The sequence below is a fragment of the Amblyomma americanum genome, chromosome 3 (assembly GCF_052857255.1).
Source record: "Amblyomma americanum isolate KBUSLIRL-KWMA chromosome 3, ASM5285725v1, whole genome shotgun sequence".
Classification (NCBI taxonomy): Eukaryota; Metazoa; Arthropoda; class Arachnida; order Ixodida; family Ixodidae; genus Amblyomma; species Amblyomma americanum.
In genome coordinates this window covers 69716499-69860677 of record NC_135499.1, presented here as the reverse complement: position 1 = coordinate 69860677, position 144179 = coordinate 69716499, and the positions used below count along the sequence as shown (strand labels likewise).

General features: G+C 45.5%; 1 protein-coding gene and 1 long non-coding RNA gene across 2 annotated transcripts; one reads left to right on the top strand and one right to left on the bottom strand.

Annotated features, from left to right (window-relative positions):
* Window positions 1-38828: 38828 nt before the first annotated feature.
* On the bottom strand, window positions 38829-139935 carry LOC144123043 (ABC transporter G family member 20-like). The gene is made up of 5 exons (XM_077655960.1): window positions 139870-139935; window positions 132452-132540; window positions 115472-115648; window positions 66449-66535; window positions 38829-39059 (listed from the first exon to the last, which is right to left on the bottom strand). The coding sequence occupies exons 1-5, from the start codon at window positions 139890-139892 to the stop codon at window positions 38845-38847; spliced, it is 591 nt and encodes a 196-aa protein (XP_077512086.1). The 5' UTR covers window positions 139893-139935; the 3' UTR covers window positions 38829-38844.
* LOC144123042 (uncharacterized) lies at window positions 97915-104161 on the top strand. Its single transcript, XR_013312977.1, has 4 exons — window positions 97915-98174; window positions 98416-98571; window positions 102296-102403; window positions 104083-104161. It is a non-coding gene; the product is annotated as an uncharacterized LOC144123042 (long non-coding RNA).
* Window positions 139936-144179: the final 4244 nt, after the last annotated feature.

The window sequence follows — 144179 nt, the reverse complement described above, 5'->3', positions numbered from 1 at the left end:
ATTACAGTAGTGAGTTGTTTTGCATATGTATAGGACATGTCTTCAGTAATATGACAGACACGGAAATAAAATAACAGTACGAGACAAATGTGCATTGTTGTTTCAACTTTTTTTATGCAGTGTCCACGATTATAAATTGCTCAAGACAAGCAGTGTTGATGTTATTTGGAAGTGGTTTACACAAGGACGCATTTTTATTCAGCTGCTCAACGCTATTTACTTCTATATTCCAGAATAACATTCTGGCCGCAGTACAGGTCAAGTCGATCTTACTCGTGGTAATTTATTTTGCAGGCAATCACAGATCCCAATCTTCAGTTTCAAGGACTCGTTGCCAGCTGGCCCGGTTCGGCTCATGCCAGCCGCATTTTTGATAACAGCCGGGCCAGGGTGCGGTACGAACAGGGGGACATTACTGGCATCCTGCTTGGTGACATGCGCTATGCATGCAGACCGTACCTGATGACTCCTTTGAGGGATGATATTCCACCAGGGTGCTCACAGTACAAGTAAGTTCAAGCTGTAGTTTTCACAAAGTTAAAGGCAGCTCTCAGCAAAGAAAACTTTTATTTTCTACATGTACAACAAGTCACAAACAATAGCACGATGCACCATCGAGCGAACCTTCGGGGTTTGGAAGAGAAGGTTTCCATGCCTCGACATGACACTAAAAATCAAGATGCCCACGGTGCCTGTCGTGATTACGGCATGTGCGGCGCTGCACAACTTGGGCCGGCTGCTCAAGGAACCCGTCCCGCCCGCTGTACTGTACGATGCCACTCGTGACTGTACTGCGCCTGTTCCTGTCTCTGGAGCAGCCCAGCCACCAGCCGCAGTGCCACTAGTGGATTCGGCAAGTAGTTTGGAACCAGAGACAGGATCATTGCTCAGTACTTTCACTGAGGGGCATCATCATTCTAGGCATACAGCTTGTAGAAGTGATGTGTGAAGGACAACTATCTTTTTCCTTGCCTTGTTTCTACATAAAAATCTACACCTTAGCCTTCCCTTCAAGAGTTCCCCATTACCCATAGAAGATTGCTTCTTGTTGCATTGCGCATGATGTTTCAAATATTTTTTTTAAAGTGGTAGAAAAATTTTCAATTGCGGCGTTCAATGCCCTGAAATGACATGAGTTATAAAAGAGGCTGCATTAGAAGGCTTGGGAATAATTTAGACCAACTGGAGTTGTTTACCATGCGGCGACATGAATAGTACGCCATACGCATTGTACACCTCTCCGGTTCTTGAATTTTTGCCCTTATTAATTGCTAAAAAACTGTTTCTCGTGCACCTGTGAATTTTTGCTTTCATAATATTAGTAGTGTTGTGCTGAAACTGTACTGTATCATTTTCTGTACCATATATCTGTATCATAATGTATGATATTGTTCTGTATCATATTTCACGGATTTTTCCATGCACTGTTACACTACAACAGTTTTTGTTTATTTATATGTTGTTGTGTCGGCCAGGTACTTACGCGCAGTGACCGAATGCTCAGTGAGTGCTACCTTGGACGACCAACAGCTGGGCGCCCCACTCCAGCTGTAGTGAACATTGTGCTGTGCGCGTTTTTATTGCTTCACAATGAACTAATCACGCGCGCAACCTGTACATATTTATTATTGTGTAAATAGTTTTTGTGTACATTACCTCTCCCCCTATCCTCTCTTCCTGCATTACACCTCTTTCATTTCATTTCTCCATTCGGCCTGCTATCCTTTATTTCAGCTGGCCCAACTCAGGTGCTTCAGGATCGATGGTAGGCTAGCAAAAATCTTTTTCTTTCTTTTTATTATTTATAATATTTTAATAAACCACCTAATTACTTACTTGCTTGTGGCTGTACATTTGTAAATGATCCACTGAGAGTCCGGTTAAAGGCTTCAGACTTTTACAGCCTCGGCGGCATATTACTACGTATGTACCATAATTCTTTCTGCTTCTAATAAATGAAAATTTCATTCAAATTGCTCAGCAAAACCCTCTATGAACATATATATGGATTTCAAGTAAGGAAGAAATAGCTGATTAGCATGCGCCTACACACAGCCACACAGCTACAAAAAATTCTGGTCAGTGACTGCATTCCTTCACTTCTACTGCAATAGCTGATCACAGAAAGTTTTGTCGTGCTCTTGAGTATGTAAATTGTTGGACAAAGCACGGATAAGTTATGACGAAGATATGGCGAATCATGTCACTCACTGTGCACACAGCTGCCTTCAAGATTCCTTCAAGTTTCAATGTCATCTGGAAGAACGCAGATTTGGAGCCAAGATGTTGATGTTTAAAAACACCTGTGCCAGCAACATGAGATCACCAGATTGTCAGGCAAGCTTAGAAAAACCTACTCACTGTTCACATTCATGAGTGGTGCCGGAAAATTAGAAGGTTAGACACAGAAGCGGTTTTTGCAAGCCACTAGCTCAAGCCCCTAATTTCAAGTGACCTTCCGGACGTACAGCTTCTATGTAACGGATATGAGAAAATGCCAGTCCAAAGCTTTGTATCACACAAAATTGCATACGTTGTGGCCAAAGGTACCGAAGTGTGAAAAGGACATTGTTCTGTCTTTCTAACGGCCAACCGAAGCATAAATTCATCCCGGTACAAGAACCAAACCTATGACTGTGGCCCGTTAGGGCCGTTGCTCTACAAACCAAGCTCATAAGGATAACTAACAGATGCCAGTGCAAGACTGAACTGGTCAACATAGAAATAAGAATGGGGAAATGACGCGGTTGTCCTCGGTGAAGGCTGGCAATATGGGGCCAGTAATGTTGGCAATGGTAATCAATGAACCTCTCAAGTGGCATATCAGTGAAAAAACACCCCAGCAATGGTCTGTTTTTACTGATTCCAAGGCAGCCCTCCAAGCGTTACAATCTGCTCTTCGTCATGGATCCCATAAAAAACTTGTCGCCGAAATACGAGAGCTCCACCACACAGCCATCAACAAAGGGCACGATATTGTTTACCAATGGCTGCCATGACACAGCGGCATCGCAGGCAACCAGCGCGCGGACGAGGCCGCGTGAACTGCTTACCATGAGGGTGATTGTGTGTCCATCCCCCTCTCGAGAGCCGAAGCAGCGTGTAGGCTTAGACCACTATCGCGGGACATCACGCTTGCCGCGTGGAATTCAGGCCAATTCTCGCATTCGCGTTTAAAAACCTTACACCCAGATCTGAAGCTTCGGCTTCCATACGGCCTACCACGACGTGAAGCAACTTTGTTGTGCCACCTGTGGCTTGTTGCAGCTTTCACCAAGCACTACTCCTTCTTAATAGATATGGCTGACAGCCTTGCATGTGCCATCTAATGGTGTGATGAGACTATTGCCCACATTCTTTGTAAATGCCCGGCCTACAGCGCCGAAAGACAGTCTCTCTGCCGTGCACTGGAGCATCTAGACCTGCGCCCACTGACGGAAACGAAGATTCTCGGCCGCTAGCCGCGGCGGTCGTCAGCGGTGAAGGCCTCCAAGGCACTGCTCCGCTTTTTGAAGTCTTATAGCCTGCACGATACGCTGACTTTACTGAACGCTGTGACTCTTCACAGTGAATTTAATTTCCTGCAACTGTCTTTTCTCCTTCACCTTTTTCTCCCCTCACTCCTTTCCCCCGTGAGGGGTAGCAAACCGGCTATTCGTCTGGTTAACCTCCCTGCCTTTTCTCATCCTCCTCCTTGGAAAACCATCCCACTCATTTCTCTTTGGAGCAGTTTGAGAGTTTATAGGTTCTCTTAAAATTTGTTCAGCTTATGTCATAGTTTGATGAACACTGTTTCCACAATTGAAGGAAGTTTTGTAAATTGCACTGTTACAAAATGATGAAAAAACCCCGTCTGCACTTGCTGCTGCATTTTATTTGCTTATTTATGCAATACCCACAGCGGCCAACACTAGGGCCGCTGTGGGTATGAATCGTGAAGAAAAAGAAGCAAATATTCTTTTAAAAAAGCTTTAACGCTGCAGCCTGCTATAGTGGCAGGTGGAAATTGGGAAACACGGGAGCGTTACTGTAATCGCCAGGAGCTTTAAAACTCTCAATATCAAAATACAAGGGGTAGAACATCTGGTAGAGGCACTTAGGATTTGGTTGTCATCGCTGTCTATAATAACAAGACAAAAATACATATGTCCCAATAGGCTATATGTATTTTCATCCTGCCCATTGTCTGGACATAGGCATTGCATTTGAATGACGAATAATTACAATCGAAAAGTTTGGTACCAGAAAAACTTCCCCTTTAAATAGGGATCATATTAGCATGGTATGACTTTACATTAGATTCAGCAGATTATCATACATGGTGCAAATCTCTAAAGAAACCTATGAGATATGCAAAAAATAATGAAAAAAAAAACATTGCTGGAAAATGACGGTAGCAAACACAGGAAGAAAAGTAGATTTAAAAACACAGCATTCATTTACACATGCAGGAAATCTGGGAATTAGAAAAAATAGCACTAAGTACACTTCAAAACATCAAACAGGAAATGCAGCAGAGGCGCTTTTTCAACCAGCTTTTAGTCCAGTGCCGTGGTTCCGGGAAAGAAGTGGCTAGACCACAGGACGGTTCAAAAAATGCAGTTAACCCCGTAGAAAGTGCCAAGTCGGCCTCAAAGTGGCAGTTATGTCCTCACAAAATAACTCATGGCAGGAGTGCCGCGCTCTTCTTCTCTACTGAATAAAAAGAGCGACGAAACATTTGGTTCAAATAGAACCCATTACTAAAACAATACTGCACAACCATGTGGCAGGTAAAACAGAATCTGCACGTTTTTACCCTGCATAAAACCATACTACAAAGTGCATAAAACTACCGGCTATCTTTAAGGGGGTTTAATGTCTCAAACTCATTCGGGTTGTGAGTTACGCAGTAGTGAACGGTTCCGTAAATATCAACCCCTTAGGGTTCTTTAACGTGCTCTGACATCACACGGTACACAAACCTCTAGAATTTCGCTTCCACCAAAACTCAACCGCAACGGCTGGGATCGAACCTACGGCTTCCGCGTCAGCAGCCGAGCGCCATAACTACTGACGCAACGCGGCAGCTTGACTATCCTAAACACCAGAAACATTCTGTAGTAATAAGCAACTAAGGGAATCTGGATGAGGTTGGAATTCAAGCAAGACTTAAAGGCGCTGTGAAACGCCTTCCGAGGAGAGCACATCAACTCTTTCAATCACTGCATTGGGTTGTCATGAACACCCGATCCAAGTAATACACCTCTACACGGTGAAGAGAACCGACAATCACGCGCCAAAGTTCGCGAGCCGTTCCCGGCGACTTTTTCATGCTCGCACCCTTCTCCGTAGCTCAGACGTGCATATACAAGTTGAGAGCTGGCTACTGGTTACATTGTTTCAAACGTCCGGCAGCTACTATGGCCGCGGCCAGTAAGCCGCGTAGCTCTGGTGGGTCAATAAGCTTCGCACCCTGGAGATGTGGCCGGTGGAGGAGCGCCGACCTTCCAGCGTGCAAAGTGTGATGAGAGGAGAGAATTCAAATTTCGGCTGCAGAGAGCTCAGCTGCTACAAAGCGCATTAAAAAAATTCTTGCTACACAATATTCGTGAATTGCCATGCTCTAACGTCCCAGGCATATCGCAACTTTAATAGAGCCCCTTTCAGAGCTTCTATAAAAGGTTACAAATTTTTCACCTGCTGCGATGGCTCAGGGGCTATGGTACTAGCCTCTTGGCTGTGGCAGCTGCATTCGTAAAGGGGCAAAGCACAGACTCCTGTGTTCCATGCGATGTCTGTGCACTTTAAAGAACACCGCAGAGTCTGGCATTATATTGACTTCATCTGGCTGCTTATTTGTACACCCTTTCCCCCCCCCCCCTTCGTCCCTTCCCTCAGGCGGCCTGGCCACAGTTGCTGTGCCTTCATTCTCCAGATTACGTCCCCCTGCCCCACCTCCAACATCACCCCTAACACACCTTCCTCAAAGTTGCCCCTTAACTGCATTTATTTGCAGCTCCAAGAGTATCTTTTTGGACCGCTTCACATCATTCTTAAGTTTAAGATTTTCCATCTCAAGCTTATGGATTGCCGCTCGCTTTGCAAGGTTGTCGCGATGGTTTTCTCGTAAAAGTCGCATCCGCAGCCGGTGCTCTTTACACTTCTCTGCCCTCTCAGAAGAAATATCATTTAGGCGAGCTGCTAGCTCCCGTTCGGCCAGCGACTGCCTATGCGTGCCGCAGTAAACTGCCTTTTTTCGCAGGCCTGGATACTTGCTTCAACGTACATAACGATGGAGCCATGCGGCAGATTGGCGTCTTGCTCTGTAATTCGGTCGCGAAACGACGACGCCGCGCGGGTAGATGATGGCCTACGTATATCAGTTGGTTTGTTGTCGCTTAGCTGCACAAAACCCCAGGGAGTAAGAACTGGCGGGGGCGGCTCTAGAATGGAGTGCGATGAAGCATATGCCCTGGGTACACACGTTGTGTTTGTAAGGTTTGACCTTAGGCGGCGAGCATCGCGTTGTTGCTGCATCAGCTCATCTAGTGTATTCAGCTGCACATGTCCTTGGAGCGCCACGCTCAGAGTAATGCGAGGAAGGCAAGTAATTACCATCATTGCCTCTCAATTAACAGCTTCTAGACGATCCCATTGAGCCCACGTCAAATAATTGAATTGGGCTTGGTAAACGAGCCGCGGTTGCACAACCGCCCGCACCAACTGTCATGCAACATGAGAGCGGGCTCCGCCTGTTTTAGGAGCAATGCGTCTAATCAGACCCAACGCCTGAATTGCTTGCTTTTTAGCCCGAGAAAGCCAAGAAGTACCTGTTCCTGACTCGTGCATTGCCAAGCCCAAGATTTTTACGGTAGAACTTTCTTGAATAGGAGTTCCGGATAGATGGAGATGAATTGGTGTTGTAGCAAGTTTACGGCGCCCCCAGCGGTTGGCGACTGACACGAACGGTGTTTTGCTCACTGAAAGCTGCAGACAAATTGAAGAAGTAAAAGTCCACGTAATATCTATGGCTGATTGTAGGCCTGCTGCTCGAGCCATCAGGTCGTTGTGAGTGCTCTACACCGTTATGTCATTAGCATACAATAAGAACTTAATCTCAGAGACATCATGTAAGCGTCAAGCAAGGGGGATAAAAGCAATATTAAATAACGTTGGCGATAACACCGATTCCTAGGGAACGCCGCGAAGAGGCACAAATGATGCGACGGCCTCACCACTGAGGCGTATGGCGAAGTGTCGGCCTTCAAGGAAGGATTTAACAAAATTGCGCACTGTAACGAGAAACTGCAGCATGTCAAGTGATTCCAGGATGGCAGCTTGAGTGATATTATCGTACGCCTTCTCAATGCCCATGGTCAGTACAGTAAGTACATTGTGGCTGCGAGTTGAGGCCAGAACTGCTGACGCCAACACAGCCAGTCCGTCTTCTGTACCAATGGACGTACGAAAGCCAATTAGGGCGGGATGGTAGAAACCGTGGTGCTCAAGCCACCACGACAGTCGTGTGGCAAGCATTTTTTCGGTAAGCTTGCATAATGTTGGCGTAAGCGATATAGGCCGGAAATTTCCGACGTCTCTCGACGGCTTCCCCGGCTTTGGTATGGGGATAACAAAAGCCGATTTCCAGGTTTCTGGTACGACGCCTTCTATCCATACCATGTTTATGGTGGCGAGGAGTTGAGGCAGTACATCGGAACTTAAGTTCTTGTAAACCTCGTTCGGAATGGAGTACGGACCAGGCGCAGGCTTCTGACGGGCCGCGTCTATTGCTGCAAGCAACTAGGGCATTGAAAATGGGCTTACAAATCCCTCGGCATCGTCTGTAGATGGGGGCTTATCGATATATGCTGGAATGGCAGCCAAGGGGGCTCCTATGACCCTTGGAGGCAACACATCACACTTGGGGAAAACTTCCACGCTGCCTCTCTGGCGAAATCATGCGGAGTTAAGATAGCTGCGAAGCATGCTGTGGCCGCTTCGTCAGTACGACGGGAATCATGTTCCATTGCACGAAACGTTCGCCAGAGAGCAGCATTCGATGACTTTGTCGAGAACTGCTCACACCACGCACGCCTCTGCCGTCGCGAGAGGTCGCGTTCATATCTGCGAGCCTTGGCAGTAAGTAATTCAGCCTTCTCCGTGCTTGCGCGGAAGTCGAGTCTCGGGAAGCTGCCATCTGCGCTTGTCGGCGAGCAGCCCACAGGTTAAGCAGACCCACATGCGGCGCCGGGCGATTCACGTCCGTCCAGGTGACAGCAGTAGCCTTATTCAGCGCAGTTTGTATGCAGTCCCCAAGTAATGAAGATGATTGCAGAGAGATCTTCGACGGTGGTGCGAAACGTGTCCCAATCGACCACAGAACACCTACGGCGTAATCGGCGGGCCCATGATGGATGGAGACCGATGAGGATAAGATTGTGGTCACTACCCCAGCAGTCTGGCTCCAGCTGCCACGAGGGAGTCTCAGGTCCTGACCACCACGTATGTTCCGGAGCATATGTTTGACTGCGAGCATGGCGCAGTCCGCAATGCTGAATCTGGATGGTTGAGTAAACCAAACAGCGCATCCGCGAATGCGTCCCGCACACGCCTACTATTGGGGCTTGAAGTGTGGTACCCCCAGTCCGGATGAGGGGCTTTAAAGTCACCACCGACTAAAATTGGCCTCCCTGGGTGCTGTCGTCGTAGAGTTAATAACCACCCCAGAATAATGCGGGAGGGAGCTCCACCGGCGGATCTTACATAGTATGACACGACCACAACAGTTGCCTTGGGAAGCTTCACTGCAACTGCGACTATCTCTCCATATGAGGTGCACCAGTTTTCTAGAGAAGGGCGAACTTGAGGAAAACGCGCGTCAACGTACACCTCCGCCTTTCCCGGAGGAGCAGCAGTGTTCACACGACGGCCGTCCATTGAAGGAGACATGTACCCATTAAAGCCCGGAATGGATGGCAAGGCATTGGTCTCCTGCAGTAGCAGGGCCCACACCTGGAGCTTGTTCATGCGAAGTCGAGATTTGAGCTCTCCCAGCTTTGTGGAGATGCCTCTGCAGTTCCTCTGGAGCACACCACAACAACGTGCACTCGCCATTTTCGATTAGGCTTGAAAGCGTTGTAGTAGAACCGGTGTCAGGTTAGATAACTGGTTTACCATAAATAGGACAAGCGATGTTGTTGATTTATCCTGCAGTGCTCCATAATGCCTGGTAGAATCTGCGAAAAACGCATGAGGGCTGGACGTAGTCGAAGGCACTGCAGCATTTATTGACGTGGAATGGGATTCCACTGGTTGTCTACGGAGAGCAAGCAGTTCACGGCGTTGCCGTAGCTTAGAGACCTCGGCTAAAAGGCGTGCAATTTGGTCGTCAACTGCTGCCATGTCCTCACGCCGAGGTTCCAGTATGCTGTGTTTTTGCGTAGCTTGAAGGCGACGTCGATCCTTGCGCACTTTATCACTGTACTACTGTTGGGCAGGGGCTTCAGGTGGATTGGGTTCAGAAAACTCCGGCCAGTCGTCTTCATCCCACTGAAGAGCCGCAAACCTGTTGGATGTCTCTATCGGGGCTCTGTTTTCATTCGTAGAAACTAGCTTACGGATCCCACGCTAAACCTTCTCAGTTGGTTTGTGTTTTGCTGGGCAAGTTGGAGAGGTGATCTAGTGGTCGTGATTTTTGCAAAGTGCGCACCTGTAAGACCGTGTGCCTTGTGGCCGAGCCTCATCTTGCGTTGCAAAAGGGCATGACCGGTGCATGTGGCCAGGTCTAAAAGAGCTGTAGCAATAGACAGCACTCGGTTTGTAAGGGCGAGGCCGCAGAATACAGCCATAGTAGTAAAGTCGTTCTGGGAGAGTTGGTAAGCCCTGTTGTGTGACGATGCACGAACGCCAATTTCCAATATACCGCGCTTGGATGACACGGTGGGTTGGACAGTACAACTCACCCTGGAGAGTCATCTGGGCTTCGGCAACGTCGAAGTTGTAAACAACACAACGTTGTTGGTCCGGACATTCTACTAGGTACACCTGGACCGGCACCGAGATCTCGCTTGTCTTCGATGTGCACTTGAGCATTTGCAGACGCTCGACAGCAGCCAAAGTCAGGTGCCACACAGCGATGGCACTAGATTTCGTTCTAGACGTGACGCCAAGAAAACCTTTCGTAACAAGACCTTCGTCCAGGTTCGTCTGAAGAATCCTTTTCGGAATGTATGTCAAGCTTTTGGCTACCAGAGCTTTAATGGCCACTTTATACGATACTGATCCTGTTCCAGGCAGTACCTGTTCATGCACCTCACAGTTCACATTTGGTAGCTAGGTGCTGGAAGTGGCAAAGGAATAGGTTCACTTAGAGCAGCTAGTGACAGCTGATTCGAATCATGAGACGGGAATAATAGAAGGATAAGAATGGGATGGAGTGCATATGGCAGGTTTTCTCAGATCATGAATAGAAGTGTACCACTGTCTCTGAAGAGAAAAGAGGAGGCTAACGAAAAGGGTTCAGCTTAAGTTAAGGACAACACAGCGAGCGACGGAAAGCAAAATGGTAGGTGCAATGTCAGGAGACCAGAAGCGGGCAGAGTGGGCGAGGGAACAAACGCAGTTTAATGACATCCCAGCCGAAATCATGAGGAAGAAACGGGCTTGGGCAGGGCATGTAGTGCGAAGGCAAGATACCGCTGGTCCTTAAGAGTAATGGAGTGGACTCCAAGAGAAGGCAAGTGTAGCAGTGTTCGGCAGAAACTTGGGTGGGCAGATGAGGTTATGAAGTTTGCAGGCATCGGGTGGGTGCAGCTGTCAAAAGACTGGGTCAATTGGAGAGACATGGGAGAGGCCTTTGCCCTGCAGTTGGGATAGTCAGGTTCATGATGGTGATGATGAAACTGAATGGGAAGAGGAAATTCGTTAATGGACCTGTTTAGATTTTTATGCTATCGTGCTGACCACTGTAAAGCATTACGTAGACGCGAAACAGCTCGTCACATAGGTTGTAAGCTTCCATGCCGTCGCACAGCGTTATTAATAGACGACTTTAGCCTTCATGGTAACTCTGGAAATGCATAGGTGGACTGAAAACTGATTTTGAGGAAAGAAAAGGACGCAGTAACTGTCTCACATATCTCCATGGATATTCTAACTGTGCCTAAGGGAAGGGATAAAGGAGGGATTGAAAAAAGGAAGAGGTGCTGTAGTGCAGGACTGCAGGTCTGACGAATAATTTTCCACCACCTGGGGATCTTCAACGTGCACTGGCATCTCACAACAGCACAGGGGCGCCTTTTGCGTTTCGCCATCAGACTGCATTTCACTTTTGAAGCGAAAGTTTCTCTACCTCCTGCTTTGATTGCCGTGTGCCTAGTTTTCACCTTCAGCCAGGGACTGCAGAACAGGCGGGGCAACGAGCGGCGGTCCCCCCCCCCCCCCCCCCAACCTTTATCCAGAGAGGGCAGACCCCCCCCTCCCATGTTAACTTCTTTTCAATTTTAGGGCGTTAATAATGTAAACCAAAGTGGAGCTCAGCTCACTGGCTCCATAGCCAGCCTTAAAATGCTTAATTTCAGTAAACTAAACCAATCATGTCCCAACAGAAACTGTTAATTGACTGAGCTTTGGTCATGGCCATGATTACCAGCATTGAAATAGTATTGACAAACTTTATATATATATATATATATATATATATATAATACCCACGAGAGCAGCAGAATGGACAGCCGTCGCCATAGCTCCGTTGGTGAGAGCACCGGACGCGATATTCGGAGGTCGTGGGTTCGGATCCCACCGGCGGCATGGTTGTTTTTTCTGCTGCTTTGTAAGAAATTTTCTTTAAGCGATTTATTAATCTAAGTAATATTATCCCACTGATAAGCACAACACATAAAAAATAATTAAAAAATAACGTTCCCCTGTGCACCTCGGTTTCGGTGACTGTCGGCTCCCTTCATAAGTTTGTCAAACGGGCCCCTCATTTACTTTACCTTGTCTGCTAATAGCTTAACAAGGGTCTCGGTTCCGGCAGTCTTGATGCCACAGGTTGCTTAAGAGGGCTCTCGCACAGTTTCCGCCCTCACCGTTAGATGATGTTCCACGTCACGCTCGCGGTATTACAGGACGTGCTACGTCCGCCGCTATGGTCGAGGGTGGCGCTGGTGAACACTCTCAAGGTTCGCGTACACCAAATAAACATAAATACCCACGAGAGCAGCAGATTGGGCAGCCGTCGCCGTAGCTCAGTTGGTAAGAGCACCGGACGCGATATTCGGAGGTCGTGGGTTCGGATCCCACCGGCGGCATGGTTGTTTTTTCTGCTGCTTTGTAAGTAATTTTCTTTAAGCGATTTATTAATCGAAGTAATATTATCGCACTGATAAGCACAACACATAAAAATTAAAAAAATAACGTTCCCCTATGCACCTTCGTTTCGGTGATTGTCGGCTCCCTTCATAAGTTTGTCAAACGGGCTCCTCATTTACTTTACCTTGTCTGCTAATAGCTTAACAAGGGTCTCGGTTCTGGCAGTCTTGATGCCACAGGTTGCTTAAGAGGGCTCTCGCACAGTTTCCGCCCTCGCCGTTAGATGACGTTCCACGTCACGCTCGCGGTATTACAGGACGTGCTACGTCCGCTGCTATGGTCGAGGGTGGCGCTGGTGAACACTCTCAAGGTTCACGTACACCAAATAAACATAAATACCCACGAGAGCAGCAGATTGGGCAGCCGTCGCCGTAGCTCAGTTGGTAAGAGCACCGGACGCGATATTCGGAGGTCGTGGGTTCGGATCCCACCGGCGGCATGGTTGTTTTTTCTGCTGCTTTGTAAGTAATTTTCTTTAAGCGATTTATTAATCGAAGTAATATTATCGCACTGATAAGCACAACACATAAAAAAATTAAAAAAATAACGTTCCCCTATGCACCTTCGTTTCGGTGATTGTCGGCTCCCTTCATAAGTTTGTCAAACGGGCTCCTCATTTACTTTACCTTGTCTGCTAATAGCTTAACAAGGGTCTCGGTTCTGGCAGTCTTGATGCCACAGGTTGCTTAAGAGGGCTCTCGCACAGTTTCCGCCCTCGCCGTTAGATGACGTTCCACGTCACGCTCGCGGTATTACAGGACGTGCTACGTCCGCCGCTATGGTCGAGGGTGGCGCTGGTGAACACTCTCAAGGTTCACGTACACCAAATAAACATAAATACCCACGAGAGCAGCAGATTGGGCAGCCGTCGCCGTAGCTCAGTTGGCAAGAGCACCGGACGCGATATTCGGAGGTCGTGGGTTCGGATCCCACCGGCGGCATGGTTGTTTTTTCTGCTGCTTTATAAGTAATTTTCTTTAAGCGATTTATTAATCGAAGTAATATTATCGCACTGATAAGCACAACACATAAAAAAATTAAAAAATAACGTTCCCCTATGCACCTTCGTTTCGGTGATTGTCGGCTCCCTTCATAAGTTTGTCGAACGGGCTCCTCATTTATACCCCTGCCACACGGCAAATTTAATGTCATTTCCATCGAGTGACATTCGTTCAAAACGACATTAGTTTGCTGCCACACGAGAAAATATATTGACATTCGATGAAAACGACATTAGGTATCGAATGAGTTTGGGGAACTCATTCGCCAGCAAACTCCGAGCTAATGTGTTCCCTCGACACCAGAGACTTGGTGAGAATATGCACCGAACATAAATTTCAAACGCGACACAACCATTATAATATTTCAACGCCCGTATAATTCTGTGGTCGTTCATTTATTTATATAATAATGCCGAATAGAACCAGAAAAATAAAACTGTCACTCTCGCTACCAGCCAACCGGACTGGACGAGCAGGCATGTTTTTTGGCTTTTTTGTGTAGCGTGGCCCAAAGCCAGCCGTAGCCAGCCCATGAGCCAGCGGCAGGCGCGTGCGTTGTGTTGCCGGAGTCCGGAGTGCTGGCAGTGTCAATTGCTGCGGTAGTTGTGCGCTCGGAGTTGTTTGTTATTTATTCTTGCTGGATCCGCTAATCTGCCTTTGAACAGGGCCAGCCTGCTGTGTCTTTGTGCTCGCAAGCATAGACTCGCAGCGATCGCATTCCGCTGCCGCGAATCCATTGCACAAAGCGACGTAGTGACGTCCGCCATTTGTCTGCCGCCGCTGGCTGAACTTTGGCTCGGCTTGGACTCCTGGTGGATAGCAGTGATCAACGCGTTACTGAAACGAGGATTAAAATTTTGAAATCGGTTTCCATTCGCAAAACAATACTTTTCGACACATATTGAAGCATAGATCGAAATGTTTTTATGCTGCACTTTTTCTCCATCGCAATCGCCATCATTTGCAAATGGCATTACTTTTGGTCGTGTAGCAGCACTCAGAATAAATGACATTAAGTCGAACAAATGTCATTCGATGGGAATGACATTATTTTTGCCGTGTGGCAGGGGTATTACTTTACCTTGTCTGCTAATAGCTTAACGAGGGTCTCGGTTCTGGCAGTCTTGATGTCACAGGTTGCTTAAGAGGGCTCTCGCCCAGTTTCCGCCCTCGCCATTAGATGACGTTCCACGTCACGCTCGCGGTATTACAGGACCTGCTACGTCCGCCGCAATGGTCGAGGGTGGCGCTGGTGAACACTCTCAAGGTTCGCGTACACAAATAAACATAAATACTCACGAGAGCAGCAGGCGTAACAGCCGTCGCCGTAGCTCAGTTGGCAAGAGCACCGGACGCGATATTCGGAGGTCGTTGGTTCGGATCCTACCGGCGGCATGGTTGTTTTTTCTGCTGCTTTATAAGTAATTTTCTTTAAGCGGTTTATTAATCTAAGTAATATTATCCCACTGATAAGTACAACACATAAAAAAATAAAAATAAAATAACGTTCCCCTATGTACCTTGGTTTCGGTGACTGCCGGCTCCCTTCATAAGTTTGTCGAACGGGCCCCTCATAATTACTTTACCTTGTCTGCTAATATAAACAAAAAATAATGAAAATTGAAAAAATTCAATGAAAGCGTAGAATAAACTGAAAACTCGACAACCTGGACCCCCCCACTCGAAAAAAAGTTCCGGAGTCTCTGCCTAGAGCAGAGTTTCAGGTCAAACCATGAAAAAGAAAATTCAATCAATATCAACGAAAGGGAGTCGAACCGTCGGCTGCGCGAACAGATCTTTTACGCCCGCTGAGAGAGACCACTACGCCACCGTCGGCGTGAACACACCTCGCGTTAAATTGCACCACATTTTCGCGCCGTGCATTAGAGAGCGTCGGGTCTTCATCGACTTTTATCTGCTCCGTCCCGCGGCACTGCCTGCTTACCGTCGTCTTCTACGTAGCACAAATTCGTGCTTTCGCTCCGATTCGAATGTCGTAAACATTCTTTGTACTTTTTTTTCGGAGGGGGGGAGGGGGAGTGGGAAGCTAGTCAGAAAATGCACGCAGCAACCAATCGGAACAGTTCTGTAATCTGAGAAAGAACCTCTGAATTCGTCAGCAAAAAAAAAAAATCAAGGATGAAAGAAAAAAGCACTTCCCGTCTTAAACATGTCCCGGGTGTCGCCCGTTTTCCCCTTTCGCCACTTACTTCTTAGGTTCTCCCAGCATTTCTTCAGCTTTCTTCTTTTTCTGCGCGCGAGCGAGAAGACTACGACGTCAACAGAAGCAGTACTACGCGCGCTACTATAGTGACGTCTTTCTTTGTGGCCAGACAAATAATAATAGTTCTCCAATGCTAGCCAAAAAACTTTTTGCTGTTAAAACCTTACTTGAGACCTGTACTATGTATTAGAAGTGGTGTTTTAGCGCTTCTGTTTTTTATTTGTTCATGAATTTATTAGATATACAGAAATCTTTCCTTAGACTCGTTCCCATGGTGTCAACTTACATCTAAAAGCGCTACTTTCACAAGTTTTGCTAAAGTTCCGTTTTTTGAAACTTTCTTCGCCACTTATTCTCTAGTCAGAACTTAATTAAGAAACTTAGGTTAGAACTTAAGTTTCATTCTTGAATACGGCGGTCTCGCCCGGCGAGACTCGCAAGGAGGGCATCCTGGGCGGAGTGGTGACGGCGACCGGAATGCGTGATGTGGAACTGGCACCTGAGATGATGAACGTCGAAGATAGTCCTAGATATTTCCGGGCTCTGCAACGGGGGCACGGATATAAGCTCGGTTGAAACCTCTAAGTCCTAGTACTCGCTACGGACAGCTGTGGTACATGCGGATAAGCTCACTGCAGTGGAAACACAACGGCCTCCGGTCTTAAGTACTTCAGAATTCCCTGTTACTGCGTAACAGCAGCTGCGAGCGTGCATCACACTGCGGCAGAAACTCAAAGCGTCGAGGGCCGGAATCGGCAGCGCGCTGATGCTGGCGATAGACAGGAGGCAGATGACGGACGGCGGCGGCATCGCTAACAGATGGTTGTTCGGCTGTAGACACAATTGAGATGACTTCTCGTGCAAGCGCGTGTCGCAGTTCTTCCTGAACAGCCGTCGCGATGGAGACAGATGGAGGCTACTCAGATGCTCAGAAGAACCTTTGCAGCTCCTAGCGAAATATTTCGCGGATTATTTCACGAATATGGCCAATGCGCGCTCGATGTTAGTCGCTTCGGCGGCGAATCCGGCTGCTCTAGTCGTCGGGGGGTTGAGTATGAAGGCGCCAAAGACGTCATTCCGTGCGCCCGACATCATAGCCCGCACCTTCTTCTCTTCAGTAGCCCGAGGATCAGCGCGAGAACTCAGACGCAGCACGCCCTCGACAAAGCTTCTGACGCCCCTGGCAGGGCCCTGGATACGGGCCTGGAGCAGATCTTCAGCATGGTGTCGCCGGTGCTGGTTCGCGTACGTGCGTACCAGTTCACTCTTGCACGTCTTCTATGACGTCAGCGAAAACTCATGATTCTTGAACTAGTATATTGATGTTGCATCCAAAGAGAAGTAAACATTCTACAGGCATTGGTCGGGTGTTCACCGGTAATGTCGAGCTACCCATCCATTGGGTTGGACCCAGACTTCAACATTGTCAAGGCCATCGCCATGGAATGGGGCGACAGTTCTTTGGGTGACAGGCACGCAGACGATCCTAGGCGCAATCGCGGGGTGGGTTTGTTGCCACTGGGAAGATATAGTTACGTTTGCCCTAGACGTTCTTGATCCTTCGGCTAAGAGTGCGAATGATTCAGTGGTTCAGTCGATTGTCTGCGCAAGTCAGCCCAAATAAAGAATTTTGTTTATAAAATTTTTTCGCTAATTACTCTTTTCTTTTGCTATCATCTTTCCCATTATATCAAAACTCCTTTACTAATATAGAGCAAATTTGGTGTGGAGTATCATGGGTGACTCTCATTCCAAGAGTGGCGGGTGAGGTTCACTCGCACTCATGATGCCCACACAGCTCTTCACATATACTTAGCTAACTTTTCATTTTCAACCACAAAATATTTTATTAGCTTACACAATCTTATTGATAGTATTTAAGTAATAAAAGATAATATTATTATAGCTAAATGCTGCAATAATCCAAATTAGCAACGCCTTTATCCCCCATAAATCTCTACATTAATAGAATCAAAACAAACTTTGAACTGTATAATTCATTTGGCACTTTACACTTTCATCTTTTATATACAAATAAAAAAAGAGGAATTTATTTTGTGGCTATTGACAGAGGGTGATCTAGGCGGGACCACCACCGTCTTCGGCCGTTCCGATGTGTCGCGATTCTGCATCGCAGGCATTTAGACGAGCCTTGGCTTCGCGCCCGTCGGAAACCTGTATAAATGGCAACGTGGACCTCCCAGAAAGAAAATGGAGTCTCACTCAGTTGCTCCCAATGGAGGCGAGTGAGTGTATATCTCACTTGGCACGGCTGGCAGCCACCTCACAACTGGTGGCTCTTGCGAACATCTATGACCCACTTGCCACGGCTGACAGCCACCTTGGGCGTCAGTGGCTGGAGTCAGGCCCTCTGGACACTATCAGGAATCGTTCACATAATCTGAGACTCCAACTTTGCCCTATGGCCTTGCCAGCCAGGGCTCTTGCCCGGACACAGCCTATGGGCCCAAATAGTCAACTGAAAGCTGCATAGAAGAATAAGAACAGCCGAATTTTCACTCATGTCTTCAGCCACACTGCGGATTGCGACTTATTCGGGGCATAAGTCGCGTTGGTGGTGGTCGGACTGGGGTCACCCTCCTCAAGCCCTTTTTTTGTCCTCTAAAAGTAGACAAATCATTAAGTAACAATTTTAAATTTCGTCCAAATACTTAGAAACAACCTTTGCATAACTAACCTATTTGCAGTATATATTCATCTTCTATAATGCTTCTTTTTAGTTATATTTTCAGCAACCCAACCAGGAAAAACAAAGAAATAAAATTATCTGAAGACTATCAGAATGCAAGTACAGCAAGGACTCGACGATCACTTTTGGCCGAGTGGATGAACATCACACTGAGCCAGGATCTTCTGAAGACCGAAAAATGAAGATACAGAAACAAGAAAAACAACTGAAATAAAATAAATGCCGCTGGTTGTGCCGGGCTCCCCCTTTGGCTGTGGAGACGCTGGATGGTGGTCAACCCTCTCTCACCCCTTCCCTCCCCTCTTTTTCTTTTTACATTATATTCCTCTTTACACATCCTATCACCACTTTATTTTGGAACTATTCCGATATATTTTATTTTACTTTCCTTTTCCTTTCTCTCTACCCGTGGTACAGCAGTGGAACGGAGAGTCCACCTCTTTGGACTCATCTACTATCTGTCTTCCTGCGTGGAGGGGCCCGAGGTAGCTGACCCCGGGTTTGGTTCTCCTGTCTCCGGTGGTCGAAGCCCGTTGCGTTTGGTGGGTGGTCGGGCATCCCGAGAAAGGAGCCGCACCATTGGGCAATCATGACGCCCTCCTAGTCCTGGCCAGGCAGGCCAGCAATGGAGTCAAGACATTCGAAGGAACAGAGCAAGAGACTCGCTGGCCCCATTCACATCCCCATACCCATATTCCGACAACCATACAACCTATCCATTTTATCCATCCTCTCCGCTACGTCCCAGGAGAGATCAGGGGAGTCTCCCCGGGCCGGCTCTCCCGGCTATGGGTCGCTATGCAGCGTTTTTACCCCCCCTCTTATTTTTTTCCATTTTCCTCACCTACGAGTCGTAAAATTATACTATTGCCCACTGGCTTTTTCATTTATCTTAAAAGTGGATCAAGCCTGCTTTACGTTAGTGGTGCAGGCAAGGGCTCATTATTTTTAACCTAATATATGTCTTCCTGCTCTCCGGACTGCAGTGACCACTGCATGACAATATCCCGTTCAGGCGCCAATTCTTCTGAAAGGAAAAATCTTTTTTTTTTGCATAAACGACGCTCAGTAGATTAAGCAGAAATGATGTGCAAAAAATTATATAAAATTATTCATGTTTAAGCATTCGCGTCCACATTTGTGGAAATAGTGCCTTAAACCTGATGAATGAACTTAAACACTGCTACATTTGCTTGTCTTTTCTAACTGATCGTTAGACATGAATAAATGTTGAGCTCTGAGAATGTACGCTTCAGAAAATTATTCTGTAGTTCATGAATTATAAAACACATAAAAGCAGTCATTTTGTGACAACAGGAAGAGGAAAATTCGGCAATTTGAGCACCGAACGTGGCTTTTAGAAGTGGCGCCTTCACGTCGGTACCGTTGTGTAATTAACGGAATTAGAAGTTGGGGCCAATGGATGCGTCCAATATAAGTAATGCTTCAAGTCCGGCTGCATCCAAGGGATCTCGAATCATCTGAGCACAGGTGGAAAGAGAGAGACAGCGAGCATCTTGCGGCCTGTTTTACGCATGGTTTTTGCAAAAATGAGAAAGCATTTTTCAAGGCCGTTGTCTGCTCAATTTATGTCATATACCTGAAACAAACTGTCCCCTCCCTCTACCAATGTGCTGATTATTGTTTTGAAGCCTTGGAGCTGAGCGGCCAACTCTGAACTCACCTTTGTGTGAGGGCACGGGTTCCTCATTTTAACGCGATAGCGTTAAGGAGCTAATAACAATAATAATTGGTTTTTGGGGAAAGGAAATGGCGCAGTATCTGTCTCATTTATCGTTGGACACCCGAACCGCGCCGTAAAGTAAGGGATAAAGGAGGGAGTGAAAGAAGAGAGAGAAATGTGCCGTAGTGGAGGGCTCTGGAATAGTTTCGACCACCTGGGGATCTTTAACGTGCACTGACATCGCACAGCACACGGGCGCCTTAGCTTTTTGCCTCCACAAAAACTCAGCCGCCGCGGTCGAGTTCGAACCCGGGAACTCCGGATCCGCTGCCGAGCGCCCTAACCACTGAGCCACCGCGGCTCGTGTCGCCGAAAAGCCCGTGTCGTGGGCGTCGGCCGTGAGCGAAAAATCCCTCTTCCTTCTCCTCGCAATGTATTTTCCTTCCCTTACGGCGCGGTCCGGGTGTCCAGTGAGAAACGTGACACAGGCGTCATTTCCTTTCCATAAAAGCAATTTTCATTTCATTTTCCCCTTACGGCTCGGCTCGGGTGTCCACCCAGATATGTGAGGACAGGCGTCCTTTCCTTACATTATCCAACGGACCACGCGTCGCGACGAATGGGCGATGGCGTTCCGTGGACCACCTGGCAGTGCTGCAACACGCTGTCGCGTTCCACTCTTAAAGGCGAAGCTTAAGCGTCCTCGAAATTTTTCATGCCCCCTTGTGTAGTGCTGCCAATTTGAATTTTTGCTCCTTCTCGGGTTTCCTAAAAAATATGATTCTTGCTAAACATCGCAGGGAAATTTTCAAAACTATAGGGAAAAAATGATCAGACCGCCACTGAAATTGGTTGATTGTTTCGTATTCATGCGTTCTACAGTCTAGTCTGCTCTGATCTCTTTTTTAATATTGGTAGTAGCCCTAAGACCCTCCTAGACCTCCCTGACTTTAAGCACTGGCCATAGGACGCTGTGTTTGTCGGTAGCGGCTCAGATAAATGGCGATTCTTTGCGACCATCTGCGGGTCTTCATTGCTCTGTCGGCCGCACTTCTTCGGAGTGCTCCTCCATCGTCTATTATCATGCATAACGCTTCCACGCTGAAGTTGTCAACGTTCTCTTTGTACAAGCATAGTTTTCAACGCCAGTAAGCACTAAGCCCATTTCGTAGCAAACGTCCACAGAAAAACGGCGAGTTGTGGGGAGAAAACGCCATTTTGATATTTTCGTCATTAAGGCGCCATGTCCACATTCGTGGACGCGCCACTCTGAACGTACACCGCAGCTGTTTTTCTTCGTATATGATGATGAAAAGTGGTGTGCCGTTTCTACATTACACTAGCAACATATCCCGTGCCTTAAATTGTATAATTCACAATCATTTGTGAAGATATTATGCAAAAAGAAGATACTCGTCCCGCCAAAAAACAACGTGATGCATAAATCTTTTTTTTTTTACAAACACATTTCTCTGTAGCTACAAGAGATGGCGCCTCAAACTTGACAGGAAGGGTCAAAATGGTAAGAGCGCGGTATTCAAAGGCGGAAATTCGCCTTGCGTGCGAAAATATTAGGAGGTTTTGGTCGCGTCTTCATATGTGGCCTCAGCGCCTGAAGGGGATATTACACATGCACGGAGAGCTGACCTTCCCCGTAAATCAGCGACTTCGTTAAAATAGAAACTCCAATGACCAGGTACCCAGATAAGACGAACTTCTCTCGCATGGCGTGGAACAAAAAAAAACCTAAGGGAATGATTCGAAGGACCTTTCCTGAAGTTTCGAGACAGGCTAAAACCGAGAGGTAGTCTGAAAGGATTAGAACCTTTAATATATACCTTGGAATTTTGTGAAGAGACAAAGCAATTGCCAAAACTCTGCAAAGAACACAGGAATGAAATCAGTGATACGGACGGAATAACTCCTAGCCAGATCCTGCGACTATATCCCAATCGCCGCCTGACTTAAGAGAACATTATGGTGGGGATTGTTCCCTGGGTGATTAGAGAGAAGACTGTTTAGGATATTAGCGGGCATATGTTTCGCATTGTAAAGAAGAATATGCTCATAATAGAAGCCAGGGTCAGCGTGCCTGTCACCAAAATATTGCAAAGAGCTCAGGTCGAGTAATACCTGTTGCGGGTTAGTTGGTCCATGTTTCCAGAAAAGGATTCTAGCGCCGAAAATGACAACACATAGCAAGCGAGTCGGTACAGGCGCAACTTCCAACTGTTTATTTACCGCGAATGCGAATCAATATAAGGACAACAATCAAGAGAAGTAGCAAGAACCACACATGCGCGCGAGGGTTGTACAAAAAATAGAAAAAAAGATAACAGCCACACAGGTCTCTCGCGCCTGTGTATCTAAAATAGCAGTTTTATTCTTATAAATAGTAATAAATGGGGCACTAACACAATCACTACAGTTGCTCTTGATATAAAAAGCCTCCAACAGTTCACGGGCTGTCTGGTCCTTACTTCTGTTTAAAACCTTCGTTTGTTTAAGCCTTGCTGCACACTTAATCTTTCTTTCTTCTCCTCAGGCTTTACAAAGATGCGGAAAATGTGATCCAGTACCATTTTGTAAATCCCAATCTTGTTCTGCTATTCGGTCGTTAATCCAGCGGCTGGTTTGGCCGATGTACTTCTTTCCACAAGTGAGAGGAATCTGATAGCCTACTCCCACGACACATTTAACGGAGCTGCTGGTCTGTTTTTACATCGAGTATTTTTTTTGCCTTGTTGGGAGTATATTTAACGCACAAGGCAGCCAGTTCTTGTTTGGGGGGGGGGGGGGGGAGAAACCACAGGAACCTTATATTTTGCTGCCACATGCTTCAAATTGTGCTGCAGAGGATGATAACCGGTGTGCTTTTGCGTTTGGTGACCTCATCTTGATTGCCTTTTTTACTGCATTCTTTCTGCAATTTTCTCAGCAAATCTTCTGCTACTCCGCTTAAGATCAACTTTGGAAAGCCTACTTGTTCCAACTTCGAAACCTGGCTTTAAAAGCTTTAAAACCAAGTTGTCATGTTGCCATAAAGCGGACAAAAGCTTTCAAACCCAGGTTCGGAAGTTGGAACAAACAGGCTTTCCAAAGTCGATCTTAAGCAGAGTAGCAGAAGATTTGCTGAGAAAATTGCAGAAAGAATGCAGTAAAAAAGGCAATCAAGATGAGGTCACCAAACGCAAAAGCACACCGGTTATCATCCTCTGCAGCACAATTTGAAGCATGTGGCAGCAAAATATAAGGTTCCTGTGGACCCCCTCCCCCCCCCCCCCCCCCCCCCCAACAAGAACTGGCTGCCTTGTCAGTTAAAACTACTCCCAACAAGGCAAAAAAAAAAAAATACTCGATGTAAAAACAGACCAGCAGCTCCGTTAAATGTGTCGTGGGAGTAGGCCAGCAGATTCCTCTCACTTGTGGAAAGAAGTACATCGGCCAAACCAGCCACTGGATTAACGACCGATTAGCAGAACAAGATTGGGATTTACAAAATGGTACTGGATAACATTTTCCGCATCTTTGTAAAGCCTGAGGAGAAGAAAGAAAGATTAAGTGTGCAGTAAGGCTGAAACAAACGAAGGTTTTAAACAGAAGTAAGGACCAGACAGCCCGTGAACTGTTGGAGGCTTTTTATATCAAGAGCAACTGTAGTGATTGTGTTAGTACCCCATCTATTACCATTTATAAGAATGAAACTGCTTTTCTAGATACACTGGGGTGAGAAACCTGTGTGGCTCACGTATCATTTTTTCTATTTTTTTTGTACAACCGACGCGGGCATGTGTGGTTCTTGCTACCCCTCTTGATTGTTGTCCTTATATTCATTCGCATTCGCAGTGAATAAGGAGTTGAAAGTTGCGCTTGTCCCGTCGCGCTTGCTATGTGATGTCATTTTTGGTGCTACAACTCTTTTCTGGAAACATGCACCAACTAGCCCCCAAACATGTATTACTAAGTTACCTTTCTTCTACAGCAGGCCCCTTTCTTTCTGTTCCTTCTGCAAGACCACCGCTTCCTTCAGTGTTAGTCAGGCATATCGCCCTCATCGCATGCTGCGCTAGGAAGATGGGATTATGTATTTGGAAAGGCCTAGTCCCATACACACTAAACACGAATGACACGAGATGGGAGGTTTATCCGTGTACGTCCGCTTTAAAACACCGCATCGCCAGACGAGAACACCGGTCAAACGGTGCACATGATATCATAAACACCGAAGCAACACCAGCTAGAACTGACGGTGTGCTAACGACGTCCGCAATCGTTCATCAGCCGTCTCTAACAGAGTTGTTGTCGCCATTCGGAACCTTCCGAACGGTGTAGAAAAACACACCGTACGGCAACTGAGACGGAGCGAGGTCTAATTCCTGCTGCTGCTCAAAAGAACGTGCCAGTTGAACTGTGTACTTTTATCTGTTTCGCTTAGTCCCGGAACGAAGCAGCAAGTTTTGGTTTCGGTCGAGATGCAATCGAAAGCAGGCGGCGCTAAGGATCAGAAGACGGCGAGAGAGTCGTGACTCGTGAGTGCGGACGCTGTGACCGAAGCGGCGTAGGCGCTAGGCCTAGCAGCGCCAGCGGGGCTGTCTCGGACTTCGTCGCAGAAGTGAGCGCGGCGGGTTGTCTGGAGCCTCTCATGGAATGGATATCGTGAGCGGCGACTGTGCGTTTGCCGCTGCTGCTTTTATATGCGCGACGGAGAAAGGGAAGATGGATGCTTAACCGAGTTCACCGAAGTGGATATCGTAAACGACGGCTGAGCTTGCCCCTCGCTCTGGTTTGCGAATAGCGGTATGACAGCAGGCGGCGCTAAGGATCAGAAGACGGCGAGAGAGTCGTGACTCGTGAGTGCGAACGTTGTGACCGAAGTGGCGTAGGCGCTAGGCCTAGCAGCGCCAGCGGGGCCGTCTCGGATTGCGTCGCTGAATTGAGCGCGGCGGGTTGTCTGGAGCCTCTCTTGGAACGGATATCGTGAGCGGCGACTGCGCGTTTGCCGCTGCTGCTTTTCGATGCGCGACGGAGAAAGGAAAGATGGAGGCTTAACCGAGTTCGCCGAAGTGGATATCGTAAACGACGGCTGAGCTTGCCCCTCGCTCTGGTTTGCGAATGGCGGTATGGCGCCGTTGTGAGCGAATTGAGACAAGCGCTGGCTTTTCCGCGCCCTTGGCCAGCGGGAGAGAAATTTGTACCTGGACACTGCTGCCCGGAAGGATATTTTTGAATCCCTGCCGTCTCACATCCATCTCGCCGTCATGGTAAGAGATTTTGCGTCTTAAATATCGTTGTACGATAAAGACGTGAGGAGGCTTGTGTGGAGCGCTGAAGCACTGTGCTGCGGAATGGAGCAAAGCATTAGCGCAGTTTTCTTAACGACGCGCTGCCAGTGTATGGGTTGTTTTATATGACTATGCGCCAGCACTTGAGCACCTGCATTGTCTGTCAATCCCACTGCCTGCGTTATAAGTTCGCCTTCATTCCGCAAAGCACCGCACGAGCGCTCTGTAGTACAAGTCTGCTTGCGTCTGCACTGAAGTACACCTTGCAAGCGGCTGTATGTTTTCGGCATTGTTATTTTAGTGCCCTCCGAAGCATTTGTGTCATTTTAGTTTGGATAAGTGCAGCATTTTTGGCCACTCTAAATTTCATGCATGTTCGCAGAACGAAGTTTGCGGCATCGCTATTAACAAAAAAAATCAGGTCGCTTTTTCTAAAATTCCATGGTTCTCCACAAAAAAACACAATTTTGCTTATCGTGCGCTTCGCAGCAAATTTATGAATGTGCTCAAAGCATCTGAAGTGCACACTTGTATTCTGCCGTCATAGATTTGGCCGCCACATTTAGAATTCCAATCTGTTGCTTTCAGTCAATGGCGCAATCTCTTTGTCACTGGAACACGAGTGAAAGCGAGAAAGCAACGGCTGTCAGTTCTTGCCTTATGTTCTGCGGTTCGTTGCGGCATAACTTCGATGAGTGCAGTATAAACGTGCTGTCACTGTGAAAATATAACAGCTGCTTTAATTTCAAAGCATCACATACTTCATTGCCTTGCTCACCTATCATTATTGGAGTCAGTAATTCGAACGACATACATTTTATTCGTAATGATTTGTTTGGTATCACACCTGACTGGACATTGTTCTATACAGGTTCTAATCTATGAAGAGCTCCAAGGTTGCATCAGTTTAATCTACAAGCAGTACCAAACAGTTCAGAGTTAAGTCGCAAAGAAAGATGCCCCCTGCAGCACTTGTAGGTATTTTTGTCCAAATTATTGGTGGACATAGGCCGGAAGTGAAATTTTTGTACAAAAATAGCAGCTCACTATTTATCTCACCATCTGACTACCTTTTAGGCACAGAATTTACTCAAATTTAGTCATTGATGTCAAGAGCCTTAGCAAAGCTTGGGTTTGGTGATTATTTATTTTAGAATGGGACTGGCACAAAGCCCTGGTGTTTCGTTATCTTGCAAAGAGGCGGGATGCAAACAGTGACAGTAAGGAGCTGCTGACCCCCAAGGGATTTTCGTTAAAATTCAGGCATAGTTACTTGTGCAATTAAAAAAAAGACAATAGTAGGAATAAGGAGCCAGTGTAACTGCTGCAACTATGCTCAGTTTTGAAAATAGAGTAATTTCATGACTAAACCAGATACAGCGTACTGACACGCTGCTATTTTGGGATTTGCATTGCTACTGTCTCATTTTCACGCGTGTTTACTACCACTCTTTTCAACTAACCAATAATCCAATGTTGAGACGGTTGTGGTTTCTTTAGACTTGCACGAAATTATGGAGAGGCGATCACCATTATTTGCTTTTGGGACTGTGGTTTTTTTTTCATTTTATTGACAAATGGTAATGAGGTCTGGATATGGTGCAGCTATTTTTTATTTTCAGTTGGAAAAGAGTGTTTTGTGTTGTAGTCTTCGATGGCATCCAATCATTGTGGAGTGCTACTTCACAAGCTGTGTACAATGACGAGATACACTCTGAACAACACCATACCAGTTTTGTATTTTTAGGTCTTCATTACACACACGCAAATATGATTGTTGCATCCCGGGCTGTTATAGGTGCTCAAAATGTGATTCCCTAGAGAACATTTGCTTCTTCGATGCTCAGCAAAAATTCCTGTAGTCACCATATGTATCAAATGCCACGGATAAAGCAAGAGTGGTAGATTTCGTGTGCAGCTGTACCTTTTGAATACGCACTTTGTATCATGCTCCCTTATGAGCAGTGGCTCACCATTGTTTCTTAAGCCTCTAGTCCGATTACAGTTAGGCTGTTGCTGCAATGGTTGCAATTAAATGAGATTGAGCAGCTCAGTTGTCTTATAGCTAGAATATGGTTTTCAAATCTTTGGCAGGGAGGCCATTGCAGCATTTTGTTTAACGTTTGCATAGTTGTGGTGGCCCACTAAATGTGATCATGGCTCTAATGGACAAATCATATGTACAGTTGCACCTCTGTAATATGGACACTTTGGTTTCCGAGCAAAATTCGCAAAGTGATACATCCATACTAGCGAATCATGAATGAAAAAGTTTTGATACAAAACATGTCACCAAGGTCTCCTGCACATAGTGGTGGGCAATGAAGTTGAAGCTAGACAGTGTTGATAGCTCCAAGTACATTAGCCTGGTTACCATTATCTTTAAAAATCGGTCAGTGACATGTTTAAACCTCGCATTTCTTTGACTTTATTCTTGAAAAAATTAAGTTGAGCATGGTATTTCTATGTAAAATTTCTCACTTTGAGGAGGGGAGACCAGCCCCTCATGAATTCATCCCTAGGATAGTGTAGTCATAATGTGCATTATACTGAAATGCGACAGTATTATTTTGCACTTCTACAAGTGTTGGAAATGTCAGTGATATTTCGTTTTTAATTTTGCAGGACCAAGCACTCACAGCATGCCTCCTCACCTATCAAGGCGCAGTTTTCCTGTTCATTGGCCATCACCCTGTAGTGAAAACGTCATCGCTTGTGTGGGGATTCTGCTGTTTGCAGCCTTCTGGGTGTTCCGTTTGGAAAATCTAAAGAAGGCACTCTGTCTGCTGACTTTTCTTGAGAGTGCTTTTAGATATTTGGCTTAGAATACACCACGCTTCAATGGTTTTGAGCTCATCAGTTTTTAAAAACCACTTCATCTTTCCTTCACACCGGCCTCTTCTATCTGCCTGTACATGCTTTACATGTCTAGTTTTTTAGTACTGTTTGGAATACTGGTAGTGGCACACAAACTGTGCTGCTATAACGTATCAATGTTAACATGATACGGTTGGCCAGAGCGAAGAAAATGGAAAACAATATTAGCATGAATCTGTGAGAAAACTGATGTATAGCCTTTGTCAAAAAGTACAGATCCAAAGGGTTTGGCTTCTAAGCCGTGTAATAAGGCCTCTGAGCATCCATGGATGTCCAACATTCACGGTGGTCAGGGCAACATTTTCTGTACCTTCAAGAGATCTGGAATGCTAGCGATGCACAACAAGGCTCAGAAGCGAATTCCTTGGGCTCTAAACTCGTGCGAGCGTACCGCTTCCCCTTCATAGTCATCTGTGAATCACGCGTCGAGGAAACTTTCCGACTCAGTGGATACTATTTCCATCATTCACAACGGCCACATAACGTCAGCAGATTGCTGATAGGCTTTCGCAAGGATATCCCGGCCTCACCGGTTGATGTCCCGCCTCACAGCGACACTGAATACGTATGCGCTGTCACAGTTATTGCCGGACAACAGTACACTCTGATTGGAGTATATCTTGAGCCAGGCACGCCATTTGATGCTTTGAGACTTGAAGACTTGATAGCAAGGACGCCCTCTCCACATATTATTTGCGGAGACTTCAATGCTCATAATGAAATTTGGGGCAGCTCACATACATGTGCCCGAGGTGCCAAGCTTGCAAAACTTCTCTCCAAGCATTCAGTTCAGACATTAAATGACGGCAGCATCACCTACCTCCGAGGCCCGACGACTACCAGCAGCATCGACGTGACATTTGTCACAAGTTCATTCGCCCACAACTTTGGCTGGTGCACTGATTTGGAGACACGTGGAAGCGACCATTACCCAATCCTCATATCGGCTTTCCATGCGCAGAGGAACCCAAAGAAATTCCTTATAAAATCTACAGACTGGGACGCATTCAAGGACGCTGTAAGCAGAGCAGTTACTGCGGCAACTCGCAACGAGGAATTAGCATCGACAATTGCGTATTGCCTGAGGGTGAGTACACAACTTACAGCTAAAAATGATAACCTACCTTCAAATGATGACACATTCCAAAGGCTTTGTGCTATACGCAGGCGAGCTGAAAGGAAAGCTCTGCGCACAAAAAGCCTCGATTACCTACGCGCATGCCGACGGGCACAACGTCACATTCGACGCTACATGGATAAACTCAGTCGGCAAAAGTGGCGTGACTTTTGTTCTACGCTGGATGTGCGCAAACCAGTAACCAATATTTGGCGGATAGTTAGAGGTATGCGCACGCCACTTCAACAACTCCACCCCTTCGCTGCACTCTCCCTTCACGAACAAAAATCTATAAAAGAAGTCTCAGAAGAATACTGCAAGCTGCTGTCGGCAGGGTCAGGGCATTCGACACTCTCCGCAGATGGCCAAACAGGCATCCCAAAGGCGGCAGTGCCAGCGTTAGACCTGCCTTTCACAATGGAAGAACTATCCACAGCTATCGCGGAGACAAACAGGCACACGTCTCCGGGTCATGATGAGGTGACCTATGACGCCATTGCAAAGCTACCCCACACCTCCCGTCTTCGACTCCTGGAGTATTACAATTCTTCCTGGATGGCTGGTGAGGTCCCCACGGAATGGAAGCTGGCGAAAATCATGCCAGTTTTGAAACCCTGTAAGCAGCCAACAAGCTACGCATCATTCCGGCCCATTGCCCTACTGAGCTGCGTAGGTAAGCTCATGGAGCGCATGATCTGCAAGCGCATAACTTGGTTCCTAGAAAGCCGAAATGAGTTCCCCCAAGAAATGAACGGGTTCCGTCAAAACAGGTCTGCGACTGACAATATCATCGCCCTCGTCTCATCAATTGAGGAGTACCTTCATGCTGGGTACATCCCAACAGCCGTTTTCCTAGACATCAAGGCCGCTTTTGACTCCGTCTTTCACCATGCAATTCTCGCAGCCTTTGGCATTCTTGGCCTTGGAGGAAGGCTATACAAGTGGATTGGGCATTAATTAAAAGAACGACAAATTTTTATTACCACTCCAAACGGTCCAATACGCTTTCACGCAGTGGAGAGGGGCGTACCACAGGGAGCGGTGCTCAGCCCTCTCCTGTTCAATGTTGTCATTATTCACATAAGAAGACACGTTTCGCGAGGGGTCCGCATAACAATTTATGCTGATGATATCTGCATCTGGACCGCGTCACGTTCGCGCTATATTACCTAGCAACGTCTTCAGAGAGCACTATTGCACATTTCGATGTACCTGGCTTCCAGAGGTCTTCGTCTCTCGCTAGAAAAGAGTGTTGCAATGGCGTTTACAAGAAAAACGATGACCCGATATCCGCTGCTCCTAGGCGGACGATCGCTGCCATATGTACGATCTCAGCGATTCCTGGGTGTTGCAATCGACTATAATCTGTCATGGTCACCTCAGATAAAAAAACTCCGTGCGTGGATTACTGCAGCATCGCAAGTGTTCAGGTTCATGGCGGGAACAAGGTGGGGTAGCAACTGCCGATCAATGCTTCTGCTTGAAAAAGCCTACGTTGAAGGAACCTTGCGCTACTGTCTACCAGTGCTTCAAAGATTATCTACATCAAGCAATAAGACTCTCAATGCCGCACGGAACAACTGCCTGCGAATATGTCTTGGCCTCCCAAAGGGTTCCTCTGCATCAGGAACAGTAGCGGAGGCAGGATGTCTCCCACTAGAGGTAATTGCCGCCCAGGAAACTATGCTTACCCATCTCCGTCATGTCCTGCAAGGGAAGAAGCACTTCCTACACCGTGTCCACCTAACTCATAGCAACTCTAGCTTTGGCCAGGCAGTGCAGCTCCTGCCCCTTCCTACTATTAATCAGCCTCAGAAACTACTACTTCTGGCCTTTCCTCCATGGACACTCTCTCCTCTAAAGGTGAAGAAGTCTGTTCCAGGTGTGAATAGAAAAAGCCGCATGCCACAGGCAGCACTTCTGCAAGCTACTCTCGCCTACTTAATAGAAGAATATACGCAGCACACCCATATCTTCACCGATGGTTCAACTACTAAAGAAACTTCTTCTTGTGGCCTTTATGTGCCCTCAACAGGCCATGCCCTTTCTTACCGGCTGCAGCGGAGGACCTCCTCTACAACAGCTGAGCTTCACGGCATTAAGGAAGCTGTTTCTTACATCCTGCGCCGAACCGCCGGCCGTTGGGTTATCTTCACCGATTCAAAAGCATCTCTGCAGATCCTGGCCAACCTGCTGAAGAAAACGAATCACCAGCCAGTTTCCCTGGACATTGGGTATATCCATCATTTAGCTATTGCCGCAGGCCACTGCATAACATTTCAGTGGGCTCACTGTGGCATTATGGCTAATGAAAAAGCAGATGAAGCGGCCCGTAAGGGCCATCAACATCAGAGATACATTCGAAGTTTTCTCACAAAATCTGATGCGTCCCAAATGGCTAAAAGTTTTGCGTACGAAGAAACGTATCGGCTTTGGAGTTTGCCGACACATCAGTACCAATTTCTTCACTCAATCGACCCGCATCTTACATCAAGACTCTCACCCAGAATTCCTCGACAACTCGAAACACTTTATCACCGACTTCGTCTGAATGGTGCATATACAAATGGCCTGCGATACCGTTTTGGACAAATGAACAGTCCGCATTGTGACAACTGTGCTTCGATAGAAACTGTGGAACATATCCTGCTTGAGTGCCCTGCGTATGCTAACGAGCGTGCGTACTGTGAACATTGCATGCAGAAGCTCTGCCTAGTGCCCCTAACAATGGACAAAGTTTTAGGCCCCTTAGCCTGCTTCAGGCAACAGAGACTTGCAATGAACTTTCTTTTTACATATTTAAAAGACATTGGACATCTCGATAAGCTCTAAATTCACTTGCAGGTTACCTTCATGCATTCTTGCAGTGAACTTCGTCAGCCCATTCGTCGGACTATGCACTGCATCATTCCATAGGTTACATCAATACTCGCCACTGCATCCTTAGTACCCATTTCATGGCTGCATTTTATCTTCGTTTTTTTTCCACCTCTTCCACGCTGCTCTCCTTCAGTATTTATCTTCCAAATTCCCCTCCCTACGCAGAGTAGCATGCCAGCGATATTGAAACGCCGGCTAAATTCTCTGTTTCTTCATTAAAGAGTCTCTCTCTCTTTTAAACTTCGACAAATGCTGTACTCGCATTATGTGACAGCATGAAAAGACATGACAAACAGGAATAGCAACATTTCGTTGACCCTAAGATTCATCAGACCACTGGTTTCTAGTCCCTGCATGGGCTAGTCATGGTTTTTATCTTTTTTGTATCTAGCTCGGACAGCTTCCTGGGAGCACAGTCAGCATTTTGTAATTTTCTTGTTTTTTAATGGACTTCCCGTTCTGCCACATGACACATTTGCTAGTGTTTATACATATCCTTTAATTAGAAAAAATAATGGTGATAATGGATTTGGTGAAAAATTAAGTTTTGAAACAAATATGTGCTTAGACACAGGTATTCAGAAATTCAATTACTTATTTTATCACAAAGTTACTAGTCCTTAGTCTGATCAGTTGCCATGGGAACTTTTCTGAATTTTTCTTCACTTCGTTCAAAGTGAAGGTGATGAATACCTTTCTCGCGATCAAAGAGAATGCCCATGTCCTGAGCGCTTCGACCTTAGCCCATGTGTTTTTGCTTTGCTTGTAGTGCGCACACTCATGTAATACCAGGTTGTCTAATTCCTTGTGTTTCATCATTAGTCATTACTTGTTAGCTAGATTGAAAAGCATGTGTGCATGTGTTTCTGTATTCTATTTTTTTCCATATAAGTTATGAGTGCTGCATTTTATTTCCGACAGGCTCCTTCAAATGGGTGGCTAACATATCTTTCGGGGCACAAACTTTCTCTAGAGCATAGGCCTCCATATATTGAGTGTAAAGTTTTGTTTTGTGTTCTTTTTATGTGATTGTGCTAAATTGAATGTATTGTATACGTTTTCTAAGGTTATGTTCATCCTATGTGTTTCTCAAGAACAAACACAAACATTAGAGGTTGGATACTTGTGATATTTTACTGTAGATTTAGTGGGCTGCTTTAGGATGTCTGTTTAGTATTTCTTTTACTGTAGTTTGTAATCTGCATCTTGAAGTTAGCCACTTGGAATTAGCCACTGGGAATTGTCTGGTGCATAACATTTTTATAGCTAATCTTATCTGACAGCACCAGTTAGCCTGAAGTGTAGCGAAGTTTTCAAGTCAACTCTGCATTGTTTTTCAAGATTTGCTATTGTATCGTTTTGATTACTTTTAGGTGCTGATTTTAAGCTAGTTCTTATCTCTAATACCTGTCCAAGAATTGTGGTTTAAAATGTTGTTTATTGTCCTCTATTTAAAAAAATAAAATTGTAATATATAGGTCTTTCTGACCTTTTCTTTACTTGACACAGGCTCTTCAATTTCTTTTCAAGTGAATAAGCTTGACATGTTAAGCAGCCTTTTAATGCTGCTGGTGCTAATATTTCAGATATATGTGTAGGTTAGTAACTGACAATAGTGATAATCCAGTGCTATTTGTAGCGGTGGTCTGCGTAATTCAGTATTTTCGAACATCCAATGGAATGAATGTAAGTCGCATGCGCAAGTTAAATTACGAACAGTGTTTTGAGGACGTCCTAGTAACAATGTTCTGTAAAGTGCTTAAAACTGCAGTCTCGAAAAAAAAAGTTGTTAAACTTACACACCTACCTTGCACTATGAAGGTAAAATCCAAGAACTATATTTTTGTTCGAAAATAAAACCACGGAGCACAAGCTATATACAATGCTTTTGTGTAATCCTTACTGCGAATCCTGCTTTTTTCGACTTTTACAGAGGATTTATAGACTGGATGAAAATAGTGCTCGAAAAATATTTTCAATGCGCGAGTAGAGCACGGAATTCAAAATTCTCTTTAAAAAGTTCCATTATGGGCTGCAAAAATAAGTAACAGTAATGAACGGATTTTAAGGATACAATATACAAATGCATTCTTTTTAAAAACTTCTAAAGGCAAAGAGATGGCAAACATTATTTGTCCAATGTGGTGCTGCCCGCAAGTGGCTTGTGCACCATTCAGGTTCTTTAACTTCAGGGATTCGGTTTTTATACCACAGTGAAGAGATGGTATACTCTTACGAGAAGAAAATGTGTTGCAGGAATTTGAAACGTAGATCCGTTACCACGGTCTTGTTTTCAGTTTCATTGCCTGTCGTCTCCCCAACTCTGCTTTTCTTGCCCATTGCGAACCACCCCGTCAAGATACTTTCGGCTAGCGCCGGAGATATGGTTTGTGTATTTTTTACAGAAGTGCCGTATACTCAGTGGAGTCAGATTAAAGACGTTTCTTTGCCGCCACTGCTGGTCTCGTTTTGTTTCCGCGATGTACGGCAGTACGCTGTGACGTGACTGGGACGTCGTGTGTATGCATGGCGCCACGATCGTGCAACGCAGGCATCCAGGAGAAGGTGAAGACAGCGGTCCGATGCACTTTGTATCCAGCGTTCTTGCCCTGTTCCTTACAGTACTACTTCGTAAGGGCATGGACGAAACGGGGCTCGTTATATCTCAAAATTGAAGTTATATTGGGCTTTGATCATGATTACAAAGCGCATTCGAACCTGATTATTGTGATTAACTAACTAGCACCGTTCCGCCTATATAGTTAGCAGTTCTAGTAGCCCTGTAAGAGCAAAAATGCAATATCGGAAAACGGACTGCTGTCATCACCTCCTCCTAGATGCCGGCGTTGCAAAATCGGCGCCTGCATAAACACGACACCGCATGGAGGAAAAACGCTAAGGCGCCCGTGTGCTGTGCGATGTCAGTGCACGTTAAAGATCCCCAGGTGGTCGAAATTATTCCGGAGCCCTCCACTACGGCATCTCATTCTTCCTTTCTTCTTTCACTCCCTTCCTAATCCCTTCCCTTACGGCGCGGTTCAGGTGTCCAACGATATATGAGACAGATACTGCGCCATTTCCTTTCCCCAAAAACCAATTATTATTATTATTATTATTCATTGCTCAGCGTATCGCCGCGGGTGAAACCTCCCATTGCAAACCGGAAGTGCATCGTATTTTTTGGTGTAAAAATCTACACCCAATATACTCCCATTGTCAACCGCAAGTGCTTCGTATTTTTTGGTGTAAAAATTACACCCATGCTGCTCCCTTCGCCAACCGTAAGTCCTCCGTATTTTTTGGTGCTGAAATCTACCCCAAGTCTAACGGTGTATATCGAACCTCGATTTGGGAGGATGCTAGAGGACAAGCCAAAAACACCCATCTGGGTTGATTTGTGTTTAGTGTGTACGAGATCTCCTGTCTGTTTGATTCTACCAGTCGTTCACTTGGACACGTCAAGAAGATGTGCAGGATATTACGCGTTTAGCTGTGGCGACAAAAACGTCTGCTGTACGACTGGCTGCAATTGATACGTTTTTCCCAGAACTCTGCGAACATTGCAGGCATGAAACTTCAGTCCTTCAGGCGGCTCGCCGCCCAAAGCAGTGAATTTCTGTGGCAAAGGACGTTGCCAGTGTTATCAAAAAGTGTTGAAAGAAGAAACCAAGACAGCAGCATGGCGCTGAAGGTTTTGGGGGCACTAGTGTCCCGGATGATGTAGTCGCTATTCTTAGGAAAGGCCCGAAGTTCATGATCGAGCCACGGATTCCGGGTCATGAGCAACTTTCCTTGAATCTAAGGATTAACAGTAAAGCTGACGCGGAGGACCAGGAAAGGTGCTTGCTAGACGGCGTGGACAGCCTCAACAGCACCGCACCCGTCAACAAAACTAGACATGAGTCGACCACCAAAAGAGTCGCCAAGTTGTTCGCCGACCAGAAGCTTCGACTCACACAAGCAGACAAGCAATGCGGAGTCGTCATTATACCGTCTGGAATATTTAACGAGAAGGCTCATGAGGCTGTGCACAGGAATTTCCGCAAGACCGTTGTTAATCTGGGCAAGCTGAAATCTTATGCGATTTCTCATTGTGAAAGTAATGGCTTGGACAGAATCGCTAAAAGTATTCGGCTTTGCAAAGGAAATACCTTAAATGTGTTTTTTACCGCCGAAACACATAAGGAAGATATACCGTTCAGATGTATCGTTAGGATGCTTCCTACGCCACACAGCCTACCAAGCTCTGGCTCTTGATATCATTAGTCTCGTATCATTTGCTCAGGGAAACGGCCACCGTATAGTGTTTCAGTGGATCCCCGGACACTGCGGACTCGATGGAAATGAGACCGCCGACGCTGAAGCAAGGATCGCCTTCAGCAGTGGCCTGCGTACAGCTGTACCGTTCTCTATAGTGGACACAACTTGTCTCGTTTCGGAATTGATGAGGAGGGCGACGGCTAGGTACTGGGCCCTGCCAGACACCCGCCACATCCGCCTTAAACGGCTAGATCCGACGATGACCTTTTCAGTTCCTCGCGGAATACCTCGCCCTATTGCGTGCGTTATCCGTAGACTACGTTTAAACGTGGCATTCACGCGCAAATACTTGCACTTAATAGGACAAGCGGACTCCCCGGAATGTACCACATGTGGCGTGCTAGAGACTATAGAACATGTTTTAGTGGCGTGCCCAGCGTATGCACGTGAAAGACTCGTACTCGCATCTGCTCTGAAGCCTATGGACACATCGCTCCTCTCTGAGGATTTGATCCTCGGCGCTTGGCCAGATAGTTTTAGAACTGTAAAGGCAACGCGAGCGCTCTCGCGCTTTTTGAGCGACACGGACCATGTCTCACGTTTGTGATGTCAAAAAGTGTGCCATTTTTTAAAGTAGTTTTTCATCTTCCTCCTCCCATCATCATCGTCCCCCATTGTGACCTTCTTTTATCTCCTCTTCCCGTCCCCCAGAGCAGAGTAGGAGGCCAGATATTTATTTTTCAGGCCAACCTCTCTGCCTTTCTTATCAATAAACCCTCTCTCTCCCTCAGATGTATTGTAAGTGAAAGAGGGGCTTAGCAGAGACATGTCAGTCGTTCCCTGTTAAGACATCTTAATAGTTTAAAAGTCCGAGACCATTTTGCTTGCAGTTTATTGCCTCAGGGCATAAAGGGCATCTCTCATTTCATAACCATTATGCCCTGAGGCAATAAACGTCGCTTGAAAAAAAGATTCTCGGTGTCGTGAAATTTTTGCATGGCAAGACTTAAGGCTATATGTTTTCTATTGACGTTGTCGATCCGTTGTATTCTCTCCCACAGACTGAGTTGTTAGCCGCTGTACGGTGGTGTATTGAAAAGATTGGGGTGGTTTCCTTCCAGAACGCTGCAGGTGTTTGTTTCGAATTTGTTAGCGATGTTAGAGTATTACTTGTCTTGCACTGTGGTATCATTTGAAGACCAGCTGTTTGTTCAAAAAATGGGAATGTGCATTGGTTCTTGCGTGACTCTCGTGCTATGCAACGCCTTGCTTGAGCAGCTGGACAGGTAGGTCATTGGCAGATACTTTTGGCGAAGCGAAAGTGGTGAAAACTTTAGGTATGGTGTCGACTTTTTATTTATTTTAAAGAAACAAATTTCCTTATCTTACCCAAAAACAGCGTAAGAAGATTTATCTGATTTTAAGCTACTTGGAAAAGGACCATGCTGGGTGCGCCTACAAAGAGGCAGTAAAAAGGCTTGACGAGGCCGAGACGCAGCCCACAGAGGCATTGCAGTGGTACACAAAATGATTACACGTTCAGAGAAAAACAGCAATGTAAGCACGTTGGAAAAAATCTCCGTGCGATTAATTAACATTTGAAAGCCACGCCGCAGGAGGCCGGGTAGAGCAATGCTCGAGTGCACCTCGCCGAATGCAATCGGCTACGGCGCTCCATTACCTCCCTGATGTTGAACACTCCCCCAAGTAGAATTCTGCAACCATCTACGCTTAGTTAACAGAGCAGTCTTCAAACCGACTACGCTGTGGCGGTGTTGCGGAGCGTTTGTTTAGCGCCGTTTGTGCTTCCAAAAACGTTCCTAATCGCTGTCAGGATCATCAGGGACAAAGTAACAGCTGCTCACAGTGAACTTCCTGTTCTTCATTAGATGCACTTGCGCGTTCAATGCAGCACTGCCCTCGTCGTTTATTTTCCGCTTTGAAAAAAAGACCTGGGATAAGATTCGTCATTTATGTAATTCCAGAACGAAGCAGGCAGATGATCGGGCTAACTGTGTCGGTTAACGTTCTTACCAACATCGCTTTGGTGGAACTGTTGTAGTCTTGAGTCGGCCGCTATTTTCCCGTCACGTCGGCCCTATAGTGACAGGTTCCATATGACGATGACCGTAATACTGTACGTTTTGCGTATACGGCCCACATGGACAAGATATGAGCCGTACGGAGGCTGTACGAAAGACGCGTTAGAAAAAGTTGAAATTCATAAGGAGTCTGTGTGTCGTCGTGCACATGATACGGAAATCGTGTTGGAACTATACCGGAAGGGCGTAGAAAGTTAATGGATTTCCAAGTATTCTAACATATCTTATGGACCCCGTGTTCCCAGCTCCATATGCGCCGCTTATACGAAAGGTTTCAGTGTGTGTGTAGGGGTGCTCCGCGCGGCAGTGACAGCGCCCGCGAGGAAGCAGGCAGAGTGCGGAAGATTCGGGGTTCATTGTGCCGAGAAGGAAAAGGTGACGATGGCGAGGGCCAGCAGGGCCAGCGTCCAGGCGACGTTGGCTCCGATGGCGTACTGCACCTGGCGGTTGGAGAAGGTGTAGTTTCGCAGCATGGCCCCGCGCAGTCCGTGCACCGGCAGCGCCTGCGGCACCGCGTAGCTCACCGGCCGCAGCACGGTGGGCGTGCCTTCCACAGGCCACAACACGCCTGCAACACAGGGGGCGCCACAGGCTGTTTCTCCTCCGCGACAAGTCCGCTGTTAAAGCTTTCCTTGTCACGTAATGGAAACTTCGTCACAAGTGAAAAATTATAAAAGGAGTTTTTCGCTATCTCCTGTTTAATAAAGGAACACAATAATATGATGATTTTGAGCATTGCTGAGGCTGCTGAGGGTATAAATAAGACACCTTGAGGACCACGGGCTCGTGTTGCTAATGTTTTGAGGTTTCATCAAAATATATTCAAATCATTCTGCGGTAGTGAAAGAAAATTTCGCCTTTCATTCGACTGAATAGTTCCTTTTTGAAATGGTTTATATACAGTGCATAATGGACTCCATTGCCTTCCTGTACATAATTCTTTTTTGTCTATTCAGCCTACAGAAAGTTTATAGAACAAACTCGTTTAAAAGGTATTAGACTTTCGTCTGTTAAGAGTCTATACAATGTCGATGGAGAAACCTTTAGACATTTTTTATTTTATTTATTTTTTATTTAATCATACTGTAAGCCTAGTTAGGCTCTTACAGGAGTGGGCAAAATAATGGGACAATTATACAAACAATAGCATATCGAGTATAACATACACGAGATACAAAACATGCGCCTGCAGTAGAAAAGACCATATCAAGTAGGCTGAGACCATCAGCGGTCAAAGGACATGCGCATTGCTATACACATTCATTTTGATGCATTTAAAACACTGGAAAGGAGAACGACGAAACCACGATGTGATACAATCAGGTCAACACGATGCTCTTTTGCTCTTTTTATTGTAAATTCTTTTTTTCAAAAAACGACTCTACGTTTTTCAAAAAGATATCAAGAGAGACGTCGTCCATGAATTCTTGAGGCAGATTATTCCATTATTCAATAGCTAACGGAAAAAACTGAGAATTTATGTGTTACATCGCGTTGGGATGGGTCTGATGCACCTTTCATGGTTTAATCGCTTCGAACGATGATAAGGTGCCTTAATGTACTGATTTTTATCAAGTCTTATCGATCATTGTAAAGAATAAAAACAAACTTCATCGAAGCAACGTGTCGCCGACAAGCAAGGGTAGGGATACGCGCCTTAGCTCGCAGAGAAGATACGCTGTCATGACGTGAGTAGCAAGAATAAATAAACCGGAGGGCCTTATTTTGAATTTTTTCGAGTTGATCGCTGAGGTAAGACTGATGGGGGCTCCAAATGATGGTGCCGTATTCAAGGATAGGCCTTATGAGGGTATTATAGGCTGTTAGCTTTACATGAGGAGGAGCTGCTGAAAATTTTCTACGGAGGAACCCCAGCTGTTTGAATGCTTTTGCACACGTGTTGGATATATGCATGTTCCAGCTTAGCTTATGGGTAAATGTAACGCCTAAATATTTCACCGTATCCACCCTCATAATGTTAGATCCTGATAAATTGTACGAATATACAAGAGGCACTTTTTTACGGGTAAATGAGATGCAAGACGTTTTGTTGATATTAATTTCCATTCCCCATGTTTCGCACCACCTGGCAATGTTATTTACAGAAGAATTTAATTTTAACTGGTCGTCCGGTCTACGTACTGTAGTGTACAGAACGCAGTCGTCAGCGAAAAGCCTTACTGTTATCCAGGTTCAGCGCAGGCATGGATATCGTTGATATATATTAGGAAAAGGATCGGTCCCAAGACGGATCCCTTTGGGACCCCGGAGAAAACGTTCAGTCGTTCGGATTGTGCATTATTCATTTCAACATATTGCGTGCGACCTGTGAGGTAAGATTTTATCCAGGGTATTACTTTTGAGTTAATGCCAATAGTACGGAGCTTGTCGATTAATTTAGAATGTAGAACACGATCAAATGCGTTCCTAAAGTCGATCAGAATGGCATCTGCTTGAAGCTGGGAATCGATCACTTGTGCAAAATCATTTGTTATTTCTAATAGCTGAGTGATTGTTGACAGTCCTTTTCTGAAGCCGTGTTGTCTGCTGTAAATTAAGTTATTTTCTTCCAAAAACATTGTTATGGATTTGTTGATTATATGCTCTAATAGCTTGCAGCTGCAGCTAGTTAATGAAATTGGTCTATACACATCTACAGATAGCCTACTGCCGCTTTTGTGAATTGGAATAACCTTTGCACATAGTCAGTCGGACGGAATGGCGCCCGTTTCTAGGGAAAGTGTGAAAATTTTTGTGCAAAAACGGGGCCAGTTGTTCTGCGTATCGCTTCAGAAATGTATTTGATATGTTGTCTGGACCAGGACACTTTTGACATCAATATGCAAAAGCAAGTTCACTATAACTGTCTCGGTAATCACGATATCCGGCATCAGTGATTGTGACACACTATGATAGCGCTTGTAGCAAACTCACGAATAAATACAGACTGGAAATGTTGATTGAAAGAAGTTGCGATAATATGGGGGTCTGTAACCACTCTACCGTCTATTTCCATTTGTGATGCACGGGGCTCAGGGCTCGATAAATACCGCCAGAACTTTCCTGGATCTCGAGTAATAAAATTAGGTAAAGTTGTTCAGAAGAACATCTCCCACTCGTTCTTAATTTCCAGTCTTAGTTTGCTCGCAAGTTCAGTTATCTGAAAACTATTTCCTTTTCTTCTGCGCATACGCTGTAGTCTTCGTTTCAGATGAATGATGTTACGCGTAATCCACGGGGTTTTCCTTTTTGTTCGTTTTATCCTTGTAGGTACAAATTTTGCCTCACACTGTGTTATCGCTGCTTTTACTTGTAGACATAGGTTATTTACACAGCGGGAATCTGCACAAGAAAACTGTCGAGGATTGATTCTAGATGATCTATGATGCATATATCATCTGCCCTGCAGTAGTCTTTAATAGTGACGAAAGAGTTACTGTGATTACGATCAGCGTGGTGGCGCAGGTGAGGAAAAATGAGAAAGAGCAATTTATGGTCCGAAATCCCGTTTTCCACACTAATTTCAGGACAGAGAAAACTAGACACAAAGGCTAGATCTAGTACGGAAATTGCGGTTCCTTGGACACGCGTTGGCTCATTTACCACTTGAGATAGCGAAAAACTAAACATTATATCCAAAAGTTTTTCGCAGTTATTTAATTCGTTTTTTCTGATTGCTAAGTTCGTCCAGTCGATACCTGGCAAATTGAAATCGCATGTGACGATGAATTTTGCGCGAGCGTTGAATTTGCTATGAAGGAAGTCGTGCATTTGAAGAAGGTAATCAATTGGTGCATTCGGTCGTCTGTGTATACCGCCCACTAGTACCAAGCTGCCCTTAATGTTGACAGTGCACCAGACACTTTCATGGTTTGGTATGCCACATTCTTTCTGGAAAACGAGGTTCTCTTTTATTGCAATGGCTATGCCGCCTCCTCGCCCATAGCGGTCTAAGCGGATCAAGGCGTAGGAGCTGGGAACTATTTCTGAGTCGTGCATATCAGAATGTAGCCATGTTTCTGTTATTACAACTACATCCGGCGAGTACAGCAACAACAGTTCTTCAAATTTATCGGTTTTGTTAACGATACTTCTGGCGTTGAAGCATAGTAGTGTAAATGGTGCTGAAGCCTGTGGTCAGTCGCTGCTACCTGCGGCACTTTTGGCTGGTGCACGCTCGGCATGCTTTAGCGGCACTCGCTTGTTTTCGCTTTTGTCCCACATGTACAGGTCGTCGTTTATGTTTAGTGTATTAAATATCAGAGCCACCTTATCACCCTTGTCTCGATTTGTCTTGGATGATTGCCACAGCCTCTTGCGTACTTCACGAACTGGTACGGAATAGCCCTCGGTGATTGACCAGTCGTTACCTTTCAGTTTGAAGCAGTTTTGAAGGATTTTTAGCTTTTCGGAGAAGCCGTATAATCTGAGTACGACAGGCCGTGCCCGATGTGCGTTACTTTTTCCTAGCCGGTGGATTCGCTCGATAGATCTAACATCAATGCCCAGAGTGCCTTTGAATATGTCATTCTTGACCCGTTTTCCAAGTTCCTCAGTATTTTAGCCTTCGTGTTCTTCTATGCCAAAAATGATTATATTGTTCCTGCGACTTCTGTTTTCAAAATCATCAAGTTTGCTCTTCATTTCTTCTAACTGTTTGCCCATTGCACTCAAGGCTTCCTCGAATTTTTGTACCTTGTCTTTAGATAGTCCATAGCTTATCTACAGACAAAAGTTAATTGGCCGTCTTTAAGATATTTGTCTTTAAACAGTCTATAGACGAACTCGGTTGCAAGCTTTTAGAATTTTGTCTAGTGATAGTCTATAGACTTTCTATGAATCCAGCTCGAGTGTTTTTAGACTTTTGTCTATTGATAGTCTATAGACTTTCTATGGATCCAGCTTGAGTGTTTTGAGACTTTTGTCTATTCGTAGTCTGTCTATAAACGCTAGTTAACCGGAAGTACGACTACTCTTGGATTATAGCATCTAGATGCAAGTCAGTGGGAAGTCTGTTGGCCTTTTGCATTTATAGTTTAACGCAAGTTGATAGGAGGTGTTCATTTCCGCCTGTTAGAGGTCTACAGATTAGACTGTCACTAAGATACAAGTCTATTTCGCCTGTAGGTTGTCTGCAATGTAAGCAGGAAAACATTTGCTTTATCGCTTTACATTTTATAAGCCATTTGTGGTAGCTAGTAGTCCGAAAAGCTTATTTTCCTAGTCCATTCGTATTCCGTGTCAGTCTGTTCAGATGTATATCTGCCTTTTCAGCGCATATAATATGTAGACGCCAATAGAAAAGTCATCGCTGTCTTGCCAACGTAATCATTGTTTTTGCAAACATAATTATACACACAGATAACGTTTTGTTCCTTGCCGTTATGGTTTTCAATACCCGGTCGAACATCTATGGATATCCCTAGAAAAATCTGAGCATGTGCACAACCAATGGTCGTAGGCATTGAAAAAAAATAATTTATAATCGCAGGTAGTAAAACAGCGCTATCATGTTAGCCAACGTGTTTAACTTAGTCGTTTAGCTGGATGACGCATGCTCCCAAAAGTCGACACAACTTTATATAGGAAGGAAAACGAGAGTAGCAGCTTTTATAAAAGGCTGCGTCTAAGCGGAAACGGTCGAGCGCGACGCTGCCTCCCTCCTGTGAACTGTGTCCTTTCGCAAGGATTCATACGTTGAATAAAGTGCACGTTACAGAATCTCAGGTGGTCAAAATTTCCGGAGCCCTTCACTACGGCGTCTCTCATAGCTTTAGTCCTTTTCGGATGTTAAACACCCATAAGCCAAACCAAACCATACGTTGAGTAAGCTGAGCATTCAGCACTGCGTGCAGTGAGCAGAACTACAGCAGGTGACCGCAAATTTTGCTAGAGCCCTTCACCTCCTTCGCAATTTCGTGAATTACAAGAATATTTTTTGTTCGGAGAGGTTAACGCAACGCACTACAGTGTATTGTTTTTAAGAAAGGACTCCTTTCGCTACTGCACGATGTATGCTGACGCACAAATAAAGAAATATTTATTGCTCACAATTAAAGCGATGAAACTTCTAATTTCGTGCACTCAAGGGGTTCGTAAGCTGTACTGCATGAAATAAAAACACTTTTTCATAAGGGGGCGCGACGTTGAAATGCAAAACATGGCCGAAAAATTGTTTTTCGTCAGCTGTATCCGCTTGTATGTTTCGTTTTTTATGCTCTCCGAAAGTTTCATTGCTGAAATTTACCTGGAAGTATGCTCTTAAGAAAGTATGTTTATAAATGAATTGTATGAATTTTTGTAAAAACTTCTTTCTTACTCTAGGTATGTCAAACAGACACTGCATAGACAAAGTTCATAACCAAAATTTGTTCTTTTGCGAAACAACATTCTATGAATATCCTCACTTGTAGTACGGAAGTAGAAATCAAATGAATGTTGAACCCGCTTTTTGCCACGCAAGATTCAGAGAAAAAAATATATACTTGAAAACAATTCGCTGCAGGTACTACAGTGAAACTTTGTTAGAGGTCAAAAAATTATTTCTAATATGCTCAGAAAGTTTCATATAAATAGATCTAGAAAAAAAAATTGCTGAAAGCTGCAACCTTCCTTAAAGGGGTAGAGACACCGCATATTTATGTTTCACCTCTCGGTTATAAATAATGCGTAGCGATTCTGTGAGCATGGTACAGGATGTTAGAAGCACGAACTCATATTATAAAATTAATAATTGTACTATATGTACCCACCAATTTCGGTTTCGGTGCGTAGTTGCCAGGTTTCTACACGACGTCAAAAACCAGACAATGCGCTGTCACGTGGGCCTGGAAAACCGTGACGTCGAGTTGGCACGTCGTGTGCTTGACACGCACGTGCGTACACACGGAGGCGGCGGAGAGACGGGAGCAGGGCAAGTCGCAAAATAATGCGAATAGCTCCGAATCAGAAGGCGAAGAATTTTATTTTGGCGAGGACACAGATTATGAGGCATCGGAGGACGACACAGACGAAGAAGACGCCGCGTTTACGATCCACGACAACCACTTTATTTTTACATGCACCGTTTGAGATAAACCTCGATGAGTTTTTTTTTCCTGTTTGGATCTTCACCAAACCATGGCCAATCCCCCACCGTGGGTATGTGCCATCGTATTTGAGGCAACAACACCTTTATTTTTGACCCGCTGGCCAGCGATTCCGAAGAGGAGGCAGGCGTCATGCCCGACGCAGTTCAGGTTGTGCCAGCGGACGCCGAGCGTGTTGGCAACGTCAACTGGTAAGCAGTGTTGTTTTGTTAGTTTGCTGCTCGTCTAAGGGTATTTTGTTTGTTTTCGTCCCAACTGCAGCGCCCGATCTCTTTGCCATTATGTCAGTCACTACCAGTCAAACATATCGGGGACAAAATTTAAACGAGGCCACTAAGACGTGCAACCCCGCATCTTGTAGCTCGGTCTTTGCTGTTTGCGTAAATAATGCGTATATATTTTGTCGCGAGGACCCATTACGCCGTTTGGATGCCATTTCTCCCTTAACTGTTTGCATGTGTTCCCACACGTACATGTTTAGCGCCGTAGACATTGCGTGATTGAGGGGCATAATTCTGCCCCTGCAGTAAGCCATTCGCACACCTCTATTCTTTTATTTTATTTTTTTGTTCGTGCTCCGTGAAACACACGATCTTGCGATTGTCGGTGCATGCTTCGTACCGAGCGTGCGGTAATTCGAGAACTCGCAAGAACGCGCCCGATGCATGCACAAAGCGGTCTTTCCAAAATTGCCTTCGGCTGTGGGCGCGACGGCTTGCAAGTGCAGTTTTGTGTGCTGCAATAGTAGTCGCAGTAATAATAATAATAATAATAACCACAGATCCACAGGTAACTGGATGTTGCATGTTCGATAATATATGAGAGGCACTTGCGATATTGTCATGCTCCACTCATGTATCAGTTTGAATGATGACATTTCTGTTTCTTGCATTAAACTCCACATCTGTCTTCATCCTCAAACCTAGCATCGCCACCATTTCGCTTGCAGCTATACAGTTTGAATGCAGCCACCTTCGTATGAACGAAGTTATAAAGTTTCAAGACAGTGATTGAAATTTTGGCAATCCTTAGAGCAAGGCTGAAAGCAGTGAAAATATAGCTTCCTATATAATATCCCAACATACTCTCTTATTCTGTCTATACACCTAGCCGGGCACCTCTGTTGCTGGCACATGCCACTGATATTGAACACCTAATGGAAAACAGATTCAGGGTTCTGTAACTAATAGGTTTTTGTGTTTTGCACATCACCATCATAAAGCAGCGACTATTCTTTGCAGTCGTTACAGGTACACGGCGCACCGACAGTTTGTGCGCTGGATTTGGCGTCGCCTTGGGAGGAGAAATCGTAGAGTTCTGCCAAGCTGTGTCGTGGGAGAAATGAGAGATGCTTTCCTCGCACAGCGATACTGTGTATTTCGCTACCTGGAATAATTCAGTGTCATAAATGAACTGTGCCCACTGAAGGTAACAAGGTATAACGTCATTTATTTCACATCAAAATGAAAAGGAGATCAATGAACTCCAGGTAAAAAGTAAATAAAATGTACATTAGTCTGAATTATTAGAAGTGATGTTTCGGACAAATGTGTACTTTGTATAGATATACATATACATACTTTGGGCTGGCCAAGCTACACATACAACATATGCATGAAACGCTGCCTTCAACAATACAACTGCCGAAATTCACACCACATACCAGGGTTTATACCTGCGATAAAATATCACATTGCTCTGTAATAACTATGAATGAACATACATTTTCATACGCAGCAGTAAAATGGCAGAAGAGCTATACCTGCATTAGCTCCCATGCATAAAGAGTGAGCCCAGTCGAGCCAGTTTGTGCCAAGCATATGCAGGTACAATGACAGACATCGCTATACAATGGACTTCCTCAGTTGTACGCACTTTTTGCAAATTCCTGAAAAGTGCATAAAGCCCACACACTGCGTCAGGCTGCATGCCTTGCCTTCTGCGAAGCACTGATTATCATGTCAGCATTTCCTTAATATCTGTGTTATCCAGACGAACCAGTTTGATAGAATCAAACCCTCTCCCATTATCTTTTTTTTCTCCCATTTGCTCACCTCTGTTTGAAAGGAAAAGCAAACAAATGTTACCCTGATCAGCAGTACACTAATGAAGTTTGCACAAGCAATACAGCACAACAAGCTGAGTCCAATTCACACAATGCAAATACGTGCCAATAATGACAATATGGGAGTTGGACAAGTTGCGTGGGCTCATTTTTGAAGGACAAGCACAGCAGAAAGGTGACACTTGTGCTAATTGAATGAAGGTAAATTGGAAGGAGCAAGAAATTACAGCTAAATTAAATTATTCAGACGGAGGAACAAAATGACAAGGGACTGATAATAGTTGGCAGCAATTATGAACGATTAGGCAGGAATTGTTTGTGTGTATTCAGAAGCTTTCACTGTGAAAGGAACTTACAAACTCGAGAAAGCCAGGGTGTAGTATCACTAGGAGCCCCAGCTTCTCGCAGTTCCGTGAAAGATTTCAAATTTCAGCTTTATATGGGGAATTCTGAGCAGGCAGCTACATTTCCTTTATGCAGGTGTTGCGTACATCAGTGAGCACAGCACATCAATATTAATGCTGTCAATTTAATCTGAACTCTCGCGAAAACTATACCCTGGTAAATAAGAACCTGCACATGGCCAGATATCTGCTCAAACAAGCTAGCACATTAAGCATGGTAGGTGTGGTGGCAACCCATTCATAGTGTTCTATAGTAAGAGGCGAGTTACAAAAACAATACTGAGTAACAAAAAGTATTACTACTTTCAAATAACGCTAAGCATTCATTCTGGGCCTTCCTCTTGCGGTAGTATCAGGCCTTTTATCAATAAAAGTGAGCAGCAAGTAAGTGTTAAACTTTTGCAGGGCTGTATCCCACTGCAGGCTCGCTACAACAGGTGCAAGATAATGCACTGAAGCATCATCAGAGATATTCAACCACTAGCCCGCACTGTATGAGAAAAAAAAAGCCAACCTTCAAGCTACTAGAAAACCAAGCACTGCGCTGTCTATACGTGTTTAAGATCGAACAGCATAAATCGTCTAGCTTAGATAAAACAAAAATCTGCTGCGAGCAGTTGGGGCCATTACGACAATGTGACAGGTCAAATAGATAGTCCATTTTACTCAGTGCTGCATGGGTGTTGTTTGCAGGGTTCCTGCCACCTGCGCAAAAATATATAACTGCCAGATATGGAGGGCACTGTGTGATATTAACGAAGAACGTTTCAATTTTTTAAAGGTGTGCCAAACTCTCATTATTTCTCCATCGTTGCTCATGTGGCGCTATCAATTTGACTTTCATAATGCAAACTGATCATCACACTTGCAGAGCAGAAGGAGCCTTTCAGAAGGAAAACAATATTTTGTTGCTGTTCTTGATCCTTTAGGCCCTGTGCACTAACTCCCCACGTGATACCCTCGATAGAGAGCCTTTAGGGGCAAGCTGACCTAATAAATAAAAAGTAAGATATAAGTGCACGCCGACCATGCATGAAGAGATGAAACAAGATAGGCATCCCTAACCATTTGCAAACACTGCAGCCTAGAGTTCCGCACCTGGTTTTAGTTGTCAATTTTTATCTCATTTTATTTTTATTTTGACCGTTTACTTCATTTAATATTTTTCCACGATTTACTGCTTTTTCCAAAACATCTCCACCTCAAATTACTTGTGTTACCTCTGTTTTGTCTTTTGTCATCAACTTTCTGCACTGCACACATATAAACAGCTTTCAAACAAACACACGTGCTCCATAGCACCAGTCACCTGCGAGTCTAAAAAATGCCTTGGCCATCACATGCGTAACACTTATTCAACGTGACACAATATAAAAAACGTAATACAGGAAGCAGGCCCGTACTTGGAGGGCTGAGCTGCATTACAAATGGTTAAAAAACATACTTTTTACCCAACACCCTAAGATCTAAAAGAACCTGTTGATGCAGTAGTACAATGAGCACATATGCAGGACATATTACTTCGGAAAGCATACACCTGTGGGAATTTCAGAGGCTATACTAAGCAAGGACATCAACACACACCAAAATAATGACAGACTTCGGGAATTTTTATTGGACATAACGATTTACACAAAGAAAACAGGGCAAAATGTCACTAAGCCTGCGACTGTGGAATCAACTTTACAACGAGAAAGAAAGCAAAGGACAGCTTTTATGTAGAGGGAAGCTATTATGCAGCTTAGACAAATTACGGTTTATAAATGCTACTTCATCCTGACAGCAACACGTCCGGTCTTCTGTCGGTACTACTCGGACCTACTTTATGATGAGTGCAAGCTATTTGCTGTGGTCCTCCTACTATTTACTGCTACGATTTTTCTTGTTTCTTAGGTCTGCTACAGCTGTTTGATTTTTAGAAAATGTTTCTGAAGCGTCAACTGCAGAAAGTGTTTGTTCTGTACTTGTACTTGCGTGTACTTGAGCCACGCATCCACCATCCTGTGCTAATATTCACACCTCATCCTTCGAGTGCTAAGGCTGAGCAGCTAAAGGATCAAGTTACATGCCTCACTGAGCAGTTGTACTGCCTCAATAGAGTACACAGAAGCATAGCACAACATTCTGCTGTCTTACACTCAATGAGTATAAGAGGGAGTTCTGGCCAAGTTCAAACTACATAGTCAGCAACGTCCAACAACAGTTCAAGCCAAATGTTAGGTCTGCAAGCGTCCCTTGCACTTCTTGACAGCACTGATCCAGCGTGGCTGGCTGCTATGCTACACTAAAAGATATTGCTTCCACAACAGCTGCAGCCAAACTGGTTTATTCCAGCCGCTGCGCGTCTCTTCTTTTAGTTCTTCACCTCACAGCGCACGGCACAAACATGCCACCACACGGCCTCCCCCCAGGAGACAGAGTCGTCCCAGCAAAGTCTTCCGGCTAGGTGAAAGAGGGCAGCGAGATGTCTTGTTGAGAAAGAGTGGGAATAGAAGTGAGAGGGCAGCTGATGAAGGAAGCACGGTGTTGTCGACGTGGGCAAGCTTTATGTGGTTGAGGGAGATCACTGTGTCATAACTGATGGCACACGGCGTTTTGACGCCCCGCGCGACGACGAGATGGGTCCAGCATAGGGTGCCTGAAGCAGACGGCAAGTACAAGCCACGAATAACAAAACATAGGCGCTGTCTCTCAAATCACGCTGGACAAAGGTTAGCTTGCACTGGTTAGGACGTGCCGGACGGGCGGTGAGACGGGCAGGAGAGTGGTTAGACGTTCAATATAAAGTATGCCAGGACAGGACAGACAACGCTTTGGGCAGGCGGGCACGCGAAATCGGCTTGTAGACGCAACGATGCGCCATAGACGAGATGAGAATGGGCACATCCGAGATCTCCCTTGATGGCCGTACTAAGATCTAAAAGGCGAGGAAGTGGCGATGCCTTCAGCTGCATGTAACCTCTTGACCGAATTTTTGGCTTGCGGACGGTAAGCTGTAGTTTTGAGGAGGGTGATGCCGAGAAGCTGGGTCACACTGGCGATAAGTGCGGACTCGAAATGGCGGCCTCGGTCGGCGGTGATCTCCGATGGCATGCCGAAACGGGCAATCCACTTGGAAATGAGCGCAGAGGAAACTGTTTCCACAGTGATGTCCGGTATAAAACTCTTTCCCAGCCAGCGCGTAAAACAGTGAATTATGGTGAATATATAACGGTAGCCGTGCGATGCTGGTACTGGTCCGACTAGATCGATGTGACCAACTGCAAAATGGGATTCCGGAGGCTGCAAACTTCCTAGAGGGGTCATAGTGTGACGATAAATTTTGCGCTACTGGCGGGCAACAAGGCACGCCACAGCCCAGATGCGAACGTCGGCATTGAGGCCATGCGAGACGAAATGCTCCGCAACAAGACGCTGAGACGCACGGATACGGAGATGAGAAAGGCGGTGAACATCGCTGAAAAGGTGTGGCGTAGAGGCACAAGTATCTATATAAGGGCATGTGTGTCCAGTGACAGGGTTCACGCCTAATATAATGTCGACTCCAGGATCAGTACAATGTACAGGTGCCATACAATTCTTGCGTAGTAAAAGGAGTTAGATCATCAAAGCGTGCTGTGGTCATGACTGCGCACATAACACAAATTAAGCTAAAACACTAACTCCAGAACAAAAGGAATGGTACAGCGGTGTGAATAATACATTCATGGCAGCAAGAAATTTAGGAGATTCTAAAAGATGTCACACAGACAATTTAAATTTACAGCACACAGTGCTTGAAAACATATTTAAAGAAAAAGTACATAATGTCCACATTTACAATAGCAGAAATCGAGGCACTTATAAATTAAGCATGCAAACCTTATACACACACCTGGGAACAAGACGTCCTTTTAGATTCTGTCGTATGTGCGCTTTGAAAAGGAGCAGATGCCGGCATTCTCCACAAGTCGCAGGGACTGCGTTGGGCTGCATCTTGTGAACATAATGGCAGCGGCCAGAAGCACGTTGCCAAGTCCAATCCGCCTCTTTGTTTGCTGGCTATACCACTTTGTGCTGTGCATATTTGGTCATGTTGTTGTCACCACAACAAGAGAGCCGATGACCTGGAAAAACACGCAGGGCAAGATTAAACAATGATGGCAGGAAGATATAGAACAGTATAAGATAACTGCAACAGCTCCAATGGATAAGTGAGACTCAGTTACAAACCTTCAGTGAAGACTGTGCTGGGGGATGGCACTCCCCGCAGAGATTGGTGAGTTGCAGTCAGCAGTCCTAATAAACAATGAACCTCCGTGGTAGTGATGGTTCAAAAGAACACCTGCTGGCAGTTTATTATTGCCATGTAAATAACGTAATAATGAACAATATTCTCAAAGTAGAACTACCATAACCCCAAAAGAATGCCCACCATCACGTGCTACTACAAAAATATTTGCATGTTGATGTTACTCACAGGTTCTAGAGAAGCAAATTTCGCCATTAATGGAGATACCTACATGGTGCTGAGTTTTTATACGTGTGCCTAGGCCTTGCTTATTAATACACTTACACTGCTGAGGTGTCCCAAATTGGTTGGTAAGTGCTGTCTTGAGGATTCTCTTCGAATGTTGCAGACAAACCATCCCAGTTTGGCGACGAACACCTCGGAGCTGTGTCCTCTTGCAGCATAATATCGGCAACTGTGAAGTCTCTCTGAGATTCTGCAATTGGGAGGAGAATTAAGAGCAATGTGCAGTTGCAAACATTGTGAAAGAGATCAGCCAGAAAGGCAGAGTTGTACCACTGACGAGCAGTGCGTGTGTCTAGTATCAGAAATGCATTACATTGGTGTACAGGCGCGGCCAGAATAATACGGAGCACAGGAACGGTCGCAGATTTGCGGAGAACTGCTTATGCGCGCTACGTCCAGAACTATGTGTGCCGGCACGCGCAGAGAGGCGCCGGGGCACGGATCCACTTTTTTGCCGCAGGCCTATCGGCATCACTGTTTAACGTGTAATCTGCATGCCTGCTGCAAAGGAAAGGTTGCGCGCTTCGGTGCGCCACGCAGCTTAGCGCTCCGAGCGCGACATCAACGATAAACTCAGCCCGCTTGGAGGAAGGCATGACCTGGCGGAATTGCTCGGAACAGCTCAGCATCTTTCGAGCGAAGATAACGCCAGGGTTGAAGAAAAGAGTGGGGCTCTTTGGCGGGCACTCTCGCTGCGCGCGGATGGCCAGGTGTTTCTTTCTGTCGTTGATAGGTGGCGCTTAGATGCAGTTTCTCCTTGACGAGTCGCCTGTCGCGTGCTCCGTATTATTCTGGCCGCACCTGTACCTCGACTGTTCAGTGCAAAGACACCAGCCTATTGTGTGCATACTTGTAGATTTACATCACAGAAGCATATGATCTGTCTTTTATGAGGAATAGAACAATGGCTTCCAACTACTGGGCAAAACACTGAACTTTTATTGCTGAGGCTGCTCCCTGGTAATGTTCAACTGAATAACTAGCTCGCTTACAGCTACTTTAAAAGAATTTTTTGCCTGGCTTGCCAACAGTAAACCACCTTGACGCATCTCTCAGAGAAGAGTGCTCTCAACAAACAATTCACATAATTTTTAAAGGATTGCAAAGACCTCACACTAGTATGCTTGCTTGTTTGGTTTGTAGAGTTTAACGTCCCAAAACAATTCAAGCTATAAGGAACGCCATAGTGGAGGACTGCAGAAAATTTCGACCATCTGGGGTTGTTTAACATGCACCCACATCGCACAGTACATGGGCCTCTAGCATTTCGCCTACATTGAAATGCGACCGGTGAGGCCCGGATCGAACCTGTGTATTTCGGGTCAGCAGCCGGCCTAATGACTATATATCATTAGTACACTTTCCAAGAACACAAAGAATGTTACGTTAGAAAATCACATGTAATGACACAATAATGTATAATTAGTGCTACTGTTACAGACATTAACAGCACAAACTACTCTCAAAATAGCAATGCATGCATGACAATATGTTTCTTTCTTATTTTTGAAAAGGAGACAAGTACTCCTTTGCACACATGCCAGCTTCTTGTGTTGCATGGCCTGTTTGCAAACCAACATTTTTCGTTTCATGCATGAATGCCGCCTGCGTTGATTTCCATGCCACTAGGCATGTGCCTGAACCTGTGCATCAGACTTGGTAGGTGCAGGTTTTTCTGGCACTGTGAGAAAATGTGATGCTTGGCCATGGGTAAGTGCTAAAATCAAAATAAAATGAACAAAATTGTGCATGGGAACTAATGGCAAGGCTTCAGAGTATACAAACAGGCATTTATAGAGACAGACCATGGCAAATTTATGCTAGATAGTCATACAGGCTTTTAGTCAAGTGCTTGTCCGAAAACCCATGTATCACAAGATTTGATATGTACAAGGAAACAGTGGATGAATCAATGGTTTCCGAGGGCCTTCACTGAAACAGGTGGGTAGTTAATGCCACTATACATTGTATTTTTTTTATTCTAAGCCAATCAATCTGTAGAACTTTTATTTCAAATAGAAATCTCGCTATTGTTTAGGCTATCCCAAATCTGAATCCTGATCTTGTATCACTAGGTGATTGTACTGCTTTTAAGCCGGCAATCTTGCAACTTTCTCTAGATAATGTCAATGATGGGCGTTTCACAATGCTTTCATTACTTCTGAAGCCTGTACATATATCAATTCTGGATGACTACTGCCACATCCTAGGAAGATAGGCCATTTGCTTTCTTAAATTACCCTCAATTTCCTTAATTAGTTATCTTTCTGTAGCCGCGATTGCCGTTTGAAACAGTAGGGCTCAGCATCCTGAATTATCATGGAATGATTCTTTCCCAATTTTCCTTTTCTATTTCCTACGCAAGCCCACAGCTCTCCTTTCTTCCTCTGTTTAAAGTTTTCACTTCTGTTTCAGTTGACCACAAACTTGTTTTGTATTCGTTTCCTTCCATTTTGAGTCAAGGTTGTTTTTAATGATACCTGAACGCCTTAAGTGACATAATGTTTTCACCTGATTTCTAACGCCATTCCTCACAAACAAATTTTAATCTGCATTTCTCGTCTTGTACAGCATAATTTTAAGTTTTACAATGATCACCTCATGCTGGTATTCCAACAACACTGCGGTTCATTTCTGGAAATTTATGCAAATCTGCTTTAATTCCTGTCTTGCTAAGTTCGATGTCAACAAGGAAGGAAGCTGCAGGCACGGCAACCGGTGTGCTTCAAATACAATGAGCACAAACCTCCTAGCTCTATACTGGAGTGCATCGCACAGACATAATGTCCAACTCTGCACTTTGGTAGCGAAAAATTAGTCTATGAAGTGCACAAAATAAAAGTAGCGCTACACGACTAACAGGCTTCCTAGTACGCCAACCCACTCCCAGTATTGCTCCAAGGCGTCCCTGTGTTGTGCTGTACGAGACTGAGAAGGCAGAGGCTAACCGGGTTTCTGGCTCATTTATTTTGCCCTTAGGCACCGCACTTTCAAAACCAAGCTCTGGCACCACTCTTTCTATCGAAATTCCTCTCAATCGTTCATACCTATTGCACCCACCTAGAAGTGCTGGAGACTAACAATACAGTACCTCAGTAACAAAGGTAGCAACGTCAGGAGCAATTTCTGCTGCATGAATGCATTGCAGTAATAAGCTCCTTATTATCACCAGCTACCTGTAATACCAAAATACGCTTGGGAGAGACTGAGAGAGAGGAAACATTTTGATTTTTGGGCTCGAGGGCGGTCAATTTTATTTAACCGTAGCGCGTGCGGTGGCATTCCGGGCACAGCACAATAGCGGAAGCCCGTGGTTGTGCAGAGTTATAAATAGCGAGGCTATCTTCATACGAAGATCTAGCAAAGTCGCGGCGTTCACACTAGGTTTCAGTACCATTTATTTGGCGTCTTTTTTGCGCGTTTTCGGGGCTACTGTGATCTTTAGATAAGCAGCCAACCAAAACATCAATCTCCGGCACCATGAGAAAACCCAAGTAAACCAGATCATCGAAAAATACCAACCTGTGCTCGAAGACGAGAATTCTACCGTCTCGTCTATGCCCGCGTACTCACAGGAGTCAGGAAGCCCGCTGACACCATCGACGACGCGCTGCGCAAAAAGTTTACACAAGCTGACGCGGCAGCACCAACATGCACGCTAGCAGACATCATTTAGAAAGCATGCGATACACACCTGACGCTTTGGCACTGTTGGTCCGCTCTGTCAGCTCTACGCAGCGAGAAGACGCTGCGTTGCTGCGAGGTAGTACAACGTTGGCATGGCGCCAGGGCGCAGTAAACGTTTTGCTCGAACGCCGAAGCCAGCGAGGTATGCCGGGTTTCACTCGTAGCTGCTGTTGTCAAGGTGTAGCGAGCATATAACACTTGCTCGGAGTCCAATAGTAGCGCCCAGCTGCACGCACAAAATCTATCCAGGCTTGTTTCTGCGCGGTATCCCAAGGAAATTTATGCAACCCCGCTTCGGTGCCGGACTTGCTGAGGCAGAAGCCAACAACGCACGAAGCAGGAGGCATGGCGATTGGGGTGCCTAGAAGCTCACTGTGCGCGTAAACTAAAACGGAAGCAGGACTGCGTGACTGGCGGGCTCACTACAACAGCATGCGTTGACTAGTTGGTCGTGAGCCGCAGTCGTGAGTGTTTATGAAAAGCAAGGTTCGCAAGCAAGGTTTCTAGGCCACAAAACCGAAAAATTTTGCCCCTACGTCAGAAAACTGTGCAATGACGTAACAAATACCTGATATGTTTTCTGCTCCGTCCCTATGTCACGTTGATGCACTAGCGATGGGTCGGACTTCCAAGAGCGAGTATTTTCACAAGCTTTAAAATGAGATTAAATTATATTCTAGACCTCCATTGAGTTTAATACTTGGCTCCAACGGTGCTCACATACTAAGAAAACTTATGACAGCCTTTGTACAACCTTGGAATTTGGTGTCTCTACCCCTTTAAAAGAAATCGCTCGAGACAATCCCATTCCAACTTTCGATCGGTGTAGTTGGTGATCCAACATCTCTTCAGAAAATCCGGCAAAAAAGGGTGGGGGAAAGGGGAGACGGGTGTGGGATTTAAGGGGCGTCCCGATCTCTTTCAAACCCCTTCAGAAAAAGATAATTACGGACGGTACTAAGACTGCTTGCATGCTTTGAATGCGAAAACATTGCCTCATCATGACCTCTGTTGAGAGGTTAAAGACTCCTTCTTTTCTATTTACACACCAACCCATTATCAAACAGTCTTCAGGAAGTGCACACACTAGGTTCACCTTTATTCCCCGAGAAGGAACGCGGTTTTGTCGTCTGTGGGTAGCGTGCTCACCTCGCCATCTGAACGTTCTTGTTTCAAATGCCAGCGTCTTTGGAAGAAGTTTTATTTCTTCTCCTTTTCTGTAGACGTCACTGCCTTATGGTATACTGCTGACGTCATGCGAGAGCATGGTGACGTTACTGAGAAATATCTTGCCATGGACGCGACAAACGGAGGCTTTTGGGCTAATGGGACATATAATCCCTTGGCATTGATAAGTCACAAAGAGCACTCTTTTGTACGTGATTAACATCTATTTTTAAACCTTTCCCGTCTGCATTCACTCGTAAAAGTGCTGCGGTGTATCCATCACATAACCAGAATTTTTCGTTTCTCCCCACATACTTGCGGCTTCGGAGCCGAGATCCACTGATGCCACCATTGGCAGTTTTCTAAACGCAAACACGGGAAAACAAGTTTATGCTAAGCCATACTCGTGAATGGGGGATACGCAGCGCCAATGGAAAAAGCAGTGAAGTTTCGGTTTTGTCTTTCCGAGAAATAAATCGCTTTTTAAAGCATTAGTGGCCAGTTTATACTTATAAACAGATTGCGCACGGTGCTTTTGAATACCAACAAATGCTGCAGATGGAAAGTACGCGAATAGTAAAGATACACCTATCAAATGAGTGTTTGTTTTACGGCGAGACGACAGAAAATCACTAGTCCAGCTGCCAACTGTGTGCGATCGGTGCGAAGGGCGCAAGTATGCTGGGCGAATGTCTCGGTGTTTTCGTCACACTTAGGCTTCCAACAGAATCCAACTTAATCAACCATTCATGATAAGCCTTGTGCTGCTGTGTTGCTCTTAAAGGGAATCTTAAATGCTTTTCTGAGGATCCGAGGTTATTCAAGAAGTCGAATATACGCAGCTTCTAGATAAAGCATCTAGAGTATTTTTGCACTAGCTTTTAAATTGGTGACGTAATCGTCGATTAAAACCGCCTTGATGTTCAGGCTTCTCCTCATAGAAGTGCCAGGAAACGCCATTCTGACGTTATTACTGCCGAAACTTCAGATGTCCGCTGCCTTCGTCTGCATGCTCCTGTGCGTCGTCCGATAGCGGGAAACAATGCTTTGTGAGATTCACCTCAAATAGCGTCGGTTTTCTTCCATGAAACAACGGTTTATTCGCTGGAAACGTAGTGCTGTCGTATGTGACGTCATTAATGGGGCCTCTGCTCGTCGCTGTGCACTGCATAGAAGCCTCAACGCCAACGCCGCTTTATTCGGCGATTTCATCGCCATTTCAAATGCTAGGGCAAAATGATTTCGCAAGCTTCAACTGCATGCCTCACACATTCAGCCCTTTTAAACTCGTTGAATTCTAAAACGTCTTCATTTGCCCTTTAACGTGCGGAAAAGCTAATCGGCGAGGAGATCGCGTTAGCAAAGGCGCCCCTCACGAGCCGTGTGATGGCTTCGTGCTGCGTAGAGGGGCAGGCAGAAAAATCGACGAGCCCGAGAACGACGACCGAGAAGGAACTGTGCGCGCCAATTAGCGCCGGGTCATCTCAGTTTACCTGGCGCCTCTGAAAATGCAATGAGGTACATTGCGCATATCGTCTGCCCGAATCATGAAGCGCTGTTTTCAGGAATTTTGTGAGGTGACAAATCCGACGTTTGACCACGTAGAATGGAGCATGGGCCCTTTGGCGAAATTGCACTCATGCTGATGGAAAGTCAATAGTGCGGTGGCTGAATAGAAACCGATGCCAGCATGTACTTTGTAAACACCGTGAAGAACCTACGAGCTGCTACTTGTCTCCTATTTCATTGCACGCCTCTTCATCCTGTGAACTCGCCGATACCTGTTGTGCGAGCCGTTGTCCACAGCCGCTGGTCTGCATGATCTTCGCTTTGAAACTTTTAAGAAAAGTTTGTTTATATATCATTTCGCGATGCTTCTTCCGGGCCGCGCTCACGCGTGCTGGAACTTTTTCCAACAGCATTTCAACCAGAGACGGGGTATTCGTTTCTGATCTCGTAGTGGCATGTATTACGGATACGCCAAATGGTTCGGCTTGGTACTGACTGGCGCAATCGATTGCACTTAAGCTTTCACTGTGTTATGGCTGCGCCTATGGCTGCAAGCGCTCACAGCTTCATTGGTATAGTACTCATTCTGAACTGCTTCGCTGCTTTCTTTGACTTTTCTACCACCCCTATGTAAGGTTCGGTGCATGCAAGTAGCATCTCTTTGCCTGCACTGCTCGGGCTACTCTTGAAGGAAAAGTTTACTGAATTTTAGCCGAACGTATTCCATCATGAGGGTAATGAGCACGTTGACTCAGGCTTACATCTGCCTTTGAAAAGACCCACCTCCAGCCCCAATTTCCTAGGCTGCAACCATGATTGTATCTGAAGAACGCTGTTATGTATGGCAATGCTGCGCCTTCTTTGCGCTTCAAGATAAGGGCGCACAACTGCGGTGTAGTGGTTTGAGGTCTGCCGGATAGGTTTTGCCAGCTTTATGGCTGTTTGGCTGTCGGTGTAGCAGGTTTCATGCAGCGTATTCTTGAAGCGCTTGTTTTATGGCGTGTATTCAAAATAAATATCACAATAGTCTCCTGTAGGGACCCCTGTGTTAGGAGCTTTGAGTGTGCATTTCATGGGAGTGCCATTCTCAACAGCCCGCAGGGGATCGATACTGACATGTGACACGATTTTTCAGTCTTCTGTATGAGTACCTTACAGATGTTGGCAGTAGACATTAAATGCAGAGAGAGTGCTCCAGAGATAATAGATCTTTTACACACTTTCTTGAAGCCCAATAAAACAACAAATTAAGCTAACCGTTTTATGTTTTTTGCACTGTGCGCTTTATTCAGAAATGAAGACGCGAAAAAAAACAATACTTTTTCTTCCGTACTTTATTAAATTACAATGGTTACTTTTCTACAATACAGCACCCAACAGAGTAGAATGGAGTAGCCTTGCGTTAAAGCCCACGCGTAGAGCACCTAAGGAGAATTTACTAGTTACCTTTGTAGTATTTTTTCGTAGCGCTTTACTGATCATCAGCATGCCTTGATGATGAACAGCAGACGACAGGCCACAAGAATGATTTTTTGGAAACAAGCCGGACCGTTAGTTTTCATTTTTGATTGTATAATGTGGTGCATTTCGTACCGTGCACGTAGTCCATATGCCCAGCGTAGGTAGCTTTGAAATGAACTACATTTGTAAATATATTAACCGGCACGTCCTTTCTGACAGATTTGTGGTGACATTTTTCAACGCTAAAAGACGGCGCCAATAGACAGTCTATAGACCATGGAGGTTTTGTAGACAGAAGGCTAGAGACAAAATCTAGTGAAAGTGCAAGGTCGTATATCTCTGTCTATAGACAGTCTATAGACCTGCAGACTTCAGTCTATAGACTGTCTATAAAATGTGTACAGGAAGACACAGGTCTTAAGCCATTTTATAGAATCATGGGCGTAGACTTTTTGTACACTTCTGTCTTTATACAGTCCATAGACCTGCAGACATCAATCTAAAAGTGTACGGCTATTATTCTAGAGACTGCTATAGAACTGTGTCTATTACGCTTTTAGTAGACGTTTGACTGTGTACTATGGACAAACGTGTACTAAAAGTGAATGGCCACAAATCTACAGATTGTAAACAGTCTAGTCTTCAGGATTTGTCTGTGGAAAGTCTATAGATTGACAGAAGTCTATGGACAGTGTATAAGGGTTCTATCGCGATGAGAGACAACAGCAAGCGCTCTTCGCGTTCATAAAACGCTATCTGTGCCGGAAGAGCGGTGACTTAGTCACTCTGCGAAGGGAGGTGGTGACATGGACGTTGAGCACCTGGAGGTTCCAGCTTCAAACGGTGCGATTTCTCGGTTTGTTCAACCCAGCTGTGCCACCTGTTCTCGTAGCGGTTCGCTCAAAACGTGCAGCGGCTGATGAGTTTGGTGTTCCGGTCAGTTTTCTTTAACGACCAGACTTTCCTCAAGTAACTAAGCTTGCCTCCTTTTTTGGCTACATGGAAGCTGTTTACGTGGAAGCCACTTTTTATGAGAGTGAGTTTACCGCAGCGATTTCGCTCAGTTCATTGCGGCCCCCGATTGTGGTTGTGGCTGCCTCGTGACTGCGTGTAAACCCGCCATCGTCGACTGTGCGCACTCGATTCTATGCATTACTGACTGCCGCGCCACCCTAGCCGCCAATTCTTTAAAAGGACCCACTGCAGACACAGCCGGCTTCTTGGCAGTAGTGACGGCATTGTGAATTTGAAGCTTACATCGTACCTTCGTATCTTCCAGGTTTGTTTCTTGTTTCTTTATGAAGGCTTTCGCTGTTTTCCAATTTTTTCCCCTTTTGTCGTCACTGCAGCCGCAAGAGTGTTCCTTCATTGCTTTTTTCCATGTGATTTACCATGACTCTCAAAGCGAACAAACAACATGCTGATCTGAAAGAAGAGCTACGCTTTGAAATGAAGAATACACGAGAAGCTGTCGAGCGGGATTTACGTGCCGAGATACGGTCGCTGAGAACAGATGTTACCGAGGCGAATCGAAGTATGGAGCACATGAATTCAGTTTTGGAAGAAATGAAACAAAACTACCACGCTGTGAGTGGTGAGAATGCTGCTTTGAAAGAAGAAAACTGTGTTCTTCGAGCAGAGCTTGACAAGATCCGCAAGCGCCTTGCTGACGCCGAGTCTCGTTTGCACAGCTCTGAGCAATATTCTCGAAATGGGAACATCGAAATTAAAGGACTCGATGAGGTACCTAATGAAAATGTAGTAGAAATAGTGTGCAAACTTGGCACTCTTGCTGGCGTGGATGTTACTCCTCGGCACATAGAAGCTTGCCATCGAGCGCCATGTAAGAGCAAGCCTAGCAACATTGTTGTACAGTTTGACAGGCGCCAGAAGAGGGATGCACTACTTGAAAAGGTGAAAAAGCTGCGACTCGATAACACTGACTTTGACCGAACCTCGAGCACCCCAGTGTTTGTGAATGAACACCTATGCCTCTTTCTTAAGCAACTTCTTGGAATGGCTGTTGCGAGCAAGAAAGCCAGTGGGTGGAAGTACGTCTGGATCCGGAATGACAGGATATGTGCAGAGCAATCCGATAATGAAGAAGTTATTGTCATCAAGCAAGAACGAGACATTGAACGAATTCAAAGGACAGCTGGCTAAACTCCCTTTAAGAGCGTCTGTGGTGTCTGGGCACCTTCAAAATCTTCAAGCCTACGCAGGAAACAAAGGAGCACGCAATGCAGTTCCGCGACATCAATACTGTGCACTTGCAGCTAGGAGAGAAATTGTTTCCTAAACGCATGCTGGTGCCACGATTTTTCCATTCCCACGGAGCAACTTACCTGAAATTCTCCAAAACATCGCTAAGCTAGTAAAGGTAGCAGAAGCACAAGAATTGTTTTTCGTGCTTGAAACCCATAAGATAGCATGGGCAGTTTCGCCATGCGCTTCAGCAGTGGATAACGCGAGCACAGAAACAGCGCTTGATCTAAAACGCAAGCTGATATTTAGATGCTCACATGAAATGCTGAATAGCCAAGTACTTTTGCTTTTTATCATTGCAGGCGTGACAATGGTGAAGTGCTATTTTTTGGTGTTGCGCACGGAGTGTCTTCCTGTATTGCCACTGTGTTCTTTTACGGGCACTTTTTCATCGCTTTTATCGCTTCTCTAATGGCTTGTTTGTCTCATGAAATGGTTGACCTCCCAGACCTTGGCAGTTACATTTCCTGTGACAATGGGAAGCGCTGCAATTTTGTGCACTTCAATCTAAGATCTGGTCGAAATAAGTATGACGAGCTCGAATGCTTCTTCAGTGCATCGAATACTCATTTTGAGGTCATCATTTTTCCGAAACCTGGTTTGTTACTGCGGCAGATGTATTTACACTGCCAGGGTACAAGTCGTACTATTTAAATCGGGAAACAAAGCGAAGTGAGGTAGGGGGGGGGGGGTGTATCTTGGAATGCGAATTACTCACTGAATTTTCTTCTCTTACGCCGCATTACGAAATACGCTTCGCACAGAATTCCATGTGTTCAGTGTTTGCTACCGCCCCCCGTGTGGTGATGTTGCCCAGAAGTTTCCTTTTTTAGATGTGTTCTTAGAATTCGTCAATGAACATAGATATGAAGTAATCATTGGAGGTGATTTTAATATTGATATGCTTGCTACACCGCCCACGAAAACAGAATTTGAAAACCTCCTCAATATACATTTGTGTAATAATCTCATCGAATCGCCAACAAGACATTCAGTATGTTCCAAGACACTTCTGGATCTTTTCATCTCAAATGTCGAAAGGAGCCGCCTGTGATCGAGTGTAATTAACTCGCCGCTTAGTTACCACCTGCCCATCTTCATATCCGTTGCTCTCACAATCACGAGCAAGAAACGTCTGCAACAACACTCGTATCGGAATGTGAATTCGCACACGCTATCGGTATTTCGTGAGCGCATAACTGATGCTAACTGCAATGATGTGTTATGTGCGTCTGACCCCAATACTGCATATGACTTGTTTCTTGCTAAGTTCATCAATATATATATTTCTTGCTTCCCAGAAAGAGACTTTGCTTCCCCGCGTAAAGCGCGGAAACCGTGGGTAGGCCGTGAACTCTTAAAGCTCATACAAAATCGAGATACACTGTTCAAGCGCTTTCTACAAACCAGAAGTCCAGACGCACTGAGCGCATTCAAGAGCTACAGAAACTACGTCAGCAAAGAACTCAAAGTGACTAAAAACAAGTACTATGTCAATCTATTCAGCTCAACTGAAGGGCGGTCGGAGTCTGTCTGGAAAAAATTGAAATTTGTGTTTGACAGCGCCCCTCAACCAGTTACAAGCCTCTTAAGAAATGGCATTGAACTAAAAAGAAAAGATTTAGCTAACACCTTTAATAATTACTTTCTCACTATCACCTCCACACCGACTATCATCAATGGTCTACGCTGTGATATGGACGCCGTAAATCACACTGTTTTCTTGAATCCAATCTCCCATAATGAAGTAATAGCTGCATTTATGTCCTTAAAAAAATAGCAAATCTTCCGATGCATCTGGAATTCAGATCAAGCCCGTTAAATATGTTCTAGACGCAATCGCCGCTTGCTTGGCTTACGTTTTTAACATCTGTATCTCTGTGGTAACTTTTCCTCGAAGCATGAAATCCGCCAAAGTCACAGCAGTACATAAGAAAGGTGACCGAAACGACTTATCAAATGATCGTCCCATTTCAATTTTGCCAATCTTTTCAAAGGGTTTTGAGAAACTGATTCCTGAGCGACTCACATCCTTCACCGACCGTTAGAGTATCATATGCTCGTCGCAATACGTTTTCGAAAAAACAGATCAACAGAATTGGCCCTTCTTTCTCAAAAAGAATTTATATTGGATAAGTTTGAAAACAGACGTATAGTACTAGGTATTTTTCTCGACTTCAGCAAAGCTTTTGATCTCGTTAATCATCAAATACTGCTCCCGAAACTTAACTCCTACAGGATACGTGGTAAGGCTTTGTCATTATTAGCATCGTATCTACAGCACCGCACACAATTTGTTGATATAAATGGACACTTCTCACATGTTGAAACGGTGACTACAGGCGTTCCTCAAGGTAGCATTCTTGGTCCGTTTCTTTTTATGTTATATATTAACGACATTGTGCGCATAGGTGAACCTGACAAATACATATTATATGCAGACGATATAGCAATGTTCTTTTCGGGAAGCAAAGGCTCAGGCTTAAGTGCTCGTGCGAATGGCACCCTTTCGCAAATAAACAACTGGGCATGTAACAACTATTTAAAGTTAAACACCAATAAGTCAAAAGCAGTTATATTTCACACACGAAACACGAATATTGAACTGCCTCTCCTCCTGCTCAAAGAAAATGTACTGGAAGTTCAACCCTTTTATAAAACTTTAGGAGTTTACTTCAGTGAAAATATGTCATAGGATAGACACATTGAACATTTGTCCGGAAAATAATTTAGCACCATCGGCTCTATACGTCGCTACTGCCCGACTTTCCCCACATCCGTTAAGACCCTCCTTTTTAAATCACTCTTCCTATCTTTGATGAACTATGGCATCCTAGTGTGGACCACTACAACTGCAGAAAACATGCACAAGTTGGTAGTGTTGCAAAAACATGCCATTAGAATTATATATAGTGCCATACCATTATCCTACAGCTGACTTATTCAAAAAAATAAACGTTACTCGTGTGGACTCCATGTATGGCTATAGGTTATGCAAATATTACAGGTCAAATGTCATAAACAATATCGGAAACCTGGCTGATTTAGCCGAATTAAATAGAAACATAGCTTCATACCTAACACGTAATCCTGAATTCTGGAAAGTCGCCAAATGCCGTACCAATTATAGGAAACAGATGCTACAGTTCACCTTGCCAACTAGCATAAATCAACTACTACAAAATGACATAGATGTTAGAAATTGTCCATGAAAAGGTTGCGCGATATATTTATTTAGATAACGTATGTGTTTTCCACTTGTACTTATTTTATTAGCTCAAGCTTGTTCTATATCTTCTTTTTTTTTGCTAGGACGACAGTAACCATTTCATGTTTTGTTTTTGTTTTTCTTATAATGCATACATGGTGTCTACAAGTGGCTTATATATGCTGTGTAATCTTCCATTGCGTTCTCTCTGTATTTTTATCGATGTATGTATTCATGTTGCGTAACATAATATTTTCCACCCCTGCTGCAAAAGAATGGGTTCACTGGCCTAGTCAAGACTTTCTGGCTTTTTGCCTGTGCACCCAACATCACCTGATGCTGTATAAAGGTCAAAGGTCAAATTCGGTATAAGCACTACTTGCAAGTCTGCATCTGATAGTCAGATATGTGCCATGTAGCGGTGGTGTATGCGCGTTGAGATGTTTTTTTGGTGGGGTCCGGAAGCATCGTCAATCGTACACAGGCACGACACGAGGCACACAGCACAGCGAGGAACCCCTCTGTGCATTGTCTTCACAGCGAGTCTTAGGCTGTGCGCTTCCTCAGATTATGAAAGGTACACGCACCTCCCATGAGCAGCGCCGGGTAGAGGGCAGCCATGGACAACAGCAACGCCGTCGCCTCGTCTTTGGACACGGAGGACGTGAAGAAGCCTGCACCATAAGGAACAAACCTGTCGCTGGTTCGTGGTTCTTTGCAATTGTTCGTACTCGTCTGTCATTTGCCTTTTAGAAAAAAAGAACAGAATTTTTTACCTCTAGGCACGTCTGTTATTTTTTATTCCTTTTGTACGTCTTATTCAGGTCATTTTTTTCACTGTTGGCCCTTAAAACCTCCAAACTTCTACCTTTCAGCAGTGTTGTTTGTTGGACCCGCTTTTATCATAACACCTCCTTAGCGTCACATTCTTCCAAGTTACTTGCTTTCAAAACCCTTTTGCGGAATCAGCTTGTGTATTCTAATGCCATATGGCACAAATCTAACTTTACTAAAACCGTTGGATGAGTACAGTTGTTTTATTCTCTAAGACAATAGCTGAAGCTCCCATGCCACAGCACTAAAGGTCAATCTTCAGATTTCTTCATCTCGTGAAGAAACTGCAGGTTTTTTTTACTCTTTACCGTCACATACCCATCAGATCTGTCTAGAGTCATGGTCCATTCTGCACTAACCGAGTTAGCACTTTTGCGCCTCAGTTCGCTTATGCCACTATATTGCAAGAATCATTCCTGTTTTTGCCACGACAGACTGGAATAGTCTTCAACCTCCCAAGGCTGTGCTTACTGACGTCTCTTCCTTTGAAGGGGTCACAGCAGAAATCTACGGTGTAAACGACGACATTCGTCCAGTGTTTTAGCGGAATACCCCAAGGCAGAGAAGTTTTATGATAAGGGAGCAAATACTCATTAGCATCAACCCAAACGCAGCCATAAGGCTGGAAATGAAAGCTACAACGCTTTCCTTTGCAGCTGTATCGCTACGCTTGAATGCCAATGAATAATTACTCCCTTATTAGTAAATTACGAAAAGCCAAGCTTCTAACTGGCACTCCATGTCAAAGCTTGTCGCTCAAGTGTAGTCTCTTTAGGACTGCTGAGGTTTCATCATCATCAGCCTCACTACGCCAGCTGCAGGACAAATGTCTTTCCCATGTATATTTCCAATTAACCCTGCCCTTTGCCAGCTGCGGCCACCGTATCACCGAAAACCTTCTTAACTTCACCCTCCCACCTAAATTTCTGCCGGCCCCTGCTCCGCTTGCCTTCTCTTCGAATCCACTGCGTTACCCTTAAGGACCACCAGTTATCTTGCCTTCGCCTTACATGCCCTGCCCAAGCCCATTTCTTCCTCTTAATTGTGGCTAGGATGTCACTAACCCGCGTTTGTTCTCTGATCCACTCTGCCCGCTTCCGATCTCTTAGCGTTACACCTATTATTTTTCTTTCGATAGCACGCTGCCTTGTATACTTAAGATCAACGCTTTTTGTTAGCCTTCACGTTTGTGCCCCGTAGGTGAGTACCGCTAATCTACAGATGTTGTGTACTATTCTCCTGGGGGATATTGGTAAACTACCGTTCATTATCAGAGAGAACCTGCCATATGCGCTCCACCCCACTCTTATTCTTCTAGTTATTTCCTTCTCATGATCCAGATCAGGGACCACTACGGGCACAAAGTATTCCTTTACCATTTCCTGCACCTCTTTGTCAATTGTGAACTGCTGTTCCCTTGAGAGACTGTTGAACATTACTTTGGTTTTCTGTGTGTTAATTCTTAGACCTACCGTTCTGCTGTGCCTGTCTGACTCATTTAAAAGCTTTGCAGTTCATCTTCTCCATGGTTGACTGAGAAAGGCAATGTCTTCAGCCAATCGCAGATTACTTAGGTATTCTCCATCATCTCTCATACCCAACTGTTCCCAATGCAGGTCTTGGAACACCTTAATCAGACGGTGAATAGCGTCTACGAGGCCGTGTTTCCCAGCCTCACACGCTTCCTTAATGGAATTTTTTTCCTGGCTTTATGGAGGATATGCTAGGTGTGCAGTAGTTATAGACATCTTCCAGTACTTTTGCATAAGGCTCTTTTGCACCTTGATTCATTCCTTAATGCCAGCGTGACTGCTGGGGTTTCCAGTGAATCAAATTCTTTCTCATAATCAATGAATGATATATTGGGGCCACTCTTATTCCTGGGGCCACTCTTATTCCTGATCTATATAAATGACATCATAGATGGCATACAGTCCCCCATAAAACTATTTCCGGATGACTGCGTTGTTTACAAAAATATAAATTCACCATCAGATGTATCTATCCTGCAGAGAGACCTTGATAAAATAGTAAATTGATGTGAGCGCTGGCAGATGAATATGAATATTATTAAATGTAAGCACGTCCATTTTCCAGATAAAAAAAAATCGAACTTCGTACAGAATACATTGTTGAAAACATAGTCATAAAAAGCATCTCAGAGTGCATGTAAATCGGTGTTTTTTTCAAGCAGACTCTTAAATGGAACACACGCATGCAGCAGTCAATATCTAATGCAAGTAAAATGTTGTTCTTTATTTGTAGATATTTCAAATCAGCATTAAAAGATGTTAAAGAAACACTTTAATTCTTGCACGTTAGATCCATCTTCGATTCGCCTCCATTATTTGGGACCCATATCAGGCATATTTTATTGAAGGAGTAGAAAAACTTCAATATCAGGCTGCACGCTTCGTATCCAATAATTTAAACCCTTTCGAAAGTATCACTGAGATAAAATCATTGCTGGGCTGCGAACATCAAAAGAAATTTGAGACAAATTCTTCCACCTCATCTTCTATAATCAAACAGGAATTGATAGCCTTAACTACCTTTTGGAGCCAACTTACGTCTCGACTCGGCACGACCACTCCAAGATGGTGCGCGAATACAATTGTAATACAAACAGTTTTTTCTAAATCATTCTTTCCACAAACTGTGAAGGACTGGAACTTGTTGCCAGAAAAGTATGTTTCAGTGTTTGATAATCGCGATTTTTGTTGTCGACTGTATTCCTGAGAATCTACTCCTGTCTTACTTTTGTTCAAGCTTTCTGTTACCTTTAATAATGTTCACTTATTGCTTTGTTTTGTTTTTATATTATCTTCGTTTATCGTTCTTGTTGCTTTTTCTGTGAAAATAAACACGTTGTTTTCAGACGGTCTCTCCTGCGATAATGCCTTCTAGGCGACGCAAGTATTCTGTAAATAAATATATAGGGGCTAGTCATAATCTGGGCATTTCTCTAACATCTGACTGTTAGTGTGATTATGGTTTATTGTAGAGTGCTTCACGGAACTCTGCCTAACCTCTTGGTTTGGTTGGCTGGTTGGACCGAGAAAGTGAACGAGATCGAGAAGTGACGCGTTTTTCGGTCTCTTGGGTAGAAATGGTTCAAATACGTATCCTTTCCCACGACATCGCTTCAGGGGATAAGGCTCACCTGTGATGTCGCAAAGTTTTGTCCAAAGTTTTGTCGCGAATTGTTTCGCCGCTGTCATGGTCGGCCGCAACGAGATCCATGCCATCACAACCGTCCACGATTTGGCCTTTGAACGACGAAAAATCCCTCAGCAAAAAAATTTGCCGTAACGGATATGCTGAGTACGCCGCATTTAATACTGGCAATTTTTACCGCAAGATACCTGCGTGTTTGTACCGATGCACGTGATTCGAAGAGAGGCACTGCCGGGCGCGCCATTCGGAACGCTGGAACCGTCCGGCTCATCCCCCCCCCCCCCCCCCCGCGAAATGATCGTACACCTTTCCGCCCCGTCCCCATACGCAGGCTGAAAACGTGCGTCTCGCATGCTTGCCGATCCATACAAATAACGATCATAAGACGGCCTTTAAGCGGCCGGCCGCAGCTGTGTTTCGCTGAGCAGGAGCAGTGTGCATGCAGCCGCGCTATGTAATCGCTTTTCTTCCGAGTTTTTTTTTTTTCCTGGGTGGTGGCTTTTCTAAGAAGATCTGATCAGACTCTTACAGCTGCGCTTATCTTTATATGTTGCACTCTCGTCGGCACGGTGTGAAAACGTGCGCATCGGACAAGCAACATGTTCTAAGTGTAAATAAAGGCTGAGCTGCATGTACGCGAAAACTCGCGCTTACGCTACGGCGGCAAGCGACGAGCGGCGTCGTCGTGCGAAGCAAAATGCCTGTGTCGCTCGGATCTGCACTCAGAAAATTTCGCTCATGGCCCGGAAGTTGCTTACGCGATTAGGCAGTAGCAGCAATCCGGCAGCATACGTAACTGCCGGTAATCTCGCGCGCTTTCTCGAAAGTGCCGCATTTTGCGTTGGCAAGAGTTTTCGAGTGCCCGTACGTACTACATTTGTACTGCCATGGCGTACGCATAAGCCCCAGGCTTCAATGAGAAGCTCATCGACGCCGTGGAGTGCGAGCGGTTTCTCTGGGATCTGCAGCAAAAAGAAAAAAAACTACAAGGCATGCAACGTTTCGGAAGCGGCGTGGCGCCGAGTAGTCGCTGCCGACGGTGCAACAGATGAGTGGTTATGTAAACAAAGTACTCAGTTGGTGCCATTGGCTACACGAAATGCTGACCGTATGCCGAGTGCGGTGTGTCGCAAGTGCTGTGTTTTAGGAACTGGCAAGCTGTGTAACGTCGAGTGATGGCTATCGTTCGCTAGAAAATGCGCGCCGCCACGCAGCAGATTTGCATACCGAATGCATGACTAATTTCGATACAGGCTTTCGCCTGATAGCGGATTTACTGCGCTTTTTATGCCTATCAGTTCCCGATTTGAAGAATCGCTGGAAAAATCTACGCGACACCTTCAGCACGGTGTTGAAACCGCAACCTGGCCTTTCTTCGCAAGGCTGCTCTTCCTGCGGGACACAATGCGCAGTAGACCGTAAGTTGATTTGTAGGTTATTATTACATTTCACTAAAGGTACGCTGTCATGTGCAGTTTGGCGCCACCGCTGTATGGCGCTTGGCTGATGACCCGAAAGAGACGCAGGTTCGATCCCGGCCGCGGGGGTCGCATTTCGATGGAGGCGAAATACTAAAGGCCCGTGTGCTGTGCGATGTCAGTAAAAGTGCATTAAAGAACCCAAGGTGGTCGAAATTTCGAGAGCCCTTCACTACGGCGTCCTTCATAACAGCTGAGTAGCATTGGGACGGTAAACCCTTCTAATGCAAACCATGTGCGGTTTCGGCAGTCCTCCATGATTTACAGAATTTTTTCACAGAGGAAGAAAGCCAAGGCCTAATGTTATTTACTGTCTGCCATGTTGAATATTATTGCGGCAAATTATTTGTATTTCCTGCGTTTTAATTAAATTGAGAAGACCATTGTCTTTAAGTGCATTTAAACTTTCAAGGGCCTCATTCACCTGCTTGAAACTGGAGGCACTAACTCATCTTTTACCTTACTGTAGGACCTCGGGCAAAGTAGAAGCACTGTCGTACAACCATGCGGAACCCGTGTACATTGTGCCCGAATATAACGGCGACGACATGCTACAAGGAAGTCCGGAGCAGATTTTCGTAAAATTGTACGCTAACGAGTGTGCCTCGTTGCCGTCTAGTCCTAGGCCAAGCTCAGCTCTAGCCCCAAATGCAAGAGTTGAGCTTCTGCCTGAAACGCCCTGCACAGGTCCAAGTAAAAAAAAAAGTAAAATAGATAAGTACGGCAACCAAGTTTATATGCTTGGAGAAATCCTCTAGAAAAAAACAGATGGTCTTTACCGTTTTGGGGCGTACCAGGGTCCAGAATAAGATCCAAATGATAGTGTTGCAGACTGTCGTAGAGTTTATACCGGAGAAATGATTTAGCTGGCACATCCTGTTAACTGCTAGAAGCAATATGAAAGGGAGCACAAGAGCATGAGGCCTCCGTGCTTCGCAAAGTGCAGCCACCAATAGAAGAGAACAGGTGGCATCAACGTCATGCTCGGGAAGAGTAATCGGCCATGCTTACTTTGCATGCGCCTTACACTGACGATTCTCGTCTTCTGTCTGTGGCAACGCCTTGCGAAGCGATCAGGCAACATGCTCTCACGTTTCCTCTCATATTGCTTCTAGCTGTACATCATGCATGGAAGAGCATATGAAGGAAGCCAAAAGTCACCGAAAGCAAGGAAAGCATAGGGAACTTGGCACATATATATTTCTTCATTTCATCATATTGTGGTATATCTCATTGGGAAAATATGCATATCTTTAATATTGTTATGCCTGAAAAATAACCCATTACAAATTCGACCGGAAACAAGCGATTGGCGCCAGTGCGATCCGAACCCACGACCTCCACGTCGTGTACGGTAGCGAGATTGGTTCCCATTGGCGGCATATGCATGTTTTTCTTCAGATTTGTAATCATATACCTTAAAGGAATAACAAGTTTACAGTATTAATTTCCAAAGTAGCAATGCCACATTATAAAGAAATGAAGAAATATATATGTATACAAACTCTCCATGCTTTCCTCGCTTTCAGTGACTGTTGGTGTCGCTCGTTGTTAAGTGCCTAGTATGCCCTGTACTATCACACACAATTTTGTGCAATAATCAAGGCGTCACCTTTGTGTATTTTCACAAGGCATTATAGTCAACCATATTATTATACAATAAGCCAGTAGTGCTTTGTGCATCAGTTGTGATAACTCTGCAAAAAAAGCCGTATTTTTGAGCAATACTGAGTGTTTCATGTTTTCCAATTTCTGATCTTTGATATTATGGTCAGATACAACTCAAAAACTAAGCGGCAGGTGCCGCTGTAAGGGGGCCCCACAGCCAATGTATCATTAGCCATTGACGCCAAAAGGCATTGGCCGCTTTATTCTTCAGTTGTATTCAACTATATTGATGCTTTGATAATGATCAAGCCTGCAGTATGTACATTTTTATGCAATAATCAAGATTACGTTCCTCTATGCATTTATTTATTGTACAGTACACTTTGACATTGCAGTTGAAGGGATTGTTTTGAATACTCAGGAGTCTGCATTTTTGTGAAATAAGGGGTGTCAACGTTTTCTAGTTTTAGTGTGTGAATAATGATATCAGACTACAGTGACGCTGTGGTAACTCTTAATGCTGCAGCGTTTACACTTTTGTGCAATAATTAAGTTTACATTCTTTTATGCATTCTTGATTTACAGTCAGCTTTGTCACTGTTGACATTGCAGTTGCAGTGGTCATTTTGAATGCCGACCTGCCTGTACCGCTGCGGTGGCCGAGTGGTTGAGCATCCACCTCGCATACGGGAGGTGCGGGGTTCGATCCCCAGTGCCGCCGGGTACCCACCGGTGATACAATGGGTACAAGCTTTGCTCTGGTCTGGTGCTTGGCATATTTATGGTGAAATGCTTGGGAAATGGGTCTTTGACCCCCACCTTAAGAAATTGAAAATATCTTGTGCCATAAAAATTCATCACAGTCGGGATTGCAACTGCCAAACCATCCACCGCGCACAATAAGGCTGCGTGCGCGAATTTGTGAAATATAAAAGGCATCTTTAAAGTTTTCTCATTTCAGAGTGTGATTAGTCACATCCAACTATAGTGACGCTGTGCAACTTTAAATGATGCAGCTTTTAAACTTTTGTGCAACAACCAAGGTTACGTTCCTGCATGTATACTTTTATTTTACAGCCAACTTTGACATTGCAGTTGCAGTGATTTGTTTGAACACTCCGTATTCTGCATTTTTGTGAAATAAGAGTTGTCTAAGTTTTCTCCTTTTAGTGTGTGATTAATTATATGAGACTACATTGATGCTGTGGTAACTCTTAATGCTGCAGCGTTTACACTTTTGTGCAATAATGGAGGTTACGTTGTTTTATGCAATTTTTATTTACAGTCAGCTTTGCTACTGTAGACATTGCTGTTGCAGTGGTCATTTTGAATGCTCACGTCTCCGCATTTCTGTACAGATCTCTATGAAATAAGAGGAGTCTAAGCTTCTCATTTTAGCGTGTGAATAGTGACTTCTGCCACAATCACAGAGAACAGTCTGCTTACAAATTCCTTTATTTTCATCAGAATTACAGGGCGATGCAAAAAGCTGCAGCAGCTTGTCAGAGTGTCTAGCAAGTTACTGCCTTCAAATTATCTGACCACTGAAAAGGGTAGATAACAGAATGGCTTATGATAATTAGCAGAATTGGCTGAAAATTGAAGGAAGAATCCAACACACACTACATGGCAATGCAAAGAATCAAAAGTGCGAAGCTTTTGCGGTTTAAAAATTAAATACACAAGGACATATTCATAATAAGTAAATGTACATAAACTGAACACAGAGGCTTACATGCAAAATAAAAGAAAGTCTTCCAAGGCAACAAAATAAATTTGCGGCATTTACACAAACAGGCGCTTAAGGATGTAAATTACTCATATTCAGCTAGTTCGGTAGGGAAAAAAGAAATACAAATGCAATACAGAGAATGGAGGTGCATTGATGCATGGTACTGGCACCCATCTCCTTCTGTGACTTCAGTTACCCTAATACCTTCTCCCTTTTGTGTGTCTAGTACATGAGCACAATTGAGGAAATTTCTGAGCCTAGTACAGGAACACTACCTCAAGAATCGTTATTATGGCACTCCTGTTGACATCAACCGCTGATAATGCAAGAAGTATAAATCTGATACCTGGCATCAGTGATCACAACGTCCTCCACATCAACATTTCGTTATCAATGAAAAGCAGACAACCATCAGGAAAAATAATTGCAGATTATGACAGATCAAATGCTGAAAGCATTAATGGTACCCTTCGCTGTGGCTCAGTGGTTAAGGCGCTCGTCTACTGAGCCGGAGTACCCGGTTTTGAACGCGACCGCAGCGGTCGCGTTTCCATGGAGGCGAAATGCAAAAGGCGCCCGTGTGTCGTGCATTGCCTGAGCACAGTAAAGATCCCCACGTGGTCGTAATTCTTCTGGAGACCTCCACTACGGCACCTCTTTCTTCCTTTCTTCTTCCACTCCCTCCTTTATCCCATTCCTTACGCCGTGGTTCGAGTGTCCACCGAGATATGTGAGATAGTACTGCATCATTTCCTTTTCTCAAAACCGCTTTTCAAATTTTCAAGCAATAATGACAAACTTGCATAATTTTTCGCAAGTGTACGTGGTTGATATTTAATTCGCATGGTTAATGCCAACCGGGATTTGTTTACAAACACATTACTGAACCGAAAAAACTAATACATTCCTACAATTACTGTAAAATTTGAGGGATTCCGCTAGGTGGCGCCGCCCTGTTTAGCTAGCTGCCTATCGTGCTCCGCTTTCACCTGCCCCTGGCCTAGTCCAGGGCTTCGCCCGCCCCTGGATTTCCTCTCCATCGTTTCCGGAAGGCTTCCGAAACACGTGGATACCATCGGCATCACGGCCCGCTGCCGGGCTGACCCTCCAAGCGCCTCCAAATGTCTGAAGCGGCGCGGCGCCTCACTAACCCTAACGCGCCGCGCCTGCACCTCTGCAATGCAGCGTCTAACGAAGCCCCTGCAGCCCAGACCCACTGATGCCGCCACCGCGGCGCCTACTCCAACCGCCCACGCCACCGCGCAAAATCCTGTCGCAACCAACACTGTGAGCGACGCTGGGAGCTCCGGATCGACGGCCGCGGCGCAGCCGGCAGCGTTCGTCGTCACCGCAGCGTCCACTGCTAGCCAACTCCACGCTCTAAGGGACGCCAACACTTTTGGGCCCATAGACGCGTCGCAGCCGCCTGCGTTTGTCGACGCCGCCGGTGCCGCCGCGCCTACACCAGCCACATTACCCGCTGACACCAACACCTGCAGCCCGGCACCAGCGTCGCAGATTGCGCCTCAGGCTGACGATTCGTCGGCAGACATGGACTTCATGGCGTCCCCGGTAGACGACACTCCATCCCCGGAAATCGGCTGGAGCACCATTGGTGCCAGCCGTAAGCCTGCTTCCGCCACCCGACCCCGCTCCGAGCTCATCACTGTTGGCATACAACTCCCTCCTGGTACCCTCAATCCCAAGCTGCCTCTCTACGACGTGCTCGCCGCAGTCACCTCCGCTGCACAACTTTCCTCCAAGACCAGTGCAGGCATCACCCTTCAGGCCAAGCCAGCCCAAAGCCTTGTGTTTTTAAAAACTCATTCTCCTCTCACCGCCCACCTCCTACTTTCTATCACGCACCTTCACCTTCACGGTAAGCCTGTCAGCATCAAAACTTATTCCCCCATCCTCCCATCTCATGCCTCGGCGTCATCCATAACGCCGGTGGCCACTTCACTCCTGATGAGCTCATGCATGATCTAGAATCTTTCAAAACAGATATTCTCGCTGCTCGCATGATGGGATACACTCAATCAGTGCTCATAACGTTCGCTGGTACCGTCATCCCCCACTTTGTATATTTCAAACGCGTTGCCTTCCGGTGCCGTCCTCATAAACCTAAGCCTCCCACCTGCACCCGTTGTCTCACTCTAGGCCACCGCGCCCACCAATGCCCCCAGCACAGCGTTCCGGAAAAGTGCCGTCGCTGTGCTGCTCCTCTACCCGCTGACCCTTCCGCTCATGTGTGTGCCCAGCCCTGGTGCGTTCATTGCCAGGTGAACACCCACCCCTCCCTCGACCCCACTTGCCCCTTCCTCCTTGCTAAACAACGCGAGTGTGCTAAAGCTGCATACCTCCGACGCCTAGCTTTGCGCCGGGCCACTCAACCCACCACCCCCTCCTCCTCCTCCTCTAATCATGAATATCCATCAGTTCCGATCAAGTCACCACGAGGCTCCTTCGCCGCCATAGTTAAAGGATCCTCGGTGCCAGCGTCCCTCTCTTCCACTACACCACCCTCTCCATCCTTGACTGACTCGAGCCGCTCCTTCGACCTCCGGCTCGCAATGCTGGAACGCCAGCAGCGAGAGCAGCAGCGCATTTCCCACGATCTACAACAGCAGATACATGCCTTGACTCAAACCCTCCAGAAAACCACCTCCTCTCTTACCTTCCAGCTTAGCAAGCTAAATGATCACCTTGCCACGTTCCCCACTCCCTCCTCCAGCGCCCAGGTCGCCCCTTTGGCTGACCTTGTCGAAACCACCACACAGGCACATCACACTCGCTTGGTTCAGCTGGAAACTTCGGTTCTCCAGATTCTTACCACCCTCCAAGCACAATCAAAGCAATTGGAATCTTTCACATCTATGCTCCAATCCGTCCATGAGTCACTGCCCCATCCGCGTACCATCGCGTTCCTCTCCACTCTCATAATGGCGTTTGGCGAGGACCTCGAAATTGTGCAGTGGAACTGCCGAAATCTTTGCCACAATAAGACCCCCTCCACCAGTATCTACTCACCCGCCCCTCTCTGCCTCATTTTCTCCTTCTCCAGGAGACCCGGACGGCCCGCAATGTCCCAGGCTACCGCGCCTACCATGCCACTACGGCCACACCACATGCGTCTATGTACGCAGTGACGTGCTCGTAGACCAAATTGACATCCCCTCCACCCTCCTTAAATATTTAGTTTGTGTGGTTTATTACCACCCTTCTTCCCGCATCTCACTCGTCCTTTTGTCTTTTTACAACCCCCTGTCACTTCCTCTTTATTCTCTGCTCTGGGCAAATTCCTTCACTCTCTTCCTTCTACCTCCCACCTCCTCTTTGGTGGTGACTTTAATGCCCCTCACACACTCTGGGGCTACGCACAAACCCTCAAACCCGGCCGCCTCCTGCATTGTCTGGCCCAGGAACGCCACCTCACCCTTCTTAATACTCCTGGCTCTCCTACTCGAGGTTCACTTTCCTTTCACTGGCAGATGACAGCCGAAACTCTTCTAAGTGACCACTTTCTCATTCATATCACCACCTCTCTTTCCCACATCCCTCGCTGTCATCCGGTTATTCACACTGACTGGCATGCTTTTCGCACTAATCTCGCCTCCGACTCCTTTCAATCCTACGACGACTGGACGTCGCACATCTCTGCTGCGCTCACGTCCAGTAGCCGTCGCGTTCGCTCTCGTTACCCAATCCAAGACCCAGATCCTCACCTTATCCGTTTATGGCGTCGCCGTAAACGTCTTCAACGCTCCTTTCGCTCCCAATTACACAATGCCCAACTTTCCTCCCGGATCACTGCTCTGCGGGCTGAGATCGTCGCCCACTGCACCTCCCTCGAGCACTCTCGTTGGAGTGCTCTTTGTGATGGCCTTGATTCTGCATTGCACTCGCGATCCGCATTGTCTCTCTTTAAATCCCTCCTTGGCACTAAGCCTGCCCTTGCTCCCACTCTAGCTAAAGCCCTCACTCAAGGGACTCCCTCCGAAGTTTTTGATCAACTCGCCTCTCTCTACCTCCCGCCTCCTCTGGCACCCTCCTACCCGGTGTACTCAGGTGGACCTAACCCCGATCTGGACCAATGCTTCACTCTCCGGGAGCTCGAATCTGCTCTGGCTGCTAAAGCTACACGCTCGGCTCCCGGTGAGGATGCCATTACATACACCACACTTCGTAACCTTCCTGACTGCGCCAAAGAATTCCTCCTTCAAACCTACAATGAGGCCTGGGAGAGCGGCTGCTTGCCGAGGTCCTGGACATTCTTCCTTATTTCTATGATTCCAAAGCCGGGCAAACCTCCCTCTCTCTCTAACCTCCGCCCAATCTCCCTGACGTCGTGCGTTGGTAAGACCCTTGAGCGAATGGCTCTGACTCGCCTCTCTGATTTTTTTGAGGCACGGGAGTTCTTCCCCCATTCTCTCATTGACTTCCGACACCAGCGGGCCGTATCTACACCCTCCAGAAGCATTGTCCCTCGAGGTCCTCGCCATTGCGCATGCCCTCCAGTCATTTGCCCTCCTTCCCTCTCTCCAAGAGTACACAGTCTATTCAGACTCACAAGCCGCTATACACCACATACAGAAACGCATCCTGACCCCTTCTCTCCAACAGGAGGTCGAACGAGCGGTCTCCGCACTGCAGCCTTCCATCGTTTTCCTCCGCTGGGTCCCTGGGCATTCAGGGATTGACGGCAATGAGCTGGCCCATCAGCTCGCCCGCGACACACTTTTCCGGGCACCGTTGATCCCCTGGACCAAGCCCTCGGAGGATGGTGGGAGACTCGCCCTTCGCCGCACCATAAAAGAGGTCTACCTTGAGCTCCGCCTCGACAAACGCCTTTATCCTCCCCCTCATCCATCACTCACGGTGCCGGAGTCTCGCCTTCTTCGGCACATTCAGATGAATGCAGTTATCACCCCGTCCCGCCTCTTCCTCTACCGCTATCGATCGGAGCCTTCCTGTCCCAACTGCCCCTGTATCTATGCGGACCTGGCCCATTGCCTCTTCTATTGCCCGGCTGCTCAGCAGTCGGGTTCCTTCCCCCACCCTTTCTATCCATCACCACCTGGCTCGACTGGCTTGGCGCTGAAGGGGAAGAAGAACAGCGGCTTCTGGTCGCCCAGGCGGTCGACATGCTCGGCCTATAAATTATGGTCGAATAAAAGTCTTTTACTACTACTACTAAAATTTTATAACCTAAGATTAGCAATTTCGTCATCACCTAATGCAAGAAAGGCAGCCGCGATGGCTCAATGCTTATGGCATTCGGCTGTTGACTCGAAATACGCGGGTTTGATGCCGGCCGCGGTGGTCGAATTTCGATGGAGGCAAGATTATAGAGGCCCGTGTACTGTGCGATATCAGTGCGCGTTAAAGAACCCGAAGTCATCAAAATTTCCAGTCCTTCACTACGCGCCCCCATTGCCTGAGTCGCTTTGGAGCGTTAAACCCTCATAAAACCATAAAACCTAATGGAAGGTGATGACTGTCATCTAAAATAATGCATGAGAAGGAAACGTGCAACTACAATTGGTGGTCTTTACTCGCCGCACACATGGTTGAGCCACTGCCCAAAACATATGCTCCGCACAACAGAAGCACCCTGTGCACAGTTGCGTGCTTTCGTCCTCTGCAGCTGAAACGTTGCAGAGCTAGACGCTGCCTCTCGCCAGAAGCCCTCGCTAACATTTCCGAATGTAGCGGTGCAGTCAACGTAGCCAGGAGGGCAGTTGTGGTTAGCTGAACTGCTCTCCATACAAAGGAAATTATGCAGCACGCATGCTAACCTTCCTTACGTTGTCAACATTTTTTGGCTAAAGGTAAATTCATCTCTCTCAGATGCGCCAGCAGCATGCCAAGATGCCGAAAGCAATTTAGACGCATCTTCTGTAAGAGAAACAATCACAATTTTGCTTGCGAAACTGACATGTCTCTCACTTTTTTCACTCCAAGCAAAGCCCTTTTGTGATTCAATACGCTGGTTCTAGCACTTATAAAATACCGCAAGCCTGCATGTCTATAATGCCAACTGCCAAATGAGAGAGGCCCGAAACCGAGTTAAATTTACTATTAGGTTCTCACTTGAGTGATACATAAATTGCACGGCTAAGGCGGTAGTTGAACACCACCTCTTTGGCATCTGTGCCCTTGCCAGTGGCTGCATGAAATCTCGGCGCAACTGGAAGGCCTCACCGCCAATGAAAACATTACGACGCACCTTCTCTGACTTCGGCAGCCCAGCTGCACGAGGTAGGTTGAGCTTGCCGAATGTAAGGTGCCCCATCACTGAGTCTCAGGGGTGCACCCATGTCTATCAGCCGAAAAAAGTACCTGCTCTCCACTACGGCCAGCAGAACGATGAATTGGGTACCTTGAAAACAAGTGCGAATGCAAACACTGAAGGCTGAGGTCCACAGGTGTCACTAGAGTGCGGTGACCTGGCGGTTCATTCCACCCTCTACCACGTCCTGACGCTCGCTCTGCACCGACAGCAGTTGACACCCCCCGTAGAGAGTTTACTGCCTGAGTATCATGAACTTTCTTTCTTGAAGTGCCTTACAATTATTGCAACCTAGCGGTTTTTGCAAAAGGAACGACTTTACCTCCTCAGAATACACACTTGCAACTATTCCACATAAAGCAACAGTTCAGACCCCTCACATATTCATGACGTTGTAGTGTTCAGTGTGATATTCGGCGTTTCACACTACTGCACAAAATTAATTTTTCTTTTTTTCACAGAAAAAGAAGAAAGCACAACTGTTTTCCCTCCTGCAGATAAGTCATCATTTGCAACCACTTCAAAAACAATTATCTTTTTGCCATAACATGAATACACTGCTAATTTCCCACTTATCCAGGTCACACATTAAAACTATTGTGATGCCCATGAAGAGGCGATGCCTATTCTATTTGGTCGACATCGCTCCCTACACAGAAAATGAGGAGAACGAGGTGGATGCGTCTCGTGCTCGACAATCGAACCCAGCTGGTTTCGCTCGCCCGTCGTGGCCTGAATTGGACTGAATAAACTCTTGGTCGTAACAATATATATTTAAGACAGGACAGCAGTTGTCCTGTGACGACCTTTCTTTCTGCCTGCAGATTTCTTTTTTTTTCCATCTTCAATCAGTATGAACGTTTACCAGCTCCCCCAACTCAACATTCTGCTGTTCGCCTATAATATCCGTGGTTTCAGCTATTGTAGGCTTCCTTAATATGCATGTCATAGCAAGCCCCTCAGTTCCCTACCCAAGTACATTCATGTTACATTTCCATAACTGATGTTTTCATTGCTGTTAAGGTCCTCCTGCTTTTTCTTGCACTACCTCAGTGTGACTGTGTTTCAGTCATACGTGACCCTTTCCACAATGCTCATTGGGCCTTCACAGCAGTGCATCAAATGGATAATTCCCTTTTGTTACATCAGAACATACAAATACTTTCGTTTGATACCTTATAGTTGAAATAAAGGGTTCCAGCATTCTTCGGGCATTTAATTTCAATGTGTTTCCCATCCACTGCTCTCAGGCAGTTTGTGAATTGCCACAGACTCCAGAAATCTGCAGAAATTCTTTGTTCATTCATTCTCTGTTGGAGTCTGCTATGCGGGGACCAGTGCTTAATGAAAACTGAAATGCCTATATCGTAGCTGTACTGTACAAGAGGGTAGAGTTGACGCACCTTCATGTAAATTGGAGCGAGCACCTCCCAGAGCACCTTGCATGTAATATGGATTGCCCATCTGGCAGTCTCAATCCCTACCCTGAACGACAATGCGGCATCTTTGATCAGCATTTCTCATGACAGGTACTTCAATAATGAACAAAAACAAGAATTTCATCAAGTTCCAAAGCGCGCACCGTGCTACTCTGTGGATCATTATAGCCAAGCAATCTCGTGTACAATGTTTCCAAACAAACGCCGCCTGCTCAGAGCCGCTCGTCGGCCACATAATTCTTACACACCGCAGCACCCACATAGCGTCCCTTCAGAAACATTATGTTCTTACAGAAGCGTCAGAGCGAGGCGCTGGCCAGACGATATGGGCTCTCTGCTCAGCCACGCTTTTGTAAGGCGACTTTTCACCATTGAGTGCAGGAAGTGAAATGTCTTGAAGAATGCATTGAAGCATATGCAGTTGCGCTGTTTTCGTTTCTTCTCCAGGAACAACTTACCGTTGTGAAGAATTCGCTTTCCTCAGCGCGCCGCTCCCAGACTGGTCTCACCCCCCCCCCCCCCCCCCCCCCCCTTGCGGGCAAGAGCTGTCTTTCTTTTTTGAATCAAACGCAACCGCCGAGCTGCGACTTTCTGATGCCAGTCCATTTCGCGCGGGGAAAAGCGAGAGAAAAGCGCGCGCGGACAACAGCCAAAACAAAAACTCCCCAATCAAGTACCAAAAGGTTACGTGAGCATTTAATTGCATTCAATTAAACAATCTGTACTCAATGCATAACGTTGTAAACACATTTTATTTTGCATCTTTGTGCACAAAATTTTAATCCTTGCAAATAATGTGACCCTTGTTACAGGCGCAAACAGCTTTGCGGTGTATTGTGCCAGCAATGCTGATCGTCGTCTCCATTTCGCGTTGTTTCAAGGCATGGAGCTTGGCCGGTGGGCGATGGAGCGAACGGCAGCCGTCGCCGCGTCGCCTCGTCGCTTACATTTTCGCCTACATGGAGCTCACTCTTAAACGACGCGGCTGGAAAGCAGGATATGTTGCTTGGGGTGCCGGGAGAGCACGAACTGTCGTGCTATATGTCGACATGGTCGTATTTTGACAGCCTTGAATCCGGTGTGCACTGACTATAAAATCGTCAGTACGGAATATATGAAAAAAATTGGAGAGGACACTTAATTATGCTCCTCCTTAAGGGTATGACGCGATAGCGTAGAGCGTTAGGCTTTCCATTCTGAGCAGTTTGACACCTTTTAACGCATTTTTCTTCTTTTTCAATTGTTACAATTGATAAATTACAGGCTATAAACTTTTTAATTAGGAACATCAAGCATTGGATTTTCATTCTGAGCACTCTGACGCCTTTGAACCACCCTTTGTCTAATATTCTCATTTTTCATTTTTAATTAGTCAGTTATTTATAATTATTTCATTAACTCGTCATCGCCTATCATGCATTAATCAATCATAAATCAATAGAACAAATAATTACCATGATACGATTTTTTACGCAGTTCCCGATTTATATCGCTGGTCGAATCCTAGCCGCGATCTACGCTCAAACTTAGCTCGTAAGTTTACGTTGCACAATACGCTAAATCGTATGACACCATCCGGAACATTGTGGGGCAGACGGTTGCCATGATACAATTTTTTTTACGTAGCCTCCGATTATTTCCGACACGCGGTGCCGACTACGCCGACGGCTATTCGACCGAACAAGCTGTATAGTCTATCGCGTAAAGAAGCTATCTGTAGATTTAAAACGATTCTGCATGATTTTTCATTGCAGCGCCTTATCCGCACTCAGCTAGTTTTTAAGATATGTTCCTTGCTTTATAATGCTTCTTCCGCTGGTGCACATGGAAAAGCGACGTAGAAATCACCTGCCGGCGAATACCGCCCTTCAGCACGATTCAAATGTGAACAAAACTTTCCTGAATTGCCCAGCTAAGGACACATATAGGTGCGCCCTAATATTCGAAGCAGGCTTCACGTTTGAATTTTTTTTCGTGTTCTATATAGAAAATTTAAAGGCTTCTAGGCATTGTGTCTGAGCGCACGAGCGGAATTTCCTAGCATAGGTATTAAAGAGACACTGAGGAGAAAATGAACTTCCTTGTGTCAATAGAATACAATTTCCTACACACAAAACACCACTCTTTCTGAAACAAATCTCTTGTGAGGCAGTAAAGAGCAAGAACCAAAATACAGGTATTGCCGCCAAAGGCCAATCTCGCAAGTACAGGCACGGTGAGGAAACAGGAGAAAGGAAACCACAGATCTCTGAGGCTGACAAAGGTGCATGAACGTTACATATCTCATCGATATTGAAGTATATAACTTTTGTTTTCAAATCGCAAGTGCACTTTTATTGCACGAGGAAAACGGAAAAAGGGCAACGTGAATGATGTAAGCCAAAGAAAACCTGCAGCTGGCGGCGCAACAGGCGGCCAGCTGAGTTTTGATATGTGGTAAGGTGATTCGCGGCTATGCGTTCTGCGTGCCCATGTGGTTTCATTATTCCCGTCGATTTTCAAGGGCGGGGCAGCAGAGGACCTTCAAGTGCCCCTCTAAGTGCTCCTCAGACGCAACTGCGACAAGGAAAAAGACCTGTTTTTAGCTAATGTTGAACGCGTCTCCACATTAGCAAACGCACCGCTCGGCGTGTTCGCACCTGCAACCTACCATGACGCTGGACTGCATAAAGAGCCCTACGAGGGTTATCATTACAGAATATAAATGTGCCCGCACGTATTGGACACTATACGAAAGACATGACGGTCGCTCGGCGGTGACAGCGACGTTGGCGACTCCTCGGCGCCAGGATTTTCTTGGTAGACCCGTCGCATCAGCCCTCAAAAGCACTGCACGCTGTGTGGGATTGGGGTCACTGAATGCAGGCCGCAGATCCTTAGGAGAACTTCGTTTTCGGAATCGGGACCGGGATCCATCGCAACGTTGGTGTAAACGTAAACGAAGCGACGACGGCTGGTAGAGGTCTCCAACGACCAGCTGGCAGAAGTTTTCATTTCGGCTGCTGATTGGCGGGAGCGCAGCGCTCGGGCAGCAATCACGGAGTCATCGCTTCACTTTCCGCCGCCTTACGTCACTGTTCTCCTATTTCGTCGTCAGAGTCTCGAGCTTAAACCGTAGCGGCGGGAAAGTTTTAAACCGCAAGCTTTACTACTCCAGCCAGCGAGTCATTGCGGCTCATCGCGCACTTCAGCTGTATGCGCGTGGCCTGAATTTGAGCCGCCGTTGCCTAGCAACGCCGAAGCCGCGCTCCAACAGATGGCGCCGCCGTCGACGCCGCTGCCGTCGCCACTCGCTCCACCAGATGTGCTCCGCTGGGGTAAATAGAAAGGGGTCGCCTCGCGAGGTGTATATATATATATATATATATATATATATATATATATATATATATATATATATATATATATATATATATATATATATATATATATATATATATATATATATATATATGCCCTTCACCTTAATGTATTGTAGTCGTTAGAGAGAGCGCGAAAAAGACGCAACAACGACAGAACGAAGCGAGGAAGAGACAACGCGCTCAAGACACGCCACAAGAACGCGCCGCAAGACTCGAGAAGCGTCGTATCGAAGATGCGGCTAAAAGAAGTCGTGCCACGTCCCGGAGTGACTCTTCAACTGCGGCAGAGACCGGTTTGAGTTCTCGAGAGTGTCGGAATGAGACGCTGCGTAGACGACGTGTCGAGGAAACAAAGTTTTCGCAAACCACAGTCAATTTTTTCAACTTCGAATCCAAATCTCTTATCAATAAGTGCACCTTTCGCTGCCGCACAAGCGGCAGCAAAGCAGCAGAATGCCCAACTATCACTTTTTACTGATAAAACATCTGATAGTGTTTTCCTCAGCGTCCCTTTAAGCAACATCTCATTTCCGCTATATAGGTTAGGCATCAGATGAGTTTTATCGCCGAAGCGTGCTTCGCATTATTATGGCAGCGACTGTGTGCAGCTCTCATTCGGTGCACCCTCAGGAAGAGTCATTTTGTGCTTCATCTGAAATCACAGTTGCGTACAGAATGTACAATGTGGGGTTCGACATTCCGAACCGCAATATGTGCTATGAGAGACGCCGTAGTGAAGGGCAACGGATTATTTTACAGCACCCGGGCATCATTAACCTGCGCAGACGTCGCACAGCCTACTGGCGCCTTTTGCATTTCGCCCACTTAAAAACCTCGCCGCTGCTCCAGGAATTGAACCCAGGTCCTCCAGCTCAGTAGTCGAACCCCAACAGTCCGGCGCCCCCGCTGCGGGTGTGAAAAGGACATTTGCTGTACAAAGGTGGCGTACAATTTCCTGGTGTATTTGCAATTAGGTTTAGGTATGGGCGTTTAACGTCCCAAAGCGACTCGGGCTATAAGGTACGCCGTAGTGAAGGGATCCGGAAATTTCGACCACCTGGGGTTCTTTTACGTGCACTGACATCGCACAGTACACGATCCTCTAGAATTTCGCCTCCATTGAAATTCGACCGCCGCGGCCAGGATTGAACCCACGTCTTCATTTGCAATTAAAGCGAGCAGCATACTACTACTTGCGATAGGAAACATTCAGAAGAAACTTGATGTGTTTTTTTTAATGTGTGGTTATGCGGCGCAACCTGAACAAAGCTATCACATCTGCGAAGCAGTATAAGCAGCGACAGTTATAGCGTATAGAACACGTTTCGTTTTTTCCTCTTCTAAAAAATCCGATTACGGGGACCACATTCTTGCCGAAGACTGATTTGAAGCCAAAGTACACTATCCGGAAGTTGCGCTTTAAGGTGCGCTGGAAGTGCAAGAAAACTCATTTCCTTCCGAACCCAGCGTAGCATGCACCGCTCGTCCGAAGCACGTGCCAGCGAGGAGGAGGGAAGGTCCCCTCACCTGAGCCGCAGTCGCTTTCGCCCTCGTCCGTGGAAATGGTCCATGCACACTCAGGCCGCCATGAAACCCCAACACACATATGCCGTACTTTTCTGCTTCGCAGCGAGATATTTCTATGCAGCCGGTTTGTGAATATTTACTTCAATACATGCCTCATCCTGGAACATAAAGCAGGCTAGCTCAACATAGTATCTCAGAAGACATAGGTAACAATAATTCTCTAAAAATGGAATTGGAAGTTTAGCGTAGCGGGTGTCGGCTAGTCTTCTTGTCCTTGGCGACGCCCGGTAAATAATTTTGATTGAATTTCTTCTCTTGAGCTACACTGTAAAAAAATTCCGTACCTATAACGTAGACTATGTACGTTTTAAATACAGAACCACTTCTGCTTTCAATGAAACGTAGGGAATGACCGTATATTCAGTCCAGTATTGAAGGAAACGTCCGTGTTCCTCTGTAGTCGTTGCAGGGAAAAATACTAAACATTCAATTTAAGGGATCAAAACTTAACACGACAGGACGGTTGACCCCATCGACTATGTGTTGCACCAAATGCACTAATAACTTGCTTAAAGGCAGCAAAAACAGAAGATGCTTATGATGTGACGCCACTTTTACACGATGAACTGCTGGCCCGCGGACTATAGGCATCACATGACGTCCGATTTTTTATTTGTCTGGTTTACTCTTAGCCAACAATGTCCGCAAACTAGCATGGCGAACGACCGTGAGCATGTCTAATGTGATTAACACAATGAAGAGCCGAGGAACGGTGATAACGCATTACGTTGCTTCAAGGTTGAGTGATTGGTACAAAATGTGAGCAACGTTAAATAACAAAGGCTTTAATTTGCTATAATGTTAAAAGCTGACTTGATGAAAATATTTTTCGCTACATTACTAGCCACATGATAGAGTAACATTTAATAAAAATGTTACTGCAACATTTGCTTCCTGTGAGAAATGCTGCGTAATGAGGTCAACTGTTAGAAAACATTTAGACACAGACAATGGTTGGACAACTTCTCTAAAGTGAAACTGAACACCAGCTGAAAGTACATTGCAAACATGATGAAAGTGCACAATTTGAAAGCCGAATTTCCATCTGCCATTTGGTAAGGAAATAAACAACTGAGTAAACCAAAAGCATGGGCAAACAAATCTGTGAATGCAGTGCAATGTAGCAGTTACATCTTTGCTACACAACCATTAATCAAAAACACCAACTCCTTCATGGATAACAAAAGCACCGACACAACAACATATTGCTCAATGCAATGTTTAATTTAGTAGGTACCTATTGCCGCCCATTCATGCCTGCTCTTCCTGCAGATAAATGAAACGCCACCAAAAAGCAGCGAGCAGCCATAATTGCTGCACTGACAAGGAGGATGTGCACCATCGATGCTGTTCCCCCATCCTGAGTAGGAAATAATAGCAGTTTTTTCTGGAAATACTCTGAAAGCACGAATTTTCTATCCATCGTTTACTTAGCTTGCACTGACACGACCCATTGTGTACTCGGTACCTTTGACAAACAAGGGGCCAGCCGATAGGCACACAAGACTGTAGAACCTTGCTAACTTGCAAAAAATCAATGCACAGAAAGAAAAAGCTGACAAAAAAATGAGGAATTCCTTATTTGCACTTTTTATACAATACTAAGAATGTGGCTAAGATATGGCATGAACATTGTTTTTTTCTGTTCACTTAGAAACTTTCCAGCCTGTGCTAGCATATTATTGTGATGTAAATAATGAAGCATGCTAGCACTGTACAATATGCTGTAACACTTATGAAATACTCCCCTTCAAGGCTACCGCATGCCTCTTACATGCGGTAAAGTTTAAATCTGCCAAACTAGCTAGTCTGCAAGTACGACGCCAAGCCTCTGACATCTGGCGATGTGTACCTCCCATGTAATTAGAGTGATTGGAGATGCTCCTTTTTGATGGCATTTCAGTTGCTGGGTGTGGAAGGACCAGATATGAAGGGCAACAACTAGACACCAACTTTTTAAGCAACATCCCAATAAGCAATGTGCCTTAGCTTTCCTTCTGTCCAAAAAGGAGTTTCATTTTCTATGTTCTGTGTACACGCAACTGCTTGCATGTGCACATTTTGGCTTGCTGGGAGGTGCTTTCCTCTGTTAAACTACAGTTTTAACTCTGGCCTCAGTCTTCTGCGCCTTCTTAATTTTTTGCTAGCGTTCACCTTAAGTCGCGTACAAACTCACGCAGATCTCCACTTTTCTACGTTTCCAGCTGTCACATCTTCTCTGCCTTCGTCATGTCCACCACTGCATCCAATGCCTTCAAGTCTGCTGTGTATAATCATTTTTATTAATCAGCCTACGCATGTATTTATGTTAGTCGCTCTCCTCTCTTCGATGCCAATTGGCCCTGAGAGTAAATAAGTGAAATGGTAGTCTAATCTAGGTCTGAGCAATCACGCATTATGTTGAGTTTATTTTACCACGTTGGCCAGTAGAGAGTGGAAGGAAAAAAAGCTGCTAAGTGAAGCTCGACATGCCTCTCGACCCCTACACTGGAAAGCAGCAGACACCAAGGCATACGTAATCACTAACGACAACAGAACATGACAAGTGTGAAGTAATTCAGTAACGTTCGTCGCATTTACCACAGTGCATACTCGCTGCTCAGTAATTTATTACCTCATTAGACATTCTTCAAAGAGAGTGTACAATTATGTGTTTTGTTTGAACATGGCACCACAGTACAATGACAATCATTAACCTTGTGCCAACACAACATAAAATAAACTTCTGCCCAGTAAATGCATTGCTTACAGTGCCACCACGGCACCTGTTTAGAAAATAAGCTCAAAATATTAGTGACATTTAATTTGAGCAGACGGTAATTCCCCTACCCCCTCCCTAAAAAATTGAAAAAGGGTGCTCTTCCGACGGTACGTTTGTACGCTGTAATATTTGCGAGTCCAACTACGTGTGAAATTCAGATATAGATAATTAACGCCAAAGCATTCGGTTGAATGCGAGGCGCCAGGGCGCGGGCAAACAGTAATCGTCTTCAGGTATCCACTGGTGCCACGCCCTGAGGGCCACTGCTCGGCGAATACCATTCATGGCCACGTTCACATCCAGCAAGCTTGTCACAAACATCACACAGGTGATGATGCAGCAGCAGTTCATCATTGCTGTTGGCCAGTGCTGAATTTTTTGGCGTGGTAAACGGAATCATCCACCGAAACGCGCGTCGACTGTTACTCGCCAGATTCTTGCAGTCCCACGAGGGAGAGCAGCTTTTCCGTCGGCTTCAAGTCTCCTCTTTCGTGCAGGGCCACTGGCATTGTAACGCACATTCTGCATGATCGTTTTACTACGCACCGATGCCGCACGGGACAGCGAGCTGTTGTATGTACACTCCAATGCAGCGTTCCGGCCACACACATACACACACACACATACTAAAGACACGCAACGCGCAGGACGCACGCAGCTAACACGGAAGAACAAAAACCCATTCCATAGCGCCTGTTCATTCAACTCCACACTGCGCTAACTGCGCACATGTTTCCGACTGCGGCCTCGGCTAGCGCTTCGACTTCGCCATGGCTAGCCATGGCCAAGCTGCGCTGCCGCTGGTGGTAATACCGTTCATGCAACGAAAAGAAAAAACAATATATCAAACGATTCAGGTTGTCAGCTAAAAAAGCTACCGTAAAATTAAATACATCTTATATGTTTTTGCCGTTGTGCGCCTTTGCGACATCAGCGACGTGAGCTTGAGCGCGAATACGCGAATGGCGCTATGAATTTCCCGTGTTGCTCCGTAAATTGCAAATGGCGCGGCTGCGCCGCTAACTTTTAGACATGCTTGCAGAGGTAGTCGGTGCGAACAGTTGGAAGTTCAGTCGACTGGAATTGCTCAAGGAAAGTCAGCGGCACTGCATTTTTATTGTTTCTGTGCATTGCGAGTGACTTTGACGTCAGCCACTCGGCAACGTCTCCGGTTTGGTGAACTTGTGAGAAGGTGAGCCTTTTGTTCTCAAATTTTGAAAGCGGTTTTTTGCTTGTATTGTAACCCTGCGTCTCGTCGCATGTTATGTTCACGATAACATCAGTACAACGTGCATGCGCTTTCTGTCTCTATTTAGAGTAATATTGGTCGATCAGCGTAAACTTTTGGATTCAATTAAGCACGAACTGTCCATGTTGGTACTGCGTGTCGAATGTGTTTTGAGATGATTCTGAGCGGGAGATGGTGTTCTGATAATTTGTGTACTACCAGATATAGTCTAGACATTTGAAACCATTTATCACACTGAAACAAAGTTGGAAAACTGTTTTGTGTTCATGCATCTGCTGTCCTTAAACGACTTTTCGGCAATCATTCGCATGGCTCCTTTGGATCTGGAAAATTGACTACTGTTGCCAGGGGTGCCTGGTAGCAGAGCTCCTGGGGACGCCCAGTGGGTCATTTGTTTGTCCATGTGCCCAGTACCAAAGGTACCATTCCTGACATTTTTTCCCAGTCCGTTAACCTCATATTCCTTGCAAAGATTACAGTATGTAATCAGGTAGTAAAAAAATTGGTAGCTTCTGCATATTTCAGAACAGTTCAGAGAAATGCACATGCAGCATCAGTATTCTCTCGGTAGAATTTCTGAGACCTGGATTCATTTCTTCTAGGACTGTGGCAAGCAGTAGGTCAACTGTACATAAATTTATTTTCCTCTGGTGCAAAGTAAAGAGTGCAAACGTCATAAGACAAGTCTCTAGTCTGTTTCATTCTCACTGCATTTGGCCAAAGCATATATGAAATGCTGTATGTTTTATGCCCTAGTTTCCTTTAAATTGAGCAGTAGATTTTGACAGTGAATAGCAAGGCAACTCCACTCGCTGACGGTTTTGCCTTCGGCAGCAAAACAGGGAATACCTTACCCCATGTGTTATCTCGACTGACTGAAGACTGAAAACTGCGATGGGCAGCTGCGTCCACAGCTGCTATCACCTCCCAAGTGCATGCGCTCGTAAGACACATAATAACTCTGGATTGCCATTAACATAGCCTTGCTCATTGCAGTTTCCGATAAACACCTCATAAGTGGTACTATTATGCCCTCTTTTCTTTGGCACTATGTATGATCTTCTGTTTTCGCGCTTTCTGGAAATAATGCATGCAGTTTTGAACTGCGAAAAGAGAATTTACATTTAACTAGATTGTCATGTCAGTATGTTACAGCCAAATTGTACATTGATGTCAGTGCTGGTGGTTTCTTTTCATTATTTTAGGAGAATGTTATAATTTTACCTATAGCAAATAATAGCCCTCACTAATTAGCTGATTTTGTCATGTCCAGTATTCTGATATGCTAAGCCACCAAAGCATGATTCAGAATATTGTCAGAACTAAAGGCACTGAGTCTTTCGTGTCAGTAAAAAATGTGCTTTATACCCCTGTCACATGGCATTCCTCGAAGGCCTTTTCAGCAAAGGCACCATTTTTCACCAAAGGAGCGAAAGCTTAAAGGAGCAGCGATGCAGCTACACGGTGCAGCCCAATGGTGAAAGTCGTTCAGGCTTAGCACCCGCTGCTATACTCGAGGTGGCTAAAGTGATTGTTCTAAAATTAAAGTGGTGTATTCTGTTCATTCGTTGAGCTTTGACAATTTTTTATTCTGATTGCTTCCTTAAAAGTACTGCAACAGCTACTCTCATCAGCAGGAGCAGGTTTTGTACGTGTATTGCCTTGGCCTCCATGGGCGCTCGGTGTTGCCGCAACACTTTCACTGTCTTGAAATTTGAACATAAAACATAAACACCCGTACAAAAACCAAAGCCAGACACACCTTTCGTATTTGAAAGAAATGTTTTCAAACATTATTAGCTTATCTATTTTTTTATTGCTTTTACTTTTTGACTTTGGATGGTACTGCGATCACAGCTTCTCGAATGCCGCGTCTTCGGGCTCCGAAGGTCTCGGTTGAGCGCCTTCGCCTCCAAGGCCCTTAGCGACAAAGGCGCAACATTTGTACCGGGTAGCTGCACTCCTTACGCCTTTGGATATGATTCTCAAAGGCCTTTGCGGTGCCCGTGTGACAGGGGTATTAGTGTGGTATGGCTGCTTGAACACCTGTCCCTGGTATCTCACAAACTGAATAAGGAAGGGAAAAGCCTCTGGGTGCTTGCCGACGTTTCGACAAGAGGACTTGTCTTTGGCAAAGTGTTCATCATTGGTGGGGTTTAAATAAGGTTTTCACTTCGAGGCGAAAGGCCTGTTGTGTGGGATGAGGGTGCGATATGGGAAGGGCGTTACGATGGGGAGCATGAACCTTGACCAGGCATGATAGCTGCTAAAGAAGATTAACCGGTTGACCTGCAAAACTGTGAAAACAAAAAAGCCCAATTCAGTAGAAACGAATCTCGGGGTATGGAGTGTGGATAGTGGGCTTGAATGGCTTTATGTCCAGCCACAACAGGTGGCTTGGTATGGCTGGCTGCCTTTTCCTGAAAAACTAGGATAAAGGAATTAAGGAGCATGGCAGAATAAAATACCAGGGGGGTGGGGGGGGGGCAAAATAATTTGAAGTAAAAAGAGAAAATGAGGGCAGGTTCGGAGAAAAGGCAAAAAGAAGGGGGAGGGGGGGGAGTATGGCAGCCAAGGTTCCGAGAAGTGATGTCAGGAGGTGCAGGGCGTAAGGTTAAAGTATAACGATAAATTAAAGAAAGCAGGAAAGGAGGGGGAAAATGTGGGTTGGGAAACCTCTGACCATGTGCAAGGCCTTTTCAAATAATTATGCCAATTCCGGAATGTACAGAGCTGGCCACATTTAGTGCAAACATGTGAGCGCATGGCCGCACTCTTTAGAGGTCCACTGTGTGCGGCGCAGCCACTCATCGCTGCAAAATGGCGCAAGAGGAGATGCACCTGGATGTGGTGCTTCGTGTCGTGTTACACTTCGATGTGTGGCAATGTCAGACACAGTGGCCTAAAGAGCACAGCCATGTGCTCGCGTGTTCGCACTAAGAGTGGACAACCCTGTAATTGATTCTAAGTTTCCTCTGTATATGTTGACCCCAGACGAAAACAAGTTGTCTTGTCGAAACGGCAAGCACCCTGAGATTTTTCCTTCCCTTGTTCACTTTTTGAGTGTCAAGAAACCATCTGCCTACTCTCTCTGTACCATGCACTCAACATCTTGTACGGTTATCTTTGTATGTATACACCAGTGATAAATCATGAAGGAAATCAAGGGATTTGTATTTGTATTGCTTAACACTTACTTTAAAGCTATATCATGAGGGTATAGTTGAAAATGTGCTACGGGGGCTTGGTTGTGTGTCGTGACTGGTTTCTCTTTATCAGGGCTACTTGACAGCCACCATGAAACGCAGGCTTTTGAAAAGTCGTTCCTCATATAAAAGAGCGTTTCCACTGTTACAATGGAAATGTTATTTGCTAAAAACTTCAATCATTGCAGTTCAGGGATTGATATTTTTCAAATAACTAACCTGAAGTTCAAAACCTGCAGAAGGAACTATGTAACTTTTTTCCTGCCTTAAAAACCCAGTACTTATTTGCCAGTTTCAGCAAGCAGAGGTCTGTTTCATGGCACATACTTTCCACTACCTTGCATGAAAATTGTGCAGTACAGGCCCACCATAAAACTAGGGGCATAGTATACTGCTTGTATGCAACTACTTTGGCGTTAGGCCATGCATAGCATGGTCTTAAAGTTATTCTTTTCATTTGCAACTGGTTCATAAAAGGCCTATTCTGGCAAAAGGCATTTAGCAAAATTATCTTCCTCTGAATGCTTCTAAGGATAACTTTAGTTCATTCAGGAAAATATATATTGACAATATCTCTTAAAGGCATGATTGTACATATTAGCTCTTGTTACCTCACAGTATTTAGTTTTGTGCCTCCAGCATCACTGACTTGCATCATATGTTAAATAGAGTAGTAAAAAGCTCGCTGTTAGTTTAAACCACAACTCATGATGGGGCTGTGCACTTTTTGTTGTGTTACATGAAATATGATTCAAATTCCATCAGAAGAAAGGCTGCAACACAACATTGCTCACTAACTGTTGCTTTCCCAGCACATAACATGCCATAACAGCACATAGCAGGTAAGATGTGAACAAAAACAGTGCATGTATATGTTCCACACATGCATTTTGTGTACTACCAACACTATGATATGATTAACTATGTCATGTAAGAGAGAGCACACAAATCATTTTTTGTATATATTGCAGCATGGTTATTTCAAGTTTTAAACTGGCCATTGAAACGACCCATTGTATCACCGCTGGTTACCCGGTGGCACTGGGGATCGAACTCCACACCTACCGCTTGCGAGGCAGATGCTCGGACCACTAGGCCACTCCTGCGGTCCCCCCACTGATGTTGCGTACACCAGGTGCTGTTAAAGCCCCGGTATGTATGTTAAATGCATTTTAGAAAACCATTCACTTCCAAAGTACCATTTCAGCTTTATAGCAAAACCACAGTTCGCCTAGCTAGACAAACCTGCTGCATACAAGCCAGCAGAAGGGTTGCACATACATGCTTCGTTAGGAAAACATAAAAATCAAGCAGAGCCTGCCCTTCATGGTGCATTATACCCTGATTTTGAGCAATGATCAAGATAGGCAGATGGTCATTTCATTGAACACTTGCATGATACATTCGTAGAATCGAAAAGACAAGTACTATTGCAAAATCTTCAAACAGTGTTTATTCTCAGAGAAAACATATCATGAAAAAAGTGTTGGATTAGTTATGGTGCACCTTGTATTGGGAAAGGGGCTCCCACTTTGTGAAAGGCTTAATTTTGGAATAACGACAGCGTTTAAACTAGTTGGGTTACCATGTTTAGATAGTGGATGTGCTCAAAAAGACACTGGAAGTAAGCGCACTGTCTGGAAATCTCTTTCTGTATCCTAGTCTTTTCGAGCGCTTTCACGATCTAAACTTAATTTTGCAAGAGAGCACGGAAAACAAATATTTAAATTCTGATAATTAAGGATAAAAGATCATGTTTCATTGTGTTGCTTAAAGTGTACATTGTATCACTATTGCTGTATTGCAGCACTTCTGTCGTGGCCTTGCATTGCAGCCTCTTGACTTTTGTTTATATAATAGGCAGTCCTTTTTTTCATTCGATTGCAACACTTTAGGAGTTACTACAGAGTTGCGTGGTAGCGAACTCTCAGATTAACGGTTTGCATTATTACGCCCGCATAACTTGCTAAGTGTTTCACTGCAGTCTTGTTACTAGAACAGCCTCTTGAAAGTATTCAGCCTGGTGGTCATTGAGGGTTACTGTTCACATATCAAAATGCCGGATCAGCTGTATACTCTTTACAGCTACCAGAACTATGGTACATTTCATGACATGCTGGCTGAAGAGTGCTGGAGCACCAGACTGGGGATTTGGATGAAACAATTTTCAAATGTGTGCTCGGTATCACGCTGTTTTGTTCCAGTTGTGGAGAGGTTTTCTTTTCATATTTGTTCTGTCAAACATTTAAATTTTGGGCAATATGTTGTTGCCTTTATCTTGTGTTCTCTTTGTTGTTGAGGTTTAGTGTGTTTTTTGGCACAAGCACTCCACTCTATTACTTTTCAGTATAATTTAAAATTTGTAGGGCACGTCATGAAGAATAAAACTTCTACTTGAATAATCTGCATGTGTTTATGTTCTCATCGTTGATATAAAAACTTAGTTGAGACAGCTTGTATTTTTGCTCTGGCTAGAATTTTTAGGAGAGCCTCAGTAACATAATCACATGACCAACACAAACTTGGTAATATTGTTTGTGCAATGAAAAACAGTTTTAAAATAGTTAATAACAGCTGTCAGTGTAGGAATGGCCTAAAATGTTTTGTGCTCTATATAGCTCTTCTCTGAGGCAGGATTAATTCATCTGCACCTGCAGCCTCATACCGCCAAGATACCAATTCTTGGGTGAACTTATGATTTTTTTTTCACTGAGCAAACTTGCATCATCTTGAAGCATGGAACTTGAGCTGATTCTTAACAGCTCTAGTGTAGCGAATTTCATTATCCTCATTGCTTAGTTTACATTCACCTCAGGACAATGGCCTTTTCCAGTTTAATTATCTGTGTCTTGCACCAGCTACATGCCACACTATCAGAAATTACCTAATCTTATCTAGTGAGCTTATAATCAGCTATCTCCTGCTATATTTTCCTTAGGCTGAAATTTATTTTGTTGCGATACAATGCAAAAGCTGTTTCCTGGCGTGGTGCTCAGCTTATCTGGAATGAAATGCTTGGGAAATGGGTCTCTGATTTCACCTTGAGTAGACGAAATTAACTTGTGCTAAGGCACTCTTTGGCCACAGATGCCCTTGTGCCATTAAAATCCATCAAATTCATTATGTTGCCCTAAGATACCATTGGTGATTCATTCTCTGCATTGTATGCCCTGGCCAGATCCATTTTCTTCTTTTAATTTCTGCCAGAATATTAACTTCCTTGTTCACCCCTGTTATGGTTTCACTCGGTCAGTTGTTCTATTAATAATTATAATCACTTTATTGAAAATATATTTTGGGCTAAATGGCATCAAGTTTGCCACTCTGCATAATGATATATATGTTTGGTCTTGTATGTCTTTACTTGTGTGGTAATGTTTATTTTGTGCTCACTGTCTAAACAACCTTATTTGCCTATGATATCCTAAGCCCTTCTATACCTATTTTCCTTCCCCCTGGCTCTTTTTCTTTTCAGTCATTCCTCCTCTCCTTTACACCGGCCATTGGTCACAAGGCTGCTGTGGGAACGACAGTCAGCACTGGGCCCTTTTTTGTTCATGGAACCTGCACTGCTACTATTAGCACATAGTACGTTATCAGTATTTTTGTGATACTGCATTTATTGTTATTTATGAAGTAGTTGGCTAAGGCAATGGTAGCAGTGTTGGATATTGCAATATATTAAGCATATATCTCACTTGCAATATATCAGTGTGTTCACTATTACACTACCCTCTATTTCTTTCAGTTCAGTTATTTGGCTATAGATATATTGTGCTGCTTTCCTATTTAGTCCACTCAAACTAAAACTTTGCTCTTTGTGTCCCAGGTAGAATCTACAATGATTGCTGCTCTGTGTCTTGTAAGCAGGAGGCAGTGTTCAATGGAGCCATGAACTTTCCTTGGAATTGAAAAGCCTTTGCCGTATTATGCGCTGAACCACGAGTGTGAAGAGGAAAATGTCATGCCTTGGATTTCTGCAGAGGTGAGCCATTGCGGTGAATCCACCAGCGCGAAAGACAGGGATGAGAAAGGAGACAAGACAGGTGCTGACTCGCGACTATAGTTTATTGGCGTGAACAGGGAATATATAAAAAGCCAAGCAATACCATAAACCATGTAGTTACAGATAAGCATACAAGACAACATGAGTCAAAAATCGCCCTCAACATTTCCCTGATCGAGGTAGTCCAACTACATTGTGTGTTAACACGATAGACAAAACACACATTCTTCATGGAGTCATAAGATGTGTCTAGCCTCGATAATCTCCCATTTAATCTCTGAATTTACTGCCAAAATGCGTGTTGCCAAAAGGAAAGGGTAGCAGACTTCACATCCCGTGCAGTGTACAGCAGAGTTACCCCAACCACCTAGCCAAGCCCCTACCCTCTTGTGTTCCTGTAGTCTTACATTCATACACCTTCCAGTTGCACCTACGTAAACCAGACTACAAGATAATATTTGATACCACATTCATTTTATAAGGTACATATACATTTCACTCTACACGTGTACTTTTCTCGAGCCACATTCACACAATTATTCTTAAAATTTTACATGCTTTAGACAACGTATTAGGGGCCGAGAAAGCCACTTTTACATCATACCTTCTGGCCACATTTTTCAAATTGTGCGACAATTTATGTACATACGGTAACACAACTGGTCTTTTGGCATCTCACTGACTGGCCCCAGCCAGATTGTGCCGGTCGCCGCAAAACTGTCTCAGCTTCTTTAACAATTTATCATATGCTCTTGCAGTAACATGGTTTGGAAATCCTGCGTTCGTTAACCTTAAAATCTGCTCTTGGAAACTAGTCGTCATGCTGTGAAAGCATAATTTCATCAATTCTGAGCCCGCGCTAGAAAGTGCAATGCTATCTTTCACTAGCTTGGAATGGTCGACATGTAGCCAGGTAGCAGCTTAACACTCGCCAGCACACATGAAGTGTGCTGAACATCAAGGTAAGGTCCAGAAACCACAGCTCTTTTTCTTGGGACATTTGCTCCAAGGTAAACCTGAGATAAAGGCCTTGCTCCTTAAACAACTTGAGAAGATGTACAGGTCCCGAACTATCACAACCTTTATAAAAGACCAGAAAATCATCGACATAGCAAAAGATTTTTCCCCCAGCCCGTGCACATTCTAGACAATTATTCTATCCACCCTACTCAAGAAAATATTGCTTAGCACAAGGTCAACCTTTGAACCACTACATATTCGAGACTTTAGAACACATACCGCACTGCACTACTCTACAAACATGCTCTTCAAATAAATGCTATTCAATAACATGCTCTTCAGATAAATTTCAGAAAAGGATTCATGCAAAATTATCTCTGGTTATTTGCAAAAGCATCTGTCTACTTCGCATCTTGAAGATCCATTTCTTGTACTCAATTCGCAGTGTGGTTGAGTATCTTAAGAATGACAATCCAGCGGATTGTCTTGTGATTAGTGTCGATGTAGAACTATTTTATTCTATCCCGTATGAAGATCTTGTGAAAAGCTCATGAATGTGTATATCGGAGCACAACGATGAGCTCGTGTTTAGGAATGGGTGTGTAACATAAGTCTTTTTTGGCACTTGCCTCCTTTTATTTGAAGTGAAGAGCATGTTTGTGGAGTATGGCAGTGCGGCATATGTTCAAAAGTCTGCTAAATGTATCGATTCGAAGGTTGCCCCTGTGCTAAGCAATATTCTCTTAAGCAGGGTGGAAGGAATGATTGCCAAGAAATTGCATGGGCTGGGGGAAATCTTTTGCTACGTCTATGATTTTCTGGTCTTTTACAAAGGTTGTGATAGTGTGGGACCTGTACATATTGTGAACTTGTTTAAGGAGCAAGGCCTTTGTCTTAAGTTTACCTTGGAGAAAATGTCCCAACAAAAAGAGCTGCGGTTTCTGAACCTTACCTTGATGTTCTGCACACGCCATGTGTGCTAGCGATATTCACCCAGGAGTGTTAAGCAGCTACTTGACTGTTGGTCGAACGATTCTAAGCTAGTGAAAGATAGCATTGCGTCGTCAAGTCTAGGCTCGGTATTGGTGAAGCCATGCTTTTACAGCGTGACAACTGGTTTCCAAGAGAAGATTTTAAGGCTAATGAAAGCATGATTTCCCAACCATGCTATTGCAGAAGCGTGCGATAAATTGTTAAAGCTGAGCATATAAGATTGGGCAAGTTGGTCTGACATGCTAAAGATAAGAATGGCGCAGCATCAAGTAACGAGGACAACAGGAGAGCACACCCACGCACAAGTGCCATCCTTGGAGCGGATGCAGAATCTAAGAGCGTGTACTTGACATTCAGCGTTGGCAGCCAAGGATCGGGCTCGTTCAATCTTTAGCGTTCAAATCCGTGTTTCCTCGTTTCCTTGACTGTAAACGCTGAATGTCAAGCACGCGCTCTTGGATTTTGTATCTGCTCCAGGGTTGGCACTTGTGTGTGGGTGTGCTGTCCTGCTTTTCTCGTTACTTGATGCTGTGCCATTCTTCCCTTTAGCATGTTAAAAGCTGAAACCCCTTCGCAGGGACTGGCATGATCAGGCTGGGGCCAGACAGTGAGATGCCAAAAGACTGACTGTGTTGTTGCAGATTGTTGCAAAATTTGAAAACTGTGGCCAGAAGGTATGACGTAAAAATGGTGTGTTCGGCCCCTAATAAGTTGTCTACAATCTGTAAAATTGTTAATACTTTTGTGAATTTCGTTAGGGAAAAGCACATGTGTCGAGTGAAACGTGGCAACATATATGTGCCTTGCAACCATTGCATGCATTGCATACCATTATCATGTGGTTGGGTTTATGTTGGTGAAACTGGAATGTGTATCAATGTAAGACTACAGGAGCATGAGAGGTATTTGGATATTGGTAGGGGTTGTAACTTATCTGCATATTACAAGGGATGTGAAGGCTGCTAGCCATTCCTTTCGGCAACACGCATTTTGGCACTACGTTCACAGCAGATTAACCAGAAAATTATCGAGGCTAGACACATCTTATGACTCGGTGACGAATGTGTAAGTGTGCTGCCCATAGCGTTAACATGCAGTGGGTTGGACTGTCTAGATGAGAGGAATGTTAAGGGCAATCTTTTACTTATGTTGTGATGTAGCTTATGTGTAAATGTGTAGTTTGTGGCGTGTGGCTTTTCTGTATACTCTCTGTTCACTTCAATAAACTTCAGTTGCGAGTCAGTGCCTGTTTTGTTTCTTTTCTCGTCCCTGTCTCGTGCTGATAGATTCAAGTACTTGTAGAGTAGATTCACTGAATTGTGTACTTGCAGAGGCTTGTGAAAAAACGAGAGGAATTTTCTTTCCTTTATGCGGAATGGAAGGTTGAAATTTTTTTACTTAAATGTTTGCAGCATTAATTTCTATTTGGAAAGGTAAAACCCACTTTATTGTACATTTTGTGTGCAATGGTGCCGGTGGCTGCATGCAACTGAAAACATTCGTCCAGGTTATCTAGCTAGCGTCCTTCTTCCTTGTGCCACATTTTCTGAAATAATATTTTGTCAGATTTATTTCAATCAGAATTTCTAAGAACATATTGGTGATCACATAATTTGGTGATCACATATGACATAATTCAAAGCGTGATCATTGGTATTTTTTAGTCTGGGGCAGTACAATGAGAAGTACATAGTATATAGTAAAATTAAGTATGACCAGTCTAACATAAACAAAACTACTTTTTTTAAAGGAAAATTTTGCTACCGAAGTGCTGGAGTGACATGGCATTATGAAGACGTGGACAGTGTGCTGTATTCATGATGGCACGAGAACTTGCGTACAGTGCTTCAGGTAACTGGTGAGTACCTTGGTGCTGTGCTTCTGCTAATGTAGCCAAATTATGTTTTTAATCTAAGAGTGTATCTGAAAACTTAAGCAAAAATTGAGTAGTATTTAGATATTCTTGCACCAGATACCACTGTGAGAATTAGTTATTAATGATGTGTCTCACATGTACCCTTGTCTGCTGAATATAGTAAGCATGGCTTTCGAGCTGAGTGCCTCCGACGTATGAAAAAAAAATGGCCACTGGGCTGCTCCACAACGCGTGGAGCAGCCCAGTGTAGCACATTCAGGCTTCATGGAATGGAGAATGAAGGCAGTAAATAATTTAAGAGTAGAAAACACAGCACAAACCACAGGACCAGGAAACTGACAGGACACACCGACCCTGATGACACTCTTTGCATGAAGGGTGTTATAAAGTTGCCTGTCATGTAGAGCAAGATGGAGGTCGCACAGGACGGGTGTTAAATATGAGTTGATGCAGACACCTGTCATTACGTAGTACTCACTGTAGAACTCGAGCAAGAAGCAAAGGTAACAGCTGAGCATGGCCACTCTTGTGCTTTCCTCCGCAAGCAATCTAGAATTGCACTTAGAAATCTTTTATGCTTTCTCTTGACATATACATCATTGCTGCATGTGGCGAGGAAAAGTACATACCCTTGATGTCAAGTGACAGTGAACTCACAGGGCTGGTAACAGCTCACTGAGGTGTTGTGGTATATCTACAGGGCACCTCATGAGAACAAAGAGCCCTTGAAGGAATTCTCTCAAAGTTTGTTGCCACATGGACCTCTTCGTAATCAATGACTAAAAGGCAAGCCTTCCTTTAGTGTCACAAAAAAAGGCCTAGGACATGGGTCTTTTTGCTTCTCCATTAGTGCCAAAATGTTTGCTAGCGAGATCTTTCGCAGATATATAATTATTTCACAAAATGTCAAGAAGGAGACTGAAGCTGCACCAAGCAGTACCAGTAAAAAACTTATCACAGCTGTTCAAAAAGCAGAAAGACTCATGCCTTCATCCTTATTTTGCATCAGACACATGAGGACACTTCGTCTTTCTGGGTCATCATTTTAAAAAGGTTCACATGACAACGGCCTTTGGTTAAATTTCTGCCAAGAGCCCTTTTTTGAAACTTGAGCATCCGTTCCTTGTGAGGCACACTGCAGAGATATTGGAATGCCATAATAAAAAGCGTCATAATCTGCCGCAACGGGCATGCCCGGGGACTTTCACTTCGTCTTGTCTTGCCTATAACAAATTGGATGGACGATAAATTCGGCAAGCGTCTCCCACCTTTTTCAGATATTACCAATGTTCCTTGCTCGCTAAGTTGTGCATTTAGTACTATGTACAGAAAGGCACCTGCATTGAATTGCATCTGGCCCCCATCCTGAGCTACTTTCTATTTGCACAAAATGATAAGCAACTGTAAAGACTTTCATGCGCACAGTGCCGCCCGGGAAAGCGCATTTTGTCTGCTTCTTTCTGGACCTGTGGTTTTTACTGTTTACTGTTATGAGAAATGAATTTTGGGCAATAAATTATAACGGGTTGGTTCTCGGTGAATGGCTTTTGAAAGCTTCTACGAAAGCCGATTGTTCAATAGCGGATGGTTGAAATGTATTTGTGAAATTTATATTTGGTGTTGTGTGACCACTAAATGAGGATTTTTTTTATGCTTTTCAGATGGATCCGACAGCAATGTGCAGATGTACAATGTGTGTAGTTTGCCATGAAAATAAAACGTATGTACTTGTACTCACCCAAACACTTACCACTCTTTCATTCTAAGCTGCATTCTTTGTGCGTATGCACTACATAATATGCGTAAAGGAATGCCTTGTACATAATACTTATTTCTTTCGCACCTGGACGTCTATATCTGCAGTGAACATTGCGGGCAGAAGCTATACGAAGATGCATGTTCATGTACTACAGAAAGTACATAATTACAATACAGATAATTTCCGCTCTAGATGAAATGACTTCCGAGTAAACGGAGGACGTATGCATACACATTGCGGAAACTTCAATAAGAACAAAACATAAGCATTCGTTGTGAAAAAACGATTTCGGTCTCGTGCATAGCATGCCGTAACTTTCCGTTACCAAGAATGTGACAGTCGTCATACGGAGTCTCTGTTTCTGACATTTAGTCCGTACCTCATGTTGCGGAAAACCCTCCGGCAACGCATTACCAGCGGGTTTCTCTGTACTGCGGAGCATTTTTTTTTACAGTGTATTTCGACTCCAACAGTCGATTGGTGCCTATGATATCGCAGATCACTCAAGTCGCACGAGGGACGTTAAGGGCGTTATAATTATTGCTTCGTCGTTTTAATTCAGTCCAACTCTTACGCCAGCTCGCCTGAAGAGCCTTTATAAGAACCAATTAATAAGCAGCTATTATATTGCGGCTATTGTTATTATGCTGCACAGCTACCATAGTCCTCCATAAAATAAGCAATAAAATTCCAATAAGGAAGGGCGTCAGGCAAAGCGACACGATCTCGCCATTGATATTCACCGCCTGTTTACAGGAGGTATTCCGAGACCTGGATTGGGAACAGTTCGGGATAAGAGCTAATGAAGAATACCTAAATAATTCGCTCTTCGCTGATCACATTGGCTTGCCGAGTCACTAAGGAGATGAACTAAAAATCATGATCAATGAGTAAGACAGACAGTGCAGAACGGTGGGACTAAAATTTAACATGCAGAAAACTAAAGTGATGTTTAACAGTCTAGCAAGGGTGCAGCAGTTCACAATTGGCAGCAGGGTGCTGGAAGTGGTAAAGGCTACTTTGGGCAGGCAGTGACAGCTGATCCGGATCATGAGAGGGAAACTAGAAGAATAAGAATGGCGTGGAGCGTATATGGTAGGTTCTCTGAGATCATGAACAGTACTTTAGCAATATCCCTTAAGAGAAAAGTGTTCAACAGCCGTATTTTACCGGTACTCACCTATGGGGCAGAAACGTGGAAGCTAATCAAAAGGTTTCAGCTTAAGTTAAAGACAACGCAGCGAGCCATGGAAAGAAAAATGATAGTTGTAACGTTAACAGAGCGGAAGCGAACTGAGTGGGTGAGGAAACAAACGCGTGTTAATGAAATCCGAGTCGAAATCAAGAGGAAGAAATTGGCTTACACAGGGCATGTAATGCGAAGTCAAGATAACCGCTGGTCCTTAAGGGTAACGGAATGGATTCCAAGAGACGGCAAGCGTAACAAGGGGCGGCAGAAGGGTAAGTGGGCGGATGAGATTAGGAAGTTTGCAGGCATAGGGGAGCAGCTGACAAAGGACAGGGTTAGTTGGAGAGACATAGGAGAGGACTTTGCCCTGCAGTGGGTTATTCAGACTGGTGATGATTTTAATATTTTGGTTGTGTAGTCCTCTAGTCACCATCAACAGCGCAATCATCATCAGCCTGACTACTTCCACTTCAGTACAAGACATCTCCCATATATCTGCAATTAACCCTGTCCCATGGCATCTGCGGCCACCGTGCGCTCCTCAACCACGTATCCTGCGCACCATTCCAAAGGAAGAACACGAATAAAATGCGGGGTGCTTAAACGGACACTTTTGAAATGTGCGTGATGTCGCTGACAATCGGAACTTCCTCCCCTGTACCGCATTCCAGGATTGCCAAAAGCAGTGAGACGAATTCTGCGCTCTGGCTTGCATCCGGAACAGCACAGCCTTGGGTATGGTTTGTGCATGTGGCTCCGGCCGGGCAAACGATCCTCTCGCCTGCGTCTAAACCTACACCATCGTGACGCCCCGGGAAGGCGTGACATAATCGTCACGCGATGCGTGTTCGTCGCGTCCAGGGGAGAGCTGCATCCGCTGTGTGGAGGTAGGTAGGTAAACTCTTTTATTGCGCCCAAAAACAGGGGACCAGTCAAAGGACCGGTTGCGCTGACTTAGAGGAGGTCGGCGGGGATCCTTTGGGATGCCGCGGCCTCCACCGCGCGCTGGATAAGCCAGCGTTGGTCTGCTGGCTTGGAAGTACACAGGAGAGACTCCCACGTCTCTGGGGTGTTTGCGTTGTCTGTGTTGTACTGTGTACAAGTCCACACCATGTGTATGAGTGTGGCCGGAGTTGAGCAGTGTTTACACATGGGGGCTATCTGATCCGGAAAGATCCTGCTGTATAAGAGGGGGTGTGGGAAGCTGCCAGTTTGTAGTTTGCGCCATTGGACGGCCTCGCGTCTTGTTAGATCGCGGTGTGCGGGAGGATATGTGGAGGCCGCCATCTGAAAAATCGGCGCTTTCATTCCTACGAGCTGACAGTGGTATTCGCTTGTGCACTGGTGTGAAGTGCGCTCTGCGATGCCCCTGCTTTAATGCTTCGGAGCACGTTCCACTGGCACACGTATTTTTCGTGCAGCGGACATGTAATAATGAAGATGTGCTGATAAAATAACGCGCTCACCTCAGAAAGGCTTCATACTGACTCAGAAGAAAACTTAATGCGAAGAATAGGGAACCACCTAAAGGAATCCCTTGACACGGGCTAGCAGAACTCTCCTGTCTAAGGTGCCACGTGCTTACAAAGCTCCACGAGAAATCGAGCTTAAATGCAATCTTGAGCCTGCGGTCAGGTTTCTCTATACCAGCTAATGTTTATGCCGAGTCGTCTCTTTTTCGGAGATATCCGGACAGGACGCAGTGTGCAGCAGCTTTGCACCGCAGTGGGTTCGCACTCGCCTTTCGCGTGGCAGTTGGCGGCATTCATGGATGGAAATACTACGCTTCCAGAGGAGGTTGACATCTTAAATTGCAGCCAAGGCGCCCTCCTATATTCCGTGACTTTGAAGTGTCCGTCGCTTTTGAAAGCTAAGCATACCATTTGTGACGACAACTTGCACAATGCTGCCTTGTTTGAATGGGACAGTGCAATAAAGCACATACAGTACTGCAACGACGCACTTATGTTTCACTTGCGCATTTTTACCATGGCTATGCGGGTTGTGCGCAAAGGTACAAATGCCTTGCATCCCTTTGATGCTGTCGGAATGCACTGAGCTGTTGGCAAAAATAAGTGTTGTTAGAAACGTACCTGTACTCATGAAAAATCACGAGGGCTGGCTCAGGCTCGCTCACAAAAGTTTTATCAGTCTACCGGATCACAAAGTTTCATACTCAAAGAGGGACTCACTCGAAGTCAAACTCCGTTAACTCCCGACTCATCTGCGCTCACTCATTCATTGGGCTTACATCGCACATTCCAACTTCTGACTCACTTAAGCTCACCTACACTCAGAGCCCATATGAGCTCACACATCGGCTCACATAAGAAGTGATGTAGCGGAAGGCCCTCACCTGTCATGTAATTTGCGTCGAAAGAACACAGCTGTTGGGTGAACAGGGAGAAGGCGCTTTGTGACACTGCTTCCCGCGCTAGGGCACCAACCGCAGCTGTCACAGCTGTGCTACGAACTGTTGCCACTGTAGACGCGACGGCCTACGTTTTCCTCCTGCGACACAAATACCTGCGTGACGAAGATTCTCCAGACGGCGATGCTGTACGTCTGCGGTCAATGCCGCACAATGCTTCGCTTAGGCTGAAGCAGTGCTTTGAGGCTGGCCCCAGGGAAAGGGTGTTTCTTGTGGCGCGAGCACAGGTGGAGAGTGTTGTGTAGCCTTGGAGCCGAGCGGCCAGCACTAGACTGACTCGTGGTGTGAGGGTATCGGTTTCTCTTTCACCCATTGTGTAGTGCTACCAACATTGTATTTTTCCCTGTCTCGGGTTTTAGAAATTATGTTGATGATGTTGCTAAAAACCACAGCGGAATTTTCAAAGCGAGAGAGAAATGTTCCGGCCACCACTGACAAGAAGAAAAATTGGCTGTGGTTTAGTTCTGGTTAACCCTAGTTAAATTGCGAAAGCTTCGTTTCCTCGGCACGTCGTATACGCAGTGTCTCATTTGGACGCTCTCGAGAACTCAAACCGGTCTCTTCCGCAGTTCACTCCGCAATGACTCCGGAGTGACTCTTCCGCAAGAGTCACACCGGGACGTGGCCCGACTTCTTTTAGCCCCATCTTGGTTACGACGCTTCTCGAGTCGTGCGGCGCGCTCTTCTGGCGGCTCTTGAGCGCGTTGTCTCTTACTCGGTTCGTTCTGTCGTTGTTTCCTCTCTTTCGCGCTCTCCATAACGACTACAATACACCGAGGCGAAGCGCATATATATATATATATATATATATATATATATATATATATATATATATATATATATATATATATATATATATACACACCCATCGCCTCCGACACCTCCTGTTCTCTACCCCAGCGGAGCACACATGCAGGAAGGAAAAATTAAAGGAGGGGCCATCACGTGACATATTTTGAAGCCGGAAACGAGCTCGGCGCCATATTGTCCGGGCGCGCTCTTGTTTATTTTTATCCGCGCTCTTGCTTACGTTTCTCCGCGTGCGCGTTTCGAACCACGCGAAGGAGCCGGCCTAACGAAAGTACAGTGCAAATGGCGCTTGGTTTCTGGCCGTTTTTCATGTACTCGAGACTTCGGAAGCATTCGTGCAAGACATTCGGCTCCTTCCATTTATAGCTCTTTGCCGCGTCGTATCCGCAACATCCCCGCTCTCTAGTTCGAACGAAACAGTCCGGCCTTGCATGGGCACAATCAAGCAGCTATCGGCGAAGGCACTTATCGCAACTGCGGTAAGCGCGGGAAGGAACTTTCACTTACTACGGTGGCCTGCGTCTTTTGCGACGGCGGAGGTATGTATCCCTGGGTTGCTTGCAGGCTGCACTTGGCGAATTATACTGCTGTACTCACATCCGGTTCATCCTTGTCTCGTGTTAAAAAGATTACTTTCAGCAGATGAGGTGAAGGGCACAAAAATTTTAGTTCATTTAAATTGTGTAAATATGCAGCTGCTGCCAAAATAAAGCAGAAGAAAAGAAAAACTAATCTAGCATACACTTTGAAGAGCATGCTTGTTTGTGTTCTCTCTTTTTTTCTGATATAAACTGTTACCCATGGTGCCACTGAAATAGAACTTGTTACTTTGTGCGTCTATCATCTTTCATTCCTTTTTTTTTATGCAGTGTGTTTTGGATCGCGCTGTGTATTTCAGAATGCTTCCGAACACACTACCCCACCTTAATGCAGTGTAAACTACAGTGTTGTGTTGTGTTTTATGACACATAGGCAACTCAGGCCATCATAAGCCAAACTCAAGGTAAGAAAATTGTTTTCTGCAGACTTCTTTAGAAATATTAATTATCGGTGGTGTAGATGGCGTAAAACATTGTTTTGTATTACCTAATGATGAAGGAAGAAAGAAATTTTATGAATGTCTAATATTAAGAGCTTTGAAGAAAGTCAGGTAGTCTCAGCAGGCATCCTTGGGTGGGAAAGGATGTTGATCCTCCCGACCAGTAAAACAAAACCGCAGCCTGCTTAGAATTGAGAAGGTGGCTGAGGTGTATAAAAAAAATAATGCGAATCAGTGGTTAAAAATCTAGAGTTTGCTGAGAAAATCAGCTTCTCTTAATAAGCTAAAAACACATGTCGTGTCAACAATTGCATCTTCCCTTAAAAGAAACATTGGGTGTAAAGGAATGTGTTCATTACAAAACTAAGTAAAATATGTTTTACTAAGTTTTCGAAGTTTTGTGCATGAGTATGAAATATTATTAACTGTTGGGTCATCTCTACTACATTTTTCACAAATCGGTTTGTCTTCACCTGTCAATGGAAAGCTGTGTTTGATGTGCATGTGGCTTATATAGAGACGACATAAATTAACTACAATGAAACGCTGTTGGTGCAAACATGAGTTCCATTCACATAGAACTGGCTTTACAAAGTGGAGTTTGTTGTTTACTTCATTGTTCCAAGCTGTCTGCCATTTTTTCTTAATTTCCTTTGTACTCATTTATTTCAATCCTTAAAGGTCATATTTACCTTTTTATTTCCTTGCCACGAGATTAAGCATTGCACAAATTTGCTCTCTCGTTTGCCTTATATTCCAACATGACTCGGGACCCAGCACAGTTTTATATTTTGCCCTAGAGCTGTGGCTGTTACAATATTGTGTATGATGTCACCACTCATTGGAGTGATTGCATTTCTAGAGTGGAGAGCAGTAAGTAAACTTAAGGAGTCTGTGTGAATACTACTGTTTGTGAAGTTCTCGTATTCTATTTGTTCAATGGCTACACAGGCGGCGTAACATTCGGCAGTGAAAATTGATGCGCATTGTGAAAGCCTGTTTCATTCCAATTCTTTTTTATCACTGCGCTTCGAAAGTAAATATCTGTTTTTGAGCCATCTGTATAAAAAGGAATGAAAGTACTGTATTTTTCCTCAAGTGCAAGAAATTCTTGTGTTATATGTTTCTGTGGAGTTTGTTTTTTACGGACCTGTGTAAGAGTGAACTCACTGTAGGAAGATGATACCATGGAGGCAGTGGATCTTGTCTGCGAGAAATTCCAGGTAACGTCAGTGTAAATTACTACCTTAAAACTAAAGCTCTCTGAAAATTTTTAGTACATGGCTCTCCCTGGAAGCTTTCTGTGTCCAGCTTGCTGGAATGAGGCTTATATTTAAATGGCCGTCTGCAACACTTCGTATTTGAGAGCGTAATGATTTTTGAGTGGTCAGCTGTCAAATGTGATCATGAGGTTGAAAAAATGTTTGCTAGAATGAATTTAGAGCTTCATACGTGACATCCCTGAGCAAGGTTTTTGATGTCAGATAGTTTGAATGCTATGCTCGCATAACAGTGGCCCACATGCTGGCCAAACCTTAATCACGCTCTGTGGTGGATAGCACAACCCCCCCAGTTTTATGCTGAATGAGTGTGCACGTGTCTGCTTTTGGCTGAGTCATGAACAATGCTGCCATGCATGGTCACACCCCAGCTTAGGGTTCAGCGTGCCTTTATTGCTGCTCTTGTTTTTGCATGTTGCAACCTGTCTCCGTTGCGTATGTTTGGCAAGCTGTGTCAACAGGGCCCTCTGCTACAGCAGTGAGGACAAGAAATATCCTGCAGTATTTTGGTTTGGTTTATGGTGGTTTAACGTCCCAAAGCGACTCAGGCTATGAGAGACGCCGTAGTAAAGGGCTCCGGAAATTTCGACCACCAGGGGTTCTTTAACATGCACTGACATCGCACAGTACACGGGCCTCTAGAATTTCGCCTCCATCGAAATTCGACCGCCGGGGCCGGGATCAAACCCACGTGTTTTGCAGTATTTTGTTTTGATCTTTAATACTGTATTTATTTTCATAACATGCTTTTATGCGGCTGCCCATGAAAGGAATGCTTTCTCATACAGCAGTGAGGATGGGCAAATATACTAAAAAGTAAGAGTTCTTGACCCTAAATGAAAAATGTAGTATCAGAGCATGTCCATAAAGGTGGACGTGACAACAGTGACTTTTGATTCACAACTCCAAGAGCCACTCATAGAGGTGACAGAAACAGAGAGGGCCGAAGGACCTATAGTAGAACAGCAGGAGAGGATATATATGGCAAGGTGGTGTCGTCCCCCTCCCAAAGCCAGAAATTTTACTTAGGAAAACCATACTGAACCCCTTTATCTTAACGAGAACAGTCCAAGTAATACATGTTTCAAATAGGACTGGCCCTCTTCAAGAATGATCCGTAAATCCACCCATTGTAGCACTGCAACACAGCATGTTTTACATCCACAGATCTAGTCTGGTGCATAATATATATGGCCGCAGCTTTTAAGACTGCTTTTAGATTTTTATAAGTACCCAGTGGCTGCAGTATGTTTCACAGTGCTGTGCATTATTTCAATGCTGTATTTCATGCTTAACGTGCAAAGCTGCAGCTGTACGCACCAATTTTCGCTAGTTTATGAAATACTAGCTTGTAATGTTACTGCATGTAGCACACTTCCGATCAACAATACAGGCAGTGAAAATAAATTTATTGTACGCAATGAACTCATGAAATTATTTTTCTTCAACATAACTACAGGCATCATTGAAATTCAATGCACATGTGGATCCTCATTTCACTAATTGCTTTTTACTACAAATAACACTATCACAGAACATGGGCACCATAAACACGTGTGAGAAAAGGCCTCCAAATTAAGTTGGAGCTTCGCGGTTTTCGCAATTCTTGACCATGACATCAGCCAGAAAAGCAATTCGAATTCTAAAAATAGCAGGCGATCAAAAATACAGACTTCACCTCGATATGAACGATTACACTTGAGCCCAGCACGCCACAGAGGCAAATAACTTCCTAGACGCCTCAGACGCTATACGCTTCCAACGGGCATACAACAGTTTCCGTATGCTAAGAACAAAGCGAGCGCAGCTGCTTCCTTTACAATAGCACTCTCCACCCCTGTCATGGCCCCCGCCGCTAGTACAAGCGCAATTTCCGAAAAACAAAATTTGCAGTTGTATTATAATGAACACATCGCTAGAGAGTGCCAAGAACACGTATAAGTATCAACGAGGTTTGACTGCAAATGGAAACTGGAGCGCGAATAGCATACGCGCACTGCACACACAAAACACGAAACGTTCGCACTACACGCCGACGAACACTCTGTAGCGCACTTGAACCAATGGTGAACGAAAGCGCGAATACTCCTCAGTGAACAGCGGCGGTCTCCAGACAGCTCAGAGCAGCGTCGCAGTAGACGAAATGCCCGTGCTATCGTTGTCGCCGAGCGCATTCAAATCCGGGAACGCAAAAAAATATTTTTGCGCTCCATTCCACCTTGTGATATGGGCGAACGCTGTCAACGTCTGCCTGTGAGCACCACCAAAAACAGAAACTTCAGCAGTTACGCCTACGCCGCTCCTCAAATGGCACGCCGCAGTCCGCTGCTACCACTGCTGCCGCCCGATTTGTAAACAAGCTGCCCTGACAAGATGGCCTCCCGATCGAGAAAAATCACGTCACTTCCGCCACACTTTTATCCCATGTTGTTGTATGGAAAGGGCCTCTCCTGACTTTTCCTTCCTCCAAGGGAGCACGTCTGGTGGAGCGAGCGGCGACGGCAACGGCGTCGACGGCGGCGCCATCTGTTGGAGCGCGCCTGCGGCGTTGCTAGATAACGGCGGCTCAAGGGCGTTCGTGGGCCCGCGCATACGGCTCAAGTGCGCATACGGCTCAAGTGAGGGAGAGTGCCATCTGAGTGGAGCCTGACGACGGAAAGCGCAGGAAGACAATTTTTTAAACGTTCTCTCTTTCTTCGTGAGGCGGCGCTCTGCATCCCTCATAGTAATCAGGCTGAATGTCAGGTATTGACGCGTCATAGAGCACGCCGTTCGTGGCGCTGCTCACCGTGTCGCCGCTGCAGGCGCTGGTTTTAAAAGGAGCCACAGAGAGCGGTGCAGCGGCGTTGGCATTGTAACGAAAAGCTGTGGCGACTTGTTCTTATCATGTTTGTCTTTTAGCTACAACGCTGAAACATTCCGGGAGAGGTACTGAAACTGCTTGGCAGAAATATGAAATCAGAGGGTAAATGCAGTTAGCAATACGTTTCACTCTATTAATGATGCTGAGTAAGGAAAATGGGAGAATGAAATAAAGAAGTAATGATATATCTTCCCGAGAAGGCATTTTTCGAAACTGGCAAGTAGCAGTAGCTTTAAAGTCGTAGCTCCACTTTTTGCAGGCTAAGCTGTCATCGTTAAGACAACTAGATAAATATTTTTCTCTATGCGTCGCAGACTGCAGCTATGATTGTTTTAAGCAGCGACAAGAACTCCAGTGGCAAATGCACGTCGCAGCAGCTGGTGCCGAAGCATTTCGGACGTTCTGCCTGGTATTGACTACAATCAGGCGCTAATAAAACGATGCAAAACTAAAAAAAAAGCGCTTGAAGGAAAGGAGGCAGGTAAAGTTGAAATCACGTCCACTTGAGCACGTCTTCAGGCGCAGTCACAGTAAAGGCCGAACCACAAAGCAGCGTTTCTTCGGCGCAGCATCAGCGTTTATTCTACCGTCGTTGTCGCCCCAGGCCACAGGAGAGGGCAATCAAACACACGAGGGCGTACGAACTGGTTGTCCAGACGGGCGTTAGGTGTGTTTTGTTTCGTTCACTGTTATGTTCCGCTCGCGCACGAGCTGTTTTGTCCTCCTCGAGCGTACAAATGTGGTTGCACCACAGTGCACATTTCGTATGTGTGTAAATAAGTGTCAATACAAGCAAATGCACAAATTCTAGAAATGTAAATGGCTATAAACAGAGTTGTAATGTATATAGCAGCAGACACATGCAAAGTATTGTAAATGCTATTGCTGTAAAGAGTTGTAAATAGATGTAAATACATGCACGTGAACGTCCCCTTCTTTTCTACAAACGAGCTTAAAATTTCCCCCACTTCGCACAAAACTGAAAGCAGCAGCCGTGCTTGCCATAATTAACTGGTGCAATTTTAGTGCGGCTGCGAGGATACCTCGTCCGCGTCGCGGACCACACCATTTATCCGCGAAAAACAATTTTCGTTAATCATGGTACCACGAAACGAACAAACGTAACCACTTACAACGCTCTATTCGTCTGGCAAGGAACAGCATCCTCAAGTGATAGTCGGAGCGAACGCCTGAGCCTTCCTCTGGAAACAGCGAGCAAAGCTGCTGCTCCAGCCGATTGTCGTTGGAAAAAGCGCTGCGCCGCGGATGAATCGAGAGCTACGCAAGAAGGGGTACGAAGCAGGAATCTGACAGACGCGTGGTGTAGGTTTGCAGTATAGGAGAAGGACAGATAACGCCAGCACCGCGCGACCGTTGGCAAGCATGACGCAAGCAGTCCAACCTAAAGTCACTGGAACTTTAGTCCAACCATCTTGGTAGCACCGCAGCGCGGCAACTAACTGAAGTGATGCGTACCGGTGGCTCCCATTGCGAAACGGGCGATGCGGCTGGCATTATAAAAATAGAGGAGCCGCTGGCCGGGTGAGCTAAACTTCCGCATCAAGGTTCGGCGTTTGTGCGGCCTCGAACAGCGTCATTCGTGCATTTTACTGGCATTTGAGTAAAGCGTATATGACGCGATGAAAAGCGTTGCCGGCGTTTCCCGAGAGGGCGCTCACCGAAGTTCATGCCGGTGAAGGCCATGAGCATGGGTATGACGAAGGCCACCACGATGGAGCCCCGCACAGGCGTGTCGAATACGCAGACGAACACCACCAGCGTGAACACGGTCTGCACGTAGGCCAGGGCCGTCTGAACCAGCGCGTGGCCCACGATCACCTCGGTGGTGGTCAGCCCTGCGAGCAGCACACGCGGATCACCGTGAGGCAGGTCAACCCCTTCAGGGAAAACGTATCTCTCGCCAGTCTCCTCGCTTCCACTCGCGTCTCGTGCCCTTCACTACGCTGTCTTTAGAAACGCGCCTTGTCCCACTGCATACTGCGTTGATCCCTGGTGTCAATAAACAACGTAAAGCAATACATGATAGTTGCTGACATACCCAGCAGTTCTGGACAAAAGCATTTTAACGCGATAGCGTTAAGGGCCCCGTGTCGCAGAAAAAGAAGGCTCCGTCAGCGTCGGCCGTGAGCGAAAAATCCCTCCTCCTTCTCCCCGCAATGTACGCCACTGCCCCAACAGATAGCGAGCGACGGCAGCGCCTCTCGCTCGCCTCGTTCGGGCGCAGTGGGGCCTTGCGGACACGCAGGAATCACGCGGTGAGCGGCGAAAGCAGCGCACATCCAAAACGCGTTCACCACGAAGCTTGCGGCTTGCTGCCCGTTCGTTCGGCGCGGAAGCTATGCTGGCTTTAGTGGCACCGGGTTTGTCGAGAACTGTGTGCCGACGAACTACGACTGCAACTTCAGTCCCGCGCGTTTCGGCAAGGCGCCTGGCAGCGATTCTACCTCGTTTGCCGCTCCACGTGTCTGTTTCACCGTACGTAGCAGAGCGATTTGTCTGACGGGCAAGGCGTCACGACGAGCGGGCGATGGCATTCCGTGGACTCCCTGGCAGCGCTGCAAGACGTTGTCGCATTCCACTCTTAAATGCGAAGCTTAAGTGTCCTCCAATTTTTTCAACGGGAAAGAGTTTATGAACGCCATTTTTTTCATAAATTACATGAATTCACTCCAGCAATCAATGTATCTGCAGATGTCGCGTAGGCAGGATTGAATTTTTTTCCTATTAACATTTTTGCTCTCGTGAAAAACGTTCCTTATTGAGCTTCAATCACAGTCGTAACTGCTCGATGCGACAGCGATGGAGAAACTTTAAAAGAAAATTTTGCTACCCACCAGAAGAATAGACCATTAATGAGTGCGAAAGTTGGGTGAGTTGACATATATTCATGATTCACAAGAGCGCAGCAAACAAGGAGAGAAGGTAGAGAGATAAATGAAGTGCTACAAAAAAGTGTTATCTTCCTCTGGCCAAAGTGTGTTTTGCTGTTGGACACGTGCGTAGATTGTTCGCGCCTTGTATGGAGAATTCTTGTTCTGTTTTTGGAAGATTCGTTATCAATATTGTCACGTGGTGGTGACTGCAATCCGGGGAGCGGAAAGACAGCGAAGATGGCGTCTAAACAAAATCCTTTACTTTAGGCTGACGTGCGCCCACAATGGACTGAATCACTCAGCGGCGGCGTGGTAACAAGCGTGCTCGGCGGTCGTCGAACAGAATGCCCGCCGCCGTCGGCCGTGCTCAATTTAAAGCTGATAGCGAACTTTCGAGATAAAGCGTGCATAGTTACTGGAACATTCCGGAACAACGTAGAATCAGCACTGCCTGGCTGCGATCAATCGAGATAAACCTGGTGGTGTCTCGCATCAACAAAGCGACCAAGCGGCGAGGCGGCAGCTTTTAATAATGAACAAACACTACAAAGGTTCGCGGCATTTTTCCCCTCTCAAAGAAGCATCGAACCGATGCTTTAAAACATAGGCAAAACGGATTGTGCAAAATAAACACCGAATGTTGAAACACAACTTACTAAATTTTTACCGCGCATAATAGGGCTTTAGGGCCTTTTCACGTGCATGCGATTTTTGCCTGCGACACTAGGAATTCTGTCGGCCTGCGACTGGGGAAGGCCGTCGGTCTAGTCGCAGACGGCTTGCGACGGAGTTCCGTCCGGTTGGAATTCATTCGCAGCGCCGCTGTGATCAGGCGGCGGCTAACCAATGGGAAGCATCATGACGTCATGACACGCGCGGTAACATGTTGGCAGAAGGGGAGGGAGCGGCAAGCATAAAGTGTGTTTGGGTTTCATCGCGCGCACGTGGGCACACATCGAAAATGTCCGCTCCTCGCTCTCTTGAAGGCACGCGCGCGTCTTTCAATGAGCTACTGATTGATGAAGTGGCAAGGCGGCCACTTCTGTGGAACGTAAGATTGAATGATTATCGGAAGAATAATAACAAAACTGTGCTTTCGGAAGAAGTCACAGATGCCATGAGATGAACCGACACCCCCGGTGCGTGCCAGTTCTTTAAGACCTTTTTTATTTAAGTTACTTACTGTACTTTACTTACTTGCTCTACCTGAAGTTGTTAATTGTAACATCGAAGTGCTAATCACGAGTGATTGTACCGCCCCTCGTTTGAGAATAAGCGTTATCTATCTCGGAAGGTCGACGCATGCAGCATGTTCAGTGCACGCTGCATAGTTGCGTATGCGGATTTTCGGCGTTTTAAGCAGGGGTACTGTGCATTGCTTTGTTTAACGAGAACATAAAAACGCCAGTAAAACATAGTATATACGAAGCGCTGCTCAGAAAAAAAAAGGTATCGACGTCGTCTTTTCCGCTGATATTTTTTTTCAGGCGTTTGTTTGTTTACACACTGCGGCGGCCAATCACATGCACAATATGTGGGCTGTCATTTCCATTAAATTTATATTCCTTAAACAAGAAAATTGACACACTAAACTTAATGATGACCGGCCTTGTTCACGAATGGGGACCCCACGCCTGTACCCGGTTTAGTGCATTATATTTTGCCGCTCAGAGCGAGACAAATGCCCCGAGTTGGTGATGCGGTTTCCGATGGCGGCGAAATGAAAAAATAGTCGCGTGCTGTGAAATGTCGGTACACGGTAATAATTTTCACACCTTAAGGGAGCATAATTATATGCACACCCTTACACCTGACAAATTACTAGTTTCTGTTACACATGCTCTTATCCTGCACCCATGAATTTTATAAGTTTGCATGAACGGGTGCATGTGTCCCTAATACTCCTGGTAGTGCCGTCGAGGTAGAATGGTGCTCCTTTCAAAAATGTAAAGCTGGCTTCACCTCAGTGCTGCATGTCGGACTAAATGAGGAAGAAAAAGTGAAAAAAAAACTATATCCCTAGCGCATGTGCTTTACGGAACCAAATATGCTAGCGTAGTTCCTGTGACAACATCACATGCACATGTGAAGCAGTAACAGGCATGTTCGGCATTTTATCCACGTTTTACTACTGCATCGACGCGACTGCAACATTCCACATGGCGATAAAACTTGACTAATTATGAAAGCAGTACAAACGCGCTGATTGTGCCGATAGTATGCGCTCCTTAGGATGTCACGTTGAGGCATGGTTTAAATATTTCGCTGCCGAGAACAGACATGCAGCGGAAGAAAAATTTGGTTGACTTGCAGCCTAAAAAAAAATGTGTGATTGATGTTATTACAAATGCCAATAAAATTGTTGGCATAATACCTATGCCGTGAATGTGGGGGCTCATTGGTTGTTTTGATAATAACGTGCTCCTGTACTGAATCCATGTCAAGGGAAAGCAGTTACGCCTGCATCGTAGTGAATAGAGAAGTCAATACGTTGACGTCTTGCGACAATATGTTTCGGTTGGAGCGCTGTCTGCGCCAAATCATTCTGCTTTACACACCAAATCACGCACAAGAAGCAGGACCAAACAGCTATTTCTTGAAGGAACTACTAGTGTCAACTGAAATAACGGCAGCTGTGGAGACCTGAAGTTAATTAGGTTTACAGAAGAACTTGAGAACCTCTAAGTGCAAAGCAGGCAAAGCAAAAATTTTATTTCGCCTCAACGTACGTATAGCTGCTCCCCAAGACTGAACGAGTAGCAGGAGGTGCCTTTGCAAGCCATAAAAGTAAATGCTGTGGCATGCGGCGTTTTATATCCGAAAGCTAAACCTGGGCTATCGATGACGCTGTAGTGGAAAGCTCCATAACTATTTTCGGCAATCCGCGGTCCTTTAACGTGCACTTGCATTGCACCACAGACGGGCGTTTTAGGCAGTTATTGCTTTCAGCTCCCGTTATGGGCAAACTCGCGAACATCGTCTATGCACCGCAGCGCACCGGGCAGAGAACGTGAGCTAGAACTGCTAGAACCTGAAGCGAACATTTCCGTCCACCTACTGAATTCGGAACTGGCGCGCTGCGAGTGGAAGCTAGCACGTTGTGAGGGCCTTGAGGGCGCCAAGGGGAGCCTAAGGTCTACTGGACCGCAGAAACATGTGTCGAGCGTTTCAATCTGACCCTGCAGTCCGCATTCTGTTCTCTCTTCGGTATGTGTTGCTCCCAATCACCGCTGCCTTTTGTTGATTCATTTACTTTAATGAAAAGCAATGCTGCCGACCTAGGGGCATTATGCCTATCCAACATATAACACGGCACCCTGCCGCCCCTCTCCCGCCTCTATGAACCACCTCACCACGAATGTGCTGCCACTGACCCTGTGCGGGCCTTCGCAGGTTGCTCGGGTTACATGCGCAGCGCTTGTTCCGAGTGGTCTCTTCGCTCGAAAGCCGCGGCGCCAGGACGACACGCATGCAAAAGGGAGGCTGAGAAGGCGCGTGCGCCCTGGCTTGTTGAAAACAGCAGACATGACGCATCCACGAAAGAGTACATAACGCCGCCATTGAGTCCATGCCACAGATCCATGGTACGCGTGTTCGCACGAACGCTGCCGTACGACCGCACTACACCTGTCTCGTGTCTTGTAACAACACTGCCGCCGAATACGTCGAACTGGTGAAGGAACCGCTCCTTTAGGCAACGTCCCAACTTCTTCGGGAGCATTCCGGGATATCTGTTCAGGAGGGAGCCGTCCTAGAATGTGCTATGCTTTGCCTGCAATACATTTCATGCTCCCCTCCTCTTTCGACGACGACATAGGCTACAATTTCTTGCTATATATTTTGCCGCCATTGAAATGCAGCTGCTGGAGTGAAAGTAAAACAATCGGAAAGGGGGCCAATTCATGGCAATTTTTCAATCCGAAGAAATATAGAATGTTTATTCGCTTCTAATTTTACATAACTGGCAACTGTTAGCAATCGCTCTGTGTGCTGGTCCGATGCTGCAAATGCACTCCAGCTCCCGTACACATTGCAAGTGAAAACTGGAAGCGAATCTGGATTTCTGCCGCTAGGCGGCCACCGGTACCGTTGGGGCTTTGTTGGCTTTTTTTCCAGCATGCTCGTCATGTAGTCGTGGTGTGTGCGCTTCAGGGGTTGACGAGAATTCGTTTTCGACCGCGTTTTTCGAGGTACCGTAGTCAACTGAAGTGTTTTTAGTGTGCATATATAACTGGAAAAGTGCGTAGGTTCGTTCACTGCTGTGCAAGTACCATATATGACGTATCAGGAGAGAAGCAGCCACTCTGCTGAATGCGTTTCTTTGTTCTAGATTGGCAGAAAGGGACGCGCTCGCTCACATTGTAAAGATTTGAACTCAGAAAGCACGGACGAAGTTATTATGTGCGCGTGTTAATGCGTCAGAATGTATTTTGCAGTGTAGCAATCGTTGTCCTGTAGTCGGCGTCAGTGAAAAAGACGAGCGTTGCCGTGATGTGGAGACGTTGAGCAGCGCAGCACTACCACGCACTTGCCTCGAATGGTAAGCAATCCTGTTTCTTCACACATGCTGGTTCCCTTTTTACAAAGGATATGTTATGGAAGAACGCTGTCAGGGCTTGCCGTTTCTAAGTACCTAAGTCCCAAGATCTGCAGTGCGACAGGCCGCTCTTTCTTAGTGTCCTAGGAAGAGAAGCAGCGTTGAACAGAGTTCATCGAGAATCATTGTGCACACAGCTGTTTTTGTTTTGACGAGACAAACGTTTCAGAGTACTGCCGCAGGCTGCCTAAGGGCTGTACTATGCGTGTTCTGTCACATTTAAAGCCGTTTAAAGCCATTTCGTCAAATTTCTTGCCCTATGGTTTAATCGTGCGTGGTAATTTTTGCGGCTGTGCGTAGGGACTGTACCGTATCTCTGCGTAAAATGAATTGCGTAAGCGTGACACAGGCGCTGACTGCCGGTCGTTTTGTGCATCAGGCCGCTTTGCAGTTTTTAGGCGCTGCCATCTCTTTTGGTTTTAGTTTTTTAGAACGTCACCCACATTAAGGAATCGTGTCCTATTCAAGATAGGTATATTTAGCTTGGTTTTTCATGTTCTTAAAAGTTCCTTGTTTGGCCAGAGTGACCTAATTAATAAATTTTGCGTTCTGTTCTCATGATGGTATTAAATGGATGTCTGCAGGGGTAACATCCACATGGGAGCCCACAGCTTTCACCTTGTTGCCACTGGGAAATATTCATGAGCAGTATGGAAGCAAAGCTGCGTTTAAGTTTTTCGGCAAGCTTCTTTTTATGTTGTATGCTAGGTTCTCTTGTGAGCCACTTTCCCTTATTTTCTTAATCAAACGTCATCATGAAACAGGGTACATAGCCTAACCATGCCCTCATTTATTTGTACATCCTTACTAGTTCTTAGTCAGCACAGGATTACTGCAAACCAATTTGTGTGTTGTTTAATGTAGTTTTCTGCAACCCTGCATTAAAAGAATAAGTGCCAAATATGTGGATGATTTTTGTACATTTCTATAATATTCAACAAAAAACTTTTTCAATGCCTTGTGCTTGGTGCATGATGGCCTAAGTTGCCTATGTGCCATAAAACCCAACACAACAACAACAAAAGGCAAAGAAGAGGATAAAAATGTTTCAGAGATGGAAAAAAATGTAAGGCATGTCAGCAAAATAATTCTATTTTTGAGGCATAATCAGGCAACTGTTGCAAGATGACGTGGTCCTCACTTGCTTTCTAATGGCAGTGGTATATATTTCTAAGAGTTTAATTGAACAATTTTTCTTTTAAGCAAGAAATAAATTTGCAATTTGTGTCCCTGCGTTCAATCCCAGCATTGCTCGCAGCACGGTGCTCCAGGTGGATGCTCCTCATATTTTGGTTTTGAAAGGTTCGCTCGCATGTTCATTCACATTTTTTCACTTTCAACTCGAGCATGATGTAAGTCCAGCATGCACCATTGAGAGAGAGAGAGATAAATGCTCGATAAGGTGATACTTGCGTATACCTCTCAATAGTAGTGCTCTTGTAAACCGCCTAGTGAGTTCACCTTCGTTTTCTTCAGTCATTTGTTGGAGCACACAGAGGGCTACAACACACTTGATATTTTTGTTCACCCATGTAAACAGATCATAAAGCAGTTTCTGAACTTTGTATGGCCTGTGAATACTTTCTGTTGCTGCCAAGGGCCTCACAGTTCCTCCAGTGCAGTCACAAGCACTCTTCGCATGTGAAGTGGTGAAAAAGTCCATACCACTGAAAAATTGAAATAATTTTCATGGTAGCAGAGGTTTTTAACTCTGATTGGTCAGACCGCAAAATGTGCTCTCGGGCTCAGTACTGCTTGTGTTGAGGAATAATAGCAGTTCTGCCATCCGGCTACTTCATTTTTACTTTTTGTAAATGTACCCTTGAGCAGGTTTCTGTATTGATGAACCTGGCGGCATTGAAGCCCAGCACACCATTGTATTCGAGCAGTGGATTGCTGGTTTTGTGTATATTTGCATCCGGCGGCAAAATGTGTGGCAGTGCGGAGAAATGTCAGATATTGAACGCAGGGACTGAACTTGCAAATTACTTAAAACTAAAATGCTACGACTAAACTTCTAGAAATAAATGTCACTAAATGACATTGTGCATCTCCGTATCTCTCATAATTTAGTTCAGATCACCTCATTATGGAATAGACTGCTGAATGTCTCAAAAAGCAAATTTTCTCAGCTTTAGATATCTTTTGCTAACATCCCTTATGCTTTTTGCTCTCTGAAGCATTTTATCGCCTTTTATGACTTCTGGATAGCTTAGAAAAATAGGTGGGAGAACTGTGAAAATATAACTTTTGATGTACGATCTCAAATTTTCATATCTTTTACCTTCTTTCATGTTTCGTTAAAACAAATTAAGTTCAATTTGCTGCATATGGAAGCGCAATATTTTTTATTTATATAAAAGAACTTTCATAGTCATGCGCAAGAACGTTCTTTTACAGTTTTTGTAAGGCTAGGTTTGGCTACCACTTCGAAGCGTGAGATGGCGGCCACGACACAAAAAAAAATTATTCTGCCAAAAAGAAGCTGGGCTTATGTTTGTCATAAAAATGCAATAAGGCATTATTCTTTTAAAGAAATCGAAGATGGTTGAGTACTAATTCTGGATCAGTTGGCGTGGAATGACCCAATGATATTTAATTGCCAACTGTGTGCTGGTTTGAAGGAGCCTTTATGATATTTTTGTTGCTCGATTAATATTGGAGTGTAGGTAAAATGCAATTCTTTCGGCTTGCATAATTATGATGGTTCCATATCATGCCGTTTACTTTGCCTCTTGCATGCAAATTTGTATTGCTTTGTAACTAATTTTTGGTGCGGGCATTCGCCTCATATGGATACTGCTGCTCCTGAGCAGTATACTCTACTGGACTAGTGGAGTGGTGTGACTGTATGTACTTTTGCTAAATTTTCGAGAAAATTTTATTAATTCATCTGGCTGCTTGGTATTTTCATGTTTCATATGTAACGACAGATGCATGGTGAATGTATGATTGAAAGAAAGGGAACCAGAAATCGCGGGGTAAAATCTTTTGCCTGACTTGTGACCATTGCGATACCACAGCTAGCATTTCGTGATCTCCAAATGCACACGTTTATGTGTATGTATTTCTTCAAGAGTGGGTGCAGAAATCAAACATCTACTTGGATCCCTTGCGGTCGTTTTCCAGATCTAGACTTTATCTCTTAAGAATGTGTGACAGTATTTTAGTCTTGGCAAAAAGCACGCTGGGTAACAGGACACAGGCAAGACACAAAAACATTGCTGACTAACTGAGGATTTTATTGCTTTGCTCAAAATAAATACTAAAAGCATCATCCAAAATGCAGAAAAGGAAAGTCATAGAATCGTAATTTTGTCACATCTGTTGTGATTAAATATCCAGGTAGTCAATTTCTTTTTTCGCTAACATTATTGACGATGTGCTGAAGCATGTTGAACAATTCTTATGTATGATGCACGTCTGGTGTATTTCGCACATTAGCTATCGATTAGACTTCCTCAGAATTTTAAATTCTCGCAATTGTGTAGACTGCACTCATAGTCCAACAAGTGTCTTGCTACCATGCTGCCATGTTCTGTCTGTGTTGCCGACATGTTCCATTAGATGTATGTCGACACACCGACCTTATTTCCCAACATATGACGCTCCTCATGACAGAGGGATCCTGTACACAAAGCCACTGTCGCATACTATGAATTTGTCTCTGTGCTTCATCTTACACGGAGCTGTCTTTGATACACCTTTGCTGGGCGTGTTGCATACTAATTTCAGTTACTTTCTGCGAAAACTGGTAAAGCCATTGCAAAGAAATTCTACAAGCTGCAAAAGAAGGTTAAGTGCCAACATTGAAGAACGAAGCCCAAAAACTTGTCTGAAGCCAACAACTTGACCAAACTAGGCCCTGCTATGCAGAAGAGTGAGGGCCTATGCCTTCTTTAGGGCAGAAACACACAAGGATAACTGGCCTTTTGGTGTAATTGTCTCTGAACAAGGATCGTGGCAGCATCCATTAAGGCGGTGCTTGCAACAGTTGCTCTCCTTGCTCACCATGGAAGACCTTTTCCTGGCAAAGAAGACAGAAATGTCTGCATTCCTCTCGAACAGCTGTCCAGAAGAAGTGTCAACTTCATTGTAATCAGGTACATTACACGCTGCCACATACCGCCTTGTTTGAGATGGTAAGAGAAGGCGTTGATATCATGTGAGCAGTACGATTCCAGAACCAATGCGGATGGATTCCTGGAATTGTTGGCCAAATATTCGTGTTCTACCTACGTAAAGTTTAATGATTATCTGTACATTCAGTGGCAAGGAGTATGCACCGGTTCCTGCGTTGCACCAATTCTCAGTGACCTTTTGCTGACCTGCCTGTCAAGGTCGCTAACAGAAGATTTTCGTGGCGCGAATATGATAACGACCTTCCGATTTGTGTACAACTTCCTAGTAATCCACAAGCTAAACCAAGCGCAGCACAAGGACATTGTTGGCATCTTTAAGACCTCCGAAGTTCTTGCCAACTTTGCGCTGACCAAAGAAATGCCAGTGGAGGTACAGTTTCAGTTTTCCGATCTATGATACATCGGAGACGCTCATATGCGCTTTTGTTATCTTTCGCAGTCAAAAAATATACCGTGGCTACAGACGCACTGAAAAATGCCCTAAACAGACTGTGTATTGACTGTCAGCAGGAAAGTGTCGATGCCCAACTGGCATGGTTACGTAAAGCTAATTTCCCAGATGACCTCGTCTGCAGCCTTGGCTTGAAGGTAATGAAAGAAATTTGCCGATCTACCCCAACGAGGCTTCAGAAAGAAGACAGAAGTTAGCTGGCATGCCATATGTGCACGGTATCAGCCGCGCGCTAAAAAAAGTGTTCGGGCGGGCTGCTGTGAAATTAGCATGCAACGCACCCGGCAAAGATGCTTTAAAGACCGCCCGGTGCAAGGCGAAGCAAAGAGAAAAATTCAAAGCATGCGACAGGGACTTGGTTTACAAAATCCCTTTGTCATGCCGAGCATCATATGTTGGGAAAAAAGGCCGGCGTGTCCACATTCATCTTATGGAGCATTTCGGCAACACAGACAGAATATGGCAGCAAGCAAGACACGTGTTGTACAGTGAATGCATTCCGCGCTTTCGATGTTGTAAAATTCTGAGGAAACATAATCGATAGTTCATGCGCGAGATATGTAAGGTGTACATCATATATACGAATTCCTCAACCTGTGTAAGACATCATCCCTAACATTAATGAAAAAACAAATTGACTGGATATATAATCCAGTCACGGATATAGTCTGTGATTATATCTGGCTAAATAATCACGACAGATGTCACAATATGATGATTCCATGACCTTCGTTCTCGGTGTTCTGGACGATGCATCATGTATTTATTGCGAGCAAAGGAATAAATTCTTCAGTTGTTAGAGCTGTGTGTCATTTTGTTGGTGCCCTGTTACCCTGCGCGATTTTGCCAAGAATCATGAACCAACAGGCCCGGCGGCTTTCCGTGAAGTAGTTTAATGACATCGTGCAAATTTTTCTTCATGGCTTTTGAGTTTACTGGCACGGAAGATATGTTAACTTGGCACTGTTGCCTGCCTTTCAAGATGTCGCATACTGGGTATAATAATGAATGCATGCTTTGTGTTGCGTTGAAGCGGACCACTCTCATGGAAGCGGTTGCATCGCTGACTTTGACACAGATACTATAGTTTCTGCTGTCACAGTGAATGTTACACCTGATTTGTCGTTAATGTGATTGTAAAGCATTATGAAGTGCGTTATATTTTCGTCTGTTGGCGTGCTGTTTTGGGCCTGGTATAGTCAGTTCACTCTCCAGCAAGGCCAGTGGTTGGCACTAGCTTGTAGCAATTCATGCAGAATGGCATCGCTTGACCACCTTCACTCCATTTCCTAACAGGTAGCTTTCTAGCTCATAGATTGTTTTTATAATGCCATTTAGAGCTATTTTCTCTGAAACCCCAATGGCCTCATTGGAATGGTTTAGGGAATAACAGCTGGCGCTTGCTCGCCATATGGGCAGGTTTTATTCTCTCTGTTAGCGTTAGCATGCATCGCACATCATTAATTTGAAGTATGTTGCATTTTACAAGGATCATTGAGCAAAGGAAGCTGACATGAAATGTTGTACTGTTTTTGTGTAAAATGCATACTCACATTATGCATGCCGTTCTGCGAAGCAAATCCTGAGGTGGCTGAGAACCTGTTCGTCGAGGGAGGATGACTACTCAGCAGGCTCACCACTGCGGTTCACTCTACAACTGTCATACTGTCAATAATATGAATGTTCAGCATAAGCTACCTTATGTTAGCGTACAAGCTATTCTTGGGAGTTAGTGTCCCAGTCCAAGCCTTCCTCAAGCTGGTTTATAATGATGCACAGGCATGAATTTTTTATTGTTTCCTCTGAAAAAATGAGTAGGTAGATGTAACTGCAATTAAAGCTTACTTATATTGACAGCGCAAAGACGAAAACGGACACGAGGGGAGACACCACAAAGCGCCGACTTTACAACGAGACACAACGTCTACACACTCCGAAAGGCATTTCCCACTCTCCTAGCCAGAGGCAAGACTTGACACCTGCCTCACCATGGCCAAACGTTCCGCGGCTGTCTTCCTCGGCTCCACGGCGAACTTGGGTCCGCAGCTGAGCACCTGTCGCACATAAGACGGTAGCTGGACATCAATCGTATGCACGCGGGGTGTTGTGCGGCGGTGATAGCGTAGTACTCTAACGTAGTGGCAAGCGGAACTGATCTGTTCTTGCCCGCCTGGGTTCGAAACCAACTTCGTGACAAATTCTATTGATTATATTTTATTTTCCTTCTTTTCCTGATCTCGAGGTGACGTGGGTCTTCGGACCGTCTGGCGTGGTCAACGACAACGCTGAATTTTCCGCTTTATGAGCCATGTAATGTTCTCGCATTAATAAATGATTCCTTGGCATTTGAACTATGTGTGGTTGTTTGTTTGATAACTTCTCAATGTATTTCCAATATTTTTGCGCTTCGGGGACAATTATATTTTTGGAATTATAAACAAACTTGCTTCGCTCATATCTGCTGTCAGCGTTCGCATTGGAACGGATGCGCAGTGCTGCAGTTAAGTTACGTGAGGCGATGGAGCAATCCAAACCTTTGTGGTAAAAATTTGCATTCTTTTAGGTGGTCCAGCTGGGATCTGCCCAACTTATTCTCCCTCAGAGACACTGCTTAAATAAGGAAAGCACGCCAAGCAGTGAGCGCGGCGCTTAGGAGCTGCACTGAGTATGCAAAGCGTTTATGCATTGCATCAGTGCGCTGTCGTCTCTTTTGTTTCTTTTCCCACAAAGCACGATGAAACATTTGCTCTGCAGAAATACCTTACCTATATTCGCACTATAAATGTCCAAGAAATAGTCATAAATAAATAGAAGCGCCTTTGATGCAGTAGTTTTTGCCGTAGGCCTGCAGAGTCGGCGTCGCTTCGTTTCCTCCTGACTGACGCTGCGCACCTAGCGAGAGCTCCTCTCCCAGCTGTGTCAAACTATCTCGGAAACTTCATAACGAACAGAAGGGCATTGAAGGTCTCTATTGTGCTGAAAAAGGCATATTTCTGCTACAAAAAGCCTGTTAAAAAACTGTTTGCGGGCTTCCTTGAAATGCATGGTAGAGACGCTTTAAAGCGCCGTATCATGGGGGCTGCCACCCTCGATCACGTGATCACGCCACCATTACACCCCTCCTGGCTGCTCGGCGCGCGCCTCGTCGCGGCAGCTGCTGCGTCTGATGGTTCGGTTCCGACAGGCAGTGTTTCGGCTGATATGGTTGTAAAGGAGTGGGAATACACTAGAATTTGGTCAAAGCTCCGAAGGACATGTGAGAACCCTAATTCGATCACTTGAGGCATCAAAACGTGATTGGGCTTCATGTCGCGGAGAGCCGGTCAGCTCTCAGCCTCTTCGAGCCAAAGGATGGATCGTCTGAATGCTTGTCTTTGCATCCACTGAAGGTTTTGCTGAATATTTTTTTTTATTGTTGTTATCTAAAACGACAAGGTTTAATGCTCCTGCGGCAGCGCACGTTGTAGTCGTATTGCGTACATGCATGCTGACACCGCTCTAAAAAGCTGACATGCAAATCGTCGCATTTGTTTTCACCTTGTTAGCGGTGCTGAGGAAACCGAAAATATTTTCTACTGGTTTGTTAAACACAAAAAGCCGACTAAAATATTAGACAGACAAAAGTTAACTATCATGGCAGCAGTACGATGCATCAAGCAGCCTTGACAAGCTGGCGTGCAACCGTTTCGAAGGATTCCGCGATATAATTGTTATAACGCGCGCACGGCAAGGCGTTCATATTACACGAACTACATAATTATGTCAGTCTTACATATAAAATCGTGGTACGCTTCACGCTCGATATGCGGACGTGAAAATGCTGGACGTCTCGTGGGTGGTAAGTGATCAGCCTCACTCTGGAGCCTTGACCTGCGGAGTCACTTTTAGTGACTGTCTCGCATGAACCGGAAGTGACAGCCACCCAGCGCAGCAGCCGTAACGCAAATGCTTTATTCCGAATATGGTCCACGAAAAAAGCGCTACTTGGAGCGAAGTTCAACCGTAGCACCAAGACGGCATACAATACACGGGTGGTTAGCGTTTTCCGCTCGCACGGCTGTGCACTGCACAATTTGCAGTAGCGACATGTAGGAGCGTAAGCCGTCCTTCGTTTCCGATCCTATTTCGACCTCGGGCGCTTCTGTTACTATTATGGCCGCACACTTTAACTTACGAGCAATGGGGTCACGCTGCACACGCAGAAGCAACTGAACAGCAATTGAAAGCACGAAGTGACGGTTTCGGCGGCGGGACCGCTTCTTCATGCGGCTATGTTGTGAACACATCCACCCATATTTTCCAAGATCGAAACCTTTCATTTCTATATCGGCTATTTAGCGCTGGCGGACGTGTTTCTTGCGTTAGCCCGTTCGGAATGGGTGCATGGCAAACGGGCGCGAACAGAGGCAGTACGTCCTTGTGCAGTTCAGTACGGTGAAGCTAAAAAATGATCGCATTCCATACCTTAAACTCTCTGTCGCAATCCTTGAAGGCCATAAGAGAGCACATATTTCTTATTCCTTTCCACATCTTCGCAAAACGAACACAATCGGCAGCCACCCGCGATATTTCCAATGCTGCGTCGAGGAGCATACGCCGGCACTTACGAGGCCCGTAATGGAGCCGCGTTACGAGTGCGCTTTTGGCGCCATCTGGTCTCAAACGAAAACCCTGCGCGTTCTAGACTGTTTATACACTGCCGATAGGTTTTCCTGGGCAGCGGCACTTACTCTGGTTTCGCGCTCGATAGTTTTTTTGGTTCTTTGTGCATCGCACACGTGCTCAGCTTCTTCGAGAAACTGACGACACCAACTGTGTAGGTCCCCGTGTCCGGTGACTATGCTGTCACTCTCAGCGCGTTATGAAGGTCTCAATACTTGGTAGATTAACTATTGATTGTTTGTGCATTCACTTTCTGTGCCTTCGTTTCTGGGCTAGATTACGCTTTTTTGCGTGTGTATATCGAAATTCAGACGTTTGTGCGAGGAAAAATGTTTGCTTTGCTCGTTGCATATTCCGTGTTATTTATGTCGATATTCCACCTATATAATACTATTTTTAAGCTTGCTTGTTTCATAGTTTCGGCTTTGCTCTTTTTTTCGTTTATTTGGTACCTTTATTGCTCTTTTTTGGGGAGGGGGGCGCAAGTTGTCACATACTGCATAATGCTCCTTCACTATAAAGCCCCTTTTGGTAAATGTAGTTAAAACTTCATTCCAAAAAATAGACTCCTGCTCGAGAGGAACGAACTCTCCCAAGTGTGCTCTGCTGCGGTCGACACCACCTGAAGAAAAGGCTGCGCCGAGAAATGCAGCGTCAGCATCGACCCACTTCCGTCCATGCGAAAGCGCACGATACGCAAGATTCCGCTGTCCTGTCGGCAGCATTGCAATTAACGTGCGTGGACGCGCTTCAGCTTCAGGAGGCACCATGAATCTGTTGGTGCAGACACGCGCCGCCGGAGGCCACCTGTGTAGCTGCAACGTACTACCTCGATGGAAAGAAACGCGAACAACCCGGTGCCAACACGCCCGGCTGTTGGGATTTATTTTCAGCACGCTCTTAACTGAATAGTGTGAAAAAGACGCTAGAGTCGTCCTAGAATGTGTCATGGACGAGTCTGGGTTTTTTTTTTGCTATCACCGAAGTAAAAGAGTGGTGAAAATAAATTGAAACAGCCGAGCGTGTTGGCGCTGGGTTGTTCGCGTTTCTTTCCATTGAGGTAGTACGCTCCCAAATACAGGCGTCATGGGTGCCTTCAGAGAATGGTGCAGCAGAAACCTTCGGACGTCTTTGTGCTGGGCACCACCAAGGCGTGAAAAGTCAGGCAACACTGTACTTGTGGAATGCGCTCGGCAGCAGTGGGGACAAGGAGATTGTAAACGCGCCGGTAGCACACCCCAGGGGGGGTGCTTATCATAGAAAGGACAGTTCTGTGATAGATAAAGAGGCAGTGCCCTACACCTTGAAGATAGACCAAGCTGTATAGAACTCGAAGGTACAAAAAGAATTTCAACCAAGTAGATGACACATATGTAGTGTGTGGTACACCTGTAGAAACGATTCAGCATCTTATACTAGGATGTGGCGGTGTGAACCGGTTGTCGATGCAGGCACGGTCAATCTCCCTGAGGCCCTAGCGTTTAGAGATTAGCACGGTCATGTGAAGGAATCTAGAGTAGAAGTTAGCAAAAAGCGATTGGAAAGTTGTTGACCTAAAAATAGGGCGGTGACATAAGGTTACAAGTTCCGGATTAAAAATTCTATCTAAAGAAATTGACAAATTTACAGATAACGCCGTTAGGTGTAAAAGTTTGCTTAAAGAAACATAAAGAAAAACCCAGAGCATGGTGGCATCTACACCACCCCGTTTCAAAGGGGACTCTCCTATCTACCATCCATCTATCCCAAACTGCCGCCAGTTAGGGCTCGTGATGCCACCTCGTCCGTTGCCCATCGGAGATCCCTAAAGGCGGCCGACTCGCGGAGAGAAACATCCGCTTTTCACAAAACTTGGCCTCTCCGGCTCGGCGTGTATGCGCACGCGTGAGGGCGAACAATGCGCTAGTGCGCACCTGCGACAGCACACCGGCCTCGGATCCCGCCCTGGTCCTCGCTGACCAACAGCAGCGCCGTCAGCGAGATGGACAGGGCGAACAGGGTGCTGCGCACAAAAAAGGGCACGCTCACTGCTGGTGCTGATGATAATAACAATAACAACCATTCGCAAATTCGGCAGATACTTAACACTGGCTACGTGTGAGAATGCGAAAGCATTAAAGTGCTGAGTCATGTTACGTTTCAGAAAGACTAAGACTTGCATACGTTATGTTTCGTCATTCTTCACTACGCATGTTCACTTGCATGTGCTGTAACCTCGTACGCTGGTTTTCTGACATCATCCGAATTTCGTAATATGGAGCGCGACAGACGCCGGCTTTTGTGATAATGGGACTCGTAATGCTTCCGCATTGATAACTGATTTTCATCAATGAACTAGAGTACAATATTAATAGCAGGCATGCCAAAGCCAGCAGTCACTTGGCCAAAACTCAGAAGCAGATGGCGATTGTCCGTTTTTTATACCACGAAAGAACCAACACCAGACACATTTTGCAATAAAATAATGCGTTGCGCCAGCCACTACGTATTAAGCCGTAATAATGCCGTTAGAAATAAAACCAGGCGATGCGAAGAAAAAAATTCACACTGCGTGCATGACTGCGTGCAAGAAGAGGGTTGGTAGAAAATCACGTGGTCAGATACGTTAGAATACCCGCTTGTAGCTACCAAGAAAACGAAGAAAATGATAAACAGCAGAACTGCGTCTCACGTGCGAACACAAGGGTTAGCAAAAACTGACAATTTGCGAGTCAAAATCACCTGATATTGTAGTTTAAGAGCGCTTTCTTTACAGCCCTCTTAGTCTCTAATTCGTGTGTCTTGTCAGACAGTCTATTGAATATTGTGGGAACACTGGCTTTCTCCGTATTTAGTTCTAGCAATGGGTACTATGCGTAGAGGGAGGTAGCACGAAGCTAGAGACCGGTGGACCATCGAACTCTGAATTCAGTCCACATATACCTGGAAATAGCACACTGCAAGAACACTGTGTTGAATGTACGGATGCTGCTGAAACTATTAAAGAGATAGCTAGCTTCAGACGGACGAAGAAGTATTTTACACAACACTTTTTAACGCACTCTTTCATAATTTATCAACTCGCGTTTTCCAGAATGCAGAACAATTAAAGACGCAAAATATACATACTCAGAACATCGAGTAGCTTAACTAGTGAAGTATTACCCGCTAACAGACACTGGAATGCATAACTGTACTGCCATTAACCTATAAAATCCCTTAAAGCCGAGCTTAAATATCCCCTCCTTTCGCACACGTGCTAGGTTTAACAACGTTGAACCTCTGCAACTTTATTGAACAGTTAGTTATGTCATCTCATAGTTATCAACTTGTTTGTATCGGAAATGCAAACACCGTCCCCCTCCCCCCGTAGAAATAAAATCTGACATTCCACAGAACTCTGTTATGTCTCACGTGTTATTCAATTTGGAATGGCTTGAAACACAATATTACTTCCTCTAACAGTATAAAAAAATTGAAGCGGACATGTTAGCTCCGCCTTAAGAGCATACGCCGCGAGCAACAGCTCTAATGGTTCCGAAAAACAACTGAACCTGCGAGTTCGTGGCTGTTTTCCTTTCAGCGTTCTTGGGTCAATTTTCCATTATGAAGAATTGGTCATTCTCTTCTTAACATTCATCAACACATGGGAGTCCTTATACCCCTCCTGGCACAGTGGTGCGGCGGTTAAGCGATGCACAACTCTCCCCTACAATAACAGGCGCTGCCACAACTGAGGCTTATGCGACCCAGGTTGCTCTTCCCGAGCAACATGTCGCAATCAACTATTACTTTAACTGCCGCCTACTATGGTGCGCAGTTTGCTTCCAATCCGGCGGGCAGGTTGTGTTGACTTCACAAGGTTATGTGACCTAGGTGGCCACCTTCCTGCTCATTTGCTTTTCACGGGATTTTTTTTAATATTTCGCTCACTGTCAACGACGCCGACGACATCAGATTATCTGCCACATCACAATCATCATCATCATCATCAGCCTGACGGCGCCCGCTGCAGGGCAAAGGCCTCTCCCATGTCTCTCTAATTAACCCTGTCCTTTTACAGCTGCGGCCACCCTCTGACTGGAAAAATGCAAGCATAATTCAGATCCATAAGAGCGGTGACAAGAACGTAACATGTAACTACAGACCTATTTCATTAACAAGCGTAGTGTGTAAAACACTAGAGCATGTTATTTACACTAACCTAATTAATCACCTGCAGAGTAATAACTTCTTTTCACCAACGCAGCACGGTTTTAGGCTGGGTTTTCTTGTGATACGCAATCAATTGAATTTACTCATGATATTGCAGCCTCAATTAACTTAGGTGCGCAGGTGGACTGTATATTTCTAGGTTTTCGGAAGGCATTTGATTCCGTTTGCCATGTACACTTGTTACACAAAATATCCCTTTTAGTATACGGTCAATCTCTTAGCATGGATTCAAGCATGCCTGTCTGTAAGAAAACAGTGCGTGGTTCTGGACGGTGAGTGCTCATGAGGTGTGTCTGTATTATCTGGTGTCCCACAGGGGTCAGTTTTGGGCCCCCTACTTTTCTTGATTTATATCAGTGACCTTACTGACCGTACTACCAGCCGTGTTCGATTGTACGCGGATGATTGCTGTATCTACCGCGAAATCTCGAGTGCGGCGCACTCTCAACATTTACAGAATGACCTGGACTCCGTGTTCTTGTGGTGCCAGTCCTGGATGATGTCCCTTAATTTATCCAAATACAATCTCGTAAGCTTTACAACTAAAAAAAACACCAATGCTTGCCAATTATGTCATGGATGGAACTTGCCTGTCGGTTGCAAGCGAATACAAATATTTTGGTGTTGTTTTCTCTGCCAATTTGTCATGGAATGCTCATATACATAACATAACTCTGAAGGCTAGTCGCATGTTAAATTTCCTCCGGTGAAACTTTAATCAGGCGCCAACTAACCTAAAGGAAACATTATTTCCGTCAAATATACGTCCCATTCTTGAGTACGTTGCAGTATTTGGGATCCGTCAACCCAGTGCAACATTGCAAAACTTGAACGCGTATAGGCACGTGCTGCTCGCTTGTAATTATGACTTTTTGAAAAGATCTCGCGATCTTTCCAAAAACCTGGGGTGGCCGCTGCTTGAAACCAGAAGAAAATACCTGCGCTGGTCGCTATTTTATATCTTTTACTCTAGAACAGGCATCGACGACGATAGATATCTAAAGAAACCAACATATGTATCTGCACGAACGGACCATTCCCGAAAAGTGCGTGAATATGCTTGTCGGATAAACGTATTTAATAACAGCTTCTTCCATAAGACAGTACATGAGTGGAATGGTTTGCCTGGAGATATTGGGTCCGGGACCCCTTCGTCTTTTAACCAGGATCTGAAAAATATTCTTTTATGATGGGTCCTAGCATTGCGTTTAACTTCTCATGCCTGTTTTTCCACTTACCATGATACAGTGTGATTAAGTGACGCAAAATATCAAGACAACTACGTGTATACGTATCGTTTTATTTTTCACTGCTTGTTTTCTGTCTTTCAAATTGCAGCTGAATTTGTATTATATAACATCTGCGCACTCGTATTCTTTTTTCTTTTCCCCCTACACTAATGCCCGCAAGGGCGCCGCAGGTATGTAAATAAATATCCCCGCAAACTTCTCATCCGCCCACCTAACTTTCTGCCACCCCCTGCTACGCTTGCCTTCTCTTGAAATCCACCTCGTTCTTGTGTTTCTCTCCTGTTCGTGGATTGCTTAAGGTAAATATCCGCACATCGATCATCTGTAATATTATCAGGACCAACTAGGCCCAACAGAAGTGTTATTGAAGTTACCCTTAAGGACTATAGCTTTTACCTTGCCTTCGCATTGCATGCTCTGCTCAAGCCCATTTCCTCCTCTTGATTTCAACTAGGATGCCATGAACTCGCATTTGTTCCCTCACCCACTCTGCCCTGTTCCGGTCTCTTAGCGTTACACCAATCACTTTTCGTTCCATGGCTCGCTGTCTTGTCCTTGACTTAAGCTGAACCCTTTTCGTTAGGCTCCACGTTTCTGCCTCATAGGTGAGTGCCGGTAAGGTACAGCTGTTGTATACTTTTGTCTTTAGGGATATTGGTAAACTGAAATTCATTATCTGAGAGAACCTGCTATGTGCGCTCCAACCTATTTTTATCCTTCTAGTTATTTCTCTCTCTTCTAGTTATTCCGCTAGCACGCGCCGCCTCAAAAGAAGAAGAAGAAGCGATCTGGAACTGTGGTCAAGACGCTCGTCGAAGCCCGCCTTGTCAGATGAAGTCTGCGCCACCAAGAATACGACATGACAGTGGTGTACAAGTCCGGCCGGAAGCACTCAGACGCCGGTTGCCTCTCGCGCGCCCCGGTCGAACCCCCAACGGAGGACGGTAACTACGACGACGACATCACCTTAACCCGCAACTTCGGCACCTCATGGAGTTTCTTAACGGTGCCCGCCCGACTGTCCCGAAGGCTTTCAAGCGCTCGGTGGCGCCACTCTGCGTTCGCCATGGTGTCCGTGTGAAGAAAAACTTTGCCGCAAAAAATCAGCAATAACTTATTGTCATACCGACGAGCCTACGTGACAAAATCCTTCAAGCTTCACACGACGAACCGACTTCTGGACATTTGCGTGCAGCCCGCACGCTTGCAAGGATCAAAGAGAAGTATTACTGGCCCCGCCTTCAGTCGGACGTTGCGCACTACGTCAGAACGTGCCGAGGCTGTCAGGGTAGCAAAATGCCCTCAACAAAACCAGCTCGATTCTTGAAGCCTATAGCACAACCATCGCGGCTTTTCCAGCCGATCGGCATGGACATGCTGGGCCCATTCCCTCTTTCTCATTCGGGAAACAAGTGGATCATCGTTGCAACCGACTATCTGACACGATATGCGGAAACATCAGCTCTGCCAAGCGCCACAGCCCTTGACGTGGCAAAATTTTTCATTCATCAGATCGTTTTGCGTCACAGTGCACCGGAGACCCTAATCACCGATAGGGGTACAGCGTTTATGGCTGACCTCCTGCAGCAGATTTTACACCACAGTCATACAGACCACCGAAAGACGACATCCTACCACCCTCCGACGAATGGTTTAACGGAACGATTAAACAAAACGCTAGGTGACATGCTCTCAATATATGTCGACGTCCAGCACAGAACTTGGGACGAAGTGCTCCCATACGTCACCTTTGCTTACAATACGGCCGTACAGGAAACGACAAACATGCCACCGTTCCGTCTCGTTTACTGCCGCGACGTGACCACGATTCTAGACGCCATGTTACCGCATGTGGACGACATCGACCCGAATGCGGGTCTTCACACCTTCCTGCACCTCGTTGAAGAGGCTCGTCAGCCGGCCAGAGAGAGGATTTTCGACCAACAATGCCGAGATGCCCAACACTAACCTCCGACGCCGTGATGCTCGGTACACATCAGGAGACCGTGTGTGGGTATGGTTTCCCATTAGCCGATGCGGACTTAGTGAAAAGCTCCTCTGCCGGTGCTTTGGACCCTACAAAGTGATCAGGCCAATTGGAAACCTCGACTATGAGGTCGTTCCTGACGGATTTCAGGAGTCGCGGCGATCCCTGCACCCTGAGGTGGTACACGTTGTCCGTCTCAAGCCTTACTACGAGCGATAGCGGTAGAGCTGGACTGTAGCGCACACATCATGCTTTCTCTAGTGAACTTTTTTTTTAAACACACAGGCTACGCATCAGGACGATGCTCTTTCTTTCCGGGGGGCCAGTGACACGGTGCATTCCGCTAGCCCGCGCCGCCTAATAATAATAAGAAGAAGCGATCTGGAGCTGTGGTCAAGACGTTCGTCAAAGCCCGCCGCTGTCTCTTGTGATCAGTGCATTCCGCTAGCACGCGCCGCCTCAAATGGAGAAGAAGCGACTTGGAGCTGTGGTCAAGACGTTCATCGAAGCCCGCCGCTGTCTCTTGTGATCAGCGATCACAAGAGGCAGCGGCGGGTTTCGACGAACGTCTTGTCCACAGCTCCAGATCGCTTCTTCTTCTTCTCTTTGTGAGGCGGCGCGTGCTAGCTTAATGCAGCGTGTCAATATGTATATATAGATGCTCTGAACTTAAAGGCTCCTCTAATTGTAAATTTTTCTATCTGCTATTCATATCGTTCTTTTCCGATTTGTTATGCAGATGCGGTTACATACGTGGGTATTCATGTGGACTGCAACTGATCCCGATTGGGATTGCGGTATTTAAAAGGAAACAAACAATCAAATAATGATAAAATGGAGTCCTTATGTATGTAAGAAGCTGACAAATATGCCTCATTTACAACGTAACTTGACACCTTCACCTTTGCGCGTGGTGACAAGCAGATTAGGCATGTCTACAGTTATTCGTCAAGCTATTATAGGGACATTGTAGGCCAGGAGTGAACCGGATGGACGGGAACTGGATCCTCATCTGACGCCTGGTCTGTGGGTCAATGGTTCGTCGTGTCAATGGACATTCTACCGCCTCATTAATAATTAACATTGCAATGAGTTGGGTTTATCGAGTTTAATGTCCTAGAGCAATTCAGGCTATGAGCGACGCCGTAGGGAAGGGCTCCTGGTAATTTCGACCACCTGTGGTTCTTTAACATGCACTGACTGGCACAGTGAATGGGCCTCAGGCATTTCGCCTCCATCGAAATTCGACCGCCGCGGACGGTATAACCCGCGCCTTCCGGGTGAACAGCCGAGCAGAACAACCATTGAGCCACCTGGGAGGCTTGACATTCGCAGTATGTATGGTTGTGGCGATTTTTTTCAGCTTTCTTTTGCAGGACATGCCTAATGCTGAATTCACGGACACCCCACGTACCAGGCGTCTTGTGACCGCTTACTTCCTCTCCTTGAGGTCCGTGCCTGGCGTAACATCACTCAAGGCCTGACAGCAGACGCTCCAGTACGCGACTCAGTACTTCGCGGGGATTAGTACTCGCGCGTACTCAGTACTTCGCGCGGATCAGGACTCAGTACTTCGCGTTCAGCGACACAAAATATTTTTCCTGCTAAACTATATGAAATTACATGGTCAAACACTCAGGAACAAAGAGTCTGTTTCACCGCTGATATAAATTAGTCGCGCTTTAATCACTCTGGCAGAGCCGGCGAACCATCACTTTGTGCAAAACCAGCTGTGTAGACAGAATCATCCACCTATCTCTCTCTCTCTCTCCCGTCCCCTGACCCAAGTAACATGCTACACTTCCGTGAAGACGCACGTGGTGTAATATTTTGCGTAAGAAATGACCAGGCCGCTGTGACGACGTGTTCACGGACGGGGCTGTGGCGCAGCGGAGCTTACCACGCAATAATTCCGGGACTCATGAATTCCCGGAAAGTGAAGTCGAAGGCATTGTAGAAGGGATCCGAAATCTGCGGGAAGCAAAGGGAACACATATGGTGAATAAGAAGGGGGACGGGAACAGTGCAGAACCGTTATGTTCTGTGCAATGTGAATGATGTCATGCAGTGCCATCAGTTTTGGGTGGACACAGCAGACATGATGTTGCAAAATTTGTAGTGCTAGTGTTGCTTGTTTTCATGCACCATCCGTGTCTTTTTTTGTGAGCCTATTTCTACGGAGAAATCCAAGCCTATACGTACTTCTATGACCGAGGTTGGGGGGAGGGGGCGGATCATCAGCACAGTCGTTTTCTGTTTCACCATAGCGTATCTCCGAGCACAAATTTCGTCCTGAGCCTTGTAGTAACGTTTGCCGAGGGTGTTTACGTGTCTTGTGCTTGCAAATAACCATCGCGTCAGATTTACGATCTAGCAATGAGAAGTTCAGGGGAACGTTCTCCAGGGTTCGACAAAAGTTCGTCTGGCGAGACACATGCATGAAAGCACAAGAAAACAAACACACGCAAATTGAAATAAAACCCTAAATATCTTAGTGACGCAGTTTGGCGGGGCAGCAACTGATGTGCAGCGCTGTATCTGCGCTACCTCCGCAGGGTTGCGAAAAGCGAAGCGCAAACAGCTTTTTCGAGCTCTACCACAAACGAGAACCGAGCACGAGGTTTAGGTGCTCATTCTCAACCTTGTTTCTTATGCTTTCAGATTTGGTTGCGAGAAAAAAATATGCGCTTAATAGCTGCATTTACGGCGAAATTTTCCTAATCATTCGCTACGAGGGCACTGTGTGACAATTACAACGGTTTTTATTTCTTTCTAGGCCACTTATACACCCAAGTTTTACAAGAAAATCTAGTGTACACAGGTAGAGTAACAGGACATAATAAATACGACCATGAGTTGATAAAATGTATTTAAATTGTAAATTGTGAGATTTAACGTCCCCAAGTGACGCATGGGTTACGAGAGGCGTCGTATACATTGGAGCATTCTGAATTAATTTATACCAACAGCGGATCTTACACGTGCGCTGATATCGCACAGAAAACGGGAGCCTTTCGCGTTTCGGCTACACCAAAAAGCGGCCGCCGCGGTGGGGATTGATTCCAGTTCATTAGCCAAGCGGCCCAACTAGTGAGCTATAACTGATCGACACAAAGTCACCACGTGCAATATTTTCTTTTCAGGAGGATCACTGAGGCGGCCTACGCCGTGGAGTGAAGATTTCTGACCAGTTCTTCGTTGCGACATGCCACGGATTTGTTCATCGATTATCAGACATTTTAACGGCGAAACGCGGTATGGATTTCATCGAGTCGGTAGGGATTATCCGGTATTTATCATGTGATGGGTACGGGATGCTGAAATCGGTGGTGATTGCTATCGGGCGAAGTCTAATACGTCAGTGTGCGTCAAAAGAACTTCTACTAAAATCTGGCGGTAGTTGGCAGATTGGGAGAGAGAGAGAGGGTTTATTGATAAGAAAGGCAGAGAGGTTGGCCTGAAAAATAAATATCTGGCCTGCTACTCTGCTCTGGGGGACGGGAAGAGGAGATAAAAGAAGGTCACGATGGGGGACGATGATGATGGGAGGAGGCAGATGAAAAACAAGGCACACTTTCTGACATCACAAACGCGAGACAAGGTCCGTGTCGCTCAAAAAGCGTGAGAGCGCTCGCGTTGCCTTTACAGTTATAAAACTATCTGGCCAAGCGCCGAGGATCAAATCCTCAGAGAGGAGCGATGTGTCTATAGGCTTCAGAGCAGATGGGAGTATGAGTCTTTCACGTGCATACGCTGGACACGCCACTAAAACATGTTCTATAGTCTCTAGCACGCCACATGTGGTACATTCCGGGGAGTCTGCTTGTCCTACTAAGTGCAAGTATTTGCGCGTGAATGCCACATTTAAACGTAGTCTACGGATAACGCATGCAATAGGGCGAGATATTCCGCGAGGAACTGAAAAGGTCATCGTCGGATCTAGCCGTTTAAGGCGGATGTGGCGGGTGTCTGGCAGGGCCCAGTACCTAGCCGTCTCCCTCAATTCCGAAAGGAGACAAGTTGTGTCCACTATAGAGAACGGTACAGCTGTACGCAGGCCACTGCTGAAGGCGCCCCTTGCTTCAGCGTCGGCGGTCTCATTGCCAGCGAGTCCGCAGTGTCCGGGGATCCAATGAAACACTATACGGTGGCCGTTTCCCTGAGCAAATGATACGAGACTAATGATATCAAGAGCCAGAGCTTGGTAGGCTGTGTGGCGTAGGAAGCATACTAAAATATGTAGCGCAGGTTTACAGTCGGTGAAAATGCACCACTCCTGAGGCGGTTCTCCGCAGATGTGGCGAATCGACTCCCGAAGGTCCACAAGCTGTGCAGCGGTAGAAGTAGACTTGTCTCCCAAAATGAATCTGCGGGTCGTCTGTTGTGCAACGATTGCGAAAGCTGCTGTTGATGCAATTGGAGACGCTGATCCATCCGTGTAGACGTGCACACAGTTGTAGTATTCTGACCAGATGTAGGCAAGTGCGAGTTGCCTCAGTCCGCTAACCGGCATCGCAGACTTCTTCATTATGCCAGAAACATGCAGGCAGACTGAAGGCTGAGCCACTACCCATGGGGGCTGCAAGGAATGATGAGGCAGGGCATAGTTTGATGGCAAATCGGAGCGATGGAAACGCAATGCGCGTGCAAAACTGCTGTCCGGTCGCTCATCAAAAATCTTCGTCAGCGAGTGACAGCGGTGCCGTGTAAGCGCCTGTAAATATACACGAAGTGGTTAGTGTGACAGATAGACCGATATTGGGCACGCACGAGATTCCTCAATCGTGCCTTTCTTCGAGGCACAACGTGGTAATCCGAGGCATATCTTGAGCGCCTGTGCTTGGACACTCTCTAATGTCCGCAAGCAGGAAATACTCATGTTAGAGAGTACAGGAAGGCTGTAACGAATGTAGCCAATAAAGAGGGTATAGTAAAGTCGAAGCAAGGAGCGCTCCGTTGGGCCCCATTTAATGCCTGCCACAAAGCGAAGCACATGGCAAAAAAGAGTGAGTCTTTTCTTTAGCATGTTTATATGCCTCTACCCTGACAGATCGTGGTCAATGATAATGCCCAAAAATTTGTGGTGGGAGACGTATGGTATTGCAACCCCTTGAAGAGTTACCGGGTAGTGGCAGACAGACTTGCGCGTGAATGCGACCACAGCACATTTTTCAGCTGCCAAGTGCAAACCCTGACGCCGTAGGTACCTTGAAGTAGATGACACGGCACGTTGTGATCTCCCACGCATTTGCGGACGTGTTGAACCCGACGCCCGGATGCAGATATCATCAGCATAGGCACTGATGTGAATGTTAGTGGGAAGTTCATTCACCAGTCCAATCAATGCCACGTTAAATAGGGTTGGGCTAAGAACTCCTCCCTGAGGAACTCCACGGCAAACCTGATGACGGGTAGTCTCCCCATCAGGCGTAGACATGTAAACAGACCGGCCGTTGAGGTAGCTCCCAATCCACGAATACATCCGGCCGCCAACGCCAGTGTCGTCAAGGGCATCAAGGATGGTGTCCTGAAGTACATTATCGTAAGCCCCCTTGATGTCCAAGAAGACAGCAGCGACGAGTCGGCGACTACGTTTTTCATGTTCCACTGTCGATATGAGGTCGATTACGCTGTCAATCGAAGAACGTCCCCTCCGGAACCCAGTCATCATATCCGGATAGAGAGCATTCTGCTCTAAAAACCATTCGAGCCGCGCCAGCACCATTCGCTCCATAACTTTGCCGACGCAGCTTGCTAGTGCAACTGGCCGGTATGAGGTAAGCTCATAAGGAGGTTTGCCAGGCTTCAAAAGTGCAACCAGGCGGCTGATCTTCCAGTGTTCTGGAACGATTCCGGAAGCCCATGAATCATTGTAGTAACTGAGCAGCACAGTTCGGCTTTCCATGCCAAGGTGAGAGAGGGACGCGTACGAAATCCCGTCAGGACCGGGTGCAGATGGACGCCTACACGAGGAAAGAGCAACTTCTAGTTCAGGCATCGTGAATAGCATGTCGTAGTGGTCATCTGGTGAAGGTGGTACAAAAGCCTCCAAACTGGTTGATGGTACCATAGTTGTGCCCACAACCATTTTGCAGAATTCTTCTGCTACCTCTACATTATTACGGCGTTGGTAAATAGACAGGGCATGGAAAGGATAGCGTTCCTGCGGGGGTGAACGCAAGCTCCTGGCTACATGCCAAATACGAGACA

What these genes read in the sequence shown, in the direction of transcription:
- LOC144123043 (XM_077655960.1), bottom strand. Translation starts at nt 139,892, where the DNA reads ATGAGTCCCGGAATTATTGCGTG. An exon ending in AGTCCCGGAATTATTGCGTG is followed by an intron (nt 132,541 to 139,869) that starts GTAAGCTCCGCT and finishes TTTTGTGCGCAG; the next exon opens with CACCCTGTTCGCCCTGTCCA. An exon ending in CCCGGCGCTGCTCATGGGAG is followed by an intron (nt 39,060 to 66,448) that starts GTGCGTGTACCT and finishes CCTGTGTTGCAG; the next exon opens with GCGTGTTGTGGCCTGTGGAA.